At 43.0% G+C, this 144,179-nt stretch overlaps 2 protein-coding genes across 3 annotated transcripts; one reads left to right on the top strand and one right to left on the bottom strand.

Annotated features, from left to right (window-relative positions):
• Positions 1–3,910: 3,910 nt before the first annotated feature.
• On the top strand, positions 3,911–37,276 carry LOC137337942 (uncharacterized). Its single transcript, XM_068001775.1, has 7 exons — positions 3,911–4,108; positions 4,270–4,375; positions 20,777–20,861; positions 20,964–20,989; positions 30,176–30,247; positions 31,158–31,246; positions 35,936–37,276. Exons 1-7 carry the CDS (start codon positions 3,966–3,968, stop codon positions 37,107–37,109), a joined length of 1,695 nt encoding a protein of 564 aa, XP_067857876.1. The 5' UTR covers positions 3,911–3,965; the 3' UTR covers positions 37,110–37,276.
• A 25,985-nt stretch (positions 37,277–63,261) lies between these two features.
• On the bottom strand, positions 63,262–135,185 carry LOC137337920 (serine/threonine-protein kinase PRP4 homolog). Of its 2 annotated transcripts, XR_010966613.1 has the most exons (16): positions 135,063–135,185; positions 111,680–112,903; positions 107,541–107,711; positions 98,876–99,037; positions 95,127–95,208; positions 93,616–93,826; positions 84,184–84,257; positions 81,191–81,281; positions 75,944–76,091; positions 74,509–74,646; positions 72,001–72,154; positions 70,694–70,808; positions 69,682–69,833; positions 68,455–68,541; positions 64,353–65,097; positions 63,262–63,836 (listed from the first exon to the last, which is right to left on the bottom strand). XR_010966613.1 is itself a non-coding variant. In XM_068001774.1 (15 exons), exons 1-15 carry the CDS (start codon positions 135,161–135,163, stop codon positions 64,894–64,896), a joined length of 3,114 nt encoding a protein of 1,037 aa, XP_067857875.1. In that variant the 5' UTR covers positions 135,164–135,185; the 3' UTR covers positions 63,843–64,893. The 2 variants fall into 2 exon arrangements, 1 of the variants encoding a protein (XP_067857875.1); XM_068001774.1 differs by lacking the exon at positions 63,262–63,836 and having other exon boundaries at positions 63,843–65,097.
• Positions 135,186–144,179: the final 8,994 nt, after the last annotated feature.

The following is a 144,179-nucleotide window of genomic DNA, read 5'->3' as shown; positions in this document are numbered from 1 at the left end:
AGTGAGTAGCAATACCCTAACCCCAGGCCCCCCTCCAATGCAGCACAAGGTTTAATGACCCCACAAGATCAGAAAAGCTAAGTGTTATGGCTGTGAGCTTCTGATAATATATATTTTGTACATTTCAGACAGTAGACCTATATTTACTCAAAGATTGCATTCACATATTTAAGGGTATCACCCTGTGCATGAAATGATCTGTAGTGACGTCTGTACATGGAACACTTTAATTAAATGGATATACTGTCCTGCAGTGCAGCCATGCATGTTGAAGCCTCCCTACTTCTGTGGGAATTCGATAAGGGAATGGATGTAAAATCTCAAATAATTGTCAAATTCAAGAGTGTGTGACTGATACTAGTGAGAATTCTTGTTGTCATGCAGGTGCACAATTCCTCAGAAGGATGGACTACAGGAGAAGGAGCAGTAGGAGGGGCTAGCAAAGCAAACCCTGGAAACTCATTGAGCTAATGCTGTATGGAATGGAGACGTGGGAGAGCCTGTGCCCACAGATGATTTGTGCTGACTAAGTGCTAAGATCGGAAATTGTCTTTTTTGAGGCTCATACTCTAAGGAAACCCATACATGAGCCTAACAGGAAGGAAAGAGTAGACAGCAGGAAACTCATTACATTTCTCATTCTTCTTATCGCCACAGAAGCCAGAGGCAAGAAAGATGCTAGAGAGAGTTAAGGAACCAATAACATCTAGGACTGCCAGCAGAAATTGGCCCACTCCATTATGAACCAGCCAAAATAGGTTAACTTGGGGTGATACAAACCATCCAGATGGGGAATTGACGTTGGGTGATTCACAGCTCACAAGGAAGCCAGAGGATCAGTTATTGAAGGTGGAGTATGATGTATCTGAATGGAGGCTTAGGAGATAGCATACCTTGGCTGTTCAGCATTCAGACGATGATCTCAGGGGTCCTGACATAAAAAGGCAAATGCTTACAGAGCACTCTGAAGATGTGCGGCAGATGGCACGGATGAGTCCAATGCCATCCTTTGTAGCACAATCAGAGTGGGCTTCTCTACAATGCCAAGAATTCTCATTCCACAGAACCCTGTGGTGCAACCTTATGAGCCTGGCTTCGCAGGTTGCCGGCTGTTCTTCTTCCTCCTCCAACAAATAAATCATATAAAGACGGAATCCCCATGGGGAAAAACATTTTGCAGCCTTCCCCTTCGTTTTAGAGAAATTATCCCAAAATAGAGTCGAGGGAAACTTCTAAATGAAGCTAGGAGCCTCCAAAATAGAGAGCAAAAAAAAAACTGACCAGACTAATTCAAAATAAAGTTACGAGCCTCTGTCACAATGAAACACACCTTTAAGATCTCAGCCTGAGCCGCTGTTCTAAGTTACCCGTTTTATAATGACACAACTTAGATTGGCGGCACTTAGGACTGATGATATCACCCTGGCCTAAACCCATCATTTGCATGGCTGCACCTTAGCTAGGGTGGGTACATTTTACTCCCTCCCTCACTTCCAGCTGAATTTAGGGCAGACCTTAAATGGGGCATAAAACCAGCGTATCCTCTCTAAGTCCCAAATTCCAACTCCCCCAGATAGATCTCCCAGGTTTGCACTCTACCAAACCACTGGAATTTTGGGGCCTTTGTACTCAAATCCCTTCATGGTCTTATCCTACCCTATTTCTGTAACCACCCTTCAGTACTCTTGATTCTGGCCTTTTGTATGCGTGGTCTCACCCCCACCCCACCCCTTTACCTCATCATTGGCATAGTTTCAGGCTCCTCAACCCTTTTCTCTAAATCCCTCTTCCTCTCCATTTTTCTCTCTTTTTTTTAATTCTTTGATGGGATGTGGGCATCACTGGCAAGGCCAGCATTTATTGCCCATCCCTAATTGCCCTTGAGAAGGTGGTGGTGAGCCGCCTTCTTGAACCACTGGAGTCCGTGTGGTGAAGGTTCTCCCACAATGCTGTTAGGTAGGGAGTTCCAGGATTTTGACCCAGCGACGATGAAGGAACGACGATATATTTCCAAGTCGGGATGGTGTGTGACGTGGAGGGGAACGTGCAGGTGGTGTTGTTCCCATGTGCCTGTTGCTCTTGTCCTTCTAGGTGGTAGAGGTTGCGGGTTTGGGAGGTGCTGTCGAAGAAGCCTTGGCGAGTTGCTGCAGTGCATCCTGTGGATGGTACACACTGCAGTCACAGTGCGCCGGTGGTGAAGGGAGTGAATGTTTAGGGTGGTGGATGGGGTGCCAATCAAGTGGGCTGCTTTGTCCTGGATAGTGTCGAGCTTCTTGAGTGTTGTTGGAGCTTCACTCACCCAGGCAAGTGGAGAGTATTCCATCACACTCCTGACTTGTGCCTTGTAGATGGTGGAAAGGCTTTGGGGAGTCAGGAGGTGAGTCACTCCCGCAGAATACCCAGCCTCTGACCTGCCCTTGTAGCCACAGTATTTATATGGCTGGTCCAGTTAAGTTTCTGGTCAATGGTGACCCCCAGGATGTTGATGGTGGGGGATTCAGCGATGGTAATGCTGTCGAATGTCAAGGGGAGGTGGTTAGACTCTCTCTTGTTGGAGATTTAAAACTGTGACCAAGATTTGGGCCACCCTTCCTAATCTCTCCCTCCACCTATCCATTTTCATAGAATCATAGAATCATAGAATCATAGAAGTTACAACATGGAAACAGGCCCTTCGGCCCAACATGTCCATGTTGCCCAGTTTATACCACTAAGCTAGTCCCAATTGCCTGCACTTGGCCCATATCCCTCGATACCCATCTTCCCCATGTAACTGTCCAAATGCTTTTTAAAAGACAAAATTGTACCCGCCTCGACTACTGCCTCTGGCAGCTCGTTCCAGACACTCACCACCCTTTGAGTGAAAAAATTGCCCCTCTGGATCCTTTTGTATCTCTCCCCTCTCACCTTAAATCTGTGCCCCCTCGTTATAGACTCCCCTACCTTTGGGAAAAGATTTTGACTATCGACCTTATCTATGCCCCTCATTATTTTATAGACTTCTATAAGATCACCCCTTAACCTCCTACTCTCCAGGGAAAAAAGTCCCAGTCTGTCTAACCTCTCCCTGTAAGTCAAACCATCAAGTCCCGGTAGCATCCTAGTAAATCTTTTCTGCACTCTTTCTAGTTTAATAATATCCTTTCTATAATAGGGTGACCAGAACTGTACACAGTACTCCAAGTGTGGCCTCACCAATGCCCTGTACTTGGGGTCATTTTCACGCTGAAGACGTTATATAAATGTTAACAGTTGTTATACTGGAGAGTGGTTAACGCTGGTGGAATTGTACCCAGCATGAGTCAATGGCTCCAAAAAGAAAGAGGGAAGAAATTGGAGGGGCAGATTAACATTTTACAGTGGATGCAGTTGGCATTATGTGTTGGTGTCGCCGCCAGCAGAGAGCGGCTCCCCCCCCTCCCCCTCCCCCCCCCCTCCCCCTCCCCCCCCCCCCCAGAAACAGGTCATTTTGCCTCGGGCTCCGCTGACCGGGTTTTCGTCCCCCCCCTCCCCCTCCCCCCCCTCCCCCTCCCCCCCCCCTCCCCCCAGAAACAGGTCATTTTGCCTCGGGCTCCGCTGACCGGGTTTTCGTCCCCCCCCTCCCCCCCCCCCTCCCCCTCCCCCTCCCCCCCCTCCTCCCAGAAACAGGTCATTTTGCCTCGGGCTCCGCTGACCGGGTTTTCGTCCCCCCCCCCCCCTCTCTCCCCCTCCTCCCAGAAACAGGTCATTTTGCCTCGGGCTCCGCTGACCGGGTTTTCGTCCCCCCTCCCCCCCCCCCTCCCCCCCTCCCCCTCCCCCCCCTCCTCCCAGAAACAGGTCATTTTGCCTCGGGCTCCGCTGACCGGGTTTTCGTGCTATTGGTTGAGGGATGAGTCCTTGCATCACTATGGTAACGAATTGTTACCTGGGGCCGCCGACAGTGACGACTCGCGCCGCTCCGGGGGCCGGCGGAATGGAACAAGTGGATGGGGACAGAATGCGAGGCGCGTCTCCGCTTCCCGCCCGCACAGCTGCCTGAGCGGGGCAGGGAGGAGGGCAGCAGAGCAGTCCCCAGCATGGGCAACGACTGGAAAAGGGCCTGCGACAATCTCACTCTAAATTACAACAGGTACTGGCCAGTCTCACCCACCACAGAGAATCAGCACGACCATCGGCACCCAGCGTAAGATGCGAGGGCTGTACAAAGAGAAGGAGCGTCTTAATAACTGGGGGAGGGGCGTAATGCATCTTAAATCATTCCCATCTGATGATTATTTTGTTATATTGCAGAGTTAAAAAGAAAAGTTACTTCTCTGCCATTGGTGAGGTGTGGAAACATCCAGCGACTCGAAGTAACTATGGAATGAACCATCTTTATTCAAACCAGTTTCAACAGGTAAGGGTGGTTATAATGTGCTGACGGCCGTCTGGTGGTTTGTAGCAGGCAACACCCGGGATTTATACGGTAAGGCTTCGATTGCGGTCCAGGTTTTGAGTGTTTGCAGTGTTGTTGCTTCCGTTGACTCCACTCTGGAGTCCAGCCCAGGTCTTCAAACCCATCTTACTGATGTGGAGATGCCGGTGATGGACTGGGGTTGACAATTGTAAACAATTTTACAACACCAAGTTATAGTCCAGCAATTTTATTTTAAATTCACAAGCTTTCGGAGGCTTCCTCCTTCCTCAGGTAGAGGCAGCAGTGATCATCTCGGAGAGGAGCAGCACTGAATACAATCCCTTTTAAAAGGGTGTCACTTGGAAAAGATAATGCCGAAGATAATCTGCACAATATTTGTTTTCCCACGAAGGCAAGAAACTGGATACAGCCTTTAAAAAAATGTACCTTATGCTTAAAATTGTCGTTCGTCAAAATAAGAGCTGTAGCTACGAGAGAGGTTTGCATGCTGCTGGCTAGTTAGTTTTTGAATGATTTGAGAGCACGAGTAGGGGCGACCACGCTCTTATAAATTTAACCCTGTCTTTTTTTTAGTTTTTAAAGTCCAATGAGCCCCTGAATAATTTTAAACCCAGCTTTATACAGCACTGGGGTTATATACACTTTTTTTCAAAATATACTTTATTCCATAAAATTTGAAGATACACACAGTTTACACACAGTTCAAATAAAGGACACAAAATGCAGCAAAGCAGTTCAAAGCAATACAGTGCAGATCGTACACACTATGATATTATTACAATTTTGAAACACTGTACATATTTTCTAATACATTCCGTACAATATAAGGTGGGGTGGCCTTACACAATGGCCTTTCCCCATAGAGCCTTTCCATAGACCACATCTCGCTTCAGTGCGTCCCGCAGCACGTACTCCTGGACCTCGGAGTGTGCCAGTCGGCAACACTCAATCGTGGACAGCTCCTTCAGCTGGATGACCAACAGGTTTCGGACGGACCAAAGGGCCTCCTTCACCGAGTTGATGGTCTTCCAGCCGTGGGTGATCTCTGTCTAGGTGTGTGTCCTGGGCAATGGCCTGTAGAGCACAGTGCCCTGTGTTACCAAACTGTTGGGGTTGAACCGGGACAGGTACCAATGCATCTCTCTCCACTCCCTCTGCACGAAGGGGCAGCCTATCAGGAAGTGGATAATGGTCTCCTCCCTGCCGCAGCCTCGAGGGCAGCTCGTGGTGGCGCTGAGATTCTGTGCGTGTAGGAAGGACCGCACTGGGAGGGCCTTTCTCACCACCATCCAGGCTACATCCTGGTGCCCGTTTGTCAGTTCTGGGGACAAGACATTCTGCCAAATGGCATCGACCGTCTGGTCAGGGAAAAGCCCGATCGAATCCACCCTCTTTTCTTGCAGGACTCTCAGAACAATTCATGTCGACCATTGTCTGACGGCCTTGTGGTCAAAGGGGTTCCTCCTCAGGAACTTCTCCACCTGGGACGAGTGGGAGGGGGGAAAGTCCAGCTGGTCGGGACGTCCTGCGCCTGCTTGGCCAGCGTGACCAGACTCAGCCCTCTCAGTGTGTTGGACAGGTAGAAACTCAACACGTAGTGTCACTTGGTGTTTGCGTACTGGGGCTCTATACACATCCTGAGGCAGCCACACACAAAGGCGGCCATCAGGATCAGAGCGGCATTGGGGACGCTGTTCCCCACTTTGTCTGGGGGCTTGTCCGTGGTGCGCCTGCGGACACGTTTCACCTTGGACCTCCAAACAAAGTGGTGTCCACGCGGTGACTAGCCCAAGCAGTGAGATCGTCATCCGAGGGGTTCTCATGCTACTGGGTTCCAGGGTCCACAGTTATAAACTCATTTTTGCATCGCTGTGAAATGGAAGTTGCTTCACGTGTGCAAAAGTGGCTGTATAATTGGACAAACAGATTTTCTAAGTATTACAGGCAGGAATGTTGACTATGTTGATATTGAGATGTATTTTATTGACAACTACTGTTTTCATTCTTATTGAATCTACACACATTTATTGATTTTTAGAATTAGATATAAAAAGTAAGTGTAATAAACGTCATTGTAGTCTGGCTATAGTGTAAGAGTGTAAAGTTTATATTAGGGAAACATGATGAGAAGCCATAGGATGTAATAATCCACCTGTAGGCTGCCTTGTTAACTCACCAATACTATAAGCAACTCACCAATACTATAAGCATAAGAAAAATATTCATATCCAACTACTCATCATGATGTATTTGGTTTGCCATGTTAAATTAGTAATTATGATTAAAAAGGATTAATCTCAGTGGCAACATTGTGAAAAAAAATCTGTACAAAGCTGTTCTTATTTGTGAAATTAACTCTCTTACATATGAAAAGAAAAGAGCTTCATGGAGATGATGCCAATGTGTGATATAAATAGAGGATGCTTGATGGACCTCAGTGCTTGGCTGAAAAGTAACTCTCCCTTGATGGAAAGCTCATCGTAGGAGCCAACTAAAGTAAACAAAATGATGCCAGTGCTGCTGGAATTACCAAAATTCGCTTTGAGACGGAATTTTGCCCAGTGTACTATTTCTGGGAGTCGTCATTGGCAAATATAAACAATGACCGCTGCTATCACACAGGTCACTTCCCCCATTTTGGTCTGCAGGCCAGCATTGTCCATACGGGCCAGCATTGTACGTTCAGCAATGTTCTCCTGTATGGACTGTCCCAGGCAATGTCACAATTGTAACTGTTGTCACAGTTGTAAATCATAAGTATGTAGTTGCTTTAAAGTCATGCTTGTGATTTCAGAGCAACTATGCATGCATGAATTTATACATGTGCAATTATCCATTGTTCCTGAACCTGAAGTATGAATGGGGTAGAAGTTTATATTACAGAACCATTTCCAGTTCTGTAATAGAAAATAGTGTCTAATTGAGGCAGGACTCAAAAGCTGAGTATTTATCACCGGGAAAACGCCCCTACTCTTCTTCAAATAGTGCCCAGGGATGTTTTATGTTCATCTAAACCAGCAAACGGGGCAAAGGACGTCACCTCTGCCAATGCAGCACTCCCTCTACTGCACTGAAGTCTCAGCCTAGCTTATGTGAAGGTCTTGAACCCTATTCAGATGAGAGTGCTGTCGTTGAGCCAAGGTACAATTAAAAATTGATAGTTAAATAATAAGCAAAGGAGGAGCATGGATATTTTGGTTCTCTAGTCCTTGTTTCCTTTTCACCATGGATGCTTAATCTCTGTACATCTCCATCTCTCATCAGTACAATCTCCAGGCCCTCTGCATTTTGCTCAAACAGTGCTCCAACCATTTACTATCACCCTCCTCCACTCAGCTGAACTGGTTCTCAGACTCAACAACTCTCTTCCCTATATTACAATAGCGACAACACCTCATTAGTTGTAAAGTGCTCTGGAATGTCCAGAGTTCGTGAAAAGCTTTATATAAATCCAGGTTCTTTCTTACATACACACTCCCTGCAAATAAAAGATTTTACAGTGGAATCCACATGTTTCCCCCTAGGTGTGCTTGACTTTTCGTAGGATCTGCAGAACTCTCTTTGTTCCAGTCCTACTCAAGTCCACTCCCTGAACTCTTCCTCCCTTACATTTATTGTGTTGAGTGTTCTTCTTGAGTGTTGTTGGAGCTGCACTCATCCAGGCAAGTGGAGAGTATTCCATAACATTCCTGACTTGTGCCATGTAGATGGTGGAAAGGCTTTGGGGAGTCAGGAGTCACTCGCCGCAGAATACCCAGCCTCCGACCTGCACTTGTAGCCACAGTATTTATGTGGCTGGTCCAGTTAAGTTTCTGGTCAATGGTGACCCCCAGGATGTTGATGGTGGGGGATTCGGTGATGGTAATGCCGTTGAATGTCAAGGGGAGGTGTTTAGAGTCTCTCTTGTTGGAGATGGTCATTGCCTGGCACTTGTCTGGCGCGAATGTTACTTGCCACTTATGAGCCCAAGCCTGGATGTTGTCCAGGTCTTGCTGCATGCAGGCACGGACTGCTTCATTATCTGAGGGTTTGCGAATGGAACTGAACACTGCAATCATCAGCGAACATCCCCATTTCTGACCTTATGATGGAGGGAAGGTCATTGATGAAGCAGCTGAAGATGGTTGGGCCTAGGACACTGCCCTGAGGAACTGCTGCAGCAATGTCCTGGGGCTGAGATGTGTGGCCTCCAACAATCACTAACATCTTCTTTTGTGCTAGGTATGGCTCCAACCACTGGAGAGTTTTCCCCCTGATTCCCATTGACTTCAATTTTACTAGGGCTCCTTGGTGCCACACTCGGTCAAATGCTGCCTTGATGTCAAGGGCAGTCACTCTCACCTCTGGAATTCAGCTCTTTTGTCCATGTTTGGACCAAGGCTGTAATGAGGTCTGGAGCCGAGTGGTCCTGGCGGAACCCAAACTGAGCATCGGTGAGCAGGTTATTGGTGAGTAAGTGCCACTTGATAGCACTGTCGACGACACCTTCCATCACTTTGCTGATGATTGAGAGAAGACTGATGGGGCGGTAATTGGCGGGATTGGATTTGTCCTGCTTTTTGTGGACAGGACAAACCTGGGCAATTTTCCATATTGTCGGGTAGATGCCAGTGTTGTAGCTGTACTGGAACAGTTTGGCTAGAGGCGCAGCTAGTTCTGGAGCACAAGTCTTCAGCACTACAGTCGGGATGTTGTCGGGGCCCATAGCCTTTGCTGTATCCAGTGCACTCAGCCGTTTCTTGATATCACGTAGAGTGAATCGAATTGGCTGAAGACTGGCTTCTGTGATGGTGGGGATACTTCCCACCTTTTGCCAGTCTGAGTAGTTACCCTTAACCCCTACTCTCTTTTCTGTTTTGTAGCCAACTTGCTATTTATTCTACTACCTGTCCCCTGACTCCACATGCTCTGATCTTAGTCATTAATCTACAAAGCAGTACCTTATTGAAAATCCAAATATATGACATCAACTGCATTACCCTTGTCTACCCTTTCTCTTACTTCTGCTCCTTCCTCTTCTTCACCCAGATCTGATGAGGAGCGCTGCTGTTGCTCTGCTTCCTCCAAATACAGCCCTGCCTGGATGGGAAGGTTCTGCAAGGTGCAGCACACCACTATGATGCCGGAGACTCTCTGTGGGGAATATTGTTGGGTACCCTCAGACCTGTCGAGGCACCTGAACCTTTCAGAGCGATTTTAAAGCTGAGCGGGATCAGTGTGGCTGAGGTGGATGGGAAGCTGTCCAGCCCGGCACAGTGTGAGGCTCGGCAAATTTTAACTCCCTAGCCTCATCTATTTAATCGGAGAGAAGTCTTCTGCCATAACCTGGTGAGAAGAGCTACAAGGCCGGTCGGTGGGAGTGGGATTTGGGGTGGTAGGATTCCACCGCTGGGAACCCAATCAAATGGTTCCCAGCATTTACTGTTCTGGATAGCGTACAGACGTTTGGAGAGGAAGAAAAGTCTGGGGCAGGGGAGGCTTGAGATTTCCTTGTGGGGCCCTGAGGAGCAATCCTGGCGGCCAGCAGGGAACGGGTGGTCCTGACGATCCGGATTCTTTCCCCTCAGTCTGGTTCAGTAATAACTGAAGTCGAATACATTTTAAAGTCCAACACATCTTTAATAGCAGGGTTCTTAGTCTGCAGCATTGACTTGGACTCCTGATAGAGTCCCTCTATGCTGGCAGAGCAAGAACAAAAACATACAGAAATCCACACGTTTTTATACAGATGAATAGGGTTGGAACATACTTAACGAGGGTCAACACCAATCATAAGCCGGGCATAGGTTGCCATGCGAGGTTACATTATTTCCGACCAATCATAAATCGTCCATGTGCTGATCATGCTGCTGTTAGACATCAAAGGGGATAACTTCCTCACTTTCCAACTTGGAATGTTCTTCCCTGTTCCTTCTGTTCCTTATCTCCCAACCTGGAATGTCTTTCAACTTTGGCTAAGCTCGTTACCTATATTGATCTGCCATAAACATGGAGACATTCAGACCAGTCCTTGACTCACATCAAAGCCTCTACATTGCTAAGACCATGCAACCCTGCTGACTACGCAAACATATGGCCCAGCAGGAGGGCCAGGCCACTTGTATCAATCTCAGTTACTAACTAATTAACCCTTTCTAACCATTTTGCATTCTGCTTCTTTGCCACGTAGGCATTTTAATATTTTACTAAAAACTGACCACGTAGGGATTCTCAGTCCGTACTCCCAATTTTGCGCACCCGCCCCGTTCCCACCAATTGGGGTGGGTTAAAATCGTCCCTCACTTTACTTTCTTTGCAGTTTTCTTGAGGGACAGTTCCCTCCACGCCATCTCTTCTCTCTGCTCTTCCTCCTCAGACACTTTCCCATTCAAAAGCAGAATATGCAACATCTGTCTATTCAACACTTCCACAACATTGTTACAGGTTCCAAATATTATGAGAAGCCAACTTGCATGTATTTCCCGCAATCTATTATATTACAGGGCTGATACTTACTGTGCGCCTACCACCCTGATGTTATATCATCCTTGGGTTTATCAATGTATCTTTATTAGTGTTAACGCATGTTAAATTGAATTTTGCCTGGGATTGGTAACTGGTATTATTGGGTGCTGGGGCCTGCTGTATGGCCATTGTGCACAGCGCACCATAATGTGCTGGGGCTCATTGAGGCCTCAAAACTGAAGTGAATGGCTTAATAACCCTATAAAGCACTCACAGTACTTAGAGGGCACATTCACTACCTGTATAGAACAGACACGGGGTGGTAGCACCATTCGGCCATGTTGGTTCCTCTTTCTCAAAGGGGAGTGTCATAAGTTTCGGGTCTGACTCAATACCCACTCTCAGGTACAGAGGTGCTAGTCACTCCCGTAAGTGTTCTAGATGTCTTGCATTCAGGAGTGTGCTCATACTACCCAATATCTGATTATATGATCACGCAACCCAGGGGCGTAATAGTAGAACTCCGATGTGTTCTGAACCGGATGTTGTGTCTTGTACAGGTTTCCTCGTGCACTTCCCCAATCTTTCCAAAGACAGACTGAGACGAGGCCAGATAGGAATTGTTAATATGCTTTAATTACACACAGCAAGTGTATGTACAGAGTAGTCAAAACAAATTCAACTTGCTTCAATCAATCTCAGTTTTCTCCTCAAAAAATGGAAACAAATAATAAACCATGTGCTCTGTCGCTTTCGTGGGTGGATGTGCTTGTTTTTGGCATTTCCTTGCTTTCCAGATAACTTCTAACTGAAAAAAACTGACTACCTGGAGCTCGCAGTGTCCTGTTTAAAACCTGACTGTGTCCATGACTCCCTTTTTCCTGTGTTCCCAGATTTTGGGAGGGTTGTGACTCTGACTTCCTCCCATCTCAGCGATTGGCCAGTAGGCTTAATAAAATCAGCTTTCTCCTCCCTCCCCCAGCAACCATGGTTTAAAAAAAACATCTCCTACCATTCTCAAAATGAATGGGACCATCCTGGCTAATAGGCCTGAGATGAGACAATTGACCCTCATTGTACTAGTTTGAAATAGACTAAGCTGTGACATTCCACAAACTAGCCTGTCTTGCTTCAATAGACATCTCCAATGGCTGCACCCAGTGACGTTTTTTTTAAATGTGTGAAATCACTTTGTTTTAAAATATAGCACTTAAACATAACTGAATACTAAATCCTTTTTGTGAAGAAAAAATTATCAAAAATCCTGGAACATGCCAGGGCTTTGGCTTAGAAGTTGTAGGCAAGTAGCTGTATGTTGACCCAGCAATTTGCTACTTATAGCTGAATTATTTTTGCTTTTGGTACTGAAACTGTTCAAACCTTTTGAAGCTGCACCACATTTCCTGTCTGAGGCTGTTTGTCAAGGGAACTGTAATTGTGTGCAGCTCAAATAGGACCCATGGGCTATAAAGCAACATGTGAGCAAACTTAACCTTTTTTTTAACCTCCATGAGACCACCAGATTTCTTCCTCATCTGCTTTGAGGTTAGGGGCCTCCCCACAGGCTGCAGTGGAGCTGCTCTTGACTGGGAGTTGACCTTAGCCTCCAAAAAGGACCACTCATATAGCAGAACTTCAAAGCTGCTTCATTCGCTGGAGCACTTGTGACTAGCGTCCTTGCTCCAGCAGGACAGCATTAGAGGCAATTAATGGCCCTTTAAGAGCTGCTGGCTCAGATAACCCACTGCTTTACTTTGGCTCCCCTCTCCCATCGCATTATATGCTCTGCAGCGGGAACACTGCAAAAATATGTTAATGAACGGACCTCAAGTTATAGTACAAGAACAGCTCATTGCACTATCGGCGCGAGGTGCCCAAAGAGCAATGCTTCCACCAGCACTCTGTGGGACCACCTTATCGCCACTGTATTTGCTGCTTGCGATATGGTTTCCTCTCTATCGAGGAGAGAAACTCTAATTGGATGACCTCTTTCTGAACATCTCCATTTTGCCCTTGAGGAAAATCCTCCCTATGGATTGTCACTTTAACTCCCTCCTTCCACTTCCAATCCACTTTATTGACTTTAGCCTTCTCCTCTGTTCCAATCAAACTCAGTGTAAACTCTCATCATCCTCCTAGGCGCTCTGCAGTCCTTTGGACTGAACGTTGACAGTGGCAACTTTATACCTGGGGCAAGTCTTTCACTTTCACAAAGGGAGCCTGAATCGACAGGGTCCTTGACTGTGCCAATGCCTCTACTCTCAAACCCCCTCTCCCAACAATGAAACGATCTCTCTTGGCCTTACCTTCCACCTACTCTGTATTCATCAGATCATTTTCTACCACCTACAACACGATCACAGCACCAAGCACGTTTTCCCTCCACTCACTGCTTTCCAAAGGAACCGTACCCTCTAGAATGCACTTGTTTTTTTTCCACTATCACCTTCCTCCAGCTGTCCTCTCCTCAGCATTTTCCCATGCAACCGTAGCAGGTGCTCGCCTTTTCCCATACCATTGCCCAGAGGCCCCAAACATCCCTTCCATGTGAGACAGCAATTTGTGTACTTTGTCCAATCTGGTAAACTATATCCTGTGCTCACATTGCCATCTCCTTTACTGCAGCTCTGACAGCTCTATTTTTAGCCTCTTGCATTGTTCCAATTAACTTTGATGAAAGTTCAGAAACATTTAAGATAATTTTCCGATTTTGTGCTACAGCAGAGAGCCTCAACTACTGGAGGCTCATAATAGAAGTAGGATCACGCACTGTGCATGATTTTCAGCCTATTTAATGGAGGGAAATTGAGTGCAGCGCAGGCCCGTATTTCCAATATGCGCTTCTGGCAGTGTAAAATCAGAAATTTCTCCCAATATTTCATCCGTCTCCTGGGTGCACTGCAACCCTTAATCTGAGTATTGATTTTAGCAACTTTAGACATAGCTATTAATCTCTCTAATTTTCTTAGAGTGGGGTGTTGGGAGTGGACAGCAGCCTGTCAGCATCTAGGTTGAGGGCAGATGGGTTGCCATGTGGTCAAATGGATCCTTCCTCAGTACACAGTCCTGGCAAGGTCTGCAACTATGCCTTTTGTCTTTTCAGGTGCTGGTGGTCTGCTGTGCGTTTCCATCATTTTCTGTTTTTATTTCAGATTTTTAATTTTCACATTTGTTATTTTCACTCCTTTTAAAGCCTCACTCAGATGATCTTCGTACATCATTCGCCAGTTTTCACTGCTTTCCAGCTTTTCAATTAAAAATTGTTTGGGCATTGCACACTTTAGGGTAAATTTGAGTCTTTAGTACTTGGGTGTGGAGCATCATTTAGCGACAGCGCAGACAGGAAAATTGGGTGTGGAAGATCACATGCTTGATATGGAGCATGCCCAATTATCCTTCCATTTAAATTCAACAGGACAAACTAGTGAATAAGAGCCATAGGGTTGATTCAGAAAGGCCCTGCTGGTGGTGTGGAGACATGCAAGCAGCAGGAGCCGGTCAGAAAACTGGGTGCCCAACCATGTGATCTAGTCATTGGATGGCTGTTTTTCCAATGGGCCCTTTGGGCCCAACAAAGGAGGCTGCACTGCCGGCAAGCGTGGGCCTTTTATAAATATTTAAAACAGCTGGGTACATTTCCATCTCGATTTTTACATCCTTGGGCAGGGTAGTAAGGTGGCATCGTGGAACCCTCATGAACCCCTCTTACTTATCTCAATTGAGTAGAGCATTCAGGATCCCTAAAGTAATACCCAGCCTCATCTTTTTGTAAGGTGCATCGTCAAACTCAGCAGCAACCATGAATGAAGAAAAGTATTGGCAGGTGGGGCAAAAAGCAGTAATACAAAAATGGAGGATTACTCAGCAAAATCAACTAATGCATGGGTAATATGCAGCAAAAGGTGTCTGAAACACAAACAAAAAATAACTTCCTGAAAAACCTATTTTCGCACCCAGTTTTCCAACCATTTCAATTAACGGGCAGAAAATCATGCACAGTGCATGCAGAAATTTCCAATATGCACTTCCAGTGGAGCAAGGCTCCCTGCCAGAAATGCAAAGTTTTAAACAACACTTTTATCTTTAGAAGCAGAGATGTAGCAGAGATGTATTAGCAACTCAGAAGAGGGCCAAGACAACAACAGAAACCCCAAATGAATATAACAAGGAACCAGGAGTAGCTGCGGAAACAGAGGCTACAAGAGACAGGAAGAGAGAACTTACAAATGCTGCTTTATGTAGAAAAAAACAAAAATGGAACTGCACTTAAAAGAAATATCTCAGGAAACGCTGTTTTTTTTAAAAAGTACAACCTTAAGCATTGTCAGGTCAACATTTCTAGGTAAAATGTTTTTAGGAGTGATATGGCATTCAGTTATAGCGATTGATGGAAAGTCTGCTCTTTCTGCTAGCTGTAAGGATGTCATGTAAAATCTGTTTGGGCAGTCTCGGGTGAGTTCCTAGTGAGTCCAAATACAAAAGATAAAACAAAACCATAATTTGCCAGAATTGATGATCTAATTTAGAGAGAATGGGGTAAATTTTCATCTTCACAATCTGGGTGGCAATCTGGTGGAGTGGATCAGTGGAATGAAAATTGGGCGGGTGATCCTTGCTGACAGATTACTGCCCAGGTGGTGAAGACGAAAATTTACTCCAGCGACTGACTGGTGTGAGAATTGGAGCAAAGACACATTACTGCCACAGAGGAAGCTCTTCAGAGGTTGGGTTAAGGACCATTGTTGGCCTCTGTCAAGGGAGCTTCACGCTGCACCCAGCTTGTGTTATACCTGACTGCAAGTGCTTGATGCTGCGCTGACACTGGGGCCTGGAAATTCCACGTGGTGAGTTGTTGCACTTACGCCAATGGGGAATGAGTTGAGCTGGCCTGGAGAGCTGTTTGCACCAAATTCTGTGGGTCTGCTCATTTGCATATGCATTGGAGCAGTCATCAGTGTAAATCCCATGTAAAACAGAAGTAATGTGCTGAGGTACTTGGAAATTAGAGTGCAGCTTTTTAAAAGCCAATTCTGGCTGAAGGTTATAGCAACCTGGGGACACCAGGTATGGAAGTGCTGGGCGCTCGTGAGTTCATTGTCAGCTAGCTTGACTGGATGACTCATGACAGTTTAGTGCCACTTTACAAGAATTTCTAACAGGAGATCTGGCAGAGACAGGCAAAGAAGGCAGCAGGATGCTACAATTTCACTGAGTCCAACCTGCAAACCCTGCTGGATGAAATAGCACAGAGGGGAGAGAGAATGCTGATCATCTGTGGCAGGAAACTTGCCAAAAAAGCCAGTCGTCTCATGTGCAGGCAGATGTCACGGAGTGCCAACTATTTCTCACTCTTGGGGCTGCAGACCAATGCTGGATCAAGAGCAATAACCTGATCAGGATAGACCAGGCAGCCCAATGGCCACTCCCCTTTTCTTCCCTGGGCACCAGCACTCAGTTCACTCTCTAAAAATAATAGCTGTACAACTAATCCTTCACAATGCACTCTGGTTAAGAAATGCACTAGAATCAAAGAAAGGTTACAGCACAGAAGGAGGCCATTTGGCCCATCGAGTCCGCTATGCAAGAGCAATCCAGCTAGTCCCACTCCCCCGCCCTATTCCTGTAGCCCTGCAAATTTTTTCCTTTCAAATACTTATCCAGTTCCCTTTTGAAAGCCACAATTGAATCTGCTTCCCCCACCCTTTCAGGCAGTGCATTCCAGATCCTAACCACTCGCTGTGTAAATAAGTTTTTCCTCCTGTCACCTTTGGTTCTTTTGCCAATCACCTTAAATCTACGTCCTCTGGTTCGTGACGCTTCCGCCAATGGGAACAGTTTCTCTCTATCTACTCTGTCTAGCCCCTTCATGATTTTGAATACCTCTATCAAATCTCCTCTCAATCTTCTCTGTTCCAAGGAGAACAACCCCAGCTTCTCCAGTCTATCCACGTAACTAAAGTCCCTCATCCTTGGAAGCATTCTAGTAAATCTTTTCTGCACTCTCTCCAAGGCCTTCACATCTTTCCTAAAGTGTGGTGCCCAGAACTGAACACAATACTCCAGTTGTGGTCGAACCAGTGTTTACACTAACTTGGGAATCTTATAGTATGGCTACCCATCTTCCCTAATAGTAATTAACTGCATACACAAAATTGCAAAAACACATTCCTGCAGGATGATGCCATAACATCTCTTACTTCAGCTCTCCCATGCTATTGGCACACATTCCTAAATTGCTAGCCTTCATCTAATTAATTCAATCCTGTTGCAGGAAAAAGTGGTGCATAATGCTGGCAAGAGACAGGCCACTGGAGGGGGCATCCTCAACCTGAAACAATCACACCATACGAGGAGCAGGTCATGGGGAGGCACTCTGCTTTTACCATGGGAGATGGCGAAGTTGGGAGCAAAGTGCAGTGAGCGGGTTAAACACCAAAGCCACTGAGGTATCCCTGTGAAAAACCACTTCTACACCATCACTGTCTCCTTAAACCCAAGGGGGTAATGCTCACCCATTCTTAGGTTGTACCCTCCTTTGCTGCAGATCCACCACAACAATGGAGGGAGGACACAACTACTTCCTTGTGACCTATGAGGATGATGGAGATGAAGTAGAACTCAAACCTACCCATGAATTCCTGCAGAGACCTTCTGTTCCATGTTCTTCTGCCCCAACCCTCTCTAACTTACCCCCGTGTCACTTGCTTCTTCACTCCCTCGCACCAGCTCAGATACTTTCACCCAGGGGAATCGGATAGTGTAAGTGAGGACGTGGCACTGAGTGATTCATAAGTACGAGCAAGTGGGAGGAGTGGGAGGAGATATGCCACCTTCCAAGCAGAGGCTGAGGAGAAGTCTGCCTATGGCTTTGAAGACCTGAGACCTATGGGCACTCGCCTGAAAATACGGATGTTCACATCGCAACTACCTGCAGGCTCTCCGATCAGTTATCCGAGGATGTGCGGCAGCTGACAGCTGTGACTCTTGGGTCTACTGTTCTCATTTGCGTCAACATCAGGGAAGTTTTTTCTTTGGTGCAGGCACCGGCAGAGCATGCGGCAACTTCTTTGGAAGCTGCAGCGGACCCCCACCTGCCGAGAAGCTGCCAGGGACCAGTCACTGCATCCACCTCCACAGAAACACAGCTCCGGTGGCAATAGAGGAGAGAACTACCCTGCATACCAGTTTCCAAACCACGTGGGCAGCGATGCATGCTGTTGTCTCTCGCGGCTTTCAAGATCTGATAGCCATTGCTAAACCAGTGCTAGTGCAGGGCCCAGTGGAGTGACGATGGCGGGAATTGACCTGTCTGATACTGCATCGCTCAGGACATGCCAGGTATCTGGCCTTCCCTCTCAGAGGATAGAAGGCAACACCAGCTGCCCAGGAACAAACTGCAGAGATGCAGCCAGCAGCAGCTCTCTAACAGGAGAAAGCTGCCATGAGAGGAGGGCCACCTTAATTCCATGTCCCCTTTGTAGATCATGAGCAGCCAACCACATCTCCTATTACTGGCCCTCAAGTTGCACCCAGAAGAAGATAGGCCTGTTTAGCCACCCTGTTGAAGAACGATGTTGGGAAAATGTAGGTTGGCTTCTATTCACATTAGACTTTGTTGTATTAAAATAGAATATACTCGTACATTGTGGTTTGTTATTTATGGAAGCTAGCGGTGTATAGGAAAATATGCACTTATTTGGTGTTGACTTATTCAATTGGGTGATGATTATTTCATGGTCAAGTAAGGGCAAAGAGGACTGATATTATTATGTTCGAGAATGGTTACTGATTGAAGTGTCGGGTCTTTAACTGAAGTTTGAGGAGAAGGAGTTAAAGCATTGGTGTCAAAGGTAGACTGTGTTAAACAGAAGAGTGTACTTCAGTTTTGCTCTGATGCCCCTTGCAGCAGTCTCTGAAGAGTCCTCTGCGTGATGGTCATCATGATCCTCTCCTCCATGTACCTCTGCCTCCACAGCAGCTAAGGCCACAATACAGCAGTGTCCAAGTTCAGGCCTTTTTGTATGGTGAAGCTGTGCAGGGCACAGCAGGCTACAATTATGCATAACTTATAAGCTGGAGCACGCTCCCGTCGCAAACTCTGAAGTCATCCCTTTTAGACCCCGATAGCCCTCTCAGTTACCACTCTTGTAGAGGCATGTGCTCTTTTGCTGCTCTTTGGGCCATTCTTAGTGTGGTCATTATTCATGGGAGCAGGGTATAGGCTTTGTGACCCACAGGCCATCCATTAACATTATTTCTTTCCCTGAAGAGGTCAGGGAGGGCTGAATTTCGAAGGATGAAAGTATATCTTGTGTTGACATGCAGGATCCTTTGCACGTTGTTGCACACAATCTGTACATTTAGGAGTGAAAGCCCTTCCTAGTAAGGAAATTGAGAGGTTTTCAGCAAGAGCTGGCAAAGCAACTTTTGTACCATCAATTGCACCCAGAACCTTGAGGAAAAAAACTGGATAGGCCCTATCTCACTGCTGTCTTGCTGTGATGCCAAAGATGATAAATTCCCCAGCTGCCCTGTAATGTACATCAGTCACCTGATGAATATACCACCCTTTCTAATATTACAGAGATGCTCTGTGGCTTCCTGAAATGACTCTGTGCCTCAAAAGTTGAGGGTAGTCGTCACATTCATAGCCACAGAGGATGCAGTGCAGGCGGATGACCATGGTTTCAGGTCATCATGCAGTAGGTGGGAAGGCTGCCCATTAGCTCTTTCGAGCTCATCCCTCTAAGGTCGTCATATCATCTGTGTTGTCTGTATATTCTATAGAGTGAGGGTAAAATCTGATGAGGTCCATCCTCCTTAAATTCTGCCTGACGCTGCTCAATCCTCCATGATAATGGCATACAAGCGTGTGCCCATAGGGAATGCAGTACTGCTCCTGAGAAGCCCCCACTGTGGGTGAGGGATGAGGGGGAATGTCAAAATCTCCTGGTGGTCTCACACTCTTGGAAGCAAATTAGGTCTGTGCAGGCAGAATTCCAATTTCCGATTGGGCCTGGGGTGGAATGAAATTCAGTCCACCCCAAACATAGCCCCAGATGTCGGAGTGGGCGGGGCCAAAAGAAGGGACTTTCCATGCCAGGAATTGGGTCTGTGCAGGATTGCACTTTGAGACCGTTTGCATTGGCCCCTCTTCCCTTTTTCACACAAGGCCCCCTCCATCAACATCTAAACATTGGATGCGGGGGCTAACATGCAGACCCTACATCCAGTGTCCCTGCAGTGCAGGAAACACAGTGAAGGCTGCATTTCCCTTATTTGCATATATTCCCCATGTATGGGCAGGTGCAGTTTCCCCCAAAAAATCAGTTAGCGGAAGGCAGAGGGGAGGCAGGGTCACAGCAGAGCGTGTCTGCGAGTTCTTTTCCTCCTCCACCTGCCTCGGATCTGCCGAAAGATCAGCAAGGGGAGGTGGAAAGCCCAGGGCAGTATATCTAGCACATGTTTTACCTGTCAGCTTTCTGTGCCACAATTTGGGTGTCACATCTTATCTGCAAATTTATTGCAGGTGTTTCTCTCAAATTCTGTATCCATCAAACAGCAACAGATCAAAACTGACCAGATAGTAATCATACAAATCAGAAATCGGCAATAAATGATTAAAAATGGAAAAATTAGGTCAATTACAAGTCAATGATCTAATTTTGAATGACGATTATAAACCACTTGAGCTCCTTTTATAGTCCATGACATCGCAGACCCTCTAAAGAGATTACAGCTTTATAATCACTCTTGGATATCTAGTATCCTCATTTTAATCTATATACATACGTATGCGTCTCGTGCGCATAACCAGTACTGTGCAAAGAGTGTTTTGAGCATTAAAATATCTGAGGATATGATTGCTATGTTGCACAATGTATACCAGTCCTATTGCTTGGGTAAAATTAATTACAAGCCTTTGTGTTAATCCAGATTACACCTGACTGCAATTTAGAATTGGATCTATCTTCTATGTACAGAAATGGTAGTAAGTCAGAAACTGATTTGACAAAAAATGGTGAGTGCTTAAGCTTTGTTAAGATATGCTACAACATATAGTTCAGTTTTTAAATCTTACAACATAAGAAAATCTGTAATAAATTTAATTTTATTCCCACAGATGTGTTATTACAGACCAGGAACAAGGTAATTAGTATCTTTGATTTACACTATGTACGATAAATACTATTAGTTGAGTTGGGAGACTCCTTTACTTCCGGCTGAGGATCTCAATACATTAGTAAATCATCACTGCTTTTAGGATTTATATTCTCTTGTTTTGTTTCTCAGAGAATTGCTTTGAAATGTTGATATTTATGGGGGCAGATTTTACACTTATTAGGTGTGAAGGATTGCCTGGGCGCAGCACACAAAGGAAAATCGGCCTGGGGGCCATCGAATACCTAAGGAAGCCCACCTGATTTCCCATCCATTAATTCAATTGGGAGTGTGATCCTTCCCATTCAGCTTTCCTCCATGAACCTGTTCCAAGCAATCCTTTATGCCAAGCATAATAAGAGGAAAGTCTGCCCCCATTCTCCATTATTTCGCGCTATTTTCTCCTCATCCCTCCTGAAGGTGTTGATTCCTTGCTGGAAAGCAGTTGCACAGGGGCCATGTACTCTCCAGTACCTTGTCCAAGAGGCTATTATTCAGGTGTGAGCCTATCTAGTGAGCACTGTTTTGAACATGGGAGCATCACAGCTCAGCCAGATCCTTTTCTCACCTAATATCTAACATGTGCATTGGGGACCATTGAATTGCGATTGTGAGTTGAAACCCTGCCTAATTTTTCTTTCCTTAGCATCGGGCATTGATGGCAATTGTAGTGGCCTCCTGGCTAACATGAGCTAACTCACCACAGAGCAGGGGCCAAACCTTAACCAGCTGAGCTGTAGGGGTAGTGAATTTTTTTTATGTGTCTTTCATTATTTGAATACTTTTCAGGCATGCCATTTTATTGAACTAGAAGAAGTAACAAGGTGGTTGACTCTTAACTTCCCTTTAAGTGGCCTAGCAAGCCAATCAGTTGTATCAAAACCGCTACAAAGAATAACAAGAATAAAACTGGATGGATCACTCCGCTGTGACCCAGGAACTCCCCACCTAATAGCTTTGTGGGAACGCCTTCGCCACACGGACTGCAGCGGTTCAAGGACAAGGTCCACCACTGCCTTCTCAAGGCAACTAGGGATGGGCAATAAATGTCGACCTTGCCAGCAACGCCCACATCCCGAGACTGAATAATTAGAAAAGGAAAAGACAGAGGTTTCAAAATGCAGGTTAACATGAACTGAGTGGATTTCGGGGTCAGGGATTTTTGCATATATCAGGTGAACATCTGCACCATTAACGGCGCAACTGTCTCAGGTGCCGGGCTGAAGAGATTTAAAGAAATTGGCCAATTTATGATAGGCCGATTTCCCTAGTGCAGTCAATTGCTTGGTCTTGTAATTTTGAAATGCCTCCAATGCCTTTAGCAACGCTGGATGGCAGGGGGACACGTAGGCATCCCTGGTTCCCAGTGTTGCAAAGGGCACAAATGCAAGACCTATGTTTTATTGTATTTCCATGCACACATCCCATAATGGGATGGAAATTCTGATGGTGGAAAAGGGAATGGTAAGCCAGCTAATTGAATCCTGTTCCAATTTCCACCCCCACCCATCTGGATGCAGCATTTTCACATTTTCACTCGTGCCCCTCGTGGAATTTTGGCTCGTTCATTTTTTGGGGGGCATTTTTGCCCCCTACTGCTACTTGGTCTCACTTCATCACTCGCAGGGGGTTCAATTGGATAAGACATGAAAACGGGCACGGGGATCACGATACAATTGTGAAGGGCGATCGCAGGACGTCCGATTGGCTGAGGCCTTCCAAAATGGCTATGGCGGCCTCAATTCAGCGTTGCATGCTGATCCACATCATGATCTCCCTCCTCTGCATGTTACCAGCATTCAGTCGGTGCTCGCGTGCTAAGTCCTTTACCAAGATGGCACACTGCGCACTTCCCGATGGGAGTGCGCGCATGCATCTTGGATGCCATTTTCGGATCATGGGTGGCCGCGTAGCGCCTAAAAATGGGTACTACATGGACCAATTTAACCCCCATCGTATCTGGTGAAGATGTGTTGAAAGCAGTTGCTAGGAAAAATACAAGAGTAGCTGTGGGAATGGCTGTTTCCAATTTTCTCTCCCTCCATGTGCCAAAGCATTGATCCTCTGCTTCACGATTCCTCACCATCGCACAGCTGAGAGCAGCAAGTCATCATGTGGGGAAATTGCAAATGTCAACTCATGCCCCTCCAGTCTCTGCACCACCGTGCTATCTGTGAAAATGAATTTAAAAATAACAAACAAAAAGCATCTAAAATTCCTGTCGCATACCCTTATTGGCCAATACGCTTGAAAATTATGAGCAATTATTTACGGAAGATATCTTCTTAAGGTAAATTTGTTCAAGAAAATCATCTAATAATGTATTTGGGACAATATTACAAACTAGAATGCCACCGTGTACATAACTTATAGTAACACTGACGAATAATTATTTCCAATTCCCAACTGGCACAGTGGCTTTTAAATATACATTTTATACAGTGCAACTTTGTTAGTGGGAATGATTAAAAGCAGCCAATCATAACGCACCTGCAATATTCCTTTAACATTTCTTAAGCAGTTAATGTGTCACTTAATTAGTGTCAGTGTTTCAAAGTTAATCCAGTTGTGAAGTACATAATTTTTATGTGAAACAGTTGAATGAAAACTCCGGATTTAATACCCTGGAAGTACTATTTCCAAGCACACATACACTGTCTTGTAAACTGAACTGATGCAAGTTTTCTCAGCTTCCTGTCGATGCACAATGCACTCCTCTTATTCCCAGCAAACTGACTCACTGCATAAAGTATTTTTAATTTTAACTGATCTTAGCACTAATTATAGAACACGAAGGCTTATTTTTATAGTAAAGCTATATTATACATTCCCATTCAACTACAGTAGGACCTCACTAAATTAACCAAGTAAAGGACTAGTCAATAATGGTTGATTTAGTGGACTAGTCAGGCTAGCTGGAATCATAAAAAATTAGAGTGGAGAAAGAGGCCATTGGGCCCAGTGTGACTCTTCAACTGGAACTATCCTAATCTCATTTCCTTGTCTTTTCTCCATATCACCTCATATTCTTCCTTATCAAACATCCGATTCCCTTTTAAATAATGTTGTAGTCTCTGTCTCAATGGCCACTTATAAATTATTCCATATTGTAATAACCCTCTGAATGGAACAAATTCTTCCCACATCCTCCTTTGTTCTTCGAGTGAGAATCCTGGGTAAATGCCCCATTATTATCTATTTACCCTCTCAAAACCTTTCGTAATTTTGAAAACCTCTACTAGGTGCGCCTTTACTTTTTTCTCTTGTAAAAAAAAAGCCCTACTCTTTCGAGAAATTCGTGATAATTATAACTTCTTATTCCTGGTATTATAGTAGTGAATATTTATTGTACCCTTTCCATGGATCTCATACCTTTGCTATAATGGGCTACCTAGAACAGCATGCAATACTTTGACTCTGGCCTAATCAATGTCTTTTATAAATGTTATGGCCAACACTTTAAAGGAGTATGCACAAATTGTACTGCTAGCTGTAACATCATTAATACTATCTGCCTATTTTAAAAAAAAATTTCTTAGCAGAACAACACTCCTGTTACGCTGCCAAGGTTGTCCTGTTTGATGTGGGCAGACTGTACAAATGATAGCCTTTGGTTCCTGTCCATCTGCTATCTGACCCCATTACCCATTGACCACACAGTGACTTATATGACTGGCTCATTATTGTGTCAGTGTGTTCAGCTGAGCTGAAGGGAAGCAAAACCAATTTTTTGAGTGCTACCCACTGGAATTCTATTAAAAGAAAGGACACTAAGCTTGATGGTCATTTTCAGCTGAGCTTTACTATTAATGCTGCATTATTGACATTTGTGTTCATAAAACATGCTAAAGACTTATTCTAACATGGAAATTGTAACTGAACAACTTTTTTATCCTCCACTTGTGTACCGAGATCAGCTTTAGCACTTTGGGATGATCAGCTATAGGAAGCAGGACATGCTCCCAGTATGCTACCATTGACACACTATGCATGAGATCTTGATAAACACAACTGCTGCACATACACTTTTCATAGTGATGTGTATAAGTTTTCTTATGTTAATAAACTTTTATTAAACCTAATTTCAAAATTGATATTGAATTAACTGGAGTGGTCAAACAGCAGCCAGCTGCCATTCCTTCATCGTCGCTGGGTCAAAATCCTGGAACTCCCGACATAACAGCACTGTGGGAGAACCTTCACCACACGGACTGCAGCGGTTCAAGAAGGCGGCTCAACACCACCTTCTCGAGGGCAATTAGGGATGGGCAATAAAGGCTGGTCTTGCCAGCGATGCCCACATCCCATGAATGAATTTTAAAAAAGGCTACCTCCCAGGCTACAGCCACACGGACAACACTGAGGAGAATTATCAGAGTAGATAGTCGAGTGCCCACTGATAGGAAGGTGTCTGGCACTAATTTCAGAGAAACTTCACATGTTGGCCAATAAATGATGTTGGCATTGGGTTTCATTTGTGAGACTGGGTAAGAAATGTGCAGTGAAGAGGTGTGGCTTGGCTGACAGAAAAGCAGGATGGCATGTATACTGTATATATTAAAGGGTACGGTAGCATAGTGGTTATGTTACTGGACTAGTAATCCAGAGTCATGAGTTCAAATCCCACCATGGCAGCTGGGGAATTTAAATTCAATTAATTAAATTCAATTAATTAAATAAAATCTGGAATTAAAATACTAGTATCAGTAATGGTGGCCATGAAACTACCGGATTGTCGTAAAAACCCATCTGGTTCACTAATGTCCTTTAGGGAAGGAAACCTGCCGTCCTTACCCGGTTTGGCCTATATGTGACTCCAGACCCACAGCAATGTGGTTGATTCTTAATTGCCCTCTGAAATGGCCTAGCAAGCCACTCAGTTGTAAAATCTCGCTTAAAAAAAAGTCACAATAAGAATAAAACCGGACGAACAACCCGGCATCGGACCACTAGGCACCGGACACGACAAAGGCAAACCAAGCCCAGTCGATCCTGCAAAGTCCTCCTCAGTAACATCTGAGGACTTGTGCCAAAATTGGGAGAGCTGTCCCACAGACTAGTCAAGCAACAGCCTGACATAGCCATACTCACAGAATCATCCCTTTCAGCCAACGTCCCAGACTCTTCCATCACCATCCCTGGGTATGTCCTGTCCCACCGGCAGGACAGACCCACCAGAGGTGGCGGTACAGTGATATACAGTCAGGAGCGAGTGGCCCTGGGAGTCCTCAACATTGATTCCGGACCCCATGAAATCTCATGGCATCAGGTCAAACATGGGCAAGGAAACCTCCTGCTGATTACCACCTACCGCCCTCCCTCAGCTGGTGAATCAGTCCACCTCCATGTTGAACACCACTTGGAGGAAGCACTGAGAATAGCAAGGGCACAAAATGTACTCTGGGTGGGGGACTTCAATGTCCATCACCAAGAGTGGCTCGGTAGCACCACTACTGACCGAGCTGGCCGAATCCTGAAGGACATAGCTGCCAGGCTGGGCCTGCGGCAGGTGGTGAGCGAACCAACACGAGGGAAAAACTTACTTGACCTCGTCCTCACCAATCTACCTGTCGCAAATGCATCTGTCCATGACGATATTGGTAGGAGTGACCACCGCACAGTCCTCGTGGAGACGAAGTCCTGTCTTCGCACTGAGGACACCATCCAACGTGTTGTGTGGCACTACCATCATGCTAAATGGGATAGATTCAGAACAGATCCAGCAGCTCAAAACTGGGCATCCATAAGGCGTTGTGGGCCATCAGCAGCAGCAGAATTGTATTCCAGCACAATCTGTAACTTCATGGCCCGGCATATTCCTCACTCTACCATTACCAACAAGCCAGGGGATCAACCCTGGTTCAATGGACTACATGCATGCTAAACAGTGGAAGCAACATGCTATAGACAGAGCGAAGCGATTCCACAACCATCAGATCAAAGCTCTGCAGTCCTGCCACATCCAGTTGTGAATGGTGGTGGACAATTAAACAACTAATGGGAGGAGGAGGCTCTGCAAACATCCCCATCCTCAATGATGGCGGAGCCCAGCACGTGAGTGCAAAAGACAAGGCTGAAGCATTTGCAACCATCTTCAGCCAGTAGTGCCGAGTAGATGATCCATCTCAGCCTCCTCCCGATATCCCCACCATCACAGAAGCCAGCCTTCAGCCAATTCGATTCACTCCACCTGATATCAAGAAACGGCTGAGTGCACTGGATACAGCAAAGGCTATGGGCCCCGACAACATCCCGGCTGTAGTGCTGAAGACTTGTGCTCCAGAACTAGCTGCGCCTCTAGCCAAGCTGTTCCAGTACAGCTACAACACTGGCATCTACCCGACAATGTGGAAAATTGCCCAGGTTTGACTCCACAAAAAGCAGGACAAATCCAATCTGGCCAATTACCGCCCCATCAGTCTACTCTCAATCATCAGCAAAGTGATGGAAGGTGTCGTCGACAGTGCTATCAAGCGGCACTCACTCACCAATAACCTGCTCACCGATGCTCAGTTTGGGTTCCACCAGGACCACTCGGCTCCAGACCTCATTACAGCCTTGGTCCAAACATGGACAAAAGAGCTGAATTCCAGAGGTGAGGTGAGAGTGACTGCCCTTGACATCGAGGCAGCATTTGACCGAGTGTGGCACCAAGGAGCCCTCATAAAATTGAAGTCAACGGGAATCAGGGGGAAAACTCTCCAGTGGCTGCAGTCATACCTAGCGCAAAGGAAGATGGTAGTGGTTGTTGGAGGCCAATCATCTCAGCCCCAGGACATTGCTGCAGGAGTTCCTCAGGGCAGTGTCCTAGGCCCAACCATCTTCAGCTGCTTCATCAATGACCTTCCCTCCATCATAAGGTCAGAAATGGGGATGTTCGCTGTTGATTGCACAATGTTCAGTTCCATTCGCAACCCCTCAGATAATGAAGTAGTCCGAGCCCGCATGCAGCAAGACCTGGACAACATCCAGGCTTGGGCTCATAAGTGGCAAGTAACATTCGCGCCAGACAAGTGCCAGGCAATGACCATCTCCAACAAGAGAGGGTCTAACCACCTCCCCTTGACATTCAACGGCATTACCGTCACTGAATCTCCCACCATCAACATCCTGGGGGTCACCATTGACCAGAAACTTAACTGGACCAGCCATATAAATACTGTGGCTACAAGAGCAGGTCAGAGGCTGGATATTCTGCAGCGAGTGACTCACCTCCTGACTCCCCAAAGCCTTTCCACCATCTACAAGGCACAAGTCAGGAGTGTGATGGAATACACTCCAATTGCCTGGATGAGTGCAGCTCCAACAACACTCAAGAAGCTCGACACTATCCATGACAAAGCAGCCTGCTTGATTGGCACCCCATCCACCACCCTAAACATTCACTCCCTTCACCACCGGCGCACTGTGGCTGCAGTGTGTACCATCCACAGGATGCACTGCAGCAACTCGCCAAGGTTTCTTCGACAGCACCTCCCAAACCCGCGACCTCTACCACCTAGAAGGACAAGAACAGCAGGTACATGGGAACAACACCACCTGCACGTTCCCCTCCGAGTCACACACCATCCTGACTTGGAAATATATCGCCGTTCCTTCATCGTCGCTGGGTCAAAATCCTGGCAGTCCCTACCTACCTTCACCACACGGACTGCAGTGGTTGAAGAAGGCAGCTCACCACCACCTTCTCAAAGACAATTAGGGATGGGCAATAAATGCTGGCCTTGCCAGCGATGCCCACATCCCATGAACGAATAAAAAAAAATAGTGGTGGCAATTCAAGCCATTAGCACTGGGAGCACGCTGAGAAGATAAGCAGGACCTGTTTGGTGCATTAGTCACTGGACTCAGGAAGAGCGGGACTGGGAGGCACAGGACAGCCTGGCTGTGCTCATTTTTGTCAACAAATGCTGACACAGTGACTGGGCCCCCAAAATATTGTCAGTGTGAAATGCTGGTGGTTGGCATGCATACTACTTTCTGTCATATATCAATGATATTAGTGCCTTTTATCAAAGTGCTTATCCTTAGCATCAGCTCATCGTCTGTCACTTCTACCTCCTAACCCTTGACGACTTCTAAGTGATTCTCAGTGGAAGAAGTAAATGTGCTAACTGGATGCAGAATTTTAGTGGGAACTGTTTGGATTCGGGTAACCCTATAGCTCCTTGTGCTGCTCATGAGATGGCTCTGTAGTTGACTCTGCTACACCTGTGGTTGTGCCTGTGCTCCGCCACCTTCCAGAATTTTCTGCGCCTATCTGGTGTACATGGCCTGCTGCAGGCAGGACTCCGGTCCTTCTCTCTCTTCCCCGCCCCTCCCCGCCCCCCAGCATTATGCAAAGTAACTGATTTATGACTGAAGTAAGTGCTGCGCATCCTCCGCTCAGTATCAGCAGGCGGTCTAGCGGCAGAGGAGCCCAACGGTAACTTTTACTGTATTATTGTGGGGCCAAGAGGAGCAGGAATGCTGCTCAGGCTCCACAAAACCAGCCTGAGTTGATGCCACTCTGGCTCCCCCTCCCCCCAAGATCGCCCCACCACCCGAGGATAATTGCGCTGCCCAAAATTGCTGGTGCTCATTTTCCACATAGCCCGCCAGCCAAATGCTCCCAAAATGGACTGGCACTATCAGGCGGCTGATGGGCGGGTTCCAGCAGCTGTCCACCTGAAGTCTGCACCAGGGGAAAATCTACCCTGACAAGTGTGAGTCAGGAATCACAACCCAATCCTTGTCCATTTTTGCCAGTAAACACCTTTCACGGTGTCTCATTTATCTATCTTTGTTGCAAGGTTCCTTACCATACACTTATCCACGTTAATATCCTTCTGCCATTCCTTACCCCATCCACTTGATTGAGCCAGATCCTTTCAAATGTTACCACTTGCCTGTAAATGTTACCCTGGGAATTTCCTAGAGGCTTCTCTCGCTCCACTGCCTAAACTTTGGCAGAAGCCCATTTATCCGTGTATGCGGGGTTTCTACCAAACTCCCAGCGACGGAGCAGGAGAAGCCCCGAGGAAATTCCTGGCATTAGTGTCAGCCACCAATGTTGTAGCATCCTCCATTCCAGAACAGACCAATGTAGAGCTCTGTCGACGTATCATCGTAAGTTTCAATTCACTTACTTAATTTTATTATGTCAGTAAAATTTTCTTGTCTGATTCTTAATAGGAATCATATAAAATGCTAATTCAGCATCTGGAGGAATTAAGCATGATGAGACATGGCAGCAGGTTTAGGAAGGTATGAGTCTCATAATTGTAGTTTTGCAGAATTAGGTCTCTTAGAACTGTGCCAAAGTAGATTATATATCACAGGGAAACATCATAATTATTATAGTACCCTCACTGTGTTAGCATTCTAAAACTGGTTTTCTTCAAATACATATTTAAGTAAATAGATGAAGATATATTGGAAATTAGAGAGTTAAATTATTACTTGAAAAGACCTAAATTAAATTTAATTTCCAGCTAGAGGTTTATGAATTATTAACTATGGATACTGGAGGTGGAAGTTTCATGGCCCAGTCTCATCAGTGGAGCCTTGCATGCAGCAGGCAGCTTATAGGAAAATCGCCCGTGATTTGCCATCTTTTGGCATTGATGGTAGGAAAATCGAGAGAGATGCACCTGCGATTTTCAGATGAGTCATCCGCTGGTGACGCCAGGCCTCGGAAAATTCCATCCTGAGTCTCTGTAAGGAGATGGCTGAGGAAACAGAAGGGTCGATTCCCTGATCTAGCACTTGGGGAGTGGCCTCACGCCCAGTAAGAGCAGTTTGGAATCAGGTGGGCAGGCCCGAAAACAGGTGGCACCACACGCCGGACTTTGGTGATCCCGAAAGCTTTGAGGCCACTCTGCGAGCTTGTCCTTTAAGAGCTGCAGTGCTCTGGCTTCCTTGCTCCCTCCTTCTCCTCCCCTCACCCCCCCCACCAACCCCACAGCTGACACAGTGGTCCTGTGTGGAAAACATACAGGGAATTTATACAAATTACTTAAAACTAGCTGACCCTGTGGAATCTAGCAAGGTTGTCTGGCCACTCAAGTAGTGTGGGTATTCTCATGCGTGCTGAGTGTGGACCATTTTTTGGCACAATCATGGAGTCAGCTCGATTGTCCTTAGAGAAAAGTTACAATCATTGTTACTTTTATAGCTGTACAGGCCTGAATCAGATTCTGAAGAAGTGACAAAAAACCACCCAGCAAACCAACTCACGAAACAAGTCTGTGTCAACAAAAGCAGGTGATTTTTGTTTTCTCTTGAGGTCTTACAACTGGAAATTATATTATGACTAAACTGTCTATATATTGTACATTATATATGTGTTTTAAACACAATATTTGACAGTCAGGATTTTATTTAACATTTATTTAGAATAAGGAATTGGCAGTATATACCTAAAATATATATATATAAAAAGTCCTGAGTCCATTTCAGAATATCATGAAAGCTGCTATATTGGGCTCGGTCTGTTCAAAATCCACCATGAAGGTTTCAGCATTGAGCTGCACCGGCCGTTATGCCTTCATGTGGTGCTGTGATAGGGTTTTCAAATGTTAAATGACACGTGACATTAGCTTCTAAAACAACAGCTGCTTAATAGCAGTAATTTATCTCGTCTCCCCTCCACTGAGCAGCAATCGAGCACCTGGATTCTCCACCCCCCCCCCCCCCCCCCTTCACCATCACCGTGCAGGAAATCAGCCAGTGCCGAACTTCCAATGAACAGCGTTGCACCTCCCCAACATACTGAGAATTATTTTGGCCCTCCCACATTCCCTCTCCCATCCTTTTCCCCACCCCTCCCTCTCTCCTTTTCGCCTCCCCTCCCTTCCATGCTTCTCATCTTTTCCCCTTCCCTTTCTCATCCTTCATCTTTCCTCTCCCTTTCCCTCTTCTCCCCATGTCTTCTCTACCCTCCCCTCCCCTTTCCTCCTCACTTCCCCCTCACCCCCTACCCTACCCTTTTCCCCTGCCCTCTGCCCAACCCCCTCTTTTGTGCTCCCTTTTTCCCTTACCCCTCCAAGCCGCCCTCCCTTTTCCTTCCCCATGCACCTCCTCTCCACTATCCGTTCCCCCTCCAACCTCCCCTTTCCCCATCCTCCACCTCTCCCATCCTCTACTTTTCCTTCCTCCCTTTCTCTCTGCCTCCCATCTATTCTACTCTATCCTCACCTCCTCTAGCCTCCCCTCCACTTCCTGCCTCTCCACTCCCCTTTACAACTCACCTCATCTCCACTCCCCTCCTATCCTCTCCTCTTTCATCCTCCTTCGTCTTCCCTTCTCTTTTCCCCCTTCCTCTATCATCAGTCCCCTCCTCTTTAACCCTCCCTTCCCCCTCCTGTTCTCCATTTCTCTCCTCTTTCCCCCTCCCCTTCCCTCCCTCAATTCTCTTCCCTCTCTGCTCTCCCCTCCACTTTTCACCTCACCTTTCCTCCCCCTCCCATGCTCCTATCCTCTCCTCTTTCATCCTGATCGTCCCCTTTCCCCTCCCTCTATCCACCCCTCCTCTTTTGCCTTCCCTCTCTCTTTTCTCATTCCCTTCCCCTTTAAACTTCTCCCTTCCACTCCCCTCCTTTCCCATCCGCCTCTGCTTTCCCCTCCTCTTTCCATTTCCTTCCCTCCTCCCTTTTTCCTTCCTATCCTCCTCCCCCTTCTTTCCCTATCTCCCTCTCTCCTCCTGTCCCCTTTCCCCTCCCTGATTCCTTGATTGGTTGCTTCTAGTGAGCAGTGCCGCTCGCAATGGGCTGGAATCAGCCCTAATGTTATTTCTTGGTTATTATTATTTTTCTATAGTGCTTCTCTGATACCCATTTTCTTTCAAGGCAAACCATCCTGTGTCAGCTTGACTAGGTCAATAACTCTTGCCTTTTTATCAGAAAATTATAGATTTGACCTCAGTCCAAAAGTATGAGAGAGCGATAATCAAAGCTGACACTCCACTTCAGTCTTGCGATAGTGCTTATTGTTGGAGGTGCCATCCTTTGAATGAGACATTAAACTGGGTCCCTGTCTACCTGTTTCAGTGGTCCAAGTGGATGGTAAATATCTCATGGAACTATGCAAAGAAGAGCAGGGCATTCCCCAGCATGTCTCCCACAACCAATAACACCAACAGCAGATTAACTGGTCGTTCATCTCGTTGTCAGTCTCATCCACCTAATCAGCCACCTCCAATCTTCCCTCTTAATCCATCACTGCCAGCAGGTCTCATATCACCACCTGTGTCCCAGTCCTGCTGTAACCATTATTCGGCTGTACTACTCACCATCTGCCTAGTGTGAAGCTGGTACCATTGAGTGGCATTAGACAATAATGATAGCAACCTTAGGTTGGAGAGGACATCGGTTGCCAGGTGGGTACGTAAAACCAGGTGGCAGAATCTGGATTGTATAGGGACGCTATCAGACTCTGGGACCATCCTCCTAGTGCTGCCAGACCCAGGGCTGTCTGTGCTGTCCAGATCCCTGGACCCTCCTCAGACCAGTGCTCCAGAACTGGCCAGGCCACTAGCCAGGCTGTTCCAGCACAGCTACAACCTCTGGCATCTACCTGACAATGTGGAAAATTGCCCAGATATATCCTGCCAATAAAAAGGACAAATCCAACCCAGCTAATTACTGTCCTATCAGTCTACTCTCAATCATCAGCAAAGTGATAGAAGGTGTCGTCGACAGTGCTATCAATTGGCACTTACTCACCAATAACCTGCTCACTGATGCTCAGTTTGGGTTCCGCCAGGACCACTCGGCTCCAGACCTCATTACAGCCTTGGTCCAAACATGGACAAAAGTGCTGAATTCCAGAGGTGAGGTGAGAGTGACTGCCCTTGACATCAAGGCAGCATTTGACCGAGTGTGGCACCAAGGAGCTCTAGTAAAATTGAAGTCAATGGGAATCGGGGAAAACTCTCCAGTGGCTGGAGTCATACCTAGCACAAAGGAAGATGGTTGTTGGAGGCCAATCATCTCAGCCCCAGGATATTTCTGCAGGAGGACTTTAAGGCAAGTTCCTAGACCCAACCATCTTCAGCTGTTTCATCAATGATCTGAAGTGGGGAAGTTTGCTGATGATTGCACAGTGTTCAGCTCCATTTGCAATTCCTCAGATAATGACGCCGTCTATGCAAGACCTGAACAACATTCAGGCCTGGGCTGATAAGTGGCAAGTAACATTCTCGCCACACGAGTGCCAGGTAATGACCATCTCCAACAATAGAGAGTCTAATCACCTCCCCATGACATTCAATGGCATTACCATCGCTGAATCCCCCACCATCAACATCCTGGGGGTCACCATTGACCAGAAACCCAGCTGGACCAGCCACATAAATGCTGTGGCTACTAGAGCAGGTCAGAGGATGGGTATTCTGCAGCAAGTGGCTCATCCCCTGACTCTCCAAAGCCTCTCCATCATCTACAAGGCACAAGTTAGGAGTGTGATGCAATACTCTCCACTGCAGCAACTCGTCAAAGCTTCTTTGATAGCACCTCCCAAATCCACGCCCTCCATCACCTAGAAGGACAAGGGCAGCAGGCTCATGGGAACACCATCACCTCCAAGTTCCCCTCCAAGTCACACACTATCCTGACTTGGACATTTATCACCATTCTTTCATCATCACTGGGTTAAAATCATGGAACTCCCTACCTAATGACATTGCAGGATCACCTTCACCACACAGACTGCAGTGGTTCAAGAAGTAAGCTCACCATCGCCTTCCCTAGGGATGGACAATAAATGCTGACCTTGCCAGCTAAGCACATATCCCAAGAATGAATAAAAAAAAGTACTGTCAGATCTTACAATCCTCTCCCTCTCCCAGCTTTCACATACCCTGGGACCCACCTCCCAATGCTGCCAGATCCTGGAACTTACCTCCCCAATTTTGATAAATCACAAGATCCTTCTATTTGCTACCATACCCCCAGTGTTGCCAGAATCCATGTCCTTATCCCAGTGCTACAGCAGCCCAGGAACTGCCCAGTGAACCAAACTGTCAGTTTTTGCCTATAATTTTGCTTTGTATCCTGCACTTTAAAGTTAAGAAATAAAACTTGAATATACAGCTAAAAGAAATAGTGTATTGATGAGCAACATGATAGATCAACTCGTATTATAATACAAGTCTTGTGTATAGTATACACTTCCCACTAGCCTTGAATCCCAGTTTTTCTGAACCACCATCCGAGCTGAAACCATCAGAACGATATTTTGATATTCCCTCCTTTTACTTTTTAAATTATTATTGCTGTTTTGATATGAAATAATAATGTTAGCTTGGCTTAGTGCTAGCACTCTGGCCTCTGTGTCAGATGATCATGGGTTCAAGTCTCATTCCAGGACTTGAGCACGTAATCTAGGCTGACACTTCAGTTTAGTAGTAAGGGAGCGCTGCACTGTTGAAGGTGCTCAAGTCCATAGTGGAGCTTGATCACCTTTCATGATCTTCTAACTCGGAGGTGAGATTGTTACTACTAAGCCATCATTACATCAGATTTACCTGAAATAATTTGCAGTATATTATTAATAAGTAGCACATTAATGGTAACAAGTCAAATTCTGTTTTTTGACATGGCATTTGGGGATTTTTACCAGTGTTGTAGGGATCGTATTTCATAATTGCATCTTTTCACAATGGAGCCATTGGTTTTTAGTAATTGAATAAGTCTGATTTTGTTTTTATTACACGTGGTTTGGGGATTTTTATTGTTTTTTTTTCGGATTGAATTCCATGATTCCCTCCATTTTTCCATGAAAATCTTAAATCAATTACCTTGTTTATTGTAAAGACATATAGATATGGATCTCTTGCTGGTTTGGGAATAGTTTTTGCACAAGTAACTCAAAGTCAATAAGAGGTGGCATACACCTTTATAATTCATCGTTGACTTAACTGAGGAAGGTGTCAAATAATAATTCTGCTTTCAGAGGAAATTCAAGAGAGGAACCAGGAAAACACCAGAGAGAAATTTTAATCAATTCTGATCAGGAGAAATTCAAACACTTGCCCAACAGCCTTACGACCTCAGATCCACCTAGAAGGATGGATGATCTTTCAGGATTCACTTCTAATGTGTCTACACTTAACTCTTATCAAAGAGAAGAATTGTTGCAAAATGATTGCCACAAAGTTGAAAGTAAGCCTATTGACACATTTCGTTACGGTACAGAATCTAGTAAGATCAAGACAAATAATCAAAATTTCTTTTTTCCTCTTTGGATTTTGAAACCTGCTAAAAATGAGACAGATCAGTTTGACCGTGATCTGTCAGAAACTGAAAACACAGATAATGCTTTTCCACCAAGCTATTTTCAGCAATCATGTTTAGACTTGAGCCCAGAGGTTGTCGAAGCTGATAATGTGTCTTCCAGCTACAACCATGAACAAGGAGATAATGTGTATCCCTACCCTGAATTTCTCCCACCACCATTTAATAGACTAGACTTCAGTGAGCTGTCGATGCTGGAGAACTGTAAATGGAAGGATGATTTACCTGCAAGGCCAAACAGAGCTCTGGAACAGCTATTAGATCGTTTTGTGCAGATGGAAAAGATGCAGTTTATGACAATACAAAAGGAGAAAAGCAGAATTACTGGGATATTGCCAAGCACTGCTGCAAACACTTCCAGTCCGAGGAAAAATACAAAAAGAAGCAGAAAGTCTCGACAATGTGATCTTATTTGCGTGCAACCACCACGTGTTGAGGTTTGCTTTAAGAAGACGAATCCTGCCAAGCTTGACAAACACAAGTATTTGTACCGAATAGGTTCCAGCCATTCATCCAACGATCCCCAAGATTCTCAATTACCTAATGATGACCAAATATTCAAAAGGCGACTCAGAGCCAACTGCAATGCATATAAACATTTCAGAAGGTCTACGTACAGTTCTAACCGGATAATATTAAGTAGGACTGCCTCAGACTGTGCCAACACTGAAGCCTTTGCTGCAGTGAAATCTGTGAAACCACTACCTGTACAAAAACCTTCAAATAGCAGTCCCTGTAAGTACAAAAAAAAACAGAAAGAAATCCAAGCAGCATTAGGGAAGGCTATAGAAGGAAAAGCAAGTCATTGTTTTCTCAGCAGGGAAATGCATTAATTGATCCTTCTAACCTGAGAAATGCCATAAAGTCACATTACCAAAAATTACTTCTCATTTTCTGAGGCAAATAGATCTAGCAAATCAAATTTGCTTCTGACAAACTTTTAGAACTATACTGTATACTTTTTAAAGAAAACATATATAATGTACTTTTGATGCTGGAAATAAAGATGAATTTTAATACTTTAAAAGTAAAATCCTTGATATGTTCACAGTACGGTGAAAATTTTTCAAAATTCCTCAAAAACGTGCAACAGACTGGATAATTCTATATTAGCAAAAGTATACATGTAAAACTTTGGCTCAGTGATAGGTATCTCACCTCTGGGTCCGAAGATTGTGGGTTCAAGCCCCATTCCAGAGACTTGAACACGTAATTTAGACTGACACATAGAATCATAGAAAACTTATGGCATGGAAGGAGGCCGTTTGGCCCATCGTGTCCGCACCGGCCGAAAATGAGCCACCCAGCCTAATCCCACTTTCCAGCACTTGGTCCGTAGCCTTGTTGGTCATGGCACTTCAGGTGCACATCCAGGTACCTTTTAAATGAGTTAAGGGTTTCTGCCTCTCGCACCCTTTCAGGCAGTGAGTTCCAGACCCCCACCACCCTCTGGGTGAAAAAAATTTCCTCAGCTCCCCTCTAATCCTTCTACCAATCACTTTAAATCTATGCCCCCTGGTTATTGACCACTCTGCTAAGGGAAATAGGTCCTTCCTATCCACTCTATCTAGGCCCCTCATAATTTTGTACACCTCAATTAAATCACCCCTTAGCCTCCTCTGTTTCAAAGAGAACAACCCCAGCCTATCCAATCTTTCCTCATAGCTAAAATTCTCCAGTCCTGGCAACATCCTCGTAAATCTCCTCTGCACCTTCTCTAGTGCAATTACATCCTTCCTGGAATGTGGTGACCAGAACTGTGCGCAGTACTCAAGCTGTGGCCTAACTAGTTTTTTATACAATTCCAGCATAACTTCCCTGCTTTTATATTCTATGCCTCGGCTAATAAAGGAAAGCATTCTATATGCCTTCTTAACCACCTTATCTACCTGTCCTGCTACCTTCAGGGATCTGTGGACATGCACCCCAGGGTCCCTCACTTCCTCTACACCTTTCAGTATCCTCTCATCTATTGTGTATTCCCTTACCTTGTTAGCCCTCCCCAAATGCATTACCTCAGACGTCTCCAGATTGAATTCCATTTGCCACTTTTCTGCTCATCTGCCCAGTCCATTGATATCTTCCTGCAGTCTACAGCTTTCCTCCTCACCATCAACCACATGGCCAATTTTTGTATCATCTGCAAACTTCTTAATCATGCCCCCTTCATTTAAGTCCAAATCATTGATATATATCACAAAAATCAAGGGACCTAGTACTGAGCCCTGCAGAACCCCACCGGAAACAGCCTTCCAGTCACAAAAACACCCGTCGACCATTACCCTTTGCTTCCTGCCACTGAGCCAATTTTGGATCCAACTTGCCACTCTCCCTTGGATCCCATGGGCTTGTACTTTTTTGACCAGTCTGCCATGTGGGACCTTGTCAAAAGCCTTGCTAAAATCCATGTAGACTACATCAAATGCACTACCCTCATCGACCCTCCTTGTTACCTCCTATTTCAGTGCAGTACTAAGGGAGTGCTGCGCTGTCAGTTGAGATGTTAAACTGAAGCCCTCTCTGCTCTCTCAGATGGATGTAAAAGGTCCCTTGGCACTATTTGAAGAAGAGCAGGGGATTTCTCTCCAAGTTCCTCAATCAGTACCACTCAAACAGATTATCTGGTCATTTATCTCATTGCTGTTTGTGGGACCTTGCTGTGTACAAATTGGCTGCTGTGTTTCCTACATTACAGCAGTGACTACACTTCAAAAGTGAAGCACTTTGGACAACCTTAGGTGAAAAGTTCTTTCATTCTTTCTTTAAATTGGACAAAAGTCCAAACAAATTACAACTAGTTGTGGCATAATTAAGAATTGATATGCTACGTAGAACTTTCTTCTTCCATTTTTGTTTTCCATACTCTTCAACCAGCACTCTTGACTGTTGGAGACACGGGGGGAATTTTAACCCCCAAGAATGGGTGGGTTGGGGGATGGGTGGGTAGTTAAAATAATTGATTTTTCCAGAGCAACTGCAACCCGGCTCCAACGCACCCACTTCCAGGTTTAATGGAGGCGCGTTTGGTTGTGTGCGAGTAAACTACTCACCGGAGTTGGGTCCCTAATTAGTGCAGGCAGACAGGCAGTTATCAGAGCAATTAATGTCATTATGAGACATTAATTAGGTATTTCAAAATTGATTTTAACAGACCTTCAAATTTAACACCTCCAGCGCAGGTTTCCCGGGGCTCGTGAATCTCGCCAGGGAAACGAAGGTGAGAAGGGCTGGATCGATGAGGTGAGTGTCTTTATTGCACAGCTTGTGGTTCAGGAGGAGTAGGAGTGCTTTCTCCAGGCCCAATAAGCTTGCCTGCCATGATTGGCCGATCCTCCCCTCCCCCCACCCCCAACGATGTCCGAAACCCCACCCCGACGTCTGTGATCCACCGAAGTCCGAGACGCCCCCCGAGGTCCGAGTCCCCCCCCCAGTGACTGATGGTGGAGACCCCCCCCATATTCCGAGATCACCCCCGATGTCCGATGCCCCCGCGATATCCATGACCCCCCCTCGATGTCCAAGATCCACCCCCCGATGTCCGAAACTCCCACCACCGATGTCCGAGAGCACCTTCCTATGTCTGAGACTATTCAATGTCCGAGACCCCCCCTGATGTCTGACACTCCCCCCCCCCCCCCCCCCCCCCCCAATGACCGAGACTCGCCCGATGGCTGGGACCCCCCAAAGTCCGAGACCCCCCCCAATGTCTGAGACTCGCCCGATGGCTGGGACCCCCCCAATGTTCGAGACTCCTCTGATGTCCGAGACCCCCCAATACCCGAGACTCCCCCGATGTCCAAGACCCCCCCCCCCCCCCGACATCCGAGAACCTCCACGATGGCTGAGACTCCCCTCCACAATGGCTGACTCCAACCCCCAATGGCTGAGACATCCCTTCCCCTGTCTATCCAAGAACCCTCCCGATGTCTGTGACCTCCCCCCCCCCCCCCCGCCGCGATGGCTGACACTCCCCCGATATCCAATCCCAACCCCTAACTGTACAAATAAAATTATAAACATTTACCCACCTTCCAGCACTCCAGCATCCCCTTGTAGTGATCTCCCTCTAGGCAACTGTTCCCCTGTCAATCTATTGGGCAGGAAACCTTTTGAAAAAATGTTAAAATAGGTCCTACTGTTAAATTCAGTAGGACCTGCGGGAAACCCTTACTTCTGGGTTTCCCAATCGCAAACCCACTCCCCCCAGTTCTATTCCTGGCTCCAAGTTAATGTCGGGGCCACAGACTCAAAAAATCTGGGACAAATGGCCAAAATTTAGGGAGGGGAGTTAAACTGGTTAACCCCCGAATCCGGGCGTGGGCATTGCGGTGCGCGATTAGCCCGCACCCGGTGGTTCCAACGCAGGCAGAACGTGAGATTTGTGCTGCCTGCTCATTTACCTGATTGTAGCACAGCCGCCAAGCCTGTCTGCAATGTTCTCACCAGCAGGGGGAGCCCAGATATCGCGTGAGTTGCTCGCACCTCTTAAAGGCAGCCTGTCCTTATGTGCAAAATATAAGATTATGGGTCCGCACGGAATCTGAATGGAGATTAGTTATTGTACATGTAAAACACAGATGCAGGTCCCGTCCCTATGTTTACAAACTGTTGAGTTATGTTAAAACATTGAAGAAAGGTTACGCACTATTAAATCCCACATCCTCCAATCTGCATGCCAGACCTCACCAATCTGCCGATCTGAGTTTGAACCAGGCCTGCGAGAATGCGTGCACTAAGGTTCTCTGATGATGCACTAGATTCCTTGGTGCAAGAGGTGGCAAGAAGGAGGGGCATCATATAGCTGTTGTGGGGGGGGGGCTAGAGAACCTCCAGACATATGCCCAAAAGGCAGTGGAGGCAGCGGGGTACGAAGTCAATGCCAGGAGCATAGCACCATGAACATGGATGCAGTGCAGGAAGAAGATCAATGTTTTGATATGAGTAGTCAAGATGAGTGAGGTCAACTGTCAAGTGGCATCTCCTACCAAATGCACCACTGGCCGCATCCACTGCTCCACGCACTACACCCCCCATCACCCACATACCAACAAACTCTTTCCATCAGTACTCAACTCTTCCAATCAGATGCTTCCTCTCACCCTCACACATTACCATTGTTGCAACTCACAGGCCACACGCTGGCAGCTATTCAATCATGACAGGCACATCACCCAAACATTCTGCAGGACGCTCACCGACACACGTCCCACTTTCTTGCAGGAGAAGGTGGCGCATAACAGGAGGCAGCAAGTGGCAGTGGCATTTAGCCCCTCGAGCCAGTTCCGCAATTCAATGAGATCATGGTTGATCTGTGACCTAACTCCATATACCCACCTTAGCCCCTTATCCCTCAATGCCCTTGGTTAATAAAAATCTAACAATCTTAGATTTAAAATTAACAATTGAGCTAGCATCAACTGCTGTTTGCAGAAGAGCGTTCCAAACTTCTACCACCCTTTGCATGTAGAAGCGTTTCCTAACTTCATTCCTGCACGTCCTGGCTCTAAATGTTAGGCTGTGTCCCTTCATCCTAGTATTCAACTATAGGAAACCTCCAAAAAACTCCAAATGCATCAGCAGCCAGAAGCAATAATCCAGCAACTCCTGCATGGTCCCTTTAAATAACGCTGGTGGTGGTGGGGGGGGGGGCCTCCAGGCTGTCTATGAATTGTTCAGCTGTTCGTGGTTAAGACAGTGCGTTGGCTGGAGCATTGAGTGCCAAAATAGTATCTATCCCTTTAAATCAGCGTTGCGCACTGATCTAATGCATATTCTCCTTACTTCATATGCTGCCGGTATTCGTTATCTACACCCGCGTGAACCCCTTTACCAAAATGGCGTCCAGCGCACCTCACGTTAGAAGCGTGCGCACACATTCCAGATGCCATTTTGGGACCTCAGGAGGCCACTTGGCACCTGAAAAACGGGCGCTACGTGGCCGAATTTCTAGCCCAAGGTCTCTTTATTATACCGTGTGTAGCATCATGAATATCTGAATAACTTAATGTCTTCATCTTAGTACCATTATGTTGTTTTAAGGAGTTTAATGCATTGATATGGTTTTCAAATGTTTTAAAGCCCCTTTTACTGTACTTTTAATATGAAATTCAAACACTATAAAGTTCCTTGGGTAAACTTAGTTGTGCAAATACCTCTGGTACCCGAACCTTACTGAAACCTCTGCTAAATGGATACTCTTGACGTTCATATCATACGTGATGACCTCAATACTGAATAATTTGATGATTTTGAAGCTGACACACTTTTTTAGGCCCTCATTCACACCTGGGTTTATCTTGCCCACACCTTAAATGAGGACCGTACAGCCCCAATGTGAGCAGCATCCTCCCTATGGCTACCTACCCTCGTGGCCTTACTGCCTACTGATTTCATATCACGTAACTAAGCATTACCTCAGAACTGTGGGAACCAAAGTTCTGACTGATGGATTGGAGAGGGGGTTGTAAAATGTGGTGGAACCTAGTTCTACTGGGATCCAACCCCATTTCTGCAACTGAGACATTTTCCAGTGGGTGTGAGAGGATGAAACTTCCATCCACCGCTCTCCACACCAAGAGAGCATGTCTGAGGAAGTTCTCAGGCTACTCTGGAAATTCTGCCCAGTACATCCTTTAAAGGCCTCAGTGGCATTCTGGCTAGCTGAGAGCTGGTGTGAATTGTGCTGAGGCCCCAGATGTCTGGTAGCCAAAGTTAATGGACTCTGTAGGAGATCGATTATCTTTAAAAAATGCCCTGAAGGTTACGTTGGAAGCTGACGATTTCATAAAGGTGCTTTTTCATTGGGCCCTTCCCAGGCCTCCGATTTTGCTGCCATCAGTTCGGGATGGGCGTCTCTGATGTGTCATTTATAGGCGTGGGAGTGAAGGGCGATGCAGGCTGAAGGGAGTCTTGGTAGAGCTTTTGGGGCTGTTATTTGGAGCATTAAAGCCAGCCCCGCTTGGATATTGGGGAGTGAAGACTTAAAAGGCAGATATAAATTTACCCCATGTTCGTGGGTTTATAAGGACCCCTATCTGTATGACTAGGCTACTCACTAGATAAACTTGTTGACCTAACACGGGAGCTCAGAGCACTATAAATGAATTGCATACCTCTACAATGAGATACATTATTATTGACTATTATTAAAGATTTATATCTACCTGCTAACAGAAACTCTGGCACCTAAAGCACAGTTTCTGATGTTTATTGTCACCCAGCTGTGGTATTCCAGATGTCCCACTCCAGCTTTAAAGCAAAACTCTTGCTGTGCCATCTCCTTCTGATTCCATCAGTCTTTGCCTTACTGGTTTGTGGAGTTGGGATTAGACATTTGGGGTCTGGAGCTGGTGCTGGGAAAGAGGGAGGAAGTAGGAGGAGATAAACTGGATGCTGCAGAGATTGTCTGACTCTGTAGTTTCTCTTCTGGGCTAACCTCTCATGAATCAGCTGGTTTCATTTGTATTTCCAGTAAGAACATTGTTTCAGAATAGGGGAACACATGTTGAATTGCCATGGTGCATGCTAGGAGTTGTAATTCCACGAAATCTCTCCAAAACTAGGGGCCATAAATATAAGATAGTCACTAATAAATCCAGGAGAAACTTCTTTACCCAGAGAGTGGTTAGAATGAGGAACTCGCTACCACAAGGAGTAGTTGAGGCGACTGGCATAGATATCTTTAAGGAGAAGCGAGATAAACATATGAAGGAGAAAGGAATAGAAGGATATGCTGATAGGGTTAGATGAAGTAGAGAGGGAGAAGACTCGTGTGGAGCATAAACACCGGCACGAACCAGTTGGGCCGAATGGCCTCTTTCGGTGCTGTAAATTCTATGTAATTCTATGAATTACTATAGTGAGCTGGTGTGCCACAGGTGATAGTAAAGCTTACCCCTGACACTCAATTTGGAGGGTAGCAGAGCCCAGAAAGCAGATACCAGTGGAAGTTGAGGAAGCCAGGTCCTGACAGAAGGGAGACTCGGAAGGAAAGTTACCTGACTATTTCTATTTTACACAGTGAGGTGACCCTGGATTGGGGCATGTTTATCTTGTTTATACTTTTAAGAGGATAGAAATATTAGGGCCGATTCCCTGACTCGGGGAAAAACGGGCATGATTGCAGTGCTCCCATACACACCTACACTGGTGATGTTGCAGGCTGACCTAGCTGAGTTTGGGGGTGAGCTGTTTTAAACAATTTTAGTAAGCTCCCTGTGCAGCTTGAGTCTTGTGAAGGGAGCGTTCTGCAGGGAGGCCTGCAGAATTGAGAGCATGCAGCCCTTAAAGGACTACTATTCAGAATGAAAGAGATGAGGCCTTTGAATGGTAAGTGGCTGTCAAGGTGGGAGAGATAGGTGCAAAAAGTCTTTCAAACTTCAGGATGGTTGAAAATAGTTTTTAAATATTTGTCGGCCTTTCCAAAGCCTTTATGGTGGGAAAAGTGCAAAAGGAAAGATGGTGGCGAATCCAATGTTGAGGCACAAAGTGGGAGTCGATGGGCAAGTGATGGTGTGGCGTGGTCCCCAATCACTTACTTCATGGCTGGTGAAATGAGGTGGGTGTGAGGAGGCCTACCCTAATTGGCACTTCAGGGCACCCTCCCCAGAATGCAGTGGCAGGAGGGTGGCCAAAGAGGCCTGGAAACAGGTGCTGGAGAATTGGATAAATACTTGAAAAGGAAAAATTTGCAGAGCTATGGGAAAAGAGCAGGGGAATGGGACTAATTGGACAGCTCTGTCAAAGAGCCGGCACAGGCACGATAGGCTGAATGGCCTCCTCCTGTGCTATAAGGTTCTATGATGCAGGAGAAGTTGACACACTTTCAGGAATGTGACATGGTAAGAATAACCAACACTACCATGTACAGATAGTTGGCACATGTTGCAAAATGTAGCCTGTGAACCTGCTCACCTACTACTTCCCCAAGCCTTCATATAAACTTACAGCCTTTTAACTGAATCTCTTGCATATCCATACCTCAGCAAGGCACACGGTCAAGATGCAACAAAGCAATAAAGCCTTCCTACACTTTCATATTTCCAGTAACTTCAAATTGGACACATGGCAGTTATCAGTGAATCCCTGCCCTTTGGGAAATGCACCAATGTGGTGACATACATATCATGTGGGGTAAATTTCCAGAGGGGTTCTTCCGCTCGTTTTCCATAATTGCTTAAGCCGTTTTTGGTTCATCCAAAATGATGGCCGAACAAATGACACCATAGACCCTGGCCCATCACAACAGTTTATGTCAAGCACACCATCTGCCCCAGGCACGGATCCTAGCATCCAGTAGTATATAGGTGGTCAGTTTTAGGAAGGGTGTGCTAGGTGGTTGACAACTCATAAGTAAGGAGGAGCAAGTGGAGGTGCAGCAGAAGGACAGCAAAAAATTGGCTAGGCTGAGAGCCCACATCATATTTCTGCTGTATGGAAAGAGATTGGTATCCTGAGAGTTAATGCAGGAGCAAAAGGCCATCACATCATCCTTTGACTCTGCCATGAGCAGCCTACAGCAGCTGGTTGAGAATTTGCAGCAGTGCAACTCCAACATCATTGCACTTGTGCATGAGAGATTTACTCAAATGCAGATTACCATGGAGCAAGTGGCACCTTCATGGCTTTCTGCAGTGGAGTCCCAAAGAAACGAGGGAACAAACACAGAGCCACTTTCTTGCTATGGCTGGTGCCTGTGAGACCTTGAGTACCCACTTACAAGAGTCTATTGCTGCTCGATGTGACAGGCTGAGTGATCATTTGGAAAGACCAACCTTAGCAGGCTTAACCCACATGACCATATGGACGGCTTTAATGCATATCACTGGTCATCTGCATTGCCCAGCACCAAGGGTAGAGCGTCAGATGATGTGCCTTCCTCTCAAGGTGTTTGCACATCTTCCCATCCCACCGAGTCCCTGCAAAGATTGATGAAGTGCTAGAGCACAGGAAGATGGCGGCAGCCACTGCATTGTAGGACGTGGTTCCAGATGTTGCAGGAACATCTTATGACCATGTACTCAGAGATTTAAGGCCATTACTATCCATACAAGATCATGACACCCAAGAGTAGCCTACCACCACAGTTGCTTCTCCCACTCAGGAAGCACTTAGACACAGCCTCAGATTACGTGGTAAGACAAGCTCACCATAAAGGGTCACCAAGAGGAAGCACAGCTGTTGTTGTTTAGAGCACATAATTTATGTAAATAGAATTAAATAATGATTGGCTTTTTATTTTTCCTTCTGTGGGGCCACAGAAATATAACTAACAGATGGCAGTTCATCTTTAATGGTGGGAATGTACAGCATAGTCTGGGTGGGGAGAAAGAACTTGCATTTATATAGCACTATTCTTAACCTTAGGAAATCCCAAAGCACATTTTGGGAAGGAAATATTTTTAAAGTGTAGTTGCTGAGTAATGTAGGGAAACACGGCAGCCAATTTGTGCACAGCAAGATCCCACAATCAGCAATGAGATATAGATGTGGGCCAGGAAACCAAGAGAACTCCCCTGCTCTTCTTTGAATGGTGCCAGGATCTTTTACATCCACCCAAGAGGACAGTTTAACATCTCAACTGAAAGACAACATCTCTGGCAGTGCAGCACTCCCTCAGTGCTGCACTGAAGTGTCAGCCTGAATTATGTGCTCAAGTCTCTGGAGTGGAGCTTGAACCTATGACCTTCTGACTCAGAAGCGAGATCATTATCATTTAACCAAGGCTGCATTTAACCTTGCAGAAAGACAGTATGTGGGTTTTCACTGTAAAAGCAGAGTGGCTCAGTGGCAGGATGTGTCCATTACTAGAAGTAATTCTCAATCAAAGAGTTCTGCACCAATTTCTTTGCCTATACATCAGCTCCCTCCATCTCAATCTCCTCCTCTTTGTCTTCCTCTGGGCCTGTAGCCCCATGTATCTCCTCATCACACTGTTGCATGCTCATATCTCAAAACAGTGCAGCATACAGCAGACAATGGTGACTTTGGAGACCTTATCATTGCTGTACAGCAATACTCCCCTTTAGTGGAATTATTGCTTTTACATGCCTATGAGTAACTTGGGTGGCATGGGTATCATTGTATTGTACTCCGCCACTGTGTGGCGTTTCTCACTGGGGCCTTGAGCCATGGCTGCAAAGAGTGGCCCTGGTCTCTCAATACCCATCCCTCAGAACCGTTCATGTAGCTGAATGGGAACGCCCAAAGAGAGTCCCATCCTCCCAGGTTTGTTTGCTGCGAATTGTAATGCAATAGAAATTGCCCAGACAGCAGAAAAGTGCTGTCTACAAACTGAAGGGGTTTTCCAAAAAAAAATTCAGAGCACGAACGCTATGCAAGTTGTTAAATACAGAAGTAGACAAATGTTCACTGCCAAAAAAATACAGTTCACCATCAACTCAAACCGCAATCTTTCCTTAAGGATTGGCCTAAAGAAGGCCAGGCATGAGCTGTCACGTGTTCATTGCTATTGGAGGCGGGGTGAGGTGGGGAGGAGTGGTGCCCTGGGGCAGGGACAGGTCTCAGACAATATGCGAAATTCTGCATGGGACTTTATTTGAATAATATTAGTAATTAGGTTTGAGTTTCACTTCCCTGCAATGCTACCTTCAACCCCCCACCCGCAACAAAAAAAATGTGGCGTGCAAAATTCATCACATTAGAATCAAGCACACAAAGTGATGCAGCCAATTTTCTGGCCTGTGCCTCCCACCAGTGAGACTCCACTCCCTGGCTCCAATCAGAGCTGTGATGGACTGTTTAAACATTTCATAAACCAGCAGCAAAGTCTGATCAATTACAGTAAAAACAAACTGAAAATATTTCATCAATTTTGGAAGTTTTTATGAGGAAAATAAATGAATGTGTGCAGTAGTTACAAAAAGTCCAAAAATCATTTATTACAGTTTTAAATCACTCTCGGGAAGAAAAGATTCTAAACCAAATGAAATTGACAACGACGATGTTTTTATTTATTGATTTCAGTAAAATATCCCAATGATCCCTTACATCGTATGCATATTGGGAACACAAGAAGTAATGAAGCGTGAGTGCAGAAAAGTGCAAAATTGCACGTGTGCTGGGAGAGACTGAAAACTCTCGCTGATCCAGGACAGAGAGCCCCAAAACATTAAATTGATTGCTCAATGCAAAGGTTTACACAGCTTTCCCTTCTGTTAAAAAAAAGACACAAAACCTCTGGATTCCTAAAGCAAGCCCCAATTGAAGGAGGCAGCGGAGCCCCGCTGTAAGCATGAGCAGCTCTGTGCGCTCCCATTGACAGGGTCGGCAGTACTGTCTGAATATTTTATTCCCCACGAGCGGAAGTGAACACAGACAAAAATAGAATTTTCTGTTTTCTTGCTTAATTTTTTTTTAAATAGCAGTTTTAAACATCACCCTTAAAATGAAAATCACATTGCAATCAAGATGTCTGATATACTGTCTTTGAAAAAGAGGAAGTATGTTGGCATTGCTAATGTACTGATTAGGAACAGGCTGCAGGAAGAAGGCTGCTTGCTTTTGATCAGCAATACATTAAAGTTGTTTTGAATCAGGTGTGAATGAACCATATGTCTTTGTGTCTATTGGTGTAAAGATTCCGGGTATTCTTCAGCCACTCACCTTTATTAGATTCACCGATTTTCAAAACAAGCGTCCATTCTTGAAAGGGGTTACGAGTATAAAAAGACAGCACGGGGATGATTTTCAACTGCCAGCCGCCCATTTCTTGCCTGAAAAACAGGAGCCCGACAGTTGAAAAGTGGGCGGGCCCCTTTGCCGTCCTTGGGGCCCCCCCCCCGGCTCACCTGATGCAGTTTTCAGGTAGGCCTGTAAATGGGCGCACATTCACCTGTTTCGGGCAGGAGGCTGTTTAAATATGGAAATCGGGGTCTTCCGGCATTGTACGACCCCGAGTGCAATTTTTGAAGTATAAATGGGTCGAATGTGTACCACCAGGCAGTGAGCGGCCTAACCAACGGGCCTTTAAGGGATCGCTGGTGACCACTCCACAAAAGGGCCACAAATGTTTTCTTTCCTTTGTTTTATGGGCCTAGGAGGAGCAGGAGTGCTGCTTCTGGTTCCATAAAAATACTGTGGTCCATTGCCAGCCCGTGCTCACCCCACCATGGGATCGGCTCCCCCTCCCCCCACCGGCTCAGTGTAGGAGTTGGCCGATGTCCCGCTCTCCCACAACTGGTGAGCTACAATGGAGTGCCCGCTTATTGCCTGCAGCTTACCATCTACATTCCAATGAGGCCTGACCCTGGAAATGGTTTGTGCCTCCCATTCCTTTCATGCCTCCCATGCCACCTTCAGGTGGGCAGTGTGGCTGCTCCAGTGACTTTGCGCCAGTTTTGAGCGGAAGTCAACGATAACTCCCCCACATTTCATGTATCAGTAATTAGGCATAACTTGCCAAGATTCACTGATGTAAATTGGGCTCTATAAGTTTATGCTTACACAATTCATACAAAGGCTGTATTCTGTTTTCACTGAGGAACAAGGTTACTTAATTTGTTCTGAGAAGTAAATTATCTCAAGTTGCGTAAGAATTCAAAGGGACTTGTCTAACTGGCTTGCTTAACCCCTGGTGAACTGCATCCACATCTGGGTTTGTATGGTACAGTCCAAATCTCACCTATATTGTTTGCTTCTGTAAATAATTCTGTTCATGAATAAACTGGTGTTTGGTGTGGCTGATATTATCAGTCCTCTGAAGTGATGTGAAATGCAGTGGAATCCTACGGACTAGCCAGTAGCAAGCTTACTATAAAAGGAAAGGTTATTTGCCCAGTGGTTCACTATATCCCATGCACTAAATGCCATGAGGTCAAGGGTCAAATCATTGGCAGTGTGGGGTCGCCTATGGAAGTTGCCTTTTGCGGTGAGAATGAAAAAAAATATTGAGAGCAAGCTCAAATTATAACAATTGGCTGTAGCTAAAGTGGACTTCATATCAATTGCAGACCAAACAGCCTGAAAGGAAATGGAACAAGCAGAAGCAATCAGCAATAAAAAAAAAGAATACTAAGCAGGGCTCAGAAAGACATGGAATGCAACCTAGAATTAGCCTGGCAGAGAGCCGGCACGGGCTCGACAGGCTGAATGGCCTCCTTCTGTGCTGTAACCATTCTATGATTCTATGATCTGGCAGTGGAAGAAAAAGATAAAGAACACATGTACCAGTTAGAAGTGCTTAAACTGAAGGCTGCAAAAGAGCAGTGCAATCACGAGGAGGAAGGATATGAACGTCTCCAGCAGCACATGCAGGCTCTGTACAAGCATGAAGCAGGACGATTTCCAACAAAAACAGTCCAGGTGAAAGTACAGGGAATCTGGCCCGTGATCTGGTATGTAATAGACTTAGTAAGTCCAATCTTATTGCAAATTTTTAATGACTAGATGGGCATAGTTAGAATTTAAGGGCATTTGAATTGCTAGCAGGATATCACAGGTGGGCCTGTGAAACAATAGGCAGAAAGACTAGTAGCATCACTTGGTGGAAGAAGCCTTACCACATTCTCCCGAAGAGATCCTAAACTATAGTACAAAGAATTATGCCTAATTGTAGTTACAAAGAATTAGCTCTGGAGATGAAGGATGTACAGAAACTGGTTAGAAGGTCAATATGCAGAATTAAGTGGGGAGATAAGTGAACTCATGCTGAAAGATCAGTTTCTAGAGGTCCTCCCATACATTTTGCATATATGGTTACAAGACAGGAAATATAAAGCCCTGATTCAGATGAATCAGACTAAGTCAGATGACTCTGATTAAGAATGTCAACCATTAGCTCCATGAGTTTAGGGAACCAGCAAATGAGCAGAGGAGCAAACTGCACATGTTGGTTGACAAGAGGATGATACACCTTATAGGGGGATGAGCTGCAGCCAAGGTATAAGTCTCAAATAGGTGACATTTGTAAATTATGGGGTTCCAAGTGTAATAAAATGGGGAAGGGGGTCTGGAGCACAGTCGAGGAGACCAAATATTGCTGCAAAACTCTGGGATGATGCAAAAATTGTGCATCAAGGTAATCCCAACAAAGTCTTCAGCAGTTCACAATCCCAGTCTTGAGAATAATCATTCGGAACTCAGGGCGTATGCTCACGTTAGTACAGATCACTCACAGTTGGTACCCTCATAGTGGTAGGAACAAATTAATAGCTGAAGGAGGGAAAAGTCTTCATCCATGGTTTTACAGGAAAAATAAAGGTCGCTTTAGTTAAAGTGTTAACTGGACTGTCTAATCTGAATAGGTAAATGCATGCAGGGGCCACAGATAGACTAAATGATGATGTATTACTGGGGAAAAAAAGAAAGTAGGAGGGAGAAACTGCTCTGTTAGCTACTCGGAATCAGGTTACGGCTGAAAAGCAAAGCCAGACTAAGGAAGCACCAGCAGGTGCTGTTGGCAATATTCCACAGCATTAAATTTCACAACCTAAACTCCAGAATCAACAGCATACCACATGGTAAAAATGTTCCACTTTGGGGCAGAAACTTATAGAAGTGTGTGAAGGGACAGAAGATTCCTTGCACATCTTTCAGGGAACAATTGACCAAAGTGGGTAGATTGTGCTGCACCCAGTTTGCTGAGGCTAAACGGGCTGACTGCACATTAGACGCTGTGCAGCCTCAGGCCACATGGGTCGAATGTGCCACAATCTGAGCCAGCAGAGTGACATCCAGACTCGCACCAAGACCTGTTCTTCTGTCACCCCTGTGCACACTGACCCACATTGGTTCTCGGTCTAGCCACGCCTCGATTTTAAAATTCTCATCCTTGTGTGCAAATCCTTCCGTGGCCTCGCCCTCTCCTTATCTCTGTAACCTCCTCCAGCCCTACAACCCTCCGAGATCTCTGTACTCCTCCAATTCTGGCCTCTTATGCATCCTCCACTCCCTTCACTCCACCATTGGCGGCCATGCATTCAGCTGTTTAGGCTCCAAGCTCTGGAATTCCCTCCCTAAACTTCTCCACCTTTTTACATCTCTGTCCTCCTTTAAGATAACCCTTAAAACCAACCTCTTTGGCTAAGCTTTTGATCACCTGTCCTATTATCCCCTTAAGTGTCTCGGTGTCAAATTTTGTCTGATAGCGCTTCTGTGAAGTGCCTTTGGATGTTTTACAAGACAAGTCTAAAGGCATTGTGTCTTAATGTGCGGAGCATTCGCAATAAGCTAGATGAATTAACAATGCAGATAGATATTAACGGTTATGATATAGTTGCGATTACGGAGACATGGCTGCAGGGTGACCAAGGATGGGAACTGAACATCCAGGGGTATTCAATATTTAGGAAGGACAGGCAAAAAGGGAAAGGAGGTGGGGTAGCGTTGTTAGTAAAGGAGGAAATCAATGCAATAGTGAGGAAGGATATTGGCTCGGAAAATCACGATGTGGAATCTGTATGGGTGGAGCTAAGAAACACCAAGGCGCAGAAAACATTGGTGGAGTTTTTCTATAGGCCCTCAAACAGTAGTGGAGATGTAGGGGAGGGCATTAAACAGGAAATTAGAGATGCATGCAAGAAGGGTACAGCTATAATCATGGGTGACTTTAATCTACATATAGATTCGTCAAATCAAATTAGCAATAGTACTGTGGGGGAGGAATTCCTGGAGTGTGTATGTGATGGTTTTCTAGACCAATACGTTGAGGAACCAACTAGAGAACAGGTGATCCTAGACTGGGTATTGTGCAATGAGAAAGGATTAATTAACAATCTTGTTGTGTGGGGTCCCTTAGGGAAGAGCGACCATAACATGATATAATTCCTCATTAAGATGGAGAGTGAAGTAGTTGAATCCAAAACTAGGGTCCTGAATCTAAATAAAGGAAATTATAAAAGTATGAGGTGCGAGTTGGCTATGATAGATTGGGGAATTTTACTAAAAGGGATGACAGTGGACAGGATTTGGCGTCGCTGGCGAGGCCGGCATTTATTGCCCATCCCTAATTGCCCTTGAGAAGGTGATTAATGGGGCTAAAGGCTGACAAATCCCCAGGGCCTGATAATCTACATCCCAGAGTACTAAAGGAAGTGGCCCTGAAAATAGTGGATGCATTGGTGATCATCTTACAAAATTCTATAGACTCTGGAACAGTTCCTACAGATTGGAGGGTGGCAAATGTAAGCCCACTATTTAAAAAAGGAGGGAGAGAAAAAACAGGGAATTACAGACCAGTTAGCCTAACATCAGTAGTGGGGAAAATGCTAGAGTCTATTATAAAAGATGTGATAACAGAACACTTGGAGGGCATTAACGGGATTGGACAAAGTCAGCATGGGTTTATGAAAGGGAAACCATGCTTAACAAATCTACTGGAGTTTTTTGAGAGTGTAACTAGTAGAATAGATAGGGGAGAACCAGTGGATGTGATGTATTTGGATTTTCAGAAGGCTTTTGATAAGGTGCCACACGAGAGGTTAGTGTGCAAAATTAAAGCACATGGGATTGGGGGGAATATACTGGGATGGATTGAGAATTGGTTGACAGACAGGAAACAGGGAGTAGGAATAAACGAGTCTTTTTCCGGGTGGCAGGCAGTGACTAGTGGGGTACCGCAGGGATCAGTGCTTGGGCCTCAGCTATTCACAATATATATCAATGATTTGGATGAGGGAAGTAAATGTAACATTTCCAAGTTTGCAGATGACACAAAGCTGGGGTGGAATGTGAGCTGTGAAGAGGATGCAAAGAGGCTCCAAAGTGATTTAGACAATTTGGGTGAGTGGGCAAGAACATGGCAGATGGTTATCCACTTTGGTTGTAAAAACAGAAAGGCAGATTATTATCTGAATGGTGATAGATTGGGAAAAGGGGAGGTGGAACGAGACCTGGGTGTCCTTGTACACCAGTCGCTGAAAGCGAGCATTCAGGTGCAGCAAGCAGTTAGGAAGGGAAATGGTATGTTAGCCTTCATTGCAAGAGGATTTGAGTACAGGGATGTCTTACTGCAGTTGTACGGGGCCTTGGTGAGACCACATCTGGAGTATTGTGTGCAGTTTTGGTCTCCTTATCTGAGGAAGGATGTCCTTGCCATGGAGGGAGTGCAACAAAGGTTTACCACACTGATTCCTGGGATGGCAGGACTGACGTATGAGGAGAGATTGGGTCGACTAGGCCTATATTCACTAGAGTTTGGAAGAATGAGAGGTGATCTCATTGAAACATATAAAATCCTAACAGGACTAGACAGACTCGATGCAGGGAGGATGTTCCCGATGGCTGGGGAGTCCAGACCCAGGGGTCACAGTCTCAGGATATGGGGTATGCCATTTCGAACCGAGATGTGGAGAAATTTCTTCACTCAGAGGGTGGTGAACCTGTGGAATTCTCTACCACAGCAGGCAGTGGAGGCCAAGTCATTAGATGTATTCAAGAAGGAGATGGATATATTTCTTAATGCTAAAGGGATCAAGGGATATGGGGAAAAAGCAGGAACAGGGTACTGAGTTAGACGATCAGCCATGATCATTTTGAATGGTGGAGCAGGCCCGAAGGGCCGAATGGCCTATTCTTGCTCCTATTTTCTCTTCTTTTATGTTTACTACGTTAAAGGTGCTATATAAATGCAAGTTGCAGTTGATGTACATGTATAAATCAGCTTGTGAATGAGGCCATTCTAAGAAAATCAGAATAATCGAGAAGTATAGTGCTGCCTTGTGCTTTCTGCTTGTGATAAAAACTTCCATAGGTTACTGTTTTGAAAAGTACTTCTTGAACTGCAGTTTTTCAGCAACACCATTTTCCTAACTCATTAATTTGCTTCTTAACTGGTAATTTTCCAACATGGCTTCCCAGAATATACAATGAGTTAATTTTACTGCTAGAAAATCCAATTTTTCAAAATGGCTGAAATTCCAGAAACCCTAGTAATAAAAATGCACTTTTATGTAAAGTTGAAATTTTGGTGTATCAATTACAAAATCAGTAAATTTTGCAATTATATAATGTGTGCTCAGGAAGCTGCATTGGTTACAAGCGACACATGGTAATAAATGGTTACGGTTAATAGATATAATAGCTTAAAGAGGTATGAAACAAGAAAAGGCCTGTTCAGTCCATGTACAATGTGCTCTATCGTGGACTTTACCGAAACATTTAACTTCCTGGTAAAAGATTCCTCTACCCGTCAAAGGTAGATTTTTCAAGAACAATTGACTTACTATACAACAACTTGCATTTATATAGCTTAATGAAAATTGTCTTCCATGGCATGGCATTTCCATGGTGCTAGAAACTCCCTTTTCGCCATCTTTACTTAACATTTAAAACTCTCCAGCTCGGCTCAGTAGACAGCTCTCCTGTCTCTAAATCAGAAGGTTGTTGATTCAAGTGCGACAGGAGCACGAACACATAATCTATGCTGACACTGTAGTGCAGTACTGAGTGCTGCATTGATGGAGATGCCACTCTTCAGTTAACACATTAAACTGAGGCCTTATCTACCTGATATAGTGTTTCCAGTGGAAGTAAAAGATATGACACTGTTTGAAGGTGGCTAGGGAGTTCTCTTGATGCTTTGATTAACATTCCTCCCTCAATCAATGCCACTAAAAAAAGATTAACCTGTCATTCATATCATTGCTGTTTGTATGTTCTTGCTGTGTGCTAAATGGCTGTTATGTTTAAGAACGTGAGAAATAGCAGAAGTAGGCCATAAGGCCCCTCGAGCCTGCTCCGCCATTCAATAAGATCATGGCTGATCTTCGACCTCAACTCCACTTTCCCACTTGATCCAAATATCCCTGATTCCCTTAGAGTCCAAAAATCTATCGCTTTCAGTCTTGAACATACTCAACAATTGAGCATCCGCGGCCCTCTGGGGTAGAGAATTACAAAGATTCACAACCCTCTGAGTGAAGACATTTCTCCTCATCTCAGTCCTAAATGGCAGACATCTTATCCTGAGACTATGTCCCCTAGTTCTAGACTCTCAGGAGAAACAGCCTCTCAGCATCTACCCTGTCAAGCCCCCTCAGAATTTTATGTTTCAATGAGATCACCTCTCATTCTTCTAAACTCGAGAATATAGGCCCATTCTACTCAATCTCTCCTCATAGGACAACCCTCTCATCCCAGGATTCAATCTAGTGAACCTTTGTTGCATCGCCTCTAAAGCAAATATATCCTTCCTTGGGTAAGGAGACCAAAACTGTGCACAGTACTCCAGGTGTGGTCTCACCAAAGCCCTGTACAATTGTAGCAAGACTTCATTACTCTTGTACTCCAACCCCCTTGCAATTAAGGCCAACAAACCATTTGCCTTCCTAATTGCTTGCTGTACCTGCTTGTTAACTTTCTATGTTTCGTGTACAAGGACACCCAAATCCCTCTGAACACCAACATTAAATAGTTTCTTACCATTTAAAAAATATTTTGTTTTTCTATTCTTCCCACCAAAGTGAATAACCTCACATTTCCCAACATTATACACCATCTGCCACCTTCTTGCTCACTCACTTAACCTGTCTATATCCCTTTGCGTCGTCCTCACATCTTACTTTCTCATCTAGCTTTGTATCGTCAGCAAACTTGGATACATTATATTAATGACTTAGATGACGGGACCAAGTGTAGATTATAAATATCTGAGGCCCAAGCACTGATCCTTGCGGCACCCCACTAGTTACAGCCTACCAACCTGAAAATGCCCCGTTTATCCCTACTCTCTGTTTTCTGTCCGTTAACCAATCCTCTATCCATGATAATATATTACCCCCAACCCCATGAGCCCTTATCTTGTACAACAACCATTCATGTGGCGCCTTACCAAATGCCTTTTGAAAATTCACAAACTACATCCACTGGTTCCCCTTTACCTACCCTGCTAGTTACTGCCTCAAAAAACTCTAAATAAATTTGTCAAACACGATTTCCCTTTCATAAAACCATGTCGACTCTGCCTAATCATATTATGATTTAAGCGTCCCGTTACCACGGCCTTAATAATAGATTCCAGCATTTTCCCTACGACTGATGTCAGGCTAGTTGGCCTGTTTTCTGTCTTTCCTCCTTTTTTGAATAGAGTTGTTACATTTGCTACCTTCCAATCCACTAGGGCCGTTCTAAAATATAGGGAATTTTGGAAGATCACAACCAATGCATCCACTATCTCTGCAGCTACCTTTTTTAGAACCCTAGGATGTAGGCCATCAGGGCCAGGGGATTTGTTAGCTTTTAGTCCCATTCATTTCTCCAGTACTTTTTCTTTACTAATATTAATTACTTTTAAGTTCCTCACTCTCACTAGACCCTTGGTTCCCCACTATTTCTGGTATGTTTTTTGTGTCTTCTACTGTGAAGACAGATACAAATTTTTTTTTAACCGTCTCTGCCATTTCCTGATTCCCCATTATAATTTCTCCTGTCTCAGCCTCTAAGGGATCCACTTTTACTTTCGCTTATCTCTTCCTTTTGACATATTTGTAGAAGCTCTTACAACCTGTTTTTATATTTCTTGCTAGTTTACTTTCATATTCTATTTTCACCCACAATCAATTTTTTGATCATTCTTAGCTGATTTCTAAAACTCTCCCAATCCTCAGGCTTACTACTCTTTTTGGCAACATTATAAGCCTCTTTTAATCTAATACTATTAACTTCTTTAGTTAGCCATGGATGGATCACTTTTCCTGCGGAGTTTTTATTTCTCAATGTAATGTATATTCATTGAGAATTATGAAATATTTCTTTAGATGTTCGGCATTGCTTATCTACAGTCATATTTTTTAATCTAGTTTCCCAATATACCTTAGCCAACTCGCCCCTCATACCTATATAATTGGCTTTGTTTAAGTTTAATTTCCTCTGCATAACAGCCACTGTACTTCAAAGTGATTAATTGTATGTGAAATATTGGAATGTTTTTAAACATCGTAAAGTGCAGCACCAGAAAAGGCTCTGCAATCTATCTGGCCGGTTCCAAAAATGAATATGGCTCAAATCATCACTTCCTCAAAAATCTCTCCAATTCACCCTAACAGTTTTCTATACTATCCAATTCTCCCTCAAATTTCTCCACACTATCTTAGAATTTACAGGTCAGACACAGGCCATTCAGCCCAACTGGTCTGTTTATGCTACATCTGTTCTTTTCTCCCTCGTATACTTACCTAGCTTCCCCTTAAATGCATCAATGCAATTTGCCTCAACTACTCCTCATGGTAGCAAGTTCCACACACTCTGGGTAAAGAAGTTTCTTTTAAATCCGTTACTGGATTTATTGGTGACTATCATAATTTTAAAGACATCTATTACATCACCCTTCAGCCTTCTCTTTTCTATTGAAAAGAGCCCCAGCCTGTTTAGTCTTTCCTGATAGTTATAACCTCTCGGTTCTGATATCTTGTAAATCTTTTTTGCACCTTCTCCACCTGCCTCTATGTTTTATGGAATATGGAGACCAGAATTGTACACAGCATTCTAAGTGTCGTCTAACCAAAGTTTGACATAACTTCTCTGCTTTTCAATTCTATTCCTCTAGAAATGAATCCCAGTGCTGTTTGCATTTTTATGGCCTTAACCTGTGTTGCTCCTTTTAATATCTGTATCCCTAGATCCCTTTGCTCCTCTACTCCATTTATTTTCCCAAGGAATATGTGGCCTCCTTATTCCTCCGACCAAATGCACCATCTCACACTTACCTATATTGAAATTCATTTGCCAATTACACACCCAATCTGCAAGTTTATTAACATCTACCCCACTGATTCCTTGGGCAATGCACTCCCAACCTCTCCCTTTGGTCTTTTGGTGATAAATAGATGGCATAAATTCAAAATTAACAATTCACTGACCTGTGGAGATAACGCTGAGTGTTGTGACCAGAAAGGAAGAATCCACAAACATGCTTCATTTTTGACAGACATCATTGGTCAACAGTGAACTAGACTGTTTCTAGCTGAAGGATAGGCTAGGCCCCATTAGTTCAAGGTACCTGTTGTTATGACATTCTTTGCTTCAGCAAGATGTTCAGGCATATGGAGTGATTCACTTTGAGAGCCTTATTCCAGGGCTGTCCTCCACCCAAACTCCAGATTTGGTGCAGGCAAAGCCTTTAGGGGGAAAAATAAACTCTGCAAAGCCAGTCAGAGTACTTTAAAAGAGGATTTGCAATGTGAAAGGACTGATTTACCAGATATTATGAACTTTTCCTGGCATAGAGCTCAAAATGGAAACTGCTGCCAACATTTATTGCCAGCACTTATTACCAAAAATGAGAGGGAACGAAGTTGGATGTAACCTTTTGACTTGGCTGGAAATTGGTTGGGAGGTAGGAGACAGAGTGGGGATAAAGGGAATGTACACTGATTGGCTGCATGTGACAAGTGGTGTTCCCCAGGGATCTGTTCTGGGACTTCAACTTTTCACCATATTAATGATTTAGATGAAGAAATAGAGTGTTGTATATTCAAGTTTGCAAATGACACTAGGTTAGGAGTCATGATAAATAGTATAGATGGGAGCAGAGGGAAATGGACAGATTGGGGGTGATTTTAAATCCCAAGAATGGGTGGGAGTTGAAAATAGTTGTTTTTTGGGTCACGACCGCAACCCGGCTTTATTTCCGGGTTTGACATCGGCGTGTAAAAGTACAGGCTTCCCACTAGGAATGCAAAGTCCAAAAATTTTGCAGTTGAGACCCAAAAAAACTATTTTCAACTCCTGCCCGCCCCCAACCCACCCGTTCTTGGGGTTTTAAATCACCCCCTTTAAGTGAGTGAGTAAAATTATTGCAAATGGAGTTCAATGTGGGCAAGTGTGAGGTCATCCACTTTGGACTCAAGAAAGATAAATCAGAGCTTTTTCTAAATGGAAATGTTGGCCTTTATCTCAAGGTAACTGGAATACAATGGGGAGGAAGTTATGCTTCAGTTGTACAGTGCCTTGGTCGGACCCCATCTGAAGAACTGCGTTCAGTTTTAGGCACCGCATCTCAGGAAGGATACATTGGCTTTGGAAGGGGCGCAGCACAGATTCACTAGAATGATACCGGGGCTTAGATGGTTAAATTATGAGGGCAGGTTACATAAACTTGGTTTGTATTCCCTTTATAGGAGATTGTGGAGTGATCTGATCAAGGTGTTTAAAATTTTAAAAAGGATTTGATAGGGTACTTGCAGAGAAACTATTTCCTCTGGTGGAGGAATAAAGAACATGGGGACATAATCTTAAAATTAGAGCTAGGCCATTCAGGAGTGAGATCAGGAAGCACTTTACACAAAGGGTACTAGAAATATAGAACACTCTTCCACCTAAAGGCTATGGATCCTAGGACAATTGAAGCTTTCAAGACTGAGATAGATAGTTGTTAAGCAAGGGTATCAAGGGATATGAAGCAAAGGCGGGTAAATGGAGTTCAGGTGCAAATAAGTCACGATCTAACTGATGGCGGAGCAGACCTGAGGGGCTGAATGGCCTACTCCTGTTCCTGACAGGAGAAAAACAAGTATGTTTCACAAATGCACTAATGGGGAAGTGTTCTTCAGCGACCTGGACTTAAAATTGATCTTCACCCAGTGCTAACAGAATCTCAAAAGGAAACATAATTAATCACTTTGATACTAAAGTTCTTTTAATGAAAGGGATTCAATTAAAGCAAAAACAAAGTATTTTAGAAGTGTTGCCAAAGTATCAAATTATTGAAATTTACAATTTGCGGCTAGACAATACCAAATGCACACAGTACTGTGGTTTCAACACCTAGAAATGAGTATTCTAGTCCAATGTCAAGATGTCTTAGAGTTTAATATGTTTTATTGAGTTTAAAGGATTTCTTAAAGTGTTTCAGAATGACCAGTTCCCAAGATTGGTAAAACATTAGCAAAACAGTTGAATTCTTACATATTATGTACATATATCTGCAATTTAAAGCTGAAACATTTCAACAAACAGCAATACAATTATACGCTATGCATAACCGTATTGAAAAATAATGATGTGAAACCACTGTCTTCACTTTCATTCAATACTGAAGAACTCTTTGCAGTCAGTAACTTGTGTTGAAGCTAAGATAATGAATCATCATTCGCAGGTGTAGGCATTTTACATTGCGGTCCCTACCTATGGAATAAAACACAGGATAAGAAAATAGTATAACATGATTCAAACATGAAACAAACTTACTTATGCATTCCCTCTCAATTTGAAACATTGTCTATTTATAAACTCTGTTTAATTAGATTCCCTGCAACAAAAATGCTATTATGTCACAGTAGAATATTTAATTAGGCCAATGGAAATCAAACCTGGATATTGCCTGCTATAATGGTAGTTAGGTCATTCACATACAGAATGATAATTGGGATATGGATTATCTGCTATTTCAATTTTGTTGTATATTAAAGCTTTCAACATAACCTAAATTAGATCCTGCAAAAAGAATATCACTAGTGAAGTCACAATCATAAAGCAAAAGTCTGAAGAGAACGAAAATTTACCACCAGAGACTGTATTGCAGAGTTCAAGCTGGGCTTACTGAATTATAGCTTTTTAAAAACCTTACTACACTTCTAACAAATCATTTCTTTCACTATAAAGACAATATCCAACAAAAAGTGGGATTATTTTGGTTTCTGAAATCACAAAACAGTCTTTGGTAAAGATCCAAGTGCTCTGCACCTTGAATTTACAAGGTAACAAATATAGGCCAATTTTTTACTACCTTTCTTTACTAAATGAACTACCCAAAAGCCAAAATCATAATTTAAAACATGCAGGGTTCATTTAAACCTGTAACCAATTTGTCAATCTTTCACTTAGAAGAGTAACAATAAAGGTAAGTTACTGGTCTCTGCCAGTTGAGATTTAGCAGTGAAGGTCTTTAAAGACACCATTTTAATTGAAAAATCACAAGCAATCAGTGATATTCCAGTTACTTAAAGTCACTGTAAGTGTTGTCTTTATGGGACAGAAACCTTAATTCAGTCTTCATTTTCTTGCAATATGCATCGTCTCCCATCAGGGTGCACCTAAGAGACAGAGAACAAGTAAAGAAACACCTTGATCCCTTAAGTTTTGCTGTGCTTTTTTAAAACAAAAATGCCTGTGAAAGAATTCTGCATAACAGTAAGGAATTTAACTAATTTTCTTGAGTAAACACCTCCAGTCTGAAGCTCTCAAACTTAATTTAAAAAAACTTTACATACATCACAATTCAACTGGAGCAAAGCAAAGAATCCTTAGAAGTGTCAGCTAGTCAAAGAAAAGTGTTTTATTTTCTTAAAAGATAACAGTTGCAAGAAATGCACTTTTCATCTGGTATGAAATGCTTATCTAGGCATGCCGTCAGAAATGACCTTGTGGAGAAGGTGAAGGAGAAGGTGTCTCATTCAAAGCAGGCCCATGGAATAGGCGACGTGGCCTGTTGCCTCCCAGCATAGCAACATAACGTGCTTTCCTTTCTCTCTCAGCACCATCGAAGGGAAGTAAGAAAACAGTACAAACCATTAGTCATTTTGCGGTAAGAGTAACTGGATCAGACTTCCAAACAGCTTTGTGAATTGTGGTGACCTTTAACTGGCATTATTCTGAGACACTCATTTCCAATAAGTAACATCACTGTTTAAAAAGGTACTTTCACTGTAAGTTTTAAAACATTAACTAAACTGATGTTGAAAAGAGACACTAGAAAACTGATCAACTACTCTTTTGCATAAATCATTTTTACCAGTTTTTATTTTTTTGAAATAGTAAGTGAAAGGCTTACAGCAACTAAAGGCAATTTACGTTGAGTGCATTGATTTGTGACTTGATAATCTTACTTTTTTTACTTTGTACAAAAGGTTGTTGGATAAAAATGTCACATTTACATAGAAAATGACGCTCGTTAAACATTTCATACCAAGACAATTGGGATAACAAAATAAAATAAAAAAACAGATCAGATCAGCAAGTCACCACTGTAGTTTTATAGTTGTACAGAGACTTGACTGCACGTAGGACCACTGTGAAACAGCTATAATAATGTTTGTTCAAAATGAATACTTTATTCACCAATGTATCTATAATGCATACCAAAATCCTCCAGTATTCTGCATGGGTAACTTTAGATGCAGGAAGAGTGTGCTGCTGTCTGACAAAATGCCCCAACTTACCTTTATATATAAGCAAAGGCATTGTGCAATTATTTTAACTCCTTCACTGGCCAGTTGCAAGTCTGCAGGCCTTAGTATAATGCTAAGTTCTGATCAGCTAGTCTTTGAATGTTACCTTTGTTGGTTATTTTATTCAACAAGTGGGTATCAAAAAATTTATACCCATTTTATTCATGGATTGCCACATAGGTGCAAAGGTTTACTGAATCAAAAAAAAAGCTACTGCTCAAACAGAAACTGACGGGTTATATATCCTTTCTCAGTCTGAAATCAAATGGTAGCTTGTGCCAGTGAAGGGGCTAAGTACAGAACTACAATTCAAAGTCATCACAACTCATCTTAAAAGAAAACTAAAACCAAATCAAATGTACAAAAGAAAAAAGGTAAAGAAGCAATTACCGCTTTAAAAAGCAGCTGCTTTGCTCAAGAGTGGAAGGTTATGTATGCCTGTATTGAGACACAACATGATCACAAATAATGAAACCAATGCACATAACGTAGCAAAGGAAATTCTTACTGTAAAACAATTTCTTAATTTTAATTTTTAAAAATTCAGAAAGTGTCATATTTTAGACATCTACAAAGAAATATAAAATTCCAATTCTTTTCAATTTTAATGACTAAATGAAACTGCTTCTGTTTATTAATGGACTATAGGTACAGATTTACTAAGAAACAGAATTTTATGGCATTGACAAATTTCTACCACAATTCTATAACAACTTCAAATGGTAATAAACAGTACACTGAAGGTGCTATACTCATCAAGCTTCCCCGCACTGAAGTCTATAAATTGGCATAGTTTCAGCAGTACATTAGCAAATTCATAAGCTAGTTAATATCTTATCACATTCGCCAGCATGCAAGGCATTCTGCCATGATGCTAATACTTCTCATTCATGAGCTGTGCCTATCTGTGACAATGAATGCTAATACACCAGTAATGTTGATGGTTTAGCTTACCTTCAGTGTACTGAAAGTGGTACACAACCTGCTTTAAATGATGTGACCATCCCTGCGAGCAGGCACAGGTAGGGACAGACCCCTTCGGCACTGAGTACACCAAGGGCATGCTGGCCTGCGCACACACACCTAGGAAAATGTGAATATAAACATCATTTTACCTCGGCCATTGTTACAGAGACAAGGATGGGCTAAGCCTGCACAAAAACAAAGGTGTATTTTGCAGATTTGCAGCCAAAATTCTTCTACAAAACCACCATTGTTTACAAGATCTTAAAATAAACGTTTTTTTTAAACCGTTTGTGTGCAGTCTTAGCAGTTAAAACAATTCAACAAAACTACAGTGAAAGTATGAAGAAAACATTTCGAAAAAACAAATCAATATATTTACAGTGACTCATATTCCTACTAGAAGTAACATTTTTCTTTTAACTTAACTTCATGCATATTTCACGGTAAACATCGTGTTTCACATATACTAAAATACTCTTCTGACTTTTCCAGTCTTTGTTTAATTGCTCAAACCCGTTAAATCCTCCGACTAAATCTTCTCCTGAATGAATGGGTGCTGCAGTGCCTGGTTAATGCTGACACGTTTGGCTGGGTCTAACATGAGAATCTGCTCGAGCAAGTCCTTGAGCTGGTGAACTTTTTTACGCTGGTCTTCTGGCAAACGCTGACAACCAATCATGTCAGCTAACAGGTCCTTAGTAGAATTAATAGTGCTCATAACAGTGACTTTCTCCTAAACCAAAAACAAAAAGAAATCAGCCTTTGTCTGGATGCATCTTGTGCTTCTATATTTTAAACGTGCAAAACATTCAGAGCTCAGTGTAGTTAGCAGCATTACAGCTGCACACATTTTTCAAAGCATTATAACCAAAGTCAAGGCAAAACCATAGCTATGTACAACAATGATTAAGTCTGCAACATTGTAAAGCATTTAAACTTAACGTCCTAAATTAAAAATAACCACAACAGTTTCAATCTGATTTGCTAACTTTGCTGCAAAAAGCTGCACAGATTAAAAAGTAAAATGTGCTAAAGGCTCCATAGCTGAAGTACAATGGAGCAGAACACTGTGAAATTAAAGGCAAGTCAGCCACATTGCACATCTCTTGGCACATGCTTAAATTTCTGCAGGGTATAAGTCGCAATCATCATATTGCATAGATACTGTTAACAGGTAACTCAGGTACCAATGCATACTCATACACACTACACAGCTTGCTTAATAGAATTGAATAGAAGAACTAATTGCTCACTACCAGGGTGCTCCAATTAAATGACTTCTGCATTCTATGTTTTCAAAACATTAGAACTAACATAACACAAGCAATTTTGGTTAGAATATGGAAAATATTAAAATCTGTATCCTTTGCAGACCATACCAACTGCACAGTATGAATCAGTATGTGTATTCCACAGGTTTCTTGTTCTTTCATACAATATGGTGAAATATACAGAAAACAGTTTCATAATCTGAATGATGCCTATGGGACATCTCACGGTCTCTACACTCAGACTATGATGTCATGTTTATACCACAATAAAGCAACAGGAATATCTAAAATATCAATGGATGTTTGTAATGTGTGTTATTGTTGTCAATCATAGGCCCCAGAATCGAATCTAATTTGAAACAAAACATGAATGCATAGACAATGGCACCTAACATAAACAAAGCTAGAGGCAATTCACACAGTGCGGAGAGTACGATCTGCAAATAGTATGGATTTGAATGTGTTTTCCATAATATAATTAAGCTTCAGCCTTGGTTAAGTGGAAGCACGCTCACCTCTGAGTCAGAAGGGTTCAAGCTCCACTCCAGGTTTTGAGCACACAATCTAAATTGATTTCAGTGCACCACTGAGGGAGTGCTGCATTGTTGGATGTGCAGGTTTTTAGATGAGATGTTAAACCGAGGCTCCACTTGCCCTCTCAGGCAAATGCAAGAGATTCTATGGCACTATTCGAAGAGGCGGGGAGTTCTCTCGGTGTCCTGGCAAATGTTTATCCCTCAACCAACACCACCAAACACAGATTAACTTGTCATTCATGTCATTGCTGTTTATGGGAGCATGCTGTGTACAAATTGGCTGCTGTATGTGTCTATAAAACAGTAACTACATTTCATAAAATAATTCATTGGCTGTTACGCGCTTTGGGACATCTTGAGGATGTGAACGGTGCTATATAAATACAAATTCTTCCTTTAACATTCTTCTGGGGCGACTACTTTGTTGATAAATTAGAACAGGTGGAATATTCAGAAATGCTTCGAGCTTTGTTTACACCGTAAAAGGTCTTTGCATTCATGCTCCATTTCAATTTATATCAGATTCTAGGGCCTATGCATGACAATAAGGACTTAAGACACACATTACAAATGTCCATTACCTTCTTTAGATATACCTGACATCCATCCTTCAGACTTCTGCAAGGCATTTTTATTCAGGAAATTTTATAGGATCAAAAGGATTGAAAATAGCTAGTATTTCAAATTGTCTTTTAAAATGTGTGCCTTTTAGAGCACATAAGTTTCACTGACAATCATCTCATCTTCAAATGTTTGAAGATAATGCAAGTTTTTGTGCAGATTAATGGTACTTGAACCTGGATTTATGGATTGAATAGTAGAAAGTTGCAGTGCATACCATATACGTCAAGAGAATTGTAATGATTATAGTTAATAGTATTATTCAACTTCAATATAACGTGCCTTAATTAGAACAGGCTGTAGGAGCAGTGGTGCATTTCCTCGCACTCAATCTATTCTCTATGCTGCTGCTACTATTCCCACAAACCAATCCCATTTGTCTGTAATGTTTCCATCTGCAACACCATCCCTTATCATACCATACACGAAGTGTAACAACACACATTCCACAGTTTATTATTTTTGGACAAAACAATAGGTAATGCTTATTCCTGACTCAGAAATCAGACCATGTACAAGGAATTAATTCATATGAATTACATTCAGTAGCTGTGATTTCTGTCACACTTAGTTCAGAGGTAGCAATTCATGACGGACATAAAGGGAAACAAAATTCACTCTACGTTCATTAAGAAGCCAAGAGTTGGTCTTTTGTGCTGGTGGTGAGGTGGGAGCGCACTGGAATTTCACATTTAAAATCCTTTTTAGCTGACTGTTGAGGTTTAGGCAAGATTTGAGTGGATTCGTTTTAAAAGTTTTGAGTCTAATTTGACATAAAGTGCAGCATTTGTGTTTCATTCTATTAATTACAATGCCTTTTTCATCAGGTATACAAAATATTAACTTTTAAAATATATTTTATGATAAAGTAGTATATCCTCCATTTTCAATATATTTACTATAGTACACATCCACACATACAATCATGCACGAGATTGAACACAAAAGAAACTGTAACATAATGCAACACTAAATACAATATTGCCCACAGCTTCCAAGTTACTCATGCTAGCTGGATCACCCAGAAGCGTTAAAGGCTCAGGTGAGACAACCTGGATTGTTTTCACACACTTCCAAGTGGTAGTCACAAACTGACATTTTAGTGATTTCTGAGCGGGCCATCTAACCACCCACGTGGCCAGAGAATGGAAAGGGATGCAAAAGAGGTGGCAAAATGTTTCAAAAAAGCATTTTCCTCTCTAATTTTTCCTTCTCTGGTTTCCATGGATTGCACACAGCACCTACAATTATGCTCCCAACTCACGGCAAAAAATGCAACAAAGGTGCAAGAGGGCAACCATGCCTCATGTTTGCGCTTCTTCTCAGTGAGCAGGCAATTGTTCTTTATTTTAGTACACCGCCACAGGTGTTGAATTTAGAAGTGGAATTCAACATAACTGTTGAGGTTTCCTCTCATTTCAACTAAAAGGAATGCTTGCGACTATCAACATAAGGGGAACACGCTGATCTGAATGACATGGAGTTTTTTTTTAAATAAAAAAGCAGCAAATTATTTTGTGCTGCAGTCTAAAAACTGGATTATGGAGGGTACCATTCTAAAGGTGACAAATAAAAAATACGCCATACTTTCAAAGACCAGTTTTGTAATGGAAAATGCTAAGGACATAATGTTCTAAAATATATTAGCTGTAGTACACTAACCCTTTCCGTCACTTTATCCACTTCAATGTACATGAAGTTCAGATTCTGATCAAAGTGCTGATCCTTGAAGACACCCTTTCTGATCATCTGAAATGAATCAAATAGATTTCACACATCTGTACAAGTACACAGGAACCATATACAGATCAAAGAATGTGGCAGTGGCAATGAAAAAGTCTGCGCAACAGAGCTTCCTGCCCCCACAGTATAATGCAAAAATATAGCCTTTTTAGGTGGCTAAAGAGGAAGTGGCAGAAAATATAAAACATTTTTTAAAAATATAGCACTAACTAGAGCTAATAGGCACTAGCATAAATCACCCCATAGAAAAAATATGCTTGTTTCAAATACTGACATTCGTGAACCCAAATTATTAAAATCTGACAAAATAAACAATTTTTAAATACACAGGGAGGTGTTACTATGAAGTTTGTTTGTGATAGTGATTTTATAATTTTCATAAAGATACAACATTCACAGAATAGAACTTTATTTTGTTCAAAACAAAAGGGTGTCATCTATTTTGTTGAGCCTGCAGTGGAGTTCAAGAACTAGTGAAGGATACAACAGGAAAGACACTAATGTTCCGACCTTGGGTATCAGTGGATGTAGTTCAACCTCCACAGACAATTCAAAATTCCATGCGTGCACCAGCATCCAAGTACCAATAAAACTTTCAGTGCTAGCAAGAGCCGTAAGACAGTTGGCTTTTTGACATTAAAAAAGTTAAAAATAAAGATTGAGACGATCCTAGCCAGTCCAACTTTTTAAAGTTTGTTGTTTACCAGTAGTAGTGCAATACCACCTCCTTTTCTGTTTAAAAAAAAAGTTCAAGTTGAATCCCCCAAAGCTAGGCTGCAGATTCTGTATCAGCTTGACACAAAATGCTAGGTATAACTGACTCATTAGATACATGCAAGTACAGATGTGATACAATGTGCATACAGAGAGCATTCATTTCCTGTGTCACTATGACTTAACAATCTAATAGGAAAACTAACTGCTCACCCAGCTTAAAAACATTTATCTTCCCAAAAATCATTACACCTATAAATGTTTCAATTTTAGAATTTGGTTTTCATTAGTAACGTGAGATAAGAAATTAGAGAATTCATTCTCATAGCATCACTGTTAAATGCAAATCATCCATAAACTACAAAACACTCGTAAGTTGAAGTTCTCATTACCTAACGAATATAAATCAAATTCTAAGATACATTTTCCTACCTTATTTGGCATTTTGCCCTTTAAGTCCATCATAAGTTTCAGCATATGATTATTAGTTTTGCCAGGAAATAGGATTTTTCCTGTGTATAGCTCATAAAGTGTGCAACCAACAGACCACAAGTCTATGGCATAATCATAAACCTTTCCAATAACTGTAAAAGATAAAACAGAAAGTGCTTAAGCTTGGATACACATACTGAAATATTACTGCTTATGGCTAGTGTATTATAGACAAAGTGTCTGCTAAAATTGAAACATAAAATTCTAGAAGTCACAGAATTGTATATAAACAGGTCATGCTCTTAGGTGTACATATTCAAGCATGCAAATGACAACACTGTGAACCAAGGCACTTATCCAAATAATGGTAAAACATTGGACAACAGCTGTGATTCTTAAAGTGAACTTGTGATCTTAGCTAAATCACTGGGGTAAGACACAAAAAGGATGCAAGGTAGTTCCCCAGAGAGAGAGGGGAAAAAAAAACTCAGGCTGCATCTATACACTTCCTAACATGTGTTTACTGATCAGGAACAACAACTTGCATTTATATAGCGCCTTTAACGGAGTAAAATGTCAACGGCCTTGGAATAGTGTGTGGCAAGGGAAGAAAAATATTCGACAGAACAAAAAGTATAATTTTATTAGGAGCTTGGCGGAGAGGACAATCTATAAATAAGAATAAAGCAGCACAATAGAATTCCAACATGTCACCACAGGATGCAAGCTTGCACCTGCAATTTACCCGTGCGATGTTCTTGAACTCAAATATGCTCTTTGTGGTGCTACCAAGTCTGCTTGGATCATGCGAGTATCTCCTATTGGTCAGCTATAAAACAGCACCAGAGCAGAGTTAGGAAAAAGTCTCCAGCTTAATCTCTTGGTCAGAATGAATACGGGTCATCGGGAGACTCAAAAGGAGGAAAAAGAAGGAAATCCAATTACCAAAAGGTAAAACTAAATGTGCAGATTTTCATCTGCTTTAGATGTTAAAGAAAGATTTAAAACTTACTGATTTCAGGGGCTCGGTAAAACCTGCTGACGAGGTATGGTGTTATATCATTATCAGCCACATGTGAAGCTGAGCCAAAGTCACAAAGCTTCAGGATAGTTTTGGATTCATTTACCTGTAGAGAAGAAATCATTGAAAACTGAGTGTATATATTTGGCAATTAGTTGCTGATGGCCCGTCGTGGAAAATTCACATGCAATTTTGAGAGCAGAAATTGTAACACTTTTTAAGAAGTATTTCCAGCACTAAATAATATGATGGTGGAACTTGCTCAATTCCAGTGACACTAATTTCAGAGAAAACAGTTTTAGTGATTTTATATTATGGCATTTATATTGCATCTTCTCACATCAAAATATCAGTGCCTATCACAATGAATTATTTTTGAAATGTACACTTGTGTACCAGTCTTAGATGTTTGCCTCAGTTTCTTGAGAATAACTAACAATCTGCACCTCCAATTATTTGTTACTAATCTTTTGAAGAACATCTAATCAACTAGTTATTGACTTAAACTGGTGGCCTACTGTCAGGGAGACTGGTATGTATACATCTCGGCAAACATTCACAAAAAAGATTATTTAGTAGGTGAATGGTTTTTTAACAGCAAGTTGCCTCGAGAACCTACATCTCTGAAAACTAATATTTGCATACAGGCTCCCTCAGATTACCTTTATGGATTTTCCACATTCCATGTTTAAGACGTGACGCCTCAGTGAAGAAACACGTTGTTTAAACAGTCATTAAATCCTATGTGTAGAATTATGAATAAGTCTCAACAGAACTGTCTCCCCATAAAAGCACTGTGTATCCCAATATGCAATGCACAAAAGCAACACTGCCACCATACAAATGATTAAAAGCACACCGGTGCATTTTAGAAAAAATTGCTGTGAATCGGAAAAGAGAAATAAATGTGTCCGTGTTTATATTTGTAAATAAATTCATGCACCCCAAACACCCTATCTCCTCCCATTTTTCTCCCCTGAAGGGGACTCACCATTACAAACTTAATCTAGCCAGGAGAGTGGAATGATTGGGACAGTATCATTTCTGTTATCCTCCGTTCCTCCTTCTCCATCCCCGCCTTTTGCTTTCCTGCGAGCAAATATCTACTGGCCAATCCAAGAACTTACAAAACTCAACTGACAAGGAGTGCTTTACCAATTTGACTGAGTGCGCTACCTATGAATGACGGTATAAAAAAAATTTAATGGATTTCCCCCCCAAAAATTATCAGGATATCAAACACTCATCATGCAAACCACTATTTTAACCCTGCATTAGTGACGAAAGTTGTAATTTACCAGAATATTGTCAGGTTTGATGTCAGCGTGCAGGATGTTACATCTCTTCAACAGTTTCAGAGCCAGGAAAAGCTGCTGACTGTATGATCTTACAGCCTTTATATGAAGGCCAACATCTTTCCCATATTTTTTCAACACCTCACGCAAGTTCATACTGTGGGAAAAGGGAGCAAAAAGTTTTTGTATCCAAATTGTTTAAATGTACATAATGAAATGTAGGTGTCACCCATTAATGTAATTTTCACAGCACACACAACTCATTTTAAACAAAGTTATTGTAAATATAAGTCATCCATTTATATCCTTTTTATCGACTTTTTACTTGTTTCAGTTTAGTAAAAATGTTTGGTCCATATCTTTTAAAATGAGCCAAGTGATGCTCAACGGAAGCCGAAATACTTCGTAAACACACCTGTTTTGGTCTTTCAGTTCCAACTCAAAATAGCCTTAAATCCTGCTTCAGATGGGAGATGTTATAAAAAAGCCCTGCGTTTCCACTATGCTAACACTCTTAACTGCTCTCAAGTGCTAGTTGTGCTGTGAGCCTACAAGAATAATTCCATTTTAATCTCTCCTTGAGTATCAGCAGTTTGCTTCCATTTTCACAATAGCTTTGTTAGAAGTACCCCAGTATTGGCTAACATCCCGTTTTTAAACTGATCAATTTCTTTATCATCTGTCCTCAGCTTCCTTCAATTGCTGATGAAAGTGAAATACATCAACATCAACTCTTCAAAGGGAATGGAGCTGGATTTGCTATTATGTAATGCCTTAACCATGGATTTAGCAAATCATAAATGCTACCTACTCCCAGACATCCCCTTAACATCCTCATTGGGTACTGCCCCTTATTCCCTACCCTTTGAACATGCTTGGCAAGTCCAGGAGGATAAAACTATTTACTTCTAAGTTCTTTATATAGAAAGCATCCTCCACTTACCACAAGGATAACCTCTAGTTACCTCTAGGGAGAATCACGAAACAATGCTCCTGTAAGAGATTATGAGCCAGAATGTTACAACTCTAGTGTGGTCCCTTTACTCTCCCTCCTATGGTAACAAGCTTATACTGAGGATGAACAAAAATAAAGTTTACCAGTCAAAAGGAAGATGCAAGTCATGCCAATTTGAGATTCCCCACCCCCATCCCTCAAAAATGGGGTATAGTATAAAGCTATTGTGAAAAAGTCTAGATGACAGCACTGAAATCTTCTCTGAAATGTCAAAATAGAGAGAAGCAAAGGCAGCAGATTCAGAGACCAAAACTGATTCCATGCTGGCCAATACTGAAATGCTTGTGCTGAACCTTGCCAGGAATCAGTAGCCCACCAAAGGGTGTGCACCCATTCAAGCATCAATATTACATGGTGTTGAAGCATTGGTGCCAGGTGATGCTAAGAGTTAGAAGGCAAAATCTGGTTCAAAGAAAATGATTGTCCTGGGACTGTGGTTAGACTTCACACTACTCTTGGTCAATATGCCGAAGCAAAAGAAAGACACATCCACAAAAATTAATTAGTAGACCTTAACTTTGTACTATGACTTCACAATGAAATCTCCCATCAGAATGAGACATAAAAAGGCATGTGGGAAAATGATGTATGGACCAAACCCAGGAACTTTGACATCATATGTGGCAACGTGGTCCCTTGAGATGGATTTTGAAGAAACTTAAACTATCTAGTGTTATGTGATTTTAGAGCTTCATGGACAACCAACCTCAAGAAACAATCACAGGTGAGCAATGGTCCACCCACTGACATTTGCATTGGCTTTAGCATAGTGTGTATATCATGCAACCGTTTCTCAGGAATTCATGACAGTGTCTCCAAGTTAGTTTAAGGCTGAGGGAAGATATTCTGTTTTGGTGGGTTGGTTGAACAAAGAAATGTTGGCCAGGACACTAGAACTCTCTTCACTTGTTTAAATAGTGTCAAGGAATCTCTTGTGCCTACTTGTTAAGAAAAATGTAACACTAATGGTAAACTAGAGATGTAGCTTGCTTTCAACATGGGAAAAATAACTGATTCTAGTGATGTGTTTTTTTAATGCAGCACAGGATTGACACTCTGATGTTAATCTTCAAAGCACCCTAAAGGGGTGCCATTTCCCCAATTTTCCCTATTGATACCCTTTGTTTACCCCTTGTAGTACACAAGTTGTCAATGCAATTGCATGATTACCAATAGCCACTTACCTATGAAGTTTCTCCGATATAGTTCGGATTAATTTATTTGCCTATGTTCATTTACAGAACTCTTCTGCAGAACATCGCGAACATCGATTTCAGGGACTCTGTGCATTGCAGCCACACCAAGATGACATCAACCAGAGGATCCCTCCAAGACCAGCAAACAGAAATCCCTAATAAGGCTGATCATAGCAGTTGCTTACTGCTCCCCTCCTGGTTTATGCCACACATTAACCAAGTGTTGGTAGTAGTAATGGGGAGGGGGTTGGGGAGTGAGAATTGGATTTATATTTACAGGGTTATACAGTAGCCAGTTACCTCAGAGGTTCAAAGACCAAGCAGAGATGTTGCTTGTGGTAGAAATGCCTGAACAGTCTCAGGCAGTGGAACTTATCATCAGGATCTGCATCATTCAGCTTCTTCAGGAACTCCAGCTCTTTCAAACCAGTCTTCTGCCTGCCGACACAAACATGCGGTCATGGATCAATCTTAATTTTAGTCAACAAGAGAAAACTGAACTGCAATTAAATATAATACATTGCATGACTATACAGCAAAAATGCAATATAGTCTTAGCAACAGAGGGAGGTTCAAGTGCTACAATTGACTACAGTTCCCTTAGGTTGGGAAGGGGGAGGGTAGAAAGCAGGGCTTCTTCTGGAACTGCACACGTGTGGATGTTGGGTGAGGACAGCATGGGGCTGAGTTCTGATGTTCCTCACAACTGAATATCCAGCCAACATACACCATCAGAGCCCACATAAGAAGAATGACCATTTGTACAAGGCACCGGAGGCACCATATCCCGAAAATCAATAACTTCAGCAGAGGAATAGAGAAAGAATGACAGAAAATTGGCAAAAAGGAATCCACATGTGAACTGTTACATGACAATAACCCTCAATAAAAACTGAATATCACAACCACATTCCATTCTCATCAATGTAAAGTGCCTTACATGATCCTCTTGCTATTTTGTGCTATATTAAAGGAATTAATATACTCAATGCTTCAAACCAATTGAAGTACTTTCTGTATTTTTCAAAATCTTTACCAGGTGGTCTATACTTGGATTTGGTAGTTCACAGCAAGAAACAAACATGGTAGAGGTTCAGAATACAATTCATTATGCTTCTATGTGCAACTTAAGCATGACAAGTCCATGGATAAAACTGACCCATATGCAAAGTACAAATAGTACATTTCCTTACAAATAAGGTTATAGTCACCCAAACTTTGAAAACAATGAAAATATATCCTATAATAAATGAGCAAGTCTCCTTATTAATCTTTCTAGTGTAGATTCTGTTACACTTACCCACCTGTTCGTTCTTTTTATAGCCCAGAAATTAGTTCTATAGTTTGCAGGCCCTTACAGGCTTTCAGAAAAGGGAAGATGAGTCTACTCTGGATAGCACCCCACTGCACAAACTGAAGACTTGGACCATCCTGCTCTGATTGCCAGTGATGTATTTGCCTTTCCTTCATTTCATATAATCCCCAATGTCTATAAAAGGGGATGTATCTAAGAGGTGGCTCCCTCCTCCCCCATCTACTTATTAGTTTGCACACAAGTGTTATTGCATCATACATGTGTTTCTAATGTCTTTGCTACAGTAATGTTGCTCGCACAATGTGGCAATTATAGAAGTTATTTATACAAGTCACACTTGGCAGAGTAGAATGGTACCATAACTATGATCTCGTATCAGGACCTTGGCACAGTCCGAACTTCACCTCAGAAGAGACTTACATGAGCTCATTGTTCCTGATTATTTTGACTGCCACCTCCTGGCTAGCTCTTGCCATGTCTCTGGCACGTACAACATTACTGAAAACTCCTTGACCAGTGTAACCATATACACTGTAACGCTTATCGAGAACTTCCCCAATATTTACTCCTGCAAAACATAGACAAACATTTACAATGGGTTATAGTTCAAACAAGGATGTTGCATGAAAGTAAGGCAAGAGAACCTTTCCTTAAGTGGCCAAGCATTACTTATAATTAACAAATGCATGGTCAGGTTGACAAGATCTATTTTTCCCCTCATCTAACCTGAGATTTTTAGAATTTATTATAATTACTTGTTAAGTTAGTTCTTCCTGTAGCTAGTTTACTGTGTGTGTTCTTCCTTCAGTAGTCTTCTCTCCCTTGTTAGGTCCACTAGTGTCATTATTCGCTGGCTAAGGAGAGCACTTGAATTAGTTCCTACGTTTCACAAGTGGGTCAATTTCCCCTCTAACTTTTCCTCCCTATTGGGAAGCAACTCATTACTTGATGTCAACATGGTTGAGATCCAGTCTAAATCATGCAGAATATCAAGGGGAACAAATACAATTGCCCACTTTCTGGCTCTGCTAACATAAACATACCAGATCAAAACATTTTATCACATTCAAATATCAAATTATGATGGATTGACTAAAGGATTGTGGACTGAATTATTCAGTGCAGATACTGTAGTTTTTCATAATGTGGACAACTGAAATGATTGGTGAGGTCTTTGCTCTGTTTAACCCAAGACCTACAGATCTGTTCTAAATCCTTAATACCATTCGCAGCACAGTCTTATACCACTTTAGAGCTTGAACGCTCATTACCAAAGTATGGTCAAATGTGGGCTTGTGCCAGAGAGAAGTCACCATGGGACTCTTCTTATGTGCCTCTTGGAGGCCAGCTTAATAGCAGTCCTGGCAGGTGCTTTGAAGGTCTCTTACTTGCCCTCTAAGCTGGAACTGGTGTGTGACTTGGAGAGCTGAATATGGGAAGAGAAAATAATTTTAAATCAACAGCAGCTTGCAGCAACTCCCCCCCCCACCCCGCCAAAAAGCCCAAACTAAGACCACCCCTCCCCCTTAGCATCAATGAAGGCAACTAAAGCCAGGCAGATGTTCATTTGTTAGCAGAGAACTCTCTGAACATTGTGTCAGTTGAAATACCTATGAAAGTGCGTAGCATGAATACACCCTTGCCCTGAAAAACTTCATGGCAAATGGTTCAGTGCCACACGCCATGGGAGCTGACTCAATATCTATAACACTATGGAAATAGAACGAGAACGATAAGGATCTCTGGGTTGCAGGAATGTCATACTCAGCCTGCCTCAACTTTGTCGCAAATGAATCCTTCTGACTTGCAAGGATAATTCGAACTACACAACCAATTCTGAAAATTCACTGGCGGTAGATGGGAAAGTATATTGAGCAAAGCTATCCAATTCTTGAAGATCAATTTTCAGCACTTCAGTCTTCCTCAACATAGCCTTGAGAGAAAACAACCTTTCCACTCTTCGATACTGTGGTTCATTAGACAGCAACAAGGACACTATTGGTAACAGAATCTAACACTAAACTACAGAACTTAATGTTCTGCTGGAATACAGAATGAAACAAGCTTCCCCTCTTCAAAAGACCTTGAGCCTAAAGAACAACAGGGTTCCAGAGCGGAGAAATATTTCTGCTTCAGTCTTCACGGTGAAAAAGGATATGACACCAGAGGTACAGGGAAGACTAGATCAATGAGGGGGAGAAACTCAAAAAGGGATTAGTATAAACATAAAAACTGTCATGTATGTCTGAATGGGAATAAAGCCAGAAAAATTACCAGCCCTAGAAAGTTTATTAAAAGAAACAGGCAAAGAATGGGTATGCATTAGCTATAATCTTTCCCAAGCGCCATGAATTCAGGGATAACACCAGAGGATTAGAAGGTAGCAAACATTACATCTTTATTCAAAAAAGGAGGAAGGTTCAAAGTAACTACACACCAGCAGGTTTAATGTTAGTAGTAGGAAAATTACTAGAAGCCAGTGTCAGGATCTGAATACGTGTACATTTAAGTAGTAAAAGCTAATAAGGATTTGGAGGGGGGTGGTGGGGGGGGGGTGATGGAGAGAAGAGAATGGGACATGGTTTTATGAAAGCCAGGTCATGTCAAATTAACCCAGGAGAGTTCTTTGATGGTTACTCCAGGTGATAGAACAAATTCATAGATGTCACATACATGGATTCTCAGAAGGCATTTGAACAGGTCTGTACAAGAGATTTACTTGCTAAAATTTAGGGCACCTGGACTGGAGGCAATCTTGTGGTACAACTAAGGAATCGATTGGGAGCTGTGGGGCAGTGAAGTTAGGATACAAGTAACATTGTCGGATTGACAGGAAGTACCACGTGGTGTTCTCCTACAATCAGTGCTAATGGCCCCGGCTTTTCACGGTGAGTGAGCAAATGACAGCAGATGCAGTTTAACATAAATTAGGAGGCGGTACACCTCACATAGAATGTGCTGCACAGAAACAGGCCATTCGGCCCAACAGGTCCATGACGGTGTTTATGCTCCACATGAGCCTCCTCCCACCATTCTTCATGTAACTCAATCAACATATCCTTCTATTCCTTTCTCCCTCATGTGTTTATCTAGCTTCCCCATAAATGCATCTATGCTATTTGCCTCAACTACTCCTTGTGGTAGCGAGTTAGACATTCCAACCACTCTCAGTGTCAAGAAATTTCTCCTGAATTCCCTATTGGATTTATTAGTGACTATCTTATATTTATGGCCCCTAGTTCTGGTCGCCCCTGCAAATGAAAACATCATCTCTATGTCTACCCTATCAAACACTTTCAGAATCTTAAAGACCTCTATCAGGTCTCCCCTCAGTCTTCTCCTTTCTAGGGAAAAGAGCCCCAACCTGTTCAATCTTTGCTGACTGGTATAACCTCAGTTCTGGTATCATCCTAGTAAATCTTTTTTGCATCTTCTCCAGTGCCTCCATATCCTTTTTATAATATGGAAATACTGTTCACAGTAGTCCAAGTGTGGTCTAATCAAGGTTCTATGAAAGTTTAAAATAACCTCTCTGCTTCTAAATTCTATTCCTCTAGAAATGAACCCCAATGCTTTGTTTGCTTTTTTTATGGCCTTATTAAACTATGTCACTAATTTTAGTGATTTTAGTATCTATACTCCCAGATCCCTCTGCTCCTCTACCCAATTGAGACTCTTATTTTCCAAATATGTGGCCTCCTTACTCTTCTTACCAAAATGTACCATCTCACACCTATCTATATTGAAATTCATTTGCCAATTACACACCCATTCTGCAAGTTTACCAATGTCTTCCTGTATTTTGTCGGAGTCCTCCTCAGCATTAACTATACCCCCCACAAATTTGGTGTCGTCTGCAAATTTTGAAATCGTTTATGTAGATGGTGAACAACAATGGTCCCACAGCACCGATCCTTGTGGAACACCACATCCCACCTTTTGCAGGTCTGAGTAACTACTGTTTTCTATTTTGTAGCCAGCTTGCTATCCATTCTGCTACTTGTCCCCTGACTCCACATGCTCTGACCTTAGTCATGAATCTACTGAGCAGTACCTCATCGAAGGCCTTTTAAAAATCCAAATATATTGCAGCTTGGACACAAGAATGTCAGATAGGGCTACTAAGGTTAATTCCACAATCCTGCAATCCAAGTGAGGAAGCCACGCTCAAAGGCAGAGTGGTCGGAGCTACGATTACAACATCGTAGCTCCTATTCTCTAACACATACTCCCTGCAAGCATGGCTACCTGCTTGGAGCATTAAATTAGCCCTATACTCTAAATGGGGAGGGATAGGGTGGGAGGGGTGGATGAATAAAGGGATCTATGGGTCCAAGTGTATAAGTTATTAAAAGTTGGCTGACAGGTTGTCAAAAAGTCTAACTGCATGTAGTGGGTGAAGAATGTGAAACACACTACCAATGAAGACCATAGATGCATTTCAATTAAAGCATTCAAAAGGAAGATAGATTCTTGGGAAACAGAAATGGAGAAAAGCCAGGGCATTGCAGCTAAAAGATAAGCTATCAATGGTGGAGCAGGCTTAGTGTGCCGAATTGCTGACACCCGTTCCTATGGCCAACTCAAAGAGAAGCCGGTACCAAAAATACAACAGTTATGACTACAAACAGAACTGGCTACCAATTCACAAAGCAGAAAAGCAGTATTAAGGATTTTTCCTACTGGAATAGCAACATTGAGACACTCCTGCAGACTGGAGAAAAGATCCATCCTCAGTTCTGAGGCCATGACGCTTACACAGCATAAAAGCAGGGCAGGAGTGCAAGGAGTCAGCAAGAATAGCTCTTGGTACATCATTGTACAATTATCCCTTGTTGCACAATTGATGATCTAAATTTATGTAGAAGATAAAACATTGAGGAAGAATGCAAAGTTTACAAGAATGCAATAGATAATGTTCTTCTGAATATGAGAGTTATGAGAGTTCTATTCTATATCTAACCAATGCTATATCTACCCTGGGAATGCTCAATCCTGACAAGTGAAAGGGTTTCAGTCCTCAGCAGTGGCAATCATCCCGATAAGCATAATACCATAATTCTTACTATTACAAAAATTAATTTTACACTGGAGATTAAGATGTTCTGAATATATTTATCTGGATAATTTTACTCAATTAGGAAAAAATGAACAGAATATTAATCACATAGCTAGCTTTCTCTAAAAGCTGTATTTTCAAAACTAGATTTAGAATATAACAAATCAAATAAGAAATAACTTTCATTTATATAGCTCCTACTCAGGTTGTCCCAAAGCCCCTTAATAGTCAATTAAGCACTTTTGGATGTGGTCACTGTTGTAATATAGGGAAACATGGGAGCCAATTTGCACACATCAAGCTCCCCTAAGCAGAAATGAATGACCAAATAATCTGTTTTAGTAATGTTGTTTGATGGATAAATATTGGTCAGAACACCAGAAGAACTCTTCAAATATTTTTTACATCCATCTAAGAGGGCAGACCACGCCTCGGTTTAACATCTCATCTGAAAGTTAGCACCTCCAACAGTGCAGCACTCCCTCAGTACAGCAATGAAGTGATAGCCTAGATTATGTGGTTGAGGCAGAGGATACATCATTTTATTAAGCCCGCCTATGTCACTTTTATACTTATAGGAGATGGGGAAAGAATTTTCGAATACTCACGATAGTAGCCTTCTGCATCAGTCCAGTTATCCCTGAGATTGGGATTTTCTTTGAAATCTTTTCCAAATCCAGCAGCTCTCAGGTGAGCACTCTGGAAACAAACATATATACTTTAGATTTCAAGGTTTTATTGATCATTTAAGCTTCCCAGTAGGTACAGCTGAGAGTCTTGAAATCTTTCTTTGTTCTCCCCTTCTTCCTTCCCACCCCCGACCCACCACACAGCTCAAATTCTGCTACATCATTTTCTTCCACATGAAAACAAAAAGTACAGCAACAAATGCACCAATCAGAAAATAAATTGGTCATGAAAACCCAAGAATTAATGTCATTTCAGAACAGACACAAATGTTTCAAAATGCATATAGATTAATTAAGGATTTAGTGACAATACTTAAAAAGGTTAGAGTTAACATGTTCATATGGTCAATCACACCAATAACATTCATCAGCATAACAGCTGAGAATATGCATGGAGAGTTACATATCAGTAGATCAGAGTAGTTTCCCTGATCACTGTAGGTTAATAGGACATTCTGATGGTTTACATCACAGGATCCTGAAGGAAATTACAGAAGAAATAGAAGGTCTGACTAATTTTCCAAAATTCTGTAGAAAGAAAAATAGTGCCGGGGACTGAAGGGTGGCAAATGTAACACTCCACCAAGAGAGGCAGGGACCAGCCAGGAAATTATAGGTCAGCTGGTCTTACTTCAGTTGTTGGCAAATTACTAGAGGCTATAAGAGTCTATAATACAAGATGAAATTAATAAGTACTTTGAGAAAAACAGAGCCAGTCAGCACAGATTTCTAAAAGGCATGTGATCTTTAACTAATTGTATGGAATTCTTTGTAGAAACTGAGAGGGTAAAGGTAATGCAGTGGATTTTCAAAAGCAGTTATAAAATACCATGAGAAAGAAAGACCTATGGCATAGATAATGACGAGTAAAATTAAGGGCAATAAGGTCAAAGATCGTTGCAGGCAAAAAGAAACAGAATGGGTAAAGATGGAAAAATGTGGAGGGGTCTGTGTTGAGGCTGCTATATACTATATACATAGAAAGTTACAACAGAGAAATAGGTAATTTGGCCCAGCAAGTGTTTTTCTCTATGAGCTACCTGGTCTAATCTCACTCTCATGCCTACACACCCTTTTCAAGTAACTATCTAATTCTCTTTCAAAAGAATTTATCAACATTGTTTTAAACATTTGTGGCAGGGAATTCCACATTCTAACCACTCCCTATGTAAAACCTTCCCTAATTTGTGGTTAAATTTGTGCCCTCTTGTTACCAGTTTGACAATCACTGCAAACGATCTATTACTATTTATCGTATCAAAACTTTCCAAATTTTTGAAGGCCTTTATCAGGTCACCTTTTCAGCTCTAATAGAAAAAAAGTCTGAATTTCTCAATTTTCTCTTCATAATTACAGTCACTTATCTCCGGTAACATCCATGAGAATCTATATTGCAACTTTTCCATTGCTTTTATATCTTTCCTGTAACAGGGTGACCAAAACTTCACATGACCTCCAACAGTAGTCTAAGGTTTTGCACAAGTTCAACGTTAACTCCTTGCTTTGATGCAATTCCTATGCCTCGAGATGCAAAACCAACAATTGTTTTCTTTTCTTATAGCTATAATCTACTTCTGCTGCCATTTTTAATGATCTGTGTATCTGCACATCAAGGTCCATCTGCACCACTATTCTACTTAAAATCTTGTTGGGTAAGGTGTATTTGCTCTCTCTGTTCTGACTTCCAAAATGTATTACTTTATCATTTTTGATATTGAATTACATCTGCCACAAATATGCTCCCCATGCAAGCCTCTACGTCCCCATGTCAAAATTTGTCATACTCCTAATTTGGTGACCCTGCCATGCATAGTGGCAGAAGACTTTGTGGATGATCTCTGAAACTGCTTGGGCACAATATTTTGTTGGGAATAATTTAGAGGTAGAGTATTTGTGTTGGAGTTGGGGATATAGACAATCAAGTAGTAAAAGTGCTATTGGCAATTTTTTACCACTGAAAATAAACCATTTCTGAAATTCTCACTTGGACAAAAATAGTGGCCATATGGCACTGTATAATAAGAAAGTTACCTGCAGATCAGTTTTTACATTAAATGTGAGTTCAATACTGCATTATTAGACACTCTGGGGTATGTCCGAAGCAAGTTAATTTAATGCACAGTAATGCAAGAAACATTCATTTGTTTCTCGTCTCAATTTTGTGTGTGTTATTTTGGCAGTTAGTTAGAATCAAAAGGTTTGGACTGTATTTATTGTCGACAATGGAAATATTGAGGGAGTGGGATGCAAGTAAAGGGCAGGCTTAAAAATATAAAATTAAAATTTTTTTTTTTTTTCCAGTTTCATGATTATGCTTCAAAAAATTAGGTGTGTCCACCCCTGAAACAGAGAAATGGAAAGACAAATCAATCTAGGGCAAGAGATTTAAAGAGGAAAGCCAAGAGGCAAAAACAAAGACAGAAAAAAAACATTTTTGGAAACATACAAAAACTAAGTCAGTTAAATGTTCAAGGAGTTTTGATCTTGTAGGCCCTTGCTCTATAATTTGGAAGTGGAACATACTCTCGAAACTTCAAACTGATGACCCGATTTGCATGTACTAGCTTATTAACTAATAAATCACGATTGTACAGCTTGCTGCAGTGAACTCGATCTAAGATTAGGTAATGAAGCCTTAAAGCTTCAACTGTGCTACTTAAATTTGAAACAAGATGGTCAGGTTGGAAACTACAATGTCAACCTCAAAGCTTCTGTTCAACAAAATCCTTAGAATATATATTTGAAGCAGTAACACCAAAAGGCTGGTTTTGATACAGAAACTATTAAGTTAAACAAAAAAGTTAATATTTATCATTTACATTAAGGAAAAACACACGGTGAGTCGGAGATGACGTGAACACATAGGTTTTGGCAGCATGTGACCTTTTTTAAACAAGGTAGAGCATACATACATCAAAATAGGCAGCAAACATGTCATCAGATTCTGTAAACATATCTGGAACTGTTGGCTTTTTCAGAGCAGCTCCTGTAAATAAAAATTTCATTTCAGTCAACACTATCCAGAACTTCAAATACAAATCTAACATTGCAAGTAGGCTCAATTCACCATTACTGATACTGGAAAAAGAACAAGCATGTGCAATCAGCAAATTTAAAGCATTGAAAAGGAAACACTCTCTTCACAACCGCCACCACCACCCCCCACACCCAAAAAAGATATTTGTCATATTTTAAAATCAATTTGTTGAAGAACACTGTATTCAAACTTGAAAAGGGAGTTGGAGGTAAACTACAAGTGCAAGCATCTTGAAAAGTCTCCAACATGAGATACACATTTTGTTTCTGGCTGCTTTCTATAGAAAACATATAGAACATGCTTCATGGCTCAGATTGCAATTTTTAAATGGCTTCCAAAAGGGAGCATTTATATTATCACTGGTTTAAACAGGAAATGTCTCTGCCTTGAGACATTCCAGCTCAGGGTCTTTGAGCTGGAGTGTGAGTTAGAGACATTCCGACACATAAGGGAGGGGGAGGAATTTTTGGATAGTTTTCTCCAGAGTACAGTCACACCTTAGAGGAAAGTACAGGTACAGGAAGGGGAGAGTGTGACCATTAGACAGCAGGGTAAGAGGTACCAAGGGGAGATAGAGAAGAAGGTCCCACAGACACTGGTCCGATCCAACAGGTACAATGTACTTGCTATTTGAGGACAAGGATGCAGGGTGGACAGCCAGAATGCTAACCATGGCACCTTGGAGCAGGGGGTAGTCCGGCAGGGGGGGGGGGGGGGAAAAGAGAGAATCCAGTTGGCATGGTTCATGTTGGGACCAATGACATAGCAGGATCTCTCCCTTTTCTTCCCTAAGAGAATATCAGAAGTTAGGAACTAAATTAAAAAATGGGACCTCACAGGTGGTAATCGAGATTACAACCCGAGCCATGTGCTAATTGGGATGGGCAGATCAGGAAGGTGAATGCGTGGCTGAAAGAGTGTTGTATGAAGGAGTGATTCCATTTCATGGGGCACTGGCACCAGTGCTAGGACAGTAAGGAAGTGTAACATTGGGACGGGCTCCACCTGAATCAGAATGGGACCAGTGTCCTGGCGGAAAGGATAAATAGGGCTGTCAACAGGACTTTAAACTAGTAAGACAGGGGTAGGGAGCTGGTGAAAATAACAAGTCTGAAAATAAAAGAAAAAGATGAGAGTAAAGGTCAGACCAAGGTAAGGAACAAAGGTAACATTAACGGTCAAGGAACAAATACAGTTATAGAACATAAGTACAAAATGACTAAAAAATAAAGGGGAACAATTATTAAAACAAATGAAATTGCCTGTACAGCAATGTGCACATCATCCGAAACAAAACGGGGGAACTAGAGGCAATGATTTGTAGTGAGGAGCCAGATGTAGTAGGGATAACTGAAACATGGCTACATAAAGAACAGGGACTGGCAGTTAAACATTGCAGGATATAATTTATTTACAAAGGATAGAGAAGGAAGAAGGTGGGGGGTGGAGCAGCTGTACTAATTAGAGACAACATAATGGCAATAGAAAAAAAAAGGAACCCGAGGCCCGAGACCTGAGCGGATCAAAAACAACAACAGAAAACCAAGGAGTGACGTCACAGGACAGCAGGTAAGTGATTGGTTGGTGAGTATTACTGTTTTTTTTTCTCTAAATTAGGGCATTGGTTTAAACTAAGAGCTGGGAAACTAAAAAGGGGGAGGTTAATTGGGGTAATTAAACAGTAGGACAATTGATAATAAGAGGTATAAAAGGCGAGGCCCGAGAGCGGGAGAATCACCGAGACCAGAGACCGGAGCGGGATCGGAGGTATAAAAGGCGAGGCCCGAGAGCAGGAGAATCACCGAGACCAGATCGGAGGTATAAAAGGCGAGGCCCGAGAGCGGGAGAATCACCGAGACCGGATCGGAGGTATAAAAGGCGAGGCCCGAGAGCGGGAGAATCACCGAGACCGGATCGGAGGTATAAAAGGCGAGGCCCGAGAGCGGGAGAATCACCGAGACCGGATCGGAGGTATAAAAGGCGAGGCCCGAGAGCGGGAGAATCACCGAGACCGGATCGGAGGTATAAAAGGCGAGGCCCGAGAGCGGGAGAATCACCGAGACCAGATCGGAGGTATAAAAGGCGAGGCCCGAGAGCGGGAGAATCACCGAGACCAGATCGGAGGTATAAAAGGCGAGGCCCGAGAGCGGGAGAATCACCGAGACCAGATCGGAGGTATAAAAGGCGAGGCCCGAGAGCAGGAGAATCACCGAGACCAGATCGGAGGTATAAAAGGCGAGGCTCACTCTGAGACCGACACTCTGAGACCAGCGGCAGAGTTCGGGGTGACGTCACCAGTCAGAAAGTGACGCGGCACAGGGGAGGCAGCTGATTGGTGAGTAGGTTCAGGTGAGTATTTCTATCATTTTACTGTAAGTAAAGTAATAAGAAAGGGAACGTCTGCAGGTTTTATAGCAGGTAGTGTTTTTTTTTAGTGAACCTTGGTCCCTAGTATAGTTAACATTTTCTAATTTCAACGTAATTTAAAAGAGGTAACTAAGCTAAGGCAAGTCATGGCAGCAGACCTCGCACCCGTGATATGCCCCTCCTGCAAGTTGTGGGAAGTCACGGACACTACCAGTGTCCCTGCCGACCATGTGTGCAGGAAGTGTGACCACCTGCAGCTACTGACCGATCGTATCTCGGAGCTGGAGCTGCGGGTGGATTCACTGTGGGGCATCCGCGATGCAGAGAAACTTGTGGATAGCACGTTTAGCGAGTTGGTCACACCGCAGGTAAAGGGTGTACAGGCAGGAAGTGAATGGGTGAGCACCAGGCAGAGCAAGAGGTGCAGGCAGGTAGTGCAGGGGTCCCCTGTGGCCATCCCCCTCTCAAACAGGTATACCGTTTTGGATACTGTTGGGGGAGATGGCTCACCAGGGGAAGGTGACAGCGGCCAGGTTCATGGCACCGTGGCTGGCTCTGCTGCACAGGAGGGCAGGAGAAAGAGTGGCAGAGCTATAGTGATAGGGGACTCGATTGTAAGGGGAATAGACAGGCGTTTCTGCGGACGCAACCGAGACTCCAGGATGGTATGTTGCCTCCCTGGTGCAAGGGTCAGGGATGTCTCGGAGCAGCTGCAGGACATTCTGGAGGGGGAGGGTGAACAGCCAGTTGTCGTGGTGCATATAGGTACCAACGATATAGGTAAAAAACGGGATGAGGTCCTACATGCTGAATTTAGGGAGTTAGGAGTTAAACTAAAAAGTAGGACCTCAAAGGTAGTAATCTCAGGATTGCTACCAGTGCCACGGGCTAGTCAGAGTAGGAATGACAGGATAGCTAGGATGAATACGTGGCTTGAGAGATGGTGCAAGAGGGAGGGATTCAAATTCCTGGGACATTGGAACCGGTTCTGGGGGAGGTGGGACCAGTACAAATTGGACGGTCTGCATCTGGGCAGGACTGGAACCAATGTCCTAGGGGGAGTGTTTGCTAGTGCTGTTGGGGAGGGTTTAAACTAATGTGGCAGGGGGATGGGAACCGATGCAGGAAGTCAGTGGGAAGTAAAGTGGTGACAGAAACAAAAGGCAGTAAGGGAGTGTGTACAAAACATGACCGGACATATGGTCTGAGAAAGCAGGGCAAAGACCAAGGGAAGTCTAGATTAAACTGCATTTATTTCAATGCAAGAAGTCTGATGGGCAAGGCAGATGAACTCTGGGCATGGATGGGTACATGGGACTGGGATGTTATAGCTATTACTGAAACATGGCTAAGGGAGGGGCAGGACTGGCAGCTCAATGTTCCAGGGTACAGATGCTATAGGAAAGATAGAGCAGGAGGTAAGAGAGGAGGGGGAGTTGCGTTCTTGATTAGGGAGAACATCATGGCAGTAGTGAGACGGGATATATCCGAGGGTTCGCCCACTGAGTCTATATGGGTAGAACTGAAAAATAAGAAGGGAGAGATCACTTTGATAGGATTGTACTACAGACCCCCGAATAGTCAACGGGAAATTGAGGAGCAAATATGTAAGGAGATTACAGACAGCTGCAAGAAAAATAGGGTGGTAATAGCAGGGGACTTTAACTTTCCCAACATTGACTGGGATAGCCATAGCATTAGGGGTTTGGATGGAGAGAAATTTGTTGAGTGTATTCAGGAGGAATTTCTCATTCAGTATGTGGATGGCCCGACTAGAGAGGGGGCAAAACTTGACGACCTCTTGTGAAATAAGGAAGGGCAGGTGACAGAAGTGTTAGTGAGGGATCACTTTGGGACCAGTGATCATAATTCCATTAGTTTTAAGATAGCTATGGAGAATGATAGGTCTGGCCCAAAAGTTAAAATTCTAAATTGGGGAAAGGCCAATTTTGATGGTATTAGACAGGAACTTTCAGAAGTTGATTGGGAGAGTCTGTTGGCAGGCAAAGGGACGTCTGGTAAGTGGGAGGCTTTCAAAAGTGTGTTAACCAGGGTGCAGGGTAAGCACATTCCTTATAAAGTGAAGGGCAAGACTGGTAGAAGTAGGGAACGTTGGATGACTTGGGAGATTGAGGCCCTAGTCAAAAAGAAGGAGGCATATGACATGCATAGACAGCTGGGATCAAGTGGATCCCTTGAAGAGTATAGAGATTGCCGGAGTAGAGTTAAGAGAGAAATCAGGAGGACAAAAAGGGGACATGAGATTGCTTTGGCAGATAAGGCAAAGGAGAATCCAAAGAGCTTCTACAAATACATAAAGGGCAAAAGAGTAACTAGGGAGAGAGTAGGGCCTCTCAAGGATCAACAAGGTCATCTATGTGCGGAACCACAAGAGATGGGTGAGATCCTAAATGAATATTTCACATCGGTATTTACGGTTGAGAAAGGCATGGATGTTAGGGAACTTGAGGAAATAAATAGTGATGTCTTGAGGAGTGTACATATTACAGAGGGGGACGTGCTGGAAGTCTTAACACGCATCAAGGTAGATAAATCTCTAGGACCTGATGAAATGTATCCCAGGACGTTATGGGAGGTTAGGGAGAAAATTGCGGGTCCCCTAGCAGAAATATTTGAATCATCGACAGCTACAGATGAGGTGCCTGAAGATTGGAGGGTAGCAAATGCTGTGCCTTTGTTTAAGAAGGGCGGCAGGGAAAAGCCTGGGAACTACAGACCGGTGAGCCTGACATCTGTAGTGGGTAAGTTGTTAGAGGGTATTTTGAGAGACAGGATCTACAGGCATTTGGAGAGGCAGGGACTGATTAGGAACAGTCAGCATGGTTTTGTGAGTGGAAAATCATGTCTCACGAATTTGATTGAGTTTTTTGAAGGGGTAACCAAGAAGATAGATGAGGGCTGTGCAGTAGACGTGGTCTACATGGACTTTAGCAAAGCCTTTGACAAGGTACCTCATGGTAGGTTGTTACATAAGGTTAGATCTCACGGGATCCAAGGTGAGGTAGCCAATTGGATACTAAATTGGATTGACGACAGAAGACAGAGGGTTGTTTTTCAAACTGGAGGCCTGTGACCAGCGGTGTGCCTCAGGGATCGGTGCTGGGTCCGCTGTTATTTGTTATTTATATTAATGATTTGGATGAGAATTTAGGAGGCATGGTTAGTAAGTTTGCAGATGACACCAAGATTGGTGGCATTGTGGACAGTGAAGAAGGTTATCTAGGATTGCAACGGGATCTTGATAAATTGGGCCAGAGGGCCGATGAATGGCAGATGGAGTTTAATTTAGATAAATGTGAGGTGATGCATTTTGGTAGATCGAATCGGGCCAGGACCTACTCCGTTAATGGTAGGGCGTTGGGGAGAGTTATAGAACAAAGAGATCTAGGAGCACAGGTTCAGAGCTCCTTGAAAGTGGAGTTACAGGTGGATAAGGGTGGTGAAGAAGGCATTCGGCATGCTTGGTTTCATTGGTCAGAACATTGAATACAGGAGTTGGGATGTCTTGTTGAAGTTGTACAAGACATTAGTAAGGCCACACTTGGAATACTGTGTACAGTTCTGGTCACCCTATTATAGAAAGGATATTATTAAACTAGAAAGAGTGCAGAAAAGATTTACTACGATGCTACCGGGACTTGATGGTTTGACTTATAGGGAGAGGTTGGATAGACTGAGACCTTTTTCCCTGGAGAGTTGGAGGTTTAGGGGTGATCTTATAGAAGTCTATAAAATAATGAGGGGCATAGATAAAGTAGATAGTCAAAATCTTTTCCCAAAGGTAGGGGAGTCTATAACGAGGGGGCATAGATTTAAGGTGAGAGGGGAGAGATACAAAAGGGTCCAGAGGGGCAATTTTTTCACTCAAAGGGTGGTGAGTGTCTGGAACGAGCTGCCAGAGGCAGTAGTAGAGGCGGGTACAATTTTGTCTTTTAAAAAGCATTTGGACAGTTACATGGGTAAGATGGGTATAGAGGGATATGGGCCAAGTGCAGGCAATTGGGACTAGCTTAGTGTTATAAACTGGGCGACATGGACATGTTGGGCCGAAGGGCCTGTTTCCATGTTGTAAACGTCTATGATTCTATATAACATTAAGATAGAAACAGAATCCCATGTGGATTGAGACAAAGGATAAGAATGGATCGATCATGTTAATAGGTATATTCTACAGACCACCTAATGGTGGAAGGGAAGTGGAAGATGAAATATGTAAGCAAATCTGTGAAATGAGTAATAAATAATAAGCATGGGAGATTTCAGTGCCCCCAAATAAACTGGCAAGAGGTAGGGAAAGGGGAATGGAGTTTTTACAGTGTGTATATGACTCCTTTCTTACCCAGTATGTGAGAAGCCCAAGAGAGGAATCACTGCTGGATCTAGTAATAGGAAATGAACCAGAGCAGATAACAGAAGTAAGCGTAGGGGGACATCTAGGCAATAGGGATCATAACATAATAAGTTTTAAAATAATGATTAAGACATAAGACAAAAGTAATGGAATAGAAAAAAAGATACTTTTGAGGGGATAAGAATGGAACTAAGGAAGGTAAACAGGAAAAAATTTTGACAAAGAGATAGAACAGTGGTGGGAAATATTTAAACAGGTGATCGAGAGTTCAGGAGAAATATATTCCTCTTAAAAAAAAACAGCCAGTAATGAGACACCATGGATGAACAAAGAAACAAGGATAAAATTGAAACTAAAGAAAAAGGCATGCTCTAAGTACATAGACAATAAAGGAGAGGATGACAAAAGGGAATACGAAGAGGACAGGAAGGATGTCAATAAGGAAAGCAAAGAGGAACTATGAAATTAAATTATTAAGGAATATAAAAATAAAGTATTCTACAGACACATAAATAACAAAGGAAAAATCAGGATAGGGATAGGGCCACTAAGGGAGGCACAAGATAAACAGACAGGTAATGACAGTGAAATGGCAGAAATACTGGATAGTTACTTTGCCTCAGTATACACCAGCGAGACTAAAGATAGATATGACATTAGAAGAGATCAAAAAAGGTATAAAGACATTTAACATTGAAAGAGGGGAGATAGTTGATAAACTAATCAAACTTAAAAGAGGATAAAACCCCATGTCCAGATGGATTGCATCCGCGCATATTAGTAGTTTGGGAAGAGATAGCAGAGGCACTATTACATATATATAATAAAATTCATTAGAAAAGGGAAGAGTGTCAGAGGACTATTCCTATATTTAAAAAGGGAGTTAGAACAAGTGCAGGGAACCATAGACCAGTTAGCTTAACGGTGGTAGGACAGATAATGGAACCTTTACTCAAAGATGTAATAGAAAAACATCTAGAAAACGAAAATATAATAAAGAGTAGGAAGCACGGATTTCAGAAGGGAAAGTCATGCTTGACCAACCTTATTGAATTCTTTGAAGTAGTAACAGAAAGAGTAGACAAGGGTAATGCAGTAGATGCAATATTTGCATTTTCAAAAGGCCTTTGATAAGGCCATTGTAGACTCATGACTAAGGTTAGGGCATGTGGAGTCAGGGGACAGGTAGAAGAATGGATAGCAAGCTGGCTACAAAACAGAAGAGAGTAGGGGTTAAAGGTAGCTTTTAAGACTGGCAAAAGGTAGGAAATGGTGTTCCACAGGGATCATTGCTGGGACCACAGTTGTTCACAATTTACATCAACGATTTGAATTCGGGAATTGGATGGTACAATTTCAAAATTTGCAAACGACACAAAATTGGGGAGTGAAGTTAATACTAAGGAAGAATGCGTCAAAATGCAAGAAGACATTAATAAACTTGCAGAATGGGTGTGTAATTGGCAACGTAGTGAATTTCAACATAGATAAGTGTGAGGTGGTGCATTTTAATAGGTAGAATAAGGAGGCCACATATTGCTTGGGTAATAAGAGTCTAAACAGGGTAGAGGAGCAAACGGATGTCAGGGTACAGGTACACAAATCACTAAAAGTAGCCATGCAGGTAAAAAAGGCAAACCAAGCGCTGGGGCTCATTTCTAGAGGGGAAGAATTGAAAAGCAGAGAAGTTATGTTGAACTTGTATAGACCCTTGGTTAGATCACAGTTCTGGTCTCCACATTATAGAAAGGACAAGGTGCAAAAAAGATTTACAAGGATGATATCAGAATCGAGAGGATATTCTTATCAGGAAATGCTAAACAGGCTGGGGCTCTTTCCTCTAGAAAGAGAAGGCTGAGGGGGGGTGACCTGATAGTGGTCTAAGATAATGTAAGGTTTTGATAGGGTAGACATAGAGAAAATGTTTCCACTTATATTGGGGAGGGGTGGGGGAGTCCAAAACTAGAGTTCATCAATATAAGATAGTCACTAATAAATCCAATAGAGAATTCAGGAGAAACTTCTTTACCCAGATTGGTTAGAATGTGGAACATGCTACCACAAGGAGTAGTTGCGGCAAATAGCATAGATGCATTTAAGGGGAAGCTAGATAAACACATGAAGGAGAAAGGAACAGAAGAGTATGGTGTTAGGGTTAGATGAAGTAGGGAGGGGAGAGGCCCGTATGGAGCATAAACGCCGGCATTGACCAGTTGTGCCAAATGGCCTCTTTTGGTGCTATAGACTCACTGTTTAGGCTCATACTTGAAGTATTGCCATTCGAGCGAGGTACTAAAGGGTGCTTGCTCCCATGGAACTGTACCTCTGCAAACAGTCAACATCTTTAGGAGTGGAGGAGGGAAGAAGGGAGTTAAAGAGGGGAGAAAAATAATTCAGTAAGTGGCAGCTTAATTTTTTTTGACAATGAAAGAAACAGAACTAAGAATGCAACCTAAATTGCAACCTCAAAGTGGAACAGGGAATATCATATGACTAGAGGAACAATATTCAGACCCCCAAAGATAAGTGATACTGCAAACCCAATCCATACACATATCTGAATTTCACCTTCTTTTTGCTCGAGTGCCATGAGGTTGCGTTTGGCATTCACAGAAGCCTCAAATGTGTCAACGTTTTCCCTTTCGTACTCCTTGACATCAGCTGCAGCTCGTTCAAAAATGTCATCAGGAGAAGGAGAGCGGCTTCTAGTGCTGCTCTGAGGACTGTTGGGTTCAGACAATCCAGACATGTTGCTGTCTTCATTTGGGTTTCTATATTTCTACAATATAAGAGAAATTAGTTTCAATTCAACTTTTATAAATGTTCCTTGAATCCTTGGTTCTTATTCTTTAAGATTATGCCTTTGCAGCAAAGTGAAAGACTGGCGAAACCAGGATTTGAAACCAATGAAAAGAATTGCATCATACATAAAACATATATAGTCAGTGGATGCAACTTGTATTACTATTGTACAAGATAACTAAATCCATATAAACATACAACAGATATGGGAGAGTAAATTTTACAAACTTTTAACACTATTCCATAAAAATGTCACAACGAAGCAACACATGTTGGTATGGCTGTAAAGAGTGCAAATAAAGTACTCAGGTTCATTTCTAGAAGAATAGAATACAAAAGCATGGAGATAATCTTAAATTTATACAGAACCTTGGTACACTTGGGAGTACTATCTGCAGTTCTGGTCTCCACACTACAGAAAAGGATATTGAAGCACTGGAGAAAGTGCAAAAAAGATTTACAAGGTTATCAGACTTGAGAGGATACAACTATTAGGAAGGATTGAATAGGCTGGGGATCTTTTCTCTGGAGACCACCTGATAGAGATCTTCAAAATTATGAAAGGGTTTGATAGGGTGCATGTGGAGAAACTGTTTCCACTTGTGGGTCAGTCCAAAACAAGGGGACATAAGTATAAGATAGCCACGAACAGACCAAATAAAGAATTTAGGAGGAGTTTCTTTACACAAAGAGTGGAAAGAATGATTAACTTACTGCCCTGGAATGGTTGAAGCAGACAGCACTGATGCATTTAACGGGAGGCTTAATTCATACACGAGGGAGAAGAGAATAGAGGGATATGAGGGTGGGGGGAGAAGAGTTAGAGTGGGAGGAGGTCGTATGGAGTATAAACACCAGCATAGACCAGTTGGGCTGAATGGCCTGTTTCTGTGCTGTAGGTTCTATGCAATTTTGAAAAAATGGCATTCAAATGAAAATGTTAATAATCTACCCCCACCCAAAAAGAGATCAGACCACCGGCATCTTCACAAATCCATAGTTCACACCAGCCACCTAAAAAGGATTCAACATAACAAGTGCAATAGAAAGGCACGAGTAAGTCTGCCATCATCTAGTTTCTAGCATTTAGAATTACGGAGCAATTCAGTAGAATAAAATGCCTCTAAGAGGCAAGAGGAGCTACTTACAACACATTACGACATTAACACAGGCGTTAGCTTTTTTTCAGTTTTGTTCACTATTTCTAACCAACACTGTGAACGGATAATTGAAATATTTTCAACTTCATAGCTAGAGTCTAAAGCCTGAAACCATACCTGAACAATTGCCAATCTCTGTACACGTCTTTGTTGGATAACAGCTTCTTCATCTTCCTCCTCTACGTCAAAATCCTCTAGACTAGATTAAAAAAAACATAAAATTTAAGTATTGTGTATCGGAAACCAAACAAGCTTAAACTTACATAGAATTTACAACACAAACAGGCCGTTCGGCCCAAAAGGCTCATGCCGGTATTTATGTTTCACACGAGCCTCCTCCCACCCCTCTTCATCTAACCCTATCAACATAACCGTCTATTCCTTCCTCCCTCAAGTGTTTATTTAGCTTCCCCTTAAATGCAGCTATGGTATTCGCCTCAACTACTCTTTGTGGTAGCGCTTTCCACATTCTAACCACTCTCTGGGTAAAGCAGTTTCTCCTGAATTCCCCAATGGATTTATTAGTGACGATCTTATATTTATGGCCCCTAGTTTTGGACTCATCCCACAAGTGGAAATATTTTCTCTACGTCTAAGAACATAAGAAATTGGAGCAGGAGTAGGCCAATCGGCCCCTCGAGCCTGCTCCGCCATTCAATAAGATCATGGCTGATCTGATCCCAATCACAAATCTAAAGAACACAAGTAGGAGCAGGACCCGGCCACACAGCCCCTGTGCCCTCTCCGCCACCCACAGGGCATTGACCGATCCGAACTCAGCTTCATGTCCAATTTCCTGCCCGCTCCCCATAACCCCTAATTCCCTTTACTTCTAGGAAACTGTCTATTTCTGTTTTAAATTTATTCAATGATGTAGCTTCCACAGCTTCCTGGGGCAGCAAATTTCACAGACCTACCACCCTCTGAGTGAAGAAGTTTCTCCTCATCTCAGTTTTGAAAGAGCAGCCCCTTATTCTAAGATTATGCCCCCTAGTTCTAGTTTCACCCATCTTTGGGAACATCCTTACTGCATCCACCCGATCAAGCCCCTTCACAATCTTATATGTTTCAATAAGATCGCCTCTCATTCTTCTGAACTCCAATGAGTAGAGTCCCAATCTACTCAACCTCTCCTCATATGTCCGCTCCCTCATCCCCGGGATTAACCGAGTGAACCTTCTTTGTACTGCCTCGAGAGCAAGTATGTCTTTTCTTAAGTATGGAGACCAAAACTGTATGCAGTATTCCAAGTGCGGTCTCACCAATACCTTATATAACTGCAGCAATACCTCCCTGTTTTTATATTCTATCCCCCTAGCAATAAAAGCCAACATTCCGTTGGCTTTCTTGATCACCTGCTTCACCTGCATACCAACTTTTTGATTTTCTTGCACGAGGACCCCCTATCAAACCCTATCATGTTAAAGACGTCTATCAGGTCACCCCTCAGTCTTCTCTTTTCTAGGGAAAAAAGCCCCAGACTGTTCAGTCTCAGTTTTGATATCATCCTTGTAAATCTTTTTTTGCATCTTCTCCAGTGCCTCTATATCCTTTTTATGATATAGAGATCAGAAATGTGCACAAGTGTGGTCTAACCAAGGTTTTATACAAATTTAAAATAATTTCTCTGCTTTTCAATTCTATCCTTCTAGAAACAAACCGAACTGCTTGGTTTGCCTTTTTATGGCCTTATTAACCTGCGTCGTTGTGATTTATGCATCTGTACCCAGAGATCCCTTTATTCCTCTACCCCATTTAGACTTATTTTCCATAGAATACGTGCCCTCCTTATCACTGTTCTCTCTAACTTTTTACGGCCATGTGCGGAATGAATTTAGGTTTGTGCACCGATATAAAGGCTGCGTGCGCCACCGTTTAAAAAAAAAATCACAACTTTGAACAAAACATCTTTTTATAAAACATTATTCAGGGTATATAACAAACAGAACAAATGTACAAAATAATGGATAATTGTAACAATTTAATGTTATATTGGCTGATAAGTTTGTAACTTGGTTTCTTAAGTTGCACTAGGATCGAACAGACCAGTCTCGTTATATTTTATTAAAAATTATTTGATGGGAACGATTCCAATCAGCTTAATGACTGATTCAAACAGAAATAAACATTGTGCAATCAGAATTTTTAAATGGAGTCAGAAACACAACACAGCTGTCAAATCAGTCAGTATGAATTTGGGGATAGGGAACAGTTTAATGAAAGCTCCTCTTCCTCTCCTCCCCACCCCCCCCTCCCCAATGCACCCTCAAGCAGGGTTTAAAAAATTATTGCATTACAGTTCTCATTGCAGGTCTCATAAGTTTTGGCTGCCTTTATGTAAGGCAGGGAGCAGTTTGGTCATGGGCTCCTCATATGTGGGGTGGGGATGCCTGGTCTGTGATTGGGTGGATAGGTCCGGCTTGTGATTAGCCACTGACACGCATCGGTTTATATTTCACTTCCTGGTCTGGTTTCGACACAGCCAATCAGCTGCTCGCTGACTGCATTTCCTAGCAACTTGGTAAACAATGCGGCAGCTGGGGCTGGAGCCGCGGGATTGGACACTTCCCAGCACCAGAGGCAGAACTGGAGAAGGGCCTAGGGTTCGGGCACTGGTCTGTGAGAGGGGGGCCTGGGAACTGGTCAGTGTGAGAGAGAGGCCAAGAGCACTGGTTTGACGCGCAGACCGAATGTTTAAGTGTGCGGCCCACAACAGACTGCTGCACGGCCGCGCACAGCTTAGAGGGAACAGTGCTCCTTAGTCTTCCTACCAAAATGCACCACCTCACACTTATCTATATTGAAATGCATTGCCAATTACACGCCCACTATTAATGCCTTCCTCAGTATTGAATATACCCCCCAATTTGGTGTCGTCTGCAAATTTTGAAATTGTAGTTCTGATTCCCGAGTCCATACAGTTTATGTAAATGGTGAACAACAGTGTCCCAGTACCGATCCTTGTGGAACACCACTTCCCACCTTTTGCCAGTGAGTAGCTACCCTAAACCCCTACTCTTTTCTGTTTGGATAGCAAGCTGGCTACAATTCTGCTACCTGTCCCCTAACTCCACATGCTCTGACCTTATTTGTGAGTCTACTCGATGGAACCTTATCGAAGGCCTTTCGAAAATCTAAATATATTACATCTACTACATTATCCTTTGTTATTGAATTCGTTGAAGTAAGGTTGGTCAAGCATGACCGTCCCTTTTTGAAATCCGTGCTGACTATTCTTTTTTATTTGTTCATGGGATGTGGGTGTCACTGGCAAGGCTAGTACTTATTGCTGGTCTTGCCATATAAACGAAAGAAAGCCATTCATAAAACCAGGTACGCACTGCAATAAGAATCAAAAAGGGCGTAACAGTACACTATAAACAGAAAATCTAATTTATTCACAAATTCTTAGTTCCCATTCCTTTTAAAAGGAATTTTGAGTGGAGGAAAGGCTCCAATTTTACCACCATTTGCCAACAACTATTTTGTGATTTGCCACCTAAAAATTCTCCCCCACCACTGTTCAATGAACGTGAACACTTTTGTTTACTTTACTTAAAAGCGGAAATGTATGGTATCGTACTCTTCTCCCACTCCACGTGTTGAAGTTTGAAAAAACAAGAGGAAAAATCTTGTCAGTGTAAAGTACATTCAGTCTTCCAATGCAAACAAGAATGTGCTGTGTAACTGGCCAGTGGTGACATTTCCCAACTCAAGACACCTTTGTTCAACCTGCATTACTTTCTATGGAGCTGCCTGCTGACAGGTCTCGTACAGCTCCTTACGAAAAGGTTTGAAAACCTCACATCTCGTATATTTTCATTGTGTTCTTTTGTCGCAGAGTACTATTAAACAAAGAATCTTACTTTTCATCTGAAGATTCCTGCTCAACTTTCATGCCTTCAGAAAGACTTCCTTTAAATTTGTCTTCTTTGTCTTTGCTTCCACTTCTACGTCTACGTCGACCTCGTGATCTGGATCGCCTTCTGCGAGATCTGCTTCTCCGATTCCAGTCTCTATCCAGAGACCTGTGGGAGAAAAGAATGGATAAAGGAGGGGGTGTGCTAACTTTCTCTTTGTGAGCCACTAAAATACGGAGCATGGAATCCCACAGGCCACAAATAAAAACAATTACAATACAAGTGCAGCATATCAAAAGTTTTTTGCAACACAGAAACTAAAATCCCAAGAGAAGCAGTGTAAAGGCTATTAACTTTGGTGCTCGCTCATCTTTTTGTCCACTCCCGATTCACACTTCATCAGCTGCCTGTACTCCATCTCCAATGGATTATTTTTCTCCTCTGCACTTGCTTTCAAGCTGTATTTTTTCCACTGTTAGGTTTGGCTTCTTGAACTCCGCAGATATGAAGGACTGGAAAAGTGTACTTCCACACCGGTCAAAAGGAGATGTAGTGTCACTGATAGGTTAGGTCCTAAATTTGAGGAAGCCAAACTTAAACTATATTTCTTCCATAGTTAGGTGTACAAGCAGAAAATGTGATATTGAGGACCAGGGTATCACGGGTTGAATAACCAGAGCTTGCGAGCTGGATATAAGCCACAGGCCTTAGTTTGAACATGCCACAGATACAGAAATAGAGGTGCGACATTATATTCACTCCCTCGTAGCCTAGTGTGTAAAGGCACTGCCTGGTGTAGCAGCAAGCTATACAAACCAGATGATCCCAGGTTCAATTTCTGAACTATTCTGAGTTACAGCTCTCAGTTGGGAGGCAGTTAAAATGCTAAATAGGCTAACATGTGGTGGGGGAAAGAGAGAACGGACAAGCTAGCAAGGATTTCTGCATCACCTACTGGAAAAATATTCATCTTTTGGTTGAGATAATGGAGGGAGGGACTCATTGTGTTCAATTTTCTTCTCTTATGTGTTCATAGAGAAGAAAATTGTTTAAAAAAATACAGCTTTGCACAATCACAGATCTTAAAAGCTCCCTTAAGTAAAGATAGCACCCAGCCATAGAGACCAGTAAGCTCCCTGTTCGTACCGAGGGGACTATGTAGATGTTTCGTATGAATATGGCTTTCCAAAAAGCACTTGATAAGGTGCTACATAGGAAGTTTCTTGGTAAGATTAATGTGCAGGATATGATGGAAATGTGGCAACATGAATATGAAGTTAGTTAAAGAACAGAAAACATGGATAGGAATTTAAAGGACAGAAAACAGTAGCGGTTAATGGCTATTTTTCAGACTGGAGGACTGTAAACAATGGTGTCCCCCAGTGGTCTGCATTGGGACCAATGCACCCAAGATCTAAACTTGCGCATAGGAGGTATAATATTAATTTATACAGAAGTAGGGAGCATGTTTTACTGTGAAGAGGACTGGAAATAACTAAATAACTTAAGGATAGATTAATAAATTGAGCTGATAGAAGACATATTAAATTTAATGCAGCGAATTACTAAAGGCCCAGGCTCGAAGGCCTACCTACACTCGGAGCAGAGCTACAGGCGGGAGCGGACCTGGGAGAGAGTGCAGGACTCGGAGACTACTAAAGGCCCAGGCTCGAAGGCCTACCTAAACTCGGAGCGGCAGAGAGGCAATCGGTGAAAAAACAAGGACAGGACAGCAGGTCAGTGATTGGCTGGTGAGTATTAGTTTTTTTCTCTGAGTTAGGGAATTGGGTAAAATTGAATTAAAAGCTAGAAGCGTAAAACTACTGGTAGCTCATTAAAATTAAAGCTTAAACTACTTAACTAGAGTTATATAATCAAAAATAACTGTATTTAAAGCTTAATTTGTTTTTGCTTGGTTTAAGTTAATCTAATAAATTAAGGCATGGCAGGGCAGCTCAGGCCCGTCGAATGCACGACCTGTGCCATGTGGGAACTCCAGGACGCTTCCCGTGTCCTGGACAACCACATGTGCAGGAAGTGTCGTCAGCTGGTGGAGCTCGAGCTCCGGGTTTCGGACCTTGAGCAGCAGCTGGCGTCACTGCAGCGCATCCGCGAGGCTGAGAGTTTCGTGGACAGCACGTTTCAGGATGTGGTCACCCCGCAGATTAAGAGAGTGCAGGCAGAGAGGGACTGGGTGACTGCCAGACGGACAAGAACGATCAGGCAGGTAGTGCAGGAGTCCCCTGAGGACATCACACTCTCCAACCAGTATTCAGTTCTGGGGAGGGTTCCTCTGGGGAGTGCAGCCAGGGCCAAGTACAAAGCACCATGAGTGGCTTAGCTGTACCGGGGGGGGGGGGGGGGGGGGGGGGTTGGGAGGAGAAAGGTCGAGAGAGCAATAATGATAGGGGATTCTATAGTTAGGGGAGCAGACAGGCATTTCTGCGGCCGCAAACGTGACTCCAGGATGGTATGTTGCCTCCCTGGTGCCAGTGTCATGGCCGTCACTGAGCGGCTGCAGGACATTCTGAAGGGGGAGGGTGAACAGCCAGAGGTCGTGGTCCATATCAGTACCAACGACATAGGTAAAAAGAGGGATGAGGTCCTGCAAGCAGAATATGAGGAGTTAGGAAATAAGTTAAAAAGCAGGACCTCAAGGGTAGTAATCTCAGGATTACTCCCAGTGGGACCGAATCTGGGGAAGGTGGGACCTGTACAAGCCAGACGGGTTGCACCTCAACAGATCCGGGACTAATATCCTTGCAGGGGGGGTTTGCTACTGCTGTTGGGGATGGTTTAAACTAGAGTGGCAGGGGGATGGGAACCTGAGCAGGGAGTCAGAAGAGAGTAAAGTTGAGAGCAGCAAGAGCGGGGAGGACCCAAGGGAAATTTACAATACAAATAGTACAAATAGTTGTTCAAGAACAAATGAAAGGGAAAAGCATAGAGCAACAGAAAGAAAGTGTATTTTAGGCACTACAGATAAAGTAAAAACTAGAAGAGGTGTAAAGCGATTAACCCAGCATCAAAGCTGAAGGTCAGGCTAGCGTGTGTGGCCCAACTAAGAGTTCTATATACAAATGCATGGAGTATAAGGAATAAATTAAATGAACTACAGGTACAAATTCAAATTGGAGGGTATGACATGATAGCTATTACTGAGACATGGCTGCAGGATGGTCAGGATTGGGAACTAAATAAACCCGATTATAAGGTCTACAGGAGAGATAGGAAAAATGGAAGAGGGGGAGGAGTAGCCTTAGTGATTAGAGATGAAATCACTTCAATGATAAAGGACATAACGAGGGGTAAGCAGCCAGAGACCTTATGGTTTGAATTGAGAAATAGGAAAGGATCTAAGACTATAGTGGGAGTTGTGTATAGGACCTCTGGCAGCAGCAGCTCTGAAGTGCTAGACTGTATAAATGCAGAGATTAGACAAGCGTGTAACAAAGGCATAGTGGTCTTAATGGGGGACTTTATCCTTCACATAGATTGGGAAAAGCAGACTAGCAACTGTCAGAAAGGTAGTGAATTTCTTGAGTGTGTCCGGGATAGTTTTCTACAGCAGTATGTCCTAGAGGCAACAAGGGGGCAAGCCATACTAGATTTAGTAATGAGTAATGAACCAGATTTGGTTAACAGCTTAACTGTGCGTGAATATCTATCCAATAGCGATCATAACATCATCGAGTTCAAGGTAGCGTTTGAAGGGGAAAAAAAGTGAATCAGCTGCTAAGATTCTAGACTTGGGTGAGACCAACTTCAATGGGATGAGACAGATTCTGTCCACAGTAAAATGGGCAAATCTGTTAATGGGTAAAACGACTGATGATCAGTGGGAAATGTTTAACGTGATACAGAATCGGTTTATACCCAAGGGGCAAGAACTCTACTTGCCAAAAAAAACAGCCATGGACAACTAAAGAGGTAAGGGACAGTATAAGACATAAGGAAAGGGCATACAAAAAGGCAAAAAATGGCACAGATCCTGGCGAATGGGAAAGATACAAAGATCAACAAAGGGTCACAAAACAGAGATAGTAAGAGCTACAATAAGAGAGTATGAAAAGAAACTTGCAAGGGATATCAAAACCAATACGAAGAACTTATATAGTTATATTAGGAAAAACAGGGTGGTCAGGAGCAGTGTTGGCCCCTTAAAAACTGAAAGTGGAGATATTGTCATTGACAATGGGGAAATGGTGGACATGTTGAATAATTACTTTGCGTCAGTATTTACAGTAGAAAAAGATAGCATGCCGGAAATCCCAAGAAAACTAATATTGAATTGGGGACAGGGATTCAATAAAATTAACATAAGTAAAGCAACAGTAATGAAGAAAATAATAGCACTAAAGAGTGACAAATCCCCAGGACCAGATGGTTTCCATCCCAGGGTTTTAAAGGAAGTAGATGAGCACATTGCAGATGCCCTAACTATAATCTTTCAAAGTTCTCTAGGATTCAGGAACCATCCCTCTAGATTGGAAAATTGCACGTCACTCCGCTTTTTAAGGAGAGAGAGGGAAACAAACCAGGGAATTATAGACCAGTTAGCCTAACATCTGTTATGGGGAAAATGCTGGAGTCTATAATGAAGGATAGGGTGACTGAACACAGAGAATTTTCAGTTACTCAGAGAGCCAGCATGGATTTGTGAAAGGTAGGTGGTGCCTGACAAACCTGATTGAATTTTTTTAAAAGGTGACTAAAGTAGTGGACAGGGGAATGTCAATGGATGTTTATTTATATGGACTTCCCGAAGGCATTTGATAAAGTCCCACATAAGAGACTGTTAGCTAAGATAGAAGCCCATGGAATCGAGGGGAAAGTACAGACTTGGTTAGGAAGTTGGCTGAGCGAAAGGCGACAGAGAGTAGGTACTCACATTGGCAGGATGTGACTAGTGGAGTCCCGCAGGGAAGTGTCTTGGGGCCTCAATTATTCACAATATTTAATAACGACTTAGATGAAGGCATAGTAAGTCTCATATCTAAGTTTGCCGATGACACAAAGATTGGTGGCATTGTAAGCAGTGTAGATGAAAACATAAAATTACAAAGATATTGACAGATTAGGTGAATGGGCAAAACTGTGCCAAATGGAATTCAATTTAGGCAAATGTGAGGTCATCCACTTTGGATCAAAAAAGGATAGAACAGGATACTTTCTAAATGGTAAAAAGTTAAAAACAGTGGCTGTCCAAAGGGACTTAGGGGTTCAGGTACATAGATCATTAAAGTGTCATGAAAATAATCAATAAGGCTAATGGAATGCTGGCCTTTATATCTAGAGGACTAGAGTACAAGGGGGCAGAAGTTATGCTGCAACTATACAAAACCCTGATTAGACTGCACCTGGAGTACTGTGAGCAGTTCTGGGCACCGCACCTTCGGAAGGACATATTGGCCTTGGAGGGAGTGCAGCGTAGGTTTACTAGAATGATACCCGGACTTCAAGGGTTAAGTTACGAGGAGAGATTACACAAATTGGGGTTGTATTCTCTGGAGTTTCGAAGGTTAAGGGGTGATCTGATCGAAGTTTATAAGATATTAAGGGGAACAGATAGGGTGGATAGAGAGAAACTATTTCCGCTGGTTGGGGATTTTAGGAGTAGGGGGCACAGTCTAAATATTAGAGCCAGACCTTTCAGGAGTGAGATTAGAAAACATTTCTACACACGAAGGGTGGTAGAAGTTTGAAACACTCTTCCGCAAACGGCAACTGTGCTAGCTCAATTGCCAAATTTAAATCTGAGATAGATAGCTTTCTGGCAACCAAAGGTATTAAGGGATATGGGCCAAAGGCAGGTATACGGAGTTAGATCACAGATCAGCCATGATCTTATCAAATGGCGGAGCAGGCTCGAGGGGCTGAATGGCCTACTCCTGTTCCTATATTCCTATGAATTGTGAATGGTATATTTTGGTAGGAAGAATAACGGAAACAATGGTAAAACTTAAGAGAACAATTTAGGGGTTCAGATCTACAAATCTTTAAAATTGAGAGGACAAGTTGATAAAGCTCTTTTAAAAAAGCAGATGGGATCTTAGGTTTTATAAATAGGGACACAAAGTGAAAAGCAGAGGCAATGCTAAACCAATATTAAGCTGTGGTTAGACCAGTTAGAATTGTCTTTTCAGTTTGGGTGCCCTACTTTAGGAAAGTTGTCATGGTTGTGGAAAGGTACTGTAAATATTCCAGGTATTTAAGATTATACCAGGCATGAAAAGCTTTTGTTAGGAGGAAAGCATAGAGAAACTAAAGTTAAGAGGAGATCTTTAGTGATGTTCAAAATTATGAAGAGTTTTGATAAAGTAAAAAGGGAATAACTATTTCCATTGATGATGAATTAGTAACTAGAGAATAAACTTATCACCAAAAGAACAAAAGGGAGAGGTTAGGAGAGGGTTGTTAAGACATGGAATGTCCTACCAGAAACAGTGATGGAAGCAGTAGTAGCTTTTAAAAGGAAATTAGACAAATATTATTTAAAAAAGAAACATTTGAAAGGGTAAATGGAACTAAGTGGATAACACTTTCAGAGAGCTGGTGACAGTGCATCCACATGTAAAATTCCATGATGCAACTTGCCCAAGCATCCAGGGTAGGGAAGGTAACTAGGATCAAGAGGGGTTAAGCCGCAAAGATTAGACGTGGCCAAGCTTCCTATCCCTAATAGCAATCCAACATCTCGTGCTGGAAAAGTGCATGTATGGACATTGGGTTCAGCTGGGATGCCCCTTGAATAAGCTTCCAACATTCACTATCTAAGCTCACACATTAGGAATGGCCACTTGAGCAAGATACCAGAAAATTACCAGTTCTGTGGAACCAAAGCCCAGCTTTCAGTGCCTTTAGGAGATGGGGACGATTGGCGCAAAAATATTAAATTAGACCTAGTGGTTATGATACTGGCCTAGCAACCCAGACGTCCCGAGTTCAAATCGTGCCATGGAAAGTTGTGAAATTGAATTTTAAAAACCTGGCACCAGATAGAATGACCATGAACCCTGCTAGATTGTCGTAAAAACCCAACTGGTTTATAGACTCATAGAATGGTTACAGCACAGGAGGCCATTCGGCCCATCGAGCCTGTGCCAGCTTTTGTAAGAGCAATCCAGTTAGTTCCATTACCCCACTCTTTCCCCTTGGCCTTGCAATTTTTTTCCCCTCAAGTATGTATCCAATTCCTTTTTGAAAGACACAATTGAATCTGCTTCCACCACCCTTTCAGGCAGTGCTTTCCAGATCATAACTACTCGCTGCGTAAAAAAGTTTTCCCTCATGTCGCCTTTGGTTCTTTTGCCAATCACCTTAAATCTTTGTCCTCTGGTTCTTGACCCTTCCGCCAATGGGAACAGTTTCTCTTTTATATACTTTATCTACACCCTTTATGATTTTGAACACTTCTAACAAATCTCCTCAGAACCACCTCAGTTCTAAGGAGAACACCCCCAGCTTCTCCAGTCTATCCACATAACTGAAATCCCTCATCCCTGGAACCATTCACGTAAATCTTTTCTGCACCCTCTCTAAAGCCTTCATATCCTTCCCTAAAGTGCAGTGCCCAGAATTGGACACAGTACTCCAGCTGTGGCTGAACCAGTGTTTTATAAAGGTTCAAAATAACTTCCTTGCTTTTGTACTCTATGCCTCTATTTATAAAGGCCAGGATCACATATCCTTTTTTAACCACTTTCTCAACCTGTCCTGCCATCTTCAAAGATTTCTGCACATATACCCCCAGGTCTCTCTGTTCCTGCACCCTCTTTAGAATTGTACCACTTAGTTTATATTGCCTCTCCTCATTCTTCCTGCCAAAATGTATCACTTTGCACTTCTCTGCGTTAAATTTCATCTGCCATGTGTCCACCCATTCCACCAGCCCGTCTACGTCCTCTTGAAGTCTATTACTATCCTCCTCACTGTTTACTACACTTCCAAGATTTGTGTCATCTGCAAATTTTGAAATTGTGCCCATTACACCCAAGTCCAAGTCATTAATAATTATATATGAAAAAAGCAGTGATCCTAGTACGGATCCCTGGGGAACACCACTTAATTAATACAAGAGGGCAAATAACATATGTATCTAGAGACAAATGTAGCCAAAAAGGAGCAGATTAAACCTAAACATCTATTACATTATCCACCACGCAACGTATTTAGGAATTTGTGTATTTTTTTAAACAATTTTTCATTTGCACTAAATTTGGTGATTCCTCTTTTTTTTAAAATAAAAAGTAAAAAATCTGATGAATCAGGTGAAAATAGGAAACCTGAAGTATCCCCTCACTATACCCTGGAGGAACAAGGATGGTCGTAAAGTGGAGAGTCAGAATAGAATTTGAATACTGTTTGAGTTGAATACTCAACTTTTCTGATCAATCAAGCTTTTGTTCTGCTCACACAGAATTAAAAACTTAAGAAAACAAACAAGTATCCGATGAAGCACTTTAGTTTTTTTCAGTTAATGATTAAAAAATTATTTTAAAATTTTGATCAAGGGGAGACAAAGAAAGATCAACTTCTCAAAGAAATCAACTACTCAAAAACCCCAACAATATTCCTGTTTTGCTGAATCTTGTTCTCCTGAGCTAAACTTTCTCCTAATTACAATTTAACCTAAAACAATTAACTTTCAGAAAAAAAATGTAATATTCACCTCCTTCTAGATCGGCTCCTCCTCCTTGGAGAACGACTTCGTCTGAGGAGTGAACGAGATCTCCTCCGGATAGGAGATCTGCTGGCCCTTCTCCGTGCTGGAGACCACCGAGAGGTGCTTACATCCCTGGATCGTTCTTGCCTATTCACTGGTTCGTCTCGAGACCTTGTTCTAAATCAGACAATACTTCAGTAACAAATGCTCAATATTAAAATAGCATCACATTTTTCTTCAGGAGGTTCCAACATGTATTTCCAACACTACAATAAAATAATCTTTCGACATTACATAGATATAATATGGGATTTCTCTCACAGGCCTCTAGCAAGCAATATGAATGCTCCAGTAAATTATTACAGTAAGTGTATTCTAGCTCGATCATAACATCATGTTAACAGGAATCATTTTATAGTCCAATGGATTTTATAAAGCCAGGCCCTGGACAGTGGAATTTACACTTCCATTTAAAAAGACCTGGCTTCACAGTTCCTGCAAGGAGCCCAATATAATAACACAGCACCCTTTTTCTACCACTACACAATGCAACAGCTTAACATTGGTATGCTGGGTGTGAATAAGGAAGATGCAGTCCTTCAGAAAAGGAGGTGCATATTCTTCTAACCTAATTTAGCATATAACGTTAATGTGCCTTGCAAACATCTATATAAGGAGTCCACTCCCCTTGCAGAGCTGTCTGCCAGTGAGATAAGAAAGCATGGCAGATAACAACTGAATTTCTAATGGCTAGTGAAATAGCAACACATCCTTAGAAAACAAACTTCCACATGACCATATTCTGTCAGCAGATGATAGTAGATACCATCTTTTCCTGATTCTGAGCTTAATTAACTTCTACCCAGGGAGGGGGATCCCGTCAGGGCATCAAAGGCATAATCTTGGTATACTTTCATACAAAAATATTGATACGGGGGAAGTGAGCCCCACATTGGCAAATGATGTTTAAGATAAATGTAGTGACATGCACGTTGGTAGGACCAACACAGAATACATGTATCATTTGCAGGGAACAATACTGAAAGAGGTTGAGACAGAAAAAGATCTAGGTGTTATTGTGCACAGATCACTGAAGGTTCTTGACCAATGTATAGAAACTGTAGCTAAAGCTAATGGGATATTGCGTTGTATTAATAGAAACACTCAGTATAAATCAAAGGACACCATTTTGACACAATGCAAATCACATCTGCCCAGTTTTGGTCCTCCCACATAGTGGGTGATATAGTGGCCTTGGAAAACATCCAGGAGAGTTACAAGAATGATTCCTAGCTTAAAGAACCTCAGCTACTCAAAGGCTCGAGGACCTTGGTCTATTTACTTTAGAGCAGCGTAGACTTAAAGGTGACCTGATAGAGGTCTATAAAATAATTAATGGGCTGGATAGCGTGCTTATTGATAGATTATTTCAGTTTAACAGATTGGGGAGGACCAGGGACACAAATTTAAACTATGCAAGAGTAGGAATAGACTGGATGTTAGGCGGTTCTTTTCCCAGAGAGCAATGAGCCTCTGGAATGTGTAGCCAGCTGGTGTGATGGGCGCTGACTCTCTCTAAGCCTTCAAGAGGGAGCTGGACCGGTTCTTGACTGAGGCAGAGATCGCATCATATAGAAGGCAAGTGTCTTTATAGATATCAGTCCTTGTGATCTCCTGAACTGGTTGTGATTACCTGAGGGGGTCAGTGAGGAATTTTCCAAAGTATTTCGTCCTGGGTTTTCTCTTTTTTACTTCTACCAGGAGATTACAGACTATGAGGTGTTTGGGAGCAGGGGGGGGGGGGGGGGGGGGGGAAGAGGAGTAAGAAGTGAGGAAGTGTCTAGTCATGATGTTCTGGCCATCACGGTATGGGGCAGGCTTGATGGACCAGTTGATCTTTTCCTGCCCGTCAATTTTGTATATTCATAGGATTGCTCCATTCGCTAATTGTATTGTTGATGATTTTTGCCCAACGACCTGCAAATTGCAACAGTTGTCCACCAAAGGGAACTCAATGCTGCAGACAGTTCTATTAGTTTGACACAACTGTGTCCCAAGTGTTCAGCTCCATGTGTGTCATCCCTGGCAGCACCTTAAGCTGCCAGTGCGGTCATCCTTGTGTGTATGACAAACTCTGACTAGACTTTTGGCTAGAAAATGTAGTCAACCAAGTTTCAAACATCATTAGTCTGCTCTTAAAGAACAGTGTCCCAGTTAGATCTAGATGTTGGAGACCTCTCAGAGATTCTAATTCTTTTTTACATAGAGAATTACATAGTCTTCAGTACAGAAACAGGCCATTTGGCCCAACTGGTCTATGCTGGCATTTATGCTCCACACAAGCCTCCTTCCACCCTACATCTAACCCAATCAGCATATCCTTCTATTCCTTTCTCCCTCATGTGCTTACCTAGCTTTCCCTTAATGCATCTATATTATTCGCCCCAACTACTCCTTGTGGTAGCGTGTTTCATATTCTTACTACTCTCTGCGTAGAGATTTCTCCTGAATTCCCTATTGGATTTATTAGTGACTATCTTATATTTATGGCCTCTAGTTTTGGACTCACCAACAAGTGGAAACATTTTCTCTATGTCCACCCTATCAAACCCTTTCATAATCTTAAAGACCTCTATTAAGTCACCCTCAACCTTCTCTTTTCTAGACAAAAGAGCCCCAGCCTGTTCAGCCTTTCCTGATAAATATATCCTCTCAGTTCTGGTATCATCCTAGTGAATCTTTTTTGCACCTTCTCCAGTGCCTCTATATCGTTTTTATAATATGGAGACCAGAACTGTGCACAGCACCCCAAGTGTGGCCTAACCCAGGTTCTATACAAGTTTAACGTAACTTCTCGGCTTTTCAATTCTATCCCTCTAGAAACGAACTCCAATGCTTTTCTTTTTTTATGGCCTTATTAATCTGCATTGCTACTTTGTGATCTGTGTATCTGTACCCCTAGATCCCTTAGCTCCTCGAGCCCATTTAGACTATTATCTTGCAGTTGTGGCCTCATTCTTCCTACCAAATGCACCACCTCACACTTGTCTATATTGAAATTAATTTGCCAATTACATGCCCATTCTCCAAGTTTATTAACGTTGTCTTGTATTTTGTCACATTCTTCCTCAATGTTAACTATACCCCCCCCCTCAATTTGGTGTCATCTGCAAATTTTGAAATTGTACCTCCAATTCCCGAGTCCAAATCATTTATGTAAATTGTGAACAGTGGTCCCCAACACCGATCCCTGTGGAACACCACTTCCCACCTTTTAACACTCTCTGAATGAAGAGGTTTCTCCTAAATTCCCTTTTGAATTTATTAGTGACTATCTTATATTTATGACCTCTAGTTTTGGACTCCCTCACAAGTGGAAACATTTTCTGAGTAGCCACCCTTAATCCCTACTTTCTTTTCTGTTTTGTAGCCAGCTTGCTATCCATTCTGCTGCTATTTGTCCCAACCCCACACGCTCTGACTGTAGTCATGAGTCTACTATGCAGTACCTTATCGAAGGCCTTTTGAAAATCCAAATATATTACATCTACTCCATTACCCTTATCTACACTTTGTTACTTCATCAAAGAATTCAATAAGATTGGTCAAACATGACCTTCCTTTTCGAAATCCGTACTGACTACTCTTGTGTATTTTCATTTTCTAGATGTTTTTCTAACATCTGATGTGATTGTGCTGTCTCAGCAGTACCTTGAAAGGCTACGCATACCTCCTGCAGTTGTGCACATTAAGTGGGTACTCAGTCTCATTTGGAGAGTCAGAATATTATTCTGTTTGAATGCATCAGGCCATTTGGTGTAGGGTCAATCGCTATTGTTATGAGGACTCAGTGTAGACTGCCACGGGTACCAGAGAATCTGAGTGACCTCAAATTGATCCTGTAGCATCATAGAGTGTAGACCATAGTCAAGGGATGCAAAATCAGCCAATGCCTCACTCCTCAACTCCCAGCTGTTAAAAGAGCTACAGGTAATATATGGTGATGAAAATGGGCAAATTAATAGGTTCGGCAGTCAAAGAAAAGCTTCTTTTGCAGCACATGCTAGTAATGCAAACATCAGTGGCATTATTCTTCGATAATTGCTGTACAACAAAATAGATTCTAAATAAGGATGTTGTATTACCTTGGAGATAAAGCTCTTGTTCGTTCATTCTCTCTCCGTCTTCGTTCTAGAGATCTACTTTTAGCTCTTCTGGGTGGGGACATATTCCGTGAGGGAGACTGACTTGGTTTAGGTACACGATCATTAATAATAGGTGATCGACTGTGTTTGGACGACTTTTCGCGATGCTTTGGAGATAGGCTTCTCCTTTTAGGAGAAAGTGCAGGCTTCCTCAACGGCGATCGATTCTCCTTTCCAGAAGGAACATCTTTAGATGGAGACTTAACAGATTTTTTTTCTTTTTCCATTTCAGATTTTCTAGATTTCTTCTCGCGGTCTTTCGATTTGGATCTCTGACTTCTGTCTCCCGACTTACTCCTTTTCACCGGGGGAGATTTAGATTTTCTATTTCGCTCCCTCGTTTTGCTTTCATTTGTTATAGTTTTTCGATCCTTTGACCTGGTCCCATCTTCTGTGGGAGTTGATTTTTTATTCTTTTCTTGAGATCGTCTTTTAGTCGATGTTGGAGACTTTGCTTTTTCTCCAGACTTACTGCTTTTGATGGGACTTTTTGATCGCTTCCGCTCATGTGATTTACTCCTTGTTTTTTCTTTCTCTTTTCTGTGTTCTGAACTCACCCTACTTTTCTTTTTCTCCGATTTAGTGTGTTTAGTCCGGTCTTTTGATCGGCTTTTACTTCGCCTCTTTGAAACAGGCCTAGATTCTATAGGTTCCCGTTTAACTTTGTTGTCCCTAACGGGTAATATTTCAGAAACATCACGACTGGATGCAACTCTTTCACCATTGTGAGTCTTCTCATGGATTTCCCCCTCCTCCTCAGAGTCAGACACATAACCCTGTAGAATTAAGCCCATGCCGGATTGAACCTTCCCTCCCATTAATTCACTGTCCAATTCAGCTTTTATCATTGCCCTCTGTTTCTCCAAGTCCTCCAGAAGAGCATAATCATCAAATTTAGGTCTTTTTATTGAGTGATCATCATCCTTCTCAAAGCCCTCATTCTCTTTCCTTTTATGCTTTTTATGCTTGTGTTTGTGCTTATGCTTTCGCTCCTTGTCATCTTCCAAAGAATGCTTATGCTTCTTGTGTTTACTCCGATGCTTGTGTTTCTTTTTCTTGTGTTTAATGGATTTGCCTGGAACGGTACTTGGATCTCGATTTTCACCCGACACTTCTCCATTCTCCTCGTTTCCACTTTTTTCAGATGAATCTGCAGCTTCCTGACTGCAAAAAAAAAAATGTTCAAAATATGGAAACAATGAGGAAACTGTATCAGCAAAAAAGAAAACCACAGAGTTCACTTTCAAAACAAAGTACTCATTGCAATTATATGGTAGTGATTTCATTTTTGCTTTGTATGGGGAACCCCTCCAAATATTGACACAGCCCAGGGACCACTGTCCTGTAAGTAACCTAATAAAAACAGGAGAAAAGTATAGTACAAAATTCAGGACATTCTACTTGTAGCACTGTCTAGGCCTGGCCTAGAAAGGAAGAAATGTGATGACCATGCAGACCCCCTAGGGTTCTTGAACTCCAGTTTGAAAATCTATGCAATAAGGAATTGGCTCAAAAACAACCAGTCTTTAGCTACAATCCTCTACCACATTAACCAGCAACTGAGAATGGACAATTTTTGCCTACAATCATGTCAAACTCTGCGCACAGCATAATAAAGGTTGTGTGTTTTGAATCCAATCCCTCTGCTTGAGTCAGTGAAGATGCCGGTGATGGACTGGACTATAACTTGGTGTAAATTATAGTCCAGCAATTTATAGACTGGACTATAAATTGCTGGACTATAACTTGGTGTTGTAAAATTGTTTACATGAGTCAGTGAACAAAGGGGAGCCGTGCTTAGATCCATCCAGAGCACCTTCTCCCCCCAAAAAAGATACACGTTTTGTCTTTATTTTTCTGTTTATTGGGATTCAAAGAAAAGCATAGAGCTATAAATGGAATTGCACAGAAATTTCTGCACCATATTCTGGGTACTTATACTGTTGACTTAATTTTTCTTGCAGCTTGTGGTTCAATTTGACATTATTTAATTCATTAAAAAATAAAATATATGAAACAGCAAAGATTTTGTCTTGGAACTTTAAGGGAGGTTGATTTTTTTTGAACTATCCATCCCCAATGATTGTCCCTCTGTCACCTGAGTGGTCCAATCATACACAAGGAAACTATGTAACTTAAATACACACACACACACACACACACACACCTATAGTCCTGCTCACAGGAGTTCAGAGGATATATTGTTTCATAAATTGAAGAACTTCATACCATGTAAAGTGTAGGAGTATGCTCCTTCAAGGCTACAAAATCTAAATGCTGTTACTGCTGGTGAGTTCATACAGACATCAATTGAGACTTCAGACATTCTTGCTACTTTATTTTGTTTCTGAAGAGTTCCTTTGTTTCCTTATACTTTTCTTTAAGTGTGACGGACAAGAAACGTATGCTTTTTTATAATATATAGATTAGTAGATCTCCCGTGGCATTGTTCATGTTGAGTCAGAGGATACGATCTCTCTTGATATTGCTGGTTCGAACTGTTCTTTCGGCTGGGTGATTGTGGGTGGCATGGCAGGGAAGGTTGCCAGTGCCCACTATATTTTCTGGTGGCAGGTGTGGGATGGTACAAGAATCTGGCCAGTGCAGCGGGGATGCAGATGACTTTTGGGCTGTTGGTGGTGGCTGGTGGAAAGGCAGGAGCAGGAGTATGAAAGTCCAGCTTTAAAGAGCAAATAGCACTGTTTAATAATAATGTTTTGTTAAGCAGGAAATCTGTGGAGAGAATCTATTCTCTCTCACGTGCTTATCCAGCTTCCCTTTCAATGCACCCTCTCAATACCCAGGATGCCAAGCTACCACTAACCACTGCAACCCCGTTCTTAGTGCCGCCAGGATCCCGAGGCCCTGGCCACCCTCATCCTCCCATCTGAACCTTGAGCTGCCCTTGGCCAGAAGCGCCACAACTCCTCCTACCACCGAGGACGTCACCAGCCTAAGCCCCCTCATGCTTTCCAATAGCCCTGCATCTTCCCTGGCCCGATCCTTGGTCTGGTTCCTTGCATAACTAAAAGCTGCTTCCTGCAAAAATGATTTTAAGTGCATTAAAATGTAATTATTATCGCTCCAGTCTTATCTTCAAGATGGCCAACCGAGGAGCAAGAGAAAGAAGCGCTTTTGCAAAGGCCCATTTGAGACGAGGGCAGGGGGAGGGTGTAGTCGTGCCTCTCCCAGGGAACGGTCAAGAAAAGGGAGGCAGTAGGTACCAGCGGGGACGCCCTCAAATGGACTAGAGACTGCAGAGGGTGAGAGAACTTTTGGAACTGCCAGGAAAGGGGGGGGGGCACGCTCACAAAGGGATAAAAGGCGGCTTGGATGTTATGGGAACCAGTGCTGCTGAGACAACACCAAAACCCCATTAAAGATAATTCAATTTTTTTTTTAAAACTCACTTGAAGACTGCAGTGGCCTGAAGCTGATCACTACCACGTCACCTAGGTGGGAAAAGGATGGAGGAGCTCTTTAGGTACCTAACAGCTCCACATATCTCAGAGACTAAGTAATGCTGAAAGAACTTGACAGAAATAGGAATAGGCAAATGGTACTTGAATGGTATCAGGGATGCGAGACTTCAGTTACATGGTGAGACTAGAAAAGCTGGGATTGTTCTTAGAACAGAAGATTAAGGGGAGATTTAATACAGGTTCAAAATCATGAAGGGTTTTGATAGAGGAAACAAGGAGAAACTGTTTTCAGTGGCACAAGGGTCAGTAACCAGAGGACACAGGTTGAAGGTAATCGGTAAAAGAACCAGAGACGAGATGAAATGTTTTTACGCAGCGAGTTGTTATGATCTGGAATTCACTGCCTGAAAGGGTGGTGGAAGCAGATTCAATAATAACATTCAAAAGGGAATTGAATAAATACCTGAAAGGGAAATATTTGCAGGGCGATGGGGAAAGGGCAGAGGAGTAGGACTAATTGGATCGCTCTTTCAAAGAGCCAGCACAAGCATGATGGGCTGAATGGCCTCCTTTTGTGCTGTATCATTCTATTACAGGAGTAGGTCATTCAGCCTCTTGGACTTGTTCCGCTACTTTATTAGATCATGGCTGATCTGTACCTCAACTCCATTTACTCATCTTTGCTTCATATCCCGATACGCTTACCTAACAAAATTCTATCGATCTCAGTCTTGAAAATTTCAATTGACCCAGCATCCACAGCCTGTTGGAGAAGTTCCAGATTTCCACTACCCTTTGTGTGAAAAAGCATGACAGACATTGCCGTGATACAAGTGTGACTGTGACAGAAAAAAAAGCAAAGGAAGAAGCGTTACAGGAATTTAAGTCTTACATAACTGAATTGTGTGCTTGCACAAGGCTTTTAATATGCAAATTTGATACATACACTAGCAGATCTCCCGGTATTTCTGGTAGCAAGTTAATGTGCTGCATTGTAAGGGCAATTGTGTTATGCCACATAGCGCACATGCTTTATTGTGCCACAGTGTACTGTTAAGACCATAAACTCTAATTGCTAAGTAAAATCGGTTCAGATAGGATTAATTGTTTAATCAGGGAATTTTGCAGATTGGAATGTACTGGTCAACTACAGGTCAGAAGAATAGCATTTTAAGCCTGTTTTACCTCTAATGAATTGCAACACCTGTGCTTGCTAAAGATCCCATTTTGAATATTAACAGATATATAACGAAATGAATGGATATTTAAATTCTAGGAGTTTTACTGCTGTCGAAGAAAAACAATTATCTTGCTATGTGTCAAGTTCTTTATTACTCTTATTTTTCCTGCATACATTGTACCCATGTTGTTGGGTATCTAGCTCAAATCCAATGTGAAATGGAGTGGTATTTGCAAAAGTTATTTTAAGGTCTGATTTTGTAAAACTTATTGCAACACACAAACTCCTTTTGCATCTCGGTTTCAGGCCCATTTTCAAGTGTTATAATGAAAAAATTGTAATATTTATACAAGAGAAAAGAAATCTTTCATAGTAGACTATTTCCCCCAATTTCTTAATTATCCCCCTCGTGTGTTTTCATTTAATATCTTCCTCATATTCCACAACACAAGGGAGTAGACTGGGCCAGTGAACTTTCCTTTCCTATTTTATATCCCATCATCGAGGCCGTTCTCCAGGTAGTTTTAACTAAGATCAAGAATCTTCCGTGTGGGGAACTGTTAACCAGACGCCACCATCCCAGGGTATGTCAGTACATTAACTACACAACCAGGACCACTGCAGCTGTGGCCTGAATTCAACATGCAGATACAAATGCAGCTCTAAAATGCTTTTGGCAATTAAGTCTTTACTCATCATTGCCTCAAGTAACTAAGTAACTGGCAAACCATAAGCAACTTTGTTGTAACTACCTTCTCTAGAAATTTGAAGCAGACCACCTAGCATGATAGGTCTAGAGTCTGAACCAATTCATTACTGACCACTGGAAAGCAGATTGGTTGACGTACAAGACTGTAGTTTTCAACTGCTAATCAAGGCATTAGTGTCAAATTGCACTTGCACACACACTCACTTTCAGCACCATTCATTTAGCATCCGCCTGACGGTTTAACACTTTTACTGTTTTAATACTGAGCTGGTTAATGTATGATAAAGATTCCAGATATGTGTCACCTTTATTGTGCCTCTCCAAACAAGTACCTCTGCCAGGTAATGGGCAGGTATATTTTAAACAATTTTACAACACCAAGTTATAGTCCAGCAATTTTATTTTAAATTCACAAGCTTTCGGAGGCTTCCTCCTTCCTCAGGTAAATGTTCAGGAGCTCCTCGAAGCCTACGCATTTATACATATAGAACAATACATGGTGTTTACAGAATGCCCCTGCAACTGCCCGTTGAAATAAAATAAAATTGCTGGACTATAACTTGGTGTTGTAAAATTGTTTACAATTGTCAACCCCAGTCCATCACCGGCATCTCCACATCAGGTATATTTTAGAGCTAGATGAATACCACCAATCTGTCACCAATTGAAAAGCAGAAGTCTAGTTAATATATTCCTCACATTATACAATAAAAACCAGTAATACAAAAAAGGACAAAACTGAGCAGTCTTACGTACAACAACTTGCATTTATATAGCACCTTTAACATAGTAAAAGGTCCCAAGGCGCTTCATAGGGGCGTTCCCAAACAAAATTTGACACCGAGCCACAAAAGGAGATATTAGGACAGGTGACCAAAAGCTTTGTTGAAGAGGTAGGTTTTAAGAAGCATTTTAAAGGAGGAGAGGGGTAGAGAGGCGGAGGAGTTTAGGGAGGGAATTCCAGAGCTTAGGGCCTGGGCAGCTGAAGGCACGGCTGCCAATGGTGGAGCGATTAAAAATCGGGGATGCGCAAGAGGCAAGAATTGGAGGAGCGCAGAGATCTGGGAGGGTTGTAGGGCTGGAGGAGGTTACAGAGATAGGGAGGGTGGGGCCTTGGATGAAAACAAGGAATGAGAATTTTAGGAGAGACGACTAAAAGCTTAGTCAAAGAGGTGGGTTTTTAAAAGGAGGAGAAGATTGTGGATAAGTGGATAACTAAAGAAAGAATAGGGCCTATTAGAGGCCAAAAAGATAACCTGTGTGGAGGCAGAAGAAGTTGGTATGGTTCTTAATAAATACTTTGCGTCTGTCTTCACTAAAGAGAGGGACTATGCAGACATTGTAGTTAAGGAGGAGTATGAAATATTGGATAGGATAAACTTAGTGAGAGAGGAAGTATTAAGCAGATTAGCATCTTTGAAAGTAGATAAATCACCAGAACTGGATGAACTGTATCCCAGGCTGTTAAAAGAAGCAAGGGAGGAAATAGTGGAGGCTCTGACCATCATTTTGCACTGGATACAGGTGCGGTGCCGGAGGACTGCTAACGTTGTACCATTGTTTAAAATGGGAGCGAGGGATAGACCAAGTAATCACAGGCCAGTCAGTCTAACCTCAGTGGTGGGCAAATTATTGGCATCAATTCTAAGGGACAGGATAAACCGTCACTTAGAAATGCACGGAGTAATCAAGCAGTCAGTACGGATTTGTTAAGGGAAGGTCGTGTCTAACTAACTTGACTGAATTTTTTGAGGAGGTAACAAGGAGGGTCGATGAGGTTAGTGCATTTGATGTAGTCTACATGGATTTTAGCAAGGCTTTTGACAAGGTCCCACATGACAGACTGGTCAAAAAAGTACAAGCCCATGGGATCTAAGGGGGAGTGGCATGTTGGATCCAAAATTGGCTCAGTGGCAGGAAGCAAACGGTAATGGTTGACAGGTGTTTTTGTGACTGGAAGGCTGCTTCCGGTGGGGTTCTGCAGGGCTCAGTACTAGGTCCCTTGCTTTTTGTGATATATATTAATGACTTGGACTTAAATGTAGGGGGCATGATTAAGAAGTTTGCAGATGATACAATAATTGGCCGTGTGGTTGATAGTGAGGCGGAAAGCTGTAGACTGCAGGAAGATATCAATGGACTGGTCAGATGAGCAGAAAAGTGGCAATCTGGAGAAGTGTGAGGTAATGCATTTGGGGAAGCCAAACAAGGCAAGGGAGTATACAATAAATGGGAGGATACTGAAAGGTGTAGAGGAAGTGAGGGACCTTGGGGTGCATGTTCACAAATCCCCGAAGGTAGCAGGACAGGTAGATAAGGTGGTTAAGAGGGCATACGGAATACTTTCCTTTATCAGCCGAGGCGTAGAATATAAGAGCAGGGAGGTTATGCTCGAACTGTATAAAACATTAGTTTGGCCACAGCTTGAGTACTGCATACAGTTCTGGTCATCACATTATAGGAAAGATGTGATTGCACTAGAGAGGATAGAGAGGAGATTTACAAGGATGTTGCCAGGGTTGGTGAATTTTAGCTATGAGGAAAGATTGGATAGGCTGGGGTTGTTCTCTTTGGAACATAGGAGGCGGAGAGGTGATTTAATTGAGGTGTACAAAATTATGACGTGTCTAGATAGAGTGGATAGGAAGGACCTATTTCCCTTGGCAGAGGGGTCAATAACCAGGGGGCATAGATCTAAAGTGATTGGTAGAAGGATTAGAAGGGAGCTAAGGAATTTTTTTTCACCCAGATGGCGGTAGGGGTCTGGAACTCACCGCCTGAAAGGGTGGTAGAGGCAGAAATCCTCAACTCCCATTTATTGTGTACTCCCTTGCCTTGTTTGGCTTCCCCAAATGCATTACCTCACACTTCTCCAGATTGCCACTTTTCTGCTCATCTGACCAGTCCATTGATATCTTCCTGCAGTCTACAGCTTTCCTCCTCACTATCAACCACACGGCCAATTATTGTATCATCTGCAAACTTCTTAATCACGTCCCCTACATTTAAGTCCAAATCATTAATATATATCACAAAAAGCAAGGGACCTAGTACTGAGCCCTGCAGAACCCCACCGGAACCCCAACTCATTTAAAAAGTACCCGGATGTGCACCTGAAGTGCCATGGCCTACAAGGCTACAGACCAAGTGCTGGAAAGTGGGGTTAGGCCGAGTGGCTCATTTTCGGCCAGCACAGACACGATGGGTCGAATGGCCTCCTTCTGTGCCATAAATTTTCTATGATTCTAAGTGGAGTGGGGAAGGAAATTCCAGACTTAAGGCCTAGATGGCTGAAGGTACGGCAACCAATTGTGAGGCTATGGGATTTCGGGATGCATAAGAAGCCAGAGTTGGAGGAACGCAGATTCCCGGAGGGTTGGAGAAGGTAACAGAGACAGAGAGGGGCTAGGCCATGAAAGGATTGAATGAAAGGATGATAATTTAATTTGGGAGGTGTTGGAGGACCGGGAGCTAATGTAGGTCAGCAAGCACAAGGGTGATGTGTGGATGGGACAGTGCAAATAGCAGAGTTTTGGATGAGCTGAAGTTTATGGAGGGTGGAAGATGGGAGGTGAGTCAGGAGAGCATTGGAATAGTTGAGTCTGAAGGTGTCAGACATGGATGAGGGTTTCAAGCAGCAGATGGGCTGAGGCAGGGGCAGAGACAGGCGATGTTAAAGTTTGTGATGGAGGGGATATGAGGTTGGAAACTTAGGGTCAACTAGAACACCATGATTGCGAACAGTCTGATTCAACTTGAGACAAAAGCCAGGGAGGGAGTTTGTGGCAGGGTCTGAAGAAAATGATGCGGATCTTCCAAATGTTTAACTGGAAGAAACTGCGGCTCAGCTAGGACAAGATGTCAGACAAGCAGTCTGACCACACAGAGGTAGTAGAGGAGTGAAGTGAGGTGGTGGAGTGGTAGAGCTGGAGGAGGATGGCGTGGTTGTCCATGTCAAAGGCTGCAGAGAAGCCAAGAAGGATGAGGAGGGAAAGTGCATCGTGGTCAGTCACAAAGGATGTAATTTGTGACTTTGATCAGGGCTGATTCAGTACTGTGGAGGAGGTTTGGCTTGATGTGCAAAGGGAATGCGACAGAGGCAGCTGAATGGATGGTCTCAATCTTAGTGACAAAGAAGTTCATGAGCTCAGACTAGCACATCTGTTGTACTACTGATCATTCTAAGTCAGAGGACGCAGCATTTTACAAGTACAGGAACATTATACACAGGCAGTTTCCATTATAAATGTGGACATTGGAAGGAAGTTCATGCAGACTGTAGGCTTTTAATATATTAAAGCTAAGAAAGACTTGCATTTATATAGCGCCTTTCATGACCTCAGGACTTCCCAAAGCACTTTACAGTCAATTATGTACTTTTGAAGTGTAGTCACTGTTGTAATGTAGGAAACGTGGCAGCCAATTTTGTGCACAGCAATATCCCACAAACAGCAATGTGATAATGACCAGATAATTTGTTTTAGTGATGTTGGTTGAGGGTCCCCGGAGAGAATTCCCCTGCTCTTTTTCAAAATAGTGCCGCGGGATCGTTTACATCCACCTGAGGGGGCAGAAGGGGCCTTAGTTTAATGTCTCATTTGAAAGACGGCACCTCCAACAGTGCAGCACTCCCTCGGTACTGCACTGGAAGTGTCAGCCTGGATTTTGTGCTCAAGTCTCTGCAGTGGGACTTGAACCAACGACCTTCCGACTCAGAGGCAAGAGTGCTACCGATTGAGTCACAGCTGACAACTGATAAGAACAGACACTCACACTTGCAGTCTGATATCAGAATTAGCAGGCCAAGGAGTGAAGGCTCTGTGAAGCACATTGGACATGCTGAACAAAAGCATGTTCTTTTGTTTTAACTACTTGCTAACTGTATGCCGAGCTTCCCAGCAAATGTTTTTTTTACACTGAAGTTAAATAAGAGACCAGTTCCTCTAGTAATATATATTTTATTGTAGGACTTCCACTAAACAGTTCTCCATTTTACTTAGATAAATTTGTTCAAAAGCCTTTAATAAAAAAGGAGTGACATCACAGGAAGGACATAAGTTACCATTTACTTCAACTGTTCCCATGTCAACGAGATACTAAGCTGCAAAAGTTCTTTGAAAAATTAGAGCATTTAAACAACTCTGATTTATGTGATAGTTTAAAACAGAAAAGTGAAAAAGAAAAGTTTAGCAATTCTGGTTATACCATACTCTCTTCTAAACTGGTTCACAGTCTATTAGACCAAACATCTATTTTGATAACATTTACCCTGTATGCATTCTTCTCTCCCATTGGATTATTGTCAAAATCATCTAAAATTGAGTCTGCATTATGGGTAATCCTAAAAGTGTGCTGCGACCCCAGAGAAACATTTAACATTTAAAGAACAAACATGCATTGATATAGCGCCTTTTAAATCATCATCAGGAGATCCCAAAGTGCTTCACAGCCAATTAATTACTTTTGAAATTGTTTATAGGCAAACATGACAGCCAATTTGCATAAAGCAAGGTCCCACAAACAGCAATGAAATAAATGACAAGTTATTCTGTCTTAGTGGTGTTGGTTCCGGGATAAATGTTGGTCAGGACACCGGGAAAATTCCTCTGCTCCTCTTTGAATACTGTTCTAGGATCTTTTACTTCCATCTGCGCAGGTGGCGGGGACCTTGGTTTAATGTCTCAAACAAAGAACACCTCCAACAATGCAGCATTCCCTCCATACTACAATGAAGTATCCTACTTCATGATTGTTTGACACACATACACACACAAATAAATTTCACCTTTCTTCTTCGCAACTCTCCCCTAATAAAGTTCTCTGTAAACAGTGTATAAATTGTAAAAATCAGTGAAACTAACTTTCTGCAAGAATATCATAAGTGTCTTGTTTGAGGCCCTCTCTGGAATGCTGCACCATAGAGTGTTAGAATGAACGTCTGTAATTGCAACTCCCCACAGCAAACTCCTGATTTTACCACTGTGGCAATTGTCAGCTGCCAACCAAAGGGAGGGATACCCCCACAGGAAGAGGACAAAACACCTACAATATAAATCATTTATTAAATATAGTTTTATTTTAATGTGCCCTTCTAATTTCTGTATGGAAGCTGACATAAACATGCAGCCTGTGTATTCCCCGTCTTCCTTAGAAGAGGAGGTAGAACAGTGCTGAATCCCAGCTCAATGAATATCCACAACTAGACCCGCAAATTTTCCAAAGGCCACAGGTTAAGGGGAAGTGGCTGCAAATAGGCTCCCAGACTGTAAGTTGAGAACAACTGATATAAGAGTGTTTATTTAGTACTTTTGTACATTTTATATATTTTACTCAGACCACTGCCACCAAAAGCTTCTTCCTCACTCCGAATGTCCTTCCTCACATAAAACTTAATTAAATAAAACCTTGTATTTATTTTGATGCATTTACTCAGTGTTAAGCTAAACATTTTAAGTGTTTCTTAATGCCACAGTACCACTAAGCTGCACTCCCTCAGATATTCTCTACAAGTCTCCTGTCCTCGTGGTGCATTAATATACAATGATGTAACGATGATATGTTGAGAATTCCCTGATTGCACTGCAAGTTTATCCAGTGAGTAGCTCAGACACACAAGACCAAGAAAGTGCTCAGGTTTGAGCAATTACCTAATCTCAGCCAGGGCAATAATAGGGGTGCTACAATTGGCCTAGCCTCTGGGTTTGGGGAGGAAAATCAATCAGGGTTCTTGATCAATATCCAGGGACACCTGGTGGAAGTACACGTGATGGTTAAGCAAGGACACAATCAGCCTCAGCTGTGATGCTCCCATGGTAAAGTAGGCATTTTATAGTCACTTTGGCATGGTACCAGAGGGCAACTGATGCTCATGGAACCGTAACTTAGCAAGGAATCAACGCCTTCAGGACAGAAAACTGAAATGTTACCTGTTCACGGTATTACTTCAACATTTATGGATTATGCTGCAGAACACCCGTTACTTTGAAACACTCCCTCACATTATGACATGTTTACCTTGCTACTATATTTAGCCAGTATTTGATGTTTATATGTCAGTTATATTTATTCAGATGCAGCAGAAGAATCTAGTGCCTTGTTTTACATTCTCTCAGTTTACTAAATGCCTGTCACTAGGTGTTTGATTTGAGTGAATCGAGACCATTTCACAGCATAAGCACAATCCTTTGGAATTCAGGGTTGTACAGTCTCTGACTCCAAATATAGTGGATGGAAGTAAATACTAAAGGAAGTGACATCATGTTCAAATCTTCTTTAAAAACAGTAATAAAAGCCCTGAAGGCACACCTTCCTGCAAAATGCACACATTTTGCCCCATAGGTTTCCAAATCCTGCAAAACGGTGGTGTGCATGTAATTGTTTATTATCCGCCCCTGTTAGCATGGACATTTTTCCTTTTTGTTTGGGGATGGGGAAGGGGGTTGGAAGATGTACTTTTGTCTATATTTCTGATGCCAATTATAATGGATCAGAAATTCTCCACAATTAAATTGAGAATTTCATGATAGCAGGTATTTAAAAAGATACGTAATTTCCTCTTTTTTGAAGAAGAAAACTAACTAAACTTCCCGAAGGAAAACTTGTTGCTTTTTCTACACAAAGTTAAAAACATTCCCACTACATTGGCAAAGTATAAGAAAGATAAAAAAAATTCCAATGCTTGCACAGGAAGAGAAATAATCAGGATACTGTTGCAATGCAATATTTTTTGAACTCAGCAAAATGAACAGAGACAGCAATTGTGAAGCTCTTCAATTCAGAAAACAGCACTTGGGAACCCTGGGCAAGAGCTTCAGTTATTTCACACATGACTGCATTGATTTTCTATTGTTGCGCGTTTGGTCTGAGCACTGCAAACATTCAGTTTTTAAACTGAAAATGTGGCTTAGAACTACAGAACTTTGGAACACAGGACTTGAGTTCTGCATCTTTTAAAATGGAGAAAAATCACACTTCTTAGAAATGGATCTAACCTTAGCACGTTTATGCTACAGTACTAACCAGCTTGAAACAGGGATGATCAACTGATGTCTACCATGACATCGGGATAGGAATAAAGGGCAACTGCCAAATGTTGACTCAAATTGTAGCTGTAAATTGTACACCAGATTTTCTCTGTAGTCCTCCTAGCACCAGAGCTTAAGGGCTAAATGGCTGAAGACATTGCCGCCAATGGTGGGGCAAAGGATGTCAGGGATGCACAACAGGCAAGAATTGGAGAGTTGTAGGGCTGGAGGAGGTTACAAAGATAGGAAGGGGCAAGGCCCTGGAGGGATTTGAACACTAGGATAAGAATTTTAAAATCGAAGTGTTGGTGGAGCAGAAGCTAATGCAAGTCAGGGAGCACAGGGGTGATGGGTGAACAGGACTTGGTATGAATTAGGATATGGGTAGCAGAATTTTGGATGAGCTCAAGTTTAGGGAGGGTGGAAAGTGGGAAGCTGGACAAGAGGGCATTGGAATAGACCAGTCTGGAGGTAACAAAAGCATGGATAAAGGTTTCAGCAGCAGATGAGCTGAGTCAGGGGTGGAGATGGACGATATTATGGACAAGGAAGTAGGCGGTCTTGGCGATGGACAGGATATGGGGTTGGAAGCTCAGCCCAGGGTCAAATAGGATGCTGAGGTTGTGAATGGTCTGGTTCAGCCCGAGATAGTAGCCAGGGAGGGGATGGAATTGGTGGCTGGAGCCAAAGACATTGAGCCAGAAATTGCTCTTGAAGTAACGGAGGAGGTCAACAGTGCTCTCCGTTTTTAATGGCAAATTGAAGGAGCAAGTTCCCACAATTGCACACGCGCAGTGAAACGCGGAAAACGTGAGCTTGCTCCTATTGGTACGCCAGCAACTTGACAGCTTCGAATGAAAAGGCCTTCGCATGCTGCAATCAGAGAAATCGTTGAAAAATCACAAACTTGCTCATCTTCTCAACTGGAAAGTAACTAATTACACCAAACATGTACGCTTGAAAATATCAGGTCTAAACTAGGTTTTAAAAGCACGGTTAGTCTTAAAGACTGCCAAACAACTAAAAATTAAATATTTTGGAGTCTCATAGTACTCATTATAATTTTTTGGTCATTAAAGAGTTAAAAATTATTTTTTTTTTCTTTTACTCTTCTGTATCTTTAGTTTAATTCAATTATTTCTTTGGCTTTTTAATAAAAACATTTTTTTACGACAATGAAATCCAGAATACTAACTTTAAATCAATGAAGTCTGCTCGAGCAATGCAGCCTGATTCTGTGGGCGTGACTTCTCTTACTGACAGATTTTGTGGGCATGTCTTCTATCCTCACAGACTGTTCCATGCATGTCAACTCACGCCTAGAGGCTGGGTTGATAGCGCACAATTTTTTTTTAAAGTTCAAAATCATGCAATTTGACGCCACAGGACCCGCAGTAAGTATTTTCGTTCATTTAATTTGCAGGAGCTGCAGTAAGCGTTGCAATGCCGCTGAGCGAGATTTCTGGCCCAACGGCTTTGGTCTTCCCAATATTTAACTTAATTTAGTTTAATTCTTAATGTAAAAATGGAGGAGACTTCGGCTCATCCAGGACTGGATGTCAGACAAGTAGTCTGACAGCACAGAGGCAGTAGAGGGGTGGTGGGTAGGTAGAGCTGGGTGTCTTCAACAAACATGTGGAATCTGATGTGTTTTCGGATGATGTTGCTGAGGGTCAGCATGAAGATGAGAAATAGGAGGGGGCCAAGGATGGATCCTTGGGGGATTCCAGAGGTAAAGGTGTGGAAGCAGGAAAATAAACCATTGTTAAGATTCTCTGGCTATCAATTGGATAGGAAAAAGTGGAACCAGGCGAGGTCAGTCCCACACAGCTGGAAAAGAGAGACACTACAGGAGAACGGTGTGGGCAACCGTGTTAACGGTGTAAGACAGGCCGAGAAGGATGAGGAGGGAAGTTTGGCTTGGTGGGCTCAGAGAAGGAAGAGAAGCGGCAGAGGCAGCTGAACGGATGGTCTCAATCTTAGTGACAAAGTCGTCTATGAGCTCCTCACACTTGTTGTTGAGGTGAGGGTGGAGAAAAGAAGTCAGGGGTTATCTTTTCATTCCAGGATGATCCTGGAATAGTGAGCGGTTTTGGCAGAGGAGAGCAGAGCTCAATAGTGCTTGATGTGGTCCAGCCAGATCTGGCGATGAATGGCTAAACCAGTTGTGCATCATAAACGTTCAAATCTGCATACCTGGGACTTAAGGGAGTGTAGATGGGGGCCGTACCAAGGGGAACAACCAGGGTGGAAGAGAGTAAGGTTTTTACTAGGGACAACGGCAAAGGTGTAGGTGATTGAGCAGGTCAGTAGCTCAAATATCGAGGCCAATGGAGGGCCAAAGGCTAGACAGTTGGGAGTTTTAAAGTGCTGTTATAAATGACTTGGGGAAGAGTTTAATCCAGGGGTAGATGCAGGAGGAAGTGCAGTTGGAAGGGAGAAGTGAATGGTGCAGGTTATAGAGATGGTCTTGTCTGTGATTAAGACGATGGGAATAGAGAGTCCATGTGAGATGACAAGGTCGAGAGGGTGGCCGTGAATATGGGTAGGAGAGTTTATATGAACGGAGAGGTTAACGAAGGACAGTGATTATTGATCCGCTGGCAGAGTCCACAGGGTCAACGGTGGGAGGAATGAGGTTGGCAAGTGCTCAGTGGGAAGTTCGGTGAGAGAGTAGGTTGGCGCAATTGAGGTTGCTGCTCGAAAGGCGGCAGCAACAAATTCAAATGGAAACCGGCACTGAAGAATTTAGTTGTAGGAGTGAGTTTGCCCTATTTCTAGTTATTGCAGGATACATGCAACTGCAAAAAAAAGAAAAATAAGACCATTCCTGGGGAGGGAGAGAAGAGGGGAGGACTGAGTAACTGCAACTCATGCAGTAGAGTGCAACCACCTAACAGGTGATACTTACCAGTAGAAATGGAGACTTTTGTTCAGATCTATGATACATTTTGGGAAGAAGAATGAAGAGAGGCAAATAAACTAAATGGTACAACTTTAAAGGGGGGAATGCATGAACAGAGACCCTCTAGGGGTTCATATACACAAATCTTTGAAGATGATAGGATAAGTTGATGAAGCTGTTAAAGCATATGGGATCCTTGGCTTTATAAAGGCATAGAGTACGGTAGCAAGGAAGTTATGTGTAACCTTTATAAATCATCAGTTAGGCCTCAGCTAGAGTATGGTGCCCATTTCTGGGCACCACACTTTAGGAAGGATGTCAAGGCCTTCCAGGGAGTGCAGAAGAGATTTACCAGAATGATACCAGGGATGATGGACTTCAGTTATGTGGAGAGACCGGAGAAATTGGGATTGCTTTGCTTAGAGCAGAGCCAGTTAGGGGGAGATTTAATAGAGGTGCTCAAAATTATGAGGGGTGTTGATAGAGTAGATAGGGAGAAATGGTTTCTACTGGCAGGTGGTTCGGTAACCAGCGGACACAGGTTTAAGATAATTGACAAATTACCAGAGAGGAGATGAGAATTTTTTTTTTTTTAAAACGCACTGCCTGAAAGGGTGGTAGAAGCAGATTCAATTGGGCACTTTAAAAAGGCAACTGGATATACTTGAAAAGGAAAAATTTAAATCACTGCGGAGAAAGAGCTCTTTCAAAGAGCTGGCACAGTCATGAAGGGCTGAATGGCCTCCTTCTCTGCTGTAAGATTCTATGAAAGTATTATGATAATGCCAAACCTGTTTTTGTTCCCTTATTTAACTACAACATGCTTGTCTAATGTCATAGCAATGTAAAAAAATCATGTATGCCAGAAGCAGGAGCAAGATCTTGTCTACTGTATGACATCACTGAAAAAGATCTTAGTATTTTGCAATGCAATCTAATTCTGATGATGTTTTCATAATGTTGGTGAGACTTGATTTATCTTCTCTCATGCCTATCAGTAGTACCCAAAGTCCTGGTTTTCCCAGCAACCAGCTGCATATTTACTTAGTGCATTATTTTGGAATACAAAATTGACCTTAAAACCTATACCTGCTTTAAACCTGTAACATGTCTTTTTTTAAAAAGTCTCCTTCAACTGTATTGCTAATCCAAAGTGGGTCAAGCAAAACAAACAGAAGTAATTCTCAAAGTCAATTATACAGTAAGCCACCCATCAAAAGCTTAGCTTAGTGTATGATAGTAAAAAATTAGTATGTATATATTTTGTGGCAGGAGTAGAAAGAAGAAATACACTTAAAACAGTTTTGATGCTTACTGCAAATGTCAGTTGTAGTGTAGAATGATTCAAATAAACTGGATAAACAGATTACATTTTATCACGGTTAAATTTCACGTAGTCCATATACAGTCCCCACCACAAACTGCCCATGTTTAAATCGGGAAAATATCGAAAACCAATTTCCATTATTGTTGATTACAAAGTCACTGCGCCAGCTATTTCAGGCAGAAACAGATGTTCAGGAAGTACTGTGCACCTTATTAAGGTGTACTTCTAAGTAATTTACATGCAATAATCCAACCAAGCAGTTCAGGCACAGCTAATCCAACCAGCTTTTTATAATAGATAATTTTTATCTTTGGTATTTGTTCACTATGCACAGGTTCTCGAAGGATATTTGTTCTGTCCATTTCAAGGTTTAATTAATGTCAGAACTTTTTGATCATGTAAACCATCCAACACATATAGCGAGCACGTGTTAGCACCAACGCGCCTACTATAAGCGATGGATATTGTATTCTGAAAAGAAAATGTGCTTCACAAATATACAACGAATGAAATGGAATTAAATTAGTATACGGATAATTTTGAGATAATTTTACATTGACATTTTGCCAGAGCAGAGCTCAAGTGAAGACCCACAGCCCCCAAAGCACAACTGCTTTTTACCTCTCCCATCTCTCTCCAGTCCCATGTTGGAAGACTAATAGAAGTTGATTTCCAGACTTCCATGGAAAGTTGGGCCCTGAGTGTGGTCAGCAGTCTACCCTCTTTGTATTAGAGTGCCTTGATCATGACAGTACTGCTCATCTGCCATTACAGATACTCTTATCAATGTAAATGTGCATATAGAAAGTAACATGGTAATGATAGTAAACAAGTAACTTTCAGTGTCTAGGTAATGTCAAAGGAATTAAAACAGTGAACAGAATGCTATGATATATAACTAGAACAGCAGAGTTCACATCTATGCAATGTCTTTTCAACGTACTTGTTAGACCAGACTTCGGACTGTTGCGTTCAGTTCTGGCAATTTTTCCACAAATATTGTATATATGCTTTGGAAAAGGTGCAGCGCAGAATAGCAAGACTGATTCCAGGTGTAATGGGGATAAGCTATGAGGAAAGATTAAGAGAAACTCAAACTAGAAAGGCTTAGAAAGAAAGAATTTGGGAGGAGGAACAACCTCATAAAATATTAAATGGGGAGCTAAGGTAACCCCAGAGCATTACTTCAAAGTAATTCAGGGGGTGTACGGTCAGAGGACTAATTTAAATTGGTGAAAAGAAACATATCAGATGCACTTCTTACTCAAAGAGTGATAAACTTGCCAGGCAGTCGTAAAGATAAAAATATGGAGAATGTTTAAAATACAGTTGAACGCTATGAGTGTTACAGTACTAGACTAATGAGTTCAATGCATGAATGGCCTTTTCTTATCATTGACTTATCTTATGTTCTTAGAACCAGAAAAACATTTCAAACTTTATTAAGGAAAACTCAGATGTTGTAACAGTGTGTTAATCAGTATACTGCACTTTACTTGTATTAGAAGATATTTATGTACACATATTGTATATTAATATATATTTATTGTATCTGCAATAATATTGAATCTTGCAATTACAAATAACTAATGTTTTATTTTGAAACCTAAAGATACTTATGAATGGATGATTTAAATGAAGTGGATCTCCTACATTGTCTGAAAATTCAAATAAAAAAACCTTAAAAGTGAGTAGTTTTAAAATTATTGAGTAGTAAAACCTTTGTTGAATGCAGATAAGAACTTGAGCAACAGGGAAATTTCACCCCATTTTCTGTACCTCCTTTGAGATTCCATACAGCTGTGTTTATATGCATAGCCATGTGAGGGAAGGTGGGGGGGGGGGGGGGGGGAAGAAAACTCACTTTCTAAAATATGCCACTTCCAAATGTAACTGATTGATCTACATAAAAACTGCCCAATGTACCAAGAACTTTCTCTGGTAGCCAAAATTTGTTTTAAAATGTTACTATTACAGTACTGTGCAGTTATTTATGGTGTTATTCAAGTGCAGTCCTCAGTACTATAGTTAGAAACAGGAATGTGAATACCAATTTAAGATAAATTTGAGTGTTATAGCTGCTGAAAGCAAAAAAAAGTTACTTGCATTATCCATCTTTAACTTAATCATAATCTACAAGCTTCCTCACCACCCATTTTTCTTAAGTGCTCGACCACTCAACCTATTCCATGTTGCAAATATTACTGTATTAAAATTCCCTTTTAAAAATAACCCAAGCTTCCTCTGACTTTCTACACTGTTTGAAGGTACTACATTTGTTTTATAAGGAAGATTTCACACAAGAATTCAACATTCTTAATCGATTATGAGACCCCCCCCCAATCTCGGTTCCCACCTCCTGAAAGTCATCCAACACCATACAATCAATAGCTGAGTTACTGTAACAATCAACTCATATTGCCATAAAACAAGTAACAAGCACTCCATGATCCATCATATGCACAAGAAACAAAACATAAAAACACGGATTGCAATGTTTGTACTATTATTCCAGTGCCTGGGAAAGCAAGTTGCAAGCCTATCAAACCACCTCCCGTTTGTTTTTGTTCCATCTCAACAAATAGGAATCAAACAGAAGGAGAAATGCTTAGTTTCAAAATTTCCACAATTAAACTTTAATTCAGCAACGTACTGCTAGTACCACATAGATACTACATTGTAGGCTAAAGAAAAGATCAGAAATGTACCCCCACTTGTCTCTTGTGCTGATTGGATTAGGCCAAACCCAGCAACAACTGAACTCCCAACAGCAGCTTCTGAAGACAGATAAAATGGGGGTAACATTTTTAATAGTGACAGATATTTGTAGATCCCAAAATTTAATCCATGGATTATGAAGTTCTAAAATCAAAATTGCTTCAAAATTCACCAGAACAAACCACCTTCCAAAGTAATGTAAATTCATTAGAATCTATTTCTAGATGAGAAAATCAAGAAACTCCTTTGCAGGAATGAAAGATCCATAGTTCAAAGATTGCAGATTCATGAGGTTTCTTTTTCCACAAGTGAAAATACCTCAAATTTGTTGTCATTAAGATTTTGTGGGTACCCAGCAAACAACTCCAAACAAAGGTATCCCAAATAAAATGAATTACTTTGTTATAAATTAAAAGGAAGTCATAGACAAGGTGATTGGACACAAAACAAGTAAATCCTCAGGAGTGCCGAGACATACTAGGAGTTTTGTGAAACAATGACAATCATGTGGGAGACAGTGGACATAGAGGAGGTAGAAGATTGGGAACAGGCTAATGTGGTGCCCATATTGAAAAAGGGTGCCAAAAAAGACATGGTGCAAGGGCAGGAAACAATCAGTACCCATTAGTGAAGTTATGTCAGAGTGGGGAGAAGGGGGAAAACAGAGGATGTTATGTCAATGTGGAGGAGGGAGGGAAGGGGGGAGAAAAGCAAGGGAAAGTGCTCACTGGGCTGCCTCAGAGCTCAATGCTGGGACCATCACTTTTCCCAATTTACATCAATGACCTGGATTCATATACTCAATGCAAAGTGGTCAAATTTGCAGATGTTACCAAACTATGAGAGGCAGTGGAATTGGAGAAGGCAGTTCAGATACTACAGAATTGTAAAATATGTAAGTGGGCAGAGCAAAGGCAGATGAAACTCAATGCAAATAAATGTAAAGTACTGCATAGAGGAAGAAAAAAATACACAATACACATAATCCATGTATGGTGTTGAAATAACTACAGGTGAAGCCCAAGACCTGAGAGTCTTTGTAGACTCAATGCCAAACATGTCCAATCTGTAATTATCTTGTGATCTTTATAAACAAATTCTCAAACATGCAAAGCTGCTAAATATTAGGTATTTTGTGACCAGTGAAATACTAATTCATGCTCAGAGTAACTGACATATCTCACCAGTGAAGTACAGGCTTCTCCTTCCCAAATGTTGAAGACTTATAACTCACAGGCACAACCTTGTACACCAATCATATTTGAAACTCATCACCCTGTTTGTTAGATGAATGAATATTCTATCAAATCTTAGCTCAGTCATGAATTCTGTAACACACTGTCTTACTTTCACAAGATTGAACATTATTTATGAAATAGAAATATGCAGTTGTGGAAATGCACATCACTGGATAAGTTAAAAAATAAAAGTTAACAGCAAATCTAAAAATCACATTTTACAATAAAATATTGAATCTTGCATTCGTTATAATTGCTGTTTCTAGCAATTTCGGGCTTCAAAAACGCGCAGAATGTGTTTTAAAAAGCAGAGTAAAAACAATGAGAATTTCCATAATTGTGGAAGCTATTTCCACACACACAAACTTATTTTATATGACCATGGTCTGACGAAGCATTAAAAGCACCTTGACACATGGGGAGGAGATTGGGTGTTTACAAACACACTGGGGGGGGGGGGGGGGGAATTGACCTTTTAAAAAAAATACAAAGCTGAAATTTTTTTCATAATGGAAAGTCAGAATGGACAACTCTGCTTGCCCAAGTATTAAAATACTAAAATGTCAGCTTGGCTCCATTTGTAGCACTCTTGCATGAGTCAGAAGGTTATGGAACACAAGGGAGAGAATGCTATATTGCTGGAGGTGCCACCTTTCAGATGAGAAATTAAACTGAGACTCTGTCTGCCTCTTCCAGTTGACACAAAAGATCCCATAACACTACTTGAGTGGGAAATTCTTGAGTGTTCTAGCCAATAATAGTCTTTCAACTAACACCACAAAAAAACCCCAGATTATCTGGTCATTCATTCATTTGCTGAAACTGGCAACAGTGTTTGTGTATGTAACAGCAGTGACTGCACTTCAAAAATAACCCATTGCTTTAAAGGACATCATGAGGATGCAATATAGGAACATTTAATACAAGTTGTTTTTGTTTACTTATGTGGATTATTGTTCCAAATTGTCAGTATTTCCACATATTTAGAAAGGTGCAACTTTAGAAAAATAATCTAAATATTCTATTATAACTCACTACACTCTATAATTAGTCCAGTGAACAGACTCATAGGTCAAAGTGAAAAAAGGCAAGCTGGCCACTTTAATTTACTTTAAACAAAGTAAATTAACTTTCCAGTACAAAACACACAAGAGATCGTCACAAAGTAGGATAAAATAATCAACAGACAGGATAATCAATTCAGAATGAGGGGAAGTTGCAGGATGAATAAATCGACAGGCAGGATAATGAAATAAAAACAGAAAATGCTAGAAACACTCAGGTTAGGCAGCATCTGTGGAGAGGAAGGATAATAAATTTAGAATTGAGGGAGCAATTAATTGGGGAGGGGGGGCGAATAAAATAGGGAGGGAATATTATAGGAGGGAATAAGTAAAAATAGAGCTATCCCCTCACCGTGTCCCCTCCAAATACAACAAACAGTTTGGCCTCTGATGCTCACATGCCGAGTGAGGCCCAACAGCCGTTTCACCTCAAAAGCGCCGGCCGCACAGTATGACTTTCAGCGGCTGGTGGAAACTTCTTGCACCCAGAACCAAGCCGAGCAGTGGAAAAGACGCGCGGCTGCGGATGGGAGCGGGGAGAAGGCCAGCCGCGGCGGCCTATGTGGACCAGGCCGCACGTTATTATTTAAACCACAAACAGCGCGGCCACCACATACCGGCTCCCACTCACTCACTGACTCTCACTCACACGAGGTTTAACGGCAGCTTTGTTTATAATCGCGACCGCTAAATCAATTCGATTCGCGTCGACGCTGAACGCGGGCAACTCTCTTACTCTTCCTCCACGGTGGCCGTGAGCCGCTCGTTCTTGCTCCAGTCCTCCTCCTGGTCCTGGTTGTGAACATCCGCCATTTCACCGGGGCCGTCTCTCACCATCCGCTCCGCTCTGCCCTGCCACTTTCCCACAATGCAACCGCTCGCCCGCGCACGCGCGCCCAACCCAGCGCGCAAGCGCACAGAGACGGCGAGCGCTGGGAATGAAACAAGAGCGAGTGGGCAGATAGCCAATCAGGGTTGTGTGTACTCTCTGCATGGAGTGAACCTGTTGATTGCTATCTCTCTCTCTCTCTCTCTCTTAATTTTAAGAGGTTAATTTAGAATCCGCCATATTTTAAGATTTTATGCACATAACAATCGAATAAAAAGAAACTGGAAGTCACGAAATGAGAACTAATGGGACTAAACAGCCCACACATCCCCTGGACCTGATGGCCTACCTCCGAGGGTTCTAAGAGAGGTGGCTGCAGGGATAGTGGATGCATTGGTTGTGATCTTCCAAAATTCCCCAGATTCTAGAACGGTCCCAGTGGATTGGAAGGTAGCAAATGTAAGGAGGGAGAGAAAAAACAGGGAACTACAGGCCAGTTAGCCTGGACACCAGTCATCAGGAAAATACTGGAATCCATTATTAAGGAAGTGGTAACAGGGCACTTAGAACATCATAATATGATTAGGCAGAGTCAACATGGTTTTATGAAAGGGAAATCATGTTTGACAAACATTGGAGTTTTTTGAGGATGTAACTAGCAGGGTAGATAAAGGGATGTAGTATATTTGGATTTTCAAAAGGCATTCGATAAGGTGCCATATAAAAGGTAGCTACGCAAGATAAGGGCTCATGGGGTTGGGGGTAATATATTAGTATGGATAGAGGATAGGGTAACGGACAGAAAACAGAGAGTAGGGATAAACAGGTCAGTCTCAGGTTGGCAGGCTGTCACTAGCGGAATGCCACAAGGATCAGTGCTTGGGTCTCAGCTACTTACAATCTATATTAATGACTTGGATGAGGAGACCGAGTGTAATGTATCTAAGTTTGCTGACGATACAAATGTAGGTGGGAAAGTAAGCGGTGAGGAGGACACAGGGGCTCAATTTTAAAACCGAGCCGGGAAGGGGGTGGGAGGTCAAATTGAGGTCGGGAAACCCATTAGTACGGGTTTCCCAGACATCCTTACGGGAGACCAGCCAGGGAGAGGACATGTTCAGGTAAGTCTTTGTTTGTATGGATGGGGGGGGGGGTCATGGGTAGGCACAGGGGGCATAGGTTGTCAAGGGGGTTGTGAATCATGGGAGATGGGATTGCGGATCAGTCATGGTGGGGGTGGGGGGGGTGTCGGGTGTCATCTCGGGGGGGTCCACAATCGTTGAGGGGGAGGATCGGAGGATTGGAGTGGGGGGTAGGATTAGGGGTCGGAGAATCTGGATTGGAGTTGGGGGTCCGTGATTGGGGGGTGGGAAAAAGTTCCGCGATCGGGAGTCAGGTGTCCGCAATCGTTGTGGGGGGTAGTTGTAGGTAGGCTTGTTGGGCCTGGGGGAAGCACTCCTGCTCCTCCGGGCCCACAAGTTGTGCCTTTAACGTGGTGTAAAATAGAAGTCCTGGGAATCCCGGCCCCCTGGGGTTGAAATAGGGAAGTTCAGAAAAATGGAGCCTCAGAGCCTCCATGAAAGGTTTCAAGGCCTGACCTGCCTTCTGGGAGCAGATGGTCGCCCGCCCCTGTGTAAACCGGAACTAGGTGGGTTGGAGGCCAGTCTGAAATGGTGGCAATTTTCAATGCCGCCACCCCCCCCCGGCCCATATAGACAGGTTAAGTGAGTGGGCAAAAAGGTGGCAGATGGAGTATAATGTTGGGAAATGTGAGGTTATTCACTTTGGTAGGAAGACTAGAAAAACAGAATATTTTTTAAATGGTGAGAAACTATTAAATGTGGTGTTCAGAGAGATTTGGGTATCCTCGTACAAGAAACACAAAAAGTTAGCATGCAGTTGCAGCAAGCAATAAGGAAGGCAAATGGCATTTTGGAGGGAGTTGGAGTATAAGAGTAAGGAAGTCTTACTACAACAGTACAGACCTCACTTGGAGTACTGTGTACAGTTTTGGTCTCCTTATCTAAAGGAAGGATATACTTGCCTTGGAGGCAGTGCAATGAAGATTCACTAAATTAATTCCTGAGATGAGAGGGTTGTCCTATGAAGAGGGGTTGAATAGATTGGGCCTATACTGTCTGGAGTTTAGAAGAATGAGAGGTGATCACATTGAAACATAAGATTCTGAGGGGGCTTGACAGGGTAGATGCTGAGAGCTTGTTTCCCCATCTGGAGAGTCTAGAACTAGAGCGCATAGTCTCAGGATAAGGAGGCAGCCATTTAAGACTGGGATGAGGAGGAATTTCTTCATAGAGGGTTGTGAATTTTTGCATTTCTCTAAGCCAGAGGGCTGTGGATACTCAGTCGTTGATGATTTTCAAGATTGAGATAGATAGATTTTTAGACTCTAAGGGAATCAAGGGATATGGGGATTGGGTGGCAAAGTGGAGTCGAGGTCGAAAATCAGCCATAATCTTATTGAATGGCGAAGCAGGCTCGAGGGGCCGAATGGCCTTCTCCTATTTCTTATGTTCTTAAAACAAAAATTTATGCAAAAATATAGCAGGCATGTGACCAACTGTAAAGAGGAAAGATAATATAATATTTAAGTTGTGGACTGAAAACTGGAAAAAGAAAGCTACTTAATGGAATCGAACAAAACAAAAGGGGAGAGAAAAATGGGTTAACACATATTCCATGAATGGTGTTGAAATAGTTAAAGAGAGGGTTGCCAACTCCGGTTGGAGGCCTGACCATGTGATAACAGCAAATGTTATTACATTTACCTTATAAAAGGTTAGGTCCCCTGTAGTTGAGTATCTTTGCACGTGGTTTAGCGCCAACAGCTGTTGTGCGAGAAGTTTTGAGAATCAGGATGCCACTCTCGAGCAGGCAAAGAAGGTAAACTAAAGTTGGGGGAGGGATTCACAGAAGGGAAAGCAGAGGTGGGAGAAACTTTGACTGCACCAGTAACTAATAACTGGCTGAAATTGCACCGATAACTAATAGTAATACATTAACACTCAGACTCCCCTCATAACCAATAGTAATACAATAACTCACTGATAGTAACAGGTGTATCACCCCACTATCCTACCTGTAACTAGTAGCAACCCTATAACCCACTGATATTCCCCCTGCACAGATTACGGTCAGGCTCCTCCGTAGATGTTACTTTTAACAGCCTCATCTCTCCTTGGACTCAGGTTCTGTGTGAAGGTGAAAACTCTGAACTGGGAGCCTCAGAGCCAATCTGTAATCGGGCTTCGTGGGCACGATTTTAACTTCAAAGTCCGAGTCCGTTGGGGGTTGGACAAACAATAGCAGGCATTTCTGGAGTGGGAAGGAATCCTGGCTCCAACCCACCAAAAAACACGCACAAACCAGACCCACCTGGTGACGCGCCACTCAGGAACCCAGAAGCCTCGCCGGTAATTAAAGCCAGCGGGCCGATATTTAAACCATCAATCAAGGTAGTTAAAGTTGTAGAAATCTTCATTAATGTTGTTAATCATGCTGGGAAGCGATTTCAACGCTGCCTCAACGTCTTTCCCATGCTGTATGAAGCACGCCACGGGAAACTAGGCAGGTTGCAGCCAGCAGCCATCTGGATATTTAAATCCCTGTCTTGACAGATGGGGATAAAAGGTGAGTAATTGCAGCAGGGCACTCAGTTCTCTCACACAAACTTTTGGCTGGGAGATCTTTGTGTTTTGGCTGAAAATTCTTGGTTTACACTCAGAATTGTTCTGTTCACACATATTTATCTACTTTTTGGACCCCCTCAAACTGACACCATCAGGATCGGGGTGGGGGGGGGGGGGCAATGGCTGCATTCAACAGTTCATCCGAGGAGGAGGAACATCACCATCCTCGCCAGGCACAGCGTGCACTTCCGGCACTTGCAGCTCCACAACACAGTGCTGCGCCACATGGGCCTGCACACGAACAGAGAGGGGAACAACTGAGGGGCCAATGTCGCAGGAGGCAGTACCCACGTGAGAGGGTCTACAGACCGAGGCTGAGCTTCCTGAATCTTTGAGGAGCAGTGCCTACAGAGGCTGAAAGTGAGTCGCCAGGTGGTTGCAGATATCTGCAGCCTCCTTCACGCCGAGCTGTTCCCGGCTGGGCCTGGTGGCATCACATTGCCCATGGCAGTTAAAGTGACCACTGCCCTCAACTTCTTTGCCTCCAGATCATTCCAGGACGCCACCGGTGACATCGCGGGGGTCTCTCAGTTGTCTGCCCACAAGTGCATAAGGCAGGTCACTGACTGTTTTTTTCACAGGGCGTCCCACTACGTCAACTTCCCCATAGATGATCTCAGCCAGATGGAGAGGGCAGTGAGTTTCCACTCGGTGGCTGGCTTCCCACGCATACAGGGTGCAATTGATTGCACACACGTGGCAATCCGAGCACATCCACATGAGCCAGGACTATTCATCAACAGAAAGGGATATCACGCCATCAACACACAGCTCGTTTGTGACCACCGGAAAAGATTTCTTTACGTGTGCACCAGATTCCCTGGCAGCTGCCATGATTCATTCATTCTGAGGGAATCCAACATCCCGGCCCTCTTCCATGCATCAAATAGCCTTAAGGGCTGGCTCCTCAGAGACTAGGGACACCCCCTGCACGTGTGGCTCATGACACCTGTGAAAAACCCCATCAGCGAGGCACAGCGTCGATACAATGACAGTCATATCGCCACCAGGTCTGTCATTGAACATGCAACAGGACTGCTGAAGATGCGATTTCAGTGTCTGGATCGGTCTGAGGGAGCGCTTCAATGCGTACCATCGAGAGTGGTTCAAATTATAGTCATCTGTTATGTCCTGCACAACAGAGAGGGTTACTGGTTGATGAGGCCCCATGCCTTCATCCAACATCCACATCTGCCATCAACATTGAGGAGGAGCAGCAGCAGCCGGACGAGGACGAGGAGAAGGAGGAACTCATCGGCAGAGCAGCGGCTCACCTAGCTGCTAGTGAGGCCAGGGAGTCACAAATATTTGAACGATTCTCATAAGGACACCTGCAATGTGAGGATAGCCCAGTCCTCAGACCACCTGGAAAGACCAGCGCCAACACCAGCACTGCCACCACCCCACCCCACCGCGCAAAAAAACAGTCCTACAGCTACAAATACACCCTCTAAACACACCCACTGGGTGGCATCAAGTCACGCAGTTCCTGATGAAGCACATGAAAGGATGCTATCACAAAAGGCAGTCAAGAATAGGCAAGACGTGGCAATAGTGGTGAGAATTATAACGTATAATGTGACTTTAACAAAAAACAAATATAAATGAAAAACATGATAGTCTGTCAGACACTCTTGTGCATACCCATTGTGATCACAAAACCTTAGCCTTTTGCTTCCTACTACTTCTAAGCTACATCCCCTGTAGCTTTTTAAAAAAAATTCATTCATGGGAGGCCAGCATTCATTGCCCATCCCTAATTGCCCTTGAGAAGGTGGTGGTGAGCCGCCTTCCTGAACCGCTGCAGTCTGTGTGGTGAAGGTTCTCCCACACTGCTGATAGGAAGGGAGTTCCAGGATTTTGACCCAGCGACGATGAAGGAACGGCGATATATTTCCAAGTCGGGATGGTGTGTGACGTGGAGGGGAACGTGCAGGTGGTGGTGTTCCCACTGTAGCTGAGGTAGCGACAGGTTGCTCATGTTCATGCCCTGACTGTTGAGATGCTTTTGGCCTATGCCCTCTGGGTTTTGGAGCCCATGAGGTCCCCACAAAAGACTGCTCCGCTTGCATCTGTGCAAGAGCAGAGTCAGCCACCTGGAGAGGAGGCAGCATTGTGGGTACTGGTTGGGGGGGGGGGGGGGGCAACGGGTGAGACTTGGGAACTCTGAGTGGCATCCCCACTTCCATGTCCTCTTTTGCCATCAACCCTCTCCTGGAGAACTGTTTGGAAGACACGTGTGATGCCTTGGAAGCCCAGTTGTAAAGTTTCTGCCTGCCTGATTAAGGCACGAGAATGTTGTTCACCGTGAGTCTGCAAGGCCGTCGTCAGGGCCTGAATGGACTCATTTGTGAGCCGTGCTTGAAGCTCAATGGAGGCTAGCCTTCCCTCCATCGCAGACATTCCCGCACTTACCTGCGACACTATCTCAGACATTCCTGCACGTACCTGTGCCGCCATCCTCCATGCTATTGTGGAGATTGCATGTGGCACCTGTTCCAGTACCTCACAAATGTGCTGCTGTCCCTCGATCAGCCTCCTTTTAAAGGATAGCCCCCGGGGTTCAGCCTCTGCGTCCAGCTGAGCAGAGCCTGGAGAGGAGTGTGCCCACCGACGGGGACGGTCCACAGTTGCCCCTGCCATCAGTGTCTGCTCGTGCTCACTTCTCTGTGGTGACTCACCAGATGCCAACCTAACTAACTGACTACTAGGACCCACTGAGGTGAGAGTATCTGCATTGGTGGATGGCTCACTAAGATGAGACGGTGCACCCTCAGAGGCTGGGAGCTCCTCTGGGGAATCACCTTCTCCCGTCACTTCGGTCGTTGAAGGGCCTGTAAGAGAACAGAAAGCAATATTAAATATCACCACAGACGTGTATTGTTGAGATGTGCATACTGAGGTGCTCAACATGCCAATCATTAACACCAATTCATGTTGTGTGTGATGAATGTTAAAGTTGCATCACCAGACGTTTGTGGGGTGCCAGTCTCAGCGTCCCCGACGGACAGGCATTCGACGATACGGCTGATCTCCTCCTCCTCCTCCTCCTCCTCCTCCGCGAAGACCACTATTTGTTGTGGCCCCCCTCCAGTCCTCGCCCTCTCATGTGCATTTTGTGCTCACTTCTCCTACAAGGGGAGAAAGTACAGACATGTGAGTGAGTGATGGTGAAGTGGTCGGCCGATGAATGCATTGGTTTGGGTGAGGCGGACGGTGAAAGAGGTGTATCAGACGGTGAGTATCAGACAGAGACATCACATTGGATGAGGATTGAGGTGAATGGTACTGGTGGGGTCACAAATGGGGAGGTGAGGAAGTGCTCAGGAAGTGAAGGTAAGTTAAGGATGAACCTTAAGTGGGTGTGAGGAGTGATGTGATGGAGTAGTCTTGGCAGTGCAGAATGGTGTAAGGGGGTGGGGGGAGGGGGTTGATGTGCACCATGGAATGCAGGAGAATCAGTAAGTGTACTCACTTTTGCTGACCTAGTTAGGTCATTGAAGTGCTTCCTGCACTGGACCCAGGTGCAGGAGATGTTGCTCCTGCTGGTGATCTCCTCTGCCACCTCGAGCCAGGCCTTCTTGGTGGCAGAGGCAGGGCATTTCCTCCTGTCGGCCGGGTAGAACATTTCCCTCCTCCTCTTCACCCTGGCCAGCAGCATCTCAAGTGAGGCGTCACTGAATCCTGGCGCTGGCTTGCCCCTCTTGCTGTTCCATTCTGTGTGGTTGCTCCTCAGTGCAGCAAAACCCATTGATGCAATGGTCCTTTAAATCCAGACACTCCAGCGGACATCAATTCATGTGGGTGCGCAGTCCGCCCACTGCACAACTTTCAGATGGCAAACCCGGAAATAAGGTTAAGGGCCATCAATTAAGTCGCAATCGCACGGGGAACGGTAAGTTTTTATTTTTCGGATTACCCGCGCGCCCATTGCCCCCCCTGCTGCCATCCCGCTGGAATTTTAAAATCGTGCCCAACATGTCAAAACAGGCTGGCACAGACCAACCTGTACCAATCCAAGATACTGCACAAAGGGCAGCGGGCTCGGTGTTTTGGGCATCTCATAGGGTACATCGTCCTAAACTCAGCACCAACATTTCTAAACCACTCCCTGGGCTCGGACTTGCTAAAAGGAGAGTTCTCATAGAATGATAGAAATTACAGCACAGGAGGAGGCCATTCAACCCCCACTGCCTACATCAGTGCTGGTGCTGACTCCTGTAATTCCATTTCCCCCAGATCATTTTATATTCCTCCTTTTCAAATACTTATCCCATTATCTTTTAAATGATGTTCTAGTCTCTTCTTCAATAGCCACTTGTGGTGAAGCATCCCACGATAGCCCTCCATTCAAAAAAATGTCCCCCTGCCTTACTCCTTGGTTCTTCCAGTGACAATCTTCAGTCCCCTTGTTCTCCATTCGCCCACAAGTGGAAACAATCTTTCACTGTTTACCCATAGTAAATTCCCCAGGTTTCACTCACCGGTTTAATGGCTGCTCCTCTCTCACTCATCATCTTGCTGTATTCCAAGGTCTGCAGGAAATGCTGGGACCTATGCCCACATCTACCCCATGCTCCCTCTAGCACCCAGCCCAAGCTCCACTCTCTCCCTCCCCACCTCTCCTCTCCCTCATTGTTGTCACTCTTTCTCCCGCTCTGATCCCCAAACCCATGCATCCTAGCCCTGTACCTCTCTGCTCCGTATTCCTCTCCCCCCCCCCCATCATCTTTGTCCCCCCCTCCACCCTTACCCCGGCAAATTGCCATTCCCATTTCCAGCCCCCTCCTTAGCGAGTGCTGGCTCTCTGCGGTGGTGGTAGGCTGACATCACTGAGCAGTGGGGCTGCAAAGAGAAATTTAATGGGCAAAGTTCTCCTAACAACAGTGTCCAGGAGAGTCATGACCCATTTGGGAGACTCCCAGGCAATCTAGGAGGGTTGGCAACCCTAGTTAAAGATGAAGTTGATAAAGACCTATGAGCCTTAGTAAATTCAAAACTTAATCCATCCAACCAATGCAGAGCAGCAATCAACAAAGCCAATAGAACCATGTACTATATAGCTTAAGTGGTAGTATACAAGTTAGAGGAAGTCATAATCAAATTATACAGTGCTCTGGTCAGACCACACCTTGAGTCTTGTGTCCAGTTCTGGTCTCAGAGGAACAAGGGAGACATTAAAGTTCTGGAGACAGTGCAGAGAGGGACCATGAAACATTTGGTTGACTTGGAAAGCATGATAAATGCAACCCATCACATTCCAATTGACAAACACCTAGTTCTCCAAATTGGCTAAATGCCAATTAAGTTTTGCCAT

Source organism: Heptranchias perlo, chromosome 2 (assembly GCF_035084215.1).
Source record: "Heptranchias perlo isolate sHepPer1 chromosome 2, sHepPer1.hap1, whole genome shotgun sequence".
In the NCBI taxonomy this organism is placed as follows: Eukaryota; Metazoa; Chordata; class Chondrichthyes; order Hexanchiformes; family Hexanchidae; genus Heptranchias; species Heptranchias perlo.
Note: the sequence above shows the minus strand (reverse complement) of the source record. Positions and strands in the feature narration are given on the sequence as shown.

What these genes read in the sequence shown, in the direction of transcription:
- LOC137337942 (XM_068001775.1), top strand. Translation starts at nt 3,966, where the DNA reads ATGGGGACAGAATGCGAGGCGCGTCTCCGCTTCCCGCCCGCACAGCTG. An exon ending in ATGGCAGCAGGTTTAGGAAG is followed by an intron (nt 30,248 to 31,157) that starts GTATGAGTCTCA and finishes TTACTTTTATAG; the next exon opens with CTGTACAGGCCTGAATCAGA. An exon ending in GTCTGTGTCAACAAAAGCAG is followed by an intron (nt 31,247 to 35,935) that starts GTGATTTTTGTT and finishes TTCTGCTTTCAG; the next exon opens with AGGAAATTCAAGAGAGGAAC.
- LOC137337920 (XM_068001774.1), bottom strand. Translation starts at nt 135,163, where the DNA reads ATGGTGAGAGACGGCCCCGGTGAAATGGCGGATGTTCACAACCAGGAC. An exon ending in TTGGTCTTTGAACCTCTGAG is followed by an intron (nt 72,155 to 74,508) that starts GTAACTGGCTAC and finishes CTTTTCCCACAG; the next exon opens with TATGAACTTGCGTGAGGTGT. An exon ending in TCAAACCTGACAATATTCTG is followed by an intron (nt 70,809 to 72,000) that starts GTAAATTACAAC and finishes TCTTCTCTACAG; the next exon opens with GTAAATGAATCCAAAACTAT.